The sequence below is a fragment of the Oreochromis aureus genome, linkage group 5, assembly GCF_013358895.1.
Source record: "Oreochromis aureus strain Israel breed Guangdong linkage group 5, ZZ_aureus, whole genome shotgun sequence".
Taxonomy (NCBI): domain Eukaryota; kingdom Metazoa; phylum Chordata; class Actinopteri; order Cichliformes; family Cichlidae; genus Oreochromis; species Oreochromis aureus.
This window is the reverse complement of record NC_052946.1, coordinates 27,132,468-27,261,005: the sequence shown is the minus strand read 5'-3', so window position 1 is coordinate 27,261,005 and position 128,538 is coordinate 27,132,468. Positions and strand designations below refer to the sequence as shown.

The following is a 128,538-nucleotide window of genomic DNA, read 5'->3' as shown; positions in this document are numbered from 1 at the left end:
ATTCAGTGGTGGAGTCCTCCCCCAGTTTTAAATTACCGCCTGTTGAGCAACAATTAAAGATATTTCCAGGGACCTTCATGCTGTGATTTCCAAGTAATTGCTACATTATGATAAACACATGACTTTTCACATTCCCTTTGGAAATGACTAATAAGGAATATTGAGACATTAGTAATAACTGCCGTCTTGTGATGATTGATTACGTGGGAGTGTCAGCCTGGATGATCATATATTTCCACTGGAAGGAAAATCTGGCCCAAAGGAGTAAACAGGGAAAAACAAGCATCTCCTCCCTGAACCTCCAATGAATCAAAAGTGACCACAGTTGCTCCTGGCCATCGCCTTGGATGGTAGCCTTGGCACAAAGTTTTTTGTTTTTTTGTTTTTCATTTTTTTAGCAGAGGTATTTTTCTTTATCTTTTCTAATTCTTGATCTTTTCTGGCCTGGTCTCCTGTTTTCAACTCTCCTATTTTGATCATTCAAAAGATGCAATCAGCATAAATCAGCCAAATTCGAACAAAACCTGTTTTTGATAGGTTTATTTTAAATATTGAGTTAACTGGTTAGTACACAAAAATCAATATTTGAAATTATAGTATCCCATAGGATCCAGCCATTGATATTCATTGCTCTATATTGACCGATGCTATTGGATGCCAATAACACACTAATATGGATATACATTCTTCATTTTTTTAATTTTTTTGTTTTAACTTGTGGATTCTATGATCTCTCAATCTGATAATATCTATCTTCATTGCCTCATTCCTTCATCTGCTGTGCTCTTGCAGCTCCTTCTCTATCTTGTCTTCTCTCTGTGGAATAATGTTCCACTTGCCAAATCAGTTACAGAGTTGCATATGCTTCATACATATGCTTCAGGGGAAGCTAATTATAACTTACTTGAAGTGAATTGTCAATTGAATTCTTCAAAGGCACAGTAATACCACTTCCTTTATAGACTCTGCTCATGTTGCACACTAATATTAGATTAATATTAGGCTAGTTAGATGAAGAGCCAGATACATAAAACTATGCAGATTCATAACTAAAACTGTGTGCACATAAAAGACATAAATGTGCATATACATTACACTCCCTTATTATATTATTATTACAAGCACAATCACTCTTTAATGTGAACTCTGTGATCAGTGCTATCCTGTTATTTTCAAAGACTGTAATACATGATGTAAATTAAAGCTTATAGAAATGCAATTCTTTATCTGGCACTATTCATAAAGCACATGGAGCTGTAATCCAGAGAAGTCAAGTCTAACCGTAGCTATGGGTTTTAGGCTTTCTTTTTCTTTAAAACATCATTTGATGAAAAAATGGTCCCAGTCATGTACACCTCTATGGTTAAGTGTCATGACTCTTTTTAAACCACTTTTTTAAAGTGCCTTTGAAAAAAACCCCATAAACCAGACAATCTTGCGCCATAGTTGCAAGTCATTGACTTTTGTCTCTACTTTCATTTTGTTTGTTTTTGGCTTGTTTACTGTTGGTTGTCGCTCTGTGCTCTTCTTTTTCCCCTCAACCGAGTTGGTCAGGGCAATGCCCTTTCCTGAACCTGATTCAGGCAGCGGTTTCTTCCAGTTAAAAGGAAGTTTTTCCTCCTCACCATCACTGAGTGCCTGATCATTGTCTCTCTCTCTCTCTCTCTCGCTCATATTGTTTGATCTTTACTTTACAATAAATACACAAATAAGTGCCTTGAGACAGCTTTTGTTGAAAACTGGTGCTACTATGAAAAATAATTTGAATGAAATTAATTAAATTGGACACAGTAGCTAAAAAGCTACTTCAGATATTTCCACATACTTCAGAGGCTTGAAGTAAATTGTATTGTACTTTTAGCATGAAAATGTAACTTTGTACCATATGTGTAAAGCAATTTTTTGTAAGCTTGAACATTTTATCAGGTTAAGCGGGTAGCTTTCTTTCTTTTCTTTTTTTTATTGCTGTAGTTAAGCTTTGAAAATCTAAAAAAGCTAAAAGCAATTTACAGTGAGGAAAAATACATTCAAATAAATAATCCCATGTTGTGAGTATTGACAGGATTGCTCAAACATATTTGTCCAACATCTGTACCACTGAGTTCAAACAAGTAAGTTTGCTATAAATAATAATAATAAAATTCACATGAGGAGAAAAGCTTTGAGAATGGAATAGATTCTGATCTCCCAGAAATATAAACATGTATATTATTTAATTTATGGATACTTTAATTTCTAGTTGTCAGATTTTCAAAATCACTATTAAGGAGAATTTCCCCCATCATTACTTTACTCAGACTGACTTTATTGGGTCAAAATATTTTTGCAGCATTCCTCTAGTCTAAAGTGTGTGTTAAGGCATCTGGTTTGGAAAAAAAGTTGGATAGAGCAGGAAGGATTATCACAGACAGCTGGAAGGCAGTTCTGAGTTCTGAAGGGACACGCGAAAGATACTGAAATACTGACAGAGAGCAGATCACACTAAATTCCTCTTAGTTTGCTATTTTATGGATCCTTTTATTCAAAGCTGTTAGCAGAAGTGCACTAAATATGACATCAGGACTTTGAGTGTGGAATGTGTTTGTTGTTGCCTCTTGTGACCTTTAGTAGAAAACAGAAGAAACGATATTTAGACATGAAGAAGTTAATATGTCAAAAAGTATTTAATTTGCTGCTTGGCCATTTCTATTAAATAGCATGTGGCTAATTTCAGAAAACACATATTAAATCATATATAAACACATACTATACCAATACATACATACTCCTGCTTCTGTTATTCCCTATATAGACATTTTATACATGAGCACAGGTCAATGTCACAGGAATCTCGTCCACACTGAATGGTGGGCCAAAGTGATCTGTTTTTATTAGAACATGCAAACTTGACACGTAAAGGCCGTAGCCAGAGTTCGAAAACGAGCCTTATTGCATTAAGGCAAAGCACTAATCACTTCTCACTGTGACCTGTGAGAAGAGGAGCTACAGAGAGAGAGAGAAAGCACAAGCAATGGATTTTTAAAATATGTGTAAATCTGTTAAATACAGTGTCATTTTGAAATACTTTCATTCTTCCACTTTACAACATGTTGATGCATAGCGTCCTGCTTACTGAACATGTGTTAAAAAATAGTCAGAGGAGTCTGAGGTAACAAGTTCTGTGAAATACAACTGGTGCAGTGACGTTTTCAATACAGAGCAGAGGGTTGCTTCGCCAGCAACTTGCAACCTAACTGTAGGAATGAAAATTTGATTTATGAGAAGAGAGATGCTTTGTAATGTTTACATTGTTTGCTGAAGTAAAGATATATGATAAATTTAACTGATATGTAAGAAAAATATTGCGACAGAAATGAGCTCTTCATGATTCAAGACCGTTTGATTTCTTGTTGCCAGTAAAGAGAGACTACAGTAATATCTAGCTAAACATGACCCAAATGCTGTGGCACTCTAGAAAATATGTACTTGTAATTTTACATGAAATAATGATTATGATTAGTAATTTCAGCTTTACAAGGATGTTTTGAGCAGCAGAGAGATGCTTTTTATAAAATAAAAAAAAATAAAAAAAAACCTTGGTCTGTGTGGGAAAGCCTCAATAAAGAGCATCATAAAGCAAACTGACTGGGAACGTTATTAGGTACACCTGTAAAATTTAATACAAACCCATTCAACAGCTGTGCCATAAATTTTACTTTTATGAAAATTTTATTCACGCCAAAGAAAAGTGATATGTCCATTTTATATTCATTTTTTAAGGTCATAGTAAGTGATGGTGATTGCACTAAAATGCATTATAATGAAAAGATTTGGCCCCTTTCATGTGTTTTAGCTCATTACAACAGATTTGGTAAAGCACATTGACTCCAAGTGTTTGCTCTGGACTGTTGACAGTTGGACTGGTGCTCATGGCAATGCTAACTAGATTGAAAAAAAGTTAAGGATGAGTGACTATGCATTATTGATTGTGGTAATCAATTAGGTCTTAATTTTGTTGTAAGTGACCATATGGAAAACTTTATATGACATGAAGGCATCCAGATTTTATATGACATCCAGGTTTTTCACATTCATTTGCACTATTGTTTGTGAATACCAATAAATACTTTGAATGCTGCCTCTATATAAAATACAAGCCACTGAACAACTTTACAGTCTATTACACTTTCTTTGTTTAACTTTGTCAGTGGCAAAGGGTCAGAAATATAAAGTTTAAGTTCAAATCAATAATTTACAAGAGCATGTCAAGGTTCTTGGTATAAGCATGACTCAAATGCAGTCTCTAGGTCAAAGTTTAGTGCATTTAATTACAGTAAATAAAAAAAGATCAACAGTAATGACAGGCTTTCCTCAGAGTCTAAACGATTTCCAATCCAAATGTTCACTCCAAACAATAACTGCATGCCGCTCCTTATCCACAGGTCCACCAGACAAAACCTGAGCATAAGTTAAAAAAGGTAAGAAGCATTTTTGTAGATAAAGGAAAACATACGCTAAGGCAAGGAGCCGGGAAACACTAACTATTGTGAACATCCATCCATCCATCCATTCGCTTCCGCTTATCCTTTCCAGGGTCGCGGGGGGCGCTGGAGCCTATCCCAGCTGTCATAGGGCGAGAGGCGGGGTACACCCTGGACAGGTCGCCAGTCTGTCGCAGGGCCAACACACAGGGACAGACAACCATTCACGCTCACATTCACTCGCACAATCTGGCAAAAAATGATTTTCAGCTAACATCCTTAAAAAGCAGCTTCAACAAAGTCATCAGAGGCAGGTGTGTGATTACAAATAAATTGTGTATTCCTTCACTGTGTGTGTGTGTGTGTACACCTGTACACACACACACAGTGAAGGAATGGAAGGATGCAACATAGTTTGATGAAAGTGAAAATGATCAATCTACAGAGGGCAGAATTTGAAGAGAATCAAAGTGAAAACTGATGCAGCAAGCTATTGCACCAGCTCAAAATGCTCAGTAGTTTGTATGCTTGCATGTATCCCTGACAACATCAGCGCTAAATGAGACAACAAATGGTGTTCTGGGGGAATCTCCTCCCAGATCTGGACACCGAGTTCCTGCACAATCTGAGTTGCATCAGATGAATGAAAACATAATGTCCCAGACGGGTTTTTTTGGTCAGTGTCATCAATTACTTCAGACTCCAGGAAATGGCTCATACTCTCACCACATGAGGCTCTGTGTAGCGGACGACGAGCAGGACCCCATGACCCGCTGCACCAGTGTAGGGTCTGACAAAAACCTTGAGATGACTGATGTCATTTGGCACTATATAGTAAATAAAGCTGAGCTTAATTCAATTGACAGTGGGTCAAAGGATTCATCACCGACACCTAATGGCAGTCAGGTTGCGATTGCTGAGTCTGTTGAAGTCTTGGTGTCCATCCATCGATATGTCTCATTCTCCATGGCTTCTCCAGACCCTTTCACATCTGTGACATGTGCTTAGAGTGAACCTACACTCATCTGTGAAAAGCACAAGGTGCCAGTGGTGGACTTGCCAATTCTGGTATTCTATAGCAAATTCTAATCAAGCTCCAGGATGAGCACAGGGCCCACTACAGGACTTTTGGCCCTAAGACCATCCTCATGAAGTCTGTCTCTGATGTTTGGTCAGAGACACTCACACCAGTCCTTTAAGGATACAGGACCTTTTTTTTACAGAGTATGTTTAAAACATAACTGAGCAATTAAAACTTGATTACAGCCACAGGAGGAACAACCTTCTTTCATACTGTTGACTGCCCCGATTTAATGGTAAATGGTCTACATTTTGCCATTTTAACCGTTGTGGTCCTACAAAAGGTTTTCCAATGTGTTTTTCATTTACATTTTCTCTCTTTCCCTCTCTCATACACACACACACACACACACACACACACACACACACACACACACACACACACACACACACACACACACACACACACACACAAAATACCAGCGGAACCAGAGCATAAAATTAAAATCATGACGATTACGTGACTGCCAATTTCATGTACATTTGAAAGATTATCTCAAAAGGGAAGACAATAACAGATGTACTACTTTCTTAAACTAGCATATTGATGATGGACTGAAAATAAACTAGCTCTCAAATACTTTGTGGGCTTTTGTCAGGATCTAGGCGTAATGTCAAGTAGTCAATTGAACAAGTTGCCAAGTGAGAAATGCATTAAAGGTCAGACATAACAACCAGTATGTTGGTCTAAAGCTCTTGCCAGAGCTTGAATATATGACTGTACTAACAATAAATCAACATGAAAACAGATCCAAAAATGACTGGTTTTTTTTTTCCTGGCGTAGTCAAACCAAAACATCCTGTTAACATCCTGCAGCACTGCCTATTCACCCTGATGCTAACCTTTTGTGATCACGTACATTGAAAACACGGGCCCTGATTATCACCAAGCTGAAAACATAATTTGACAATGCAACTAAATACAAATACAATTTGCCAGATTCAGCAAAGCATGGAGATCAAATTATTCCCACTGGGCTTTAATTAGAAAAACATTCACCATGTGTAAAAATTCAGAATCTAATACACGAGGAGCTTACAGAGAAAACTCTTTCCAGATCAATCGTCACGTGTCAGGTTGTCACAGATATATCCCTTCTGATCGGCTGCACAAAGTTGTTTCTGGTCCATGAAAAGCAACCTGAACTACAACACAGCTTGCAATAGTCAGACCGTGACTGTGACATCTTTGTCCTAGTTTGGATTATCTGACGATTGGTGTCATGGGAGATGGAATGAGTCACACTCTTGCTGTGAGAAGCAGCAGGTGCAAAGAGTTAAGCAGATGAACAGGCAACAGATGTTCTCAAGTTTAAAAAATATTACTGTGGGTCAAAACAAATATGGCTGGAGTAATGCTAAAACTGTATTAGCAATTAAAATGAAAGTTTAACAATAATAAGTATGATAGGGTACAGCCAATCTTCCAAGGAAAACACACACACACACACACCTCAGAGCAAGAAGGTCCTGGGTTTGAATCCACTTTGTGAGTTTAAATTGTCTGAAAGATATCATTGGCAGAAAAATGCTGATTATATTGATTGTCTCTCTGTCTCCATGTTATAGCAGCTTGTTCAGGATGTACCCTACCGCTCACCATATGACAACTGGGATAGACTCCAACCCCTGGATCAGACCCAGAAGACTGCGATTCTGCAGACACATTTTGAGATAGTCGTCATAAATTTCTGAAACTGTCATTATCCCTGGGTATCTTTGGTTTCAAGATCATTACAAAGCCCAACTCTTTCACAGTGCAATAAGAGAACCACCAGTTTGCAGGCACAACCAATATAATTTATTTGCACTGGTCACAAGGTGTTTCATATGGGACACCGCAAACTACATACTATATAAATAGTATCAGGTCCAACATTGTACATTCATAAATGAACAATAAGTTGTATAACTGGGTAGTATTTCAAAAAGATCAAAAAGAGATCCTCAGAAGGAACTGAACATGGTTTATTGATGTGCAGAATTCAGTTTAGGGTATTTGGCGTTTAGACTCTGATGGCCCATCAAAGCAGAACAGAATCCCAGTGGTGATAGGGATTAGGGCAGGACCCCCTGGAGTCTAGATGCTAGTGGTGGAGGTGAAGATGGAAGCTTGAATGGAGCCTGAATGACGAACTGTGGTGAGCTGTGGTGGGGAGGAGGTGAGTCTTATGAAGGTAAGGGAGAATTACAGAAGATTTAAAGTATGTGTTGTGAAGGCTGATTGGCCTGAAGAAGGCCAGCATTGATGTGACAATCAGCTTGACAGCGTGGGAAAGTGGAAGTGACATAAAGCTTAGATTAGCCACAAATACTTGGGAAGCAAAGATGTTTCAATACAGATCTTCCTTATTGAACTTACACATAAGTTCCTTTAATAATGAGTAAGGGCAGCAATATGTAACCATCGTGTAGAATTTTTGCTTGAAAGTTGAAAGTTGTGAACATTTTATCTGCTGCTGTAAATGTTGGGGCAGGGGATACATTTTCGTACCCATGAATCCAGAGTAGACATTCGACTCCTTGCACAAACCTGAGAGTAGAGTCAGTTATCAGCCATTGTTTTTGTTTTTTTCAGGACTTCTACCTTGCACTTCAGCTTCCTTTGGTTTGTTTGTATTTTTTCAGCATCACGTAACAGTTTATATGTACTCTCCCTGACATTAGAAATACAAAATTCTTTGTAATTTTTTTTCTCTCAAGGGATCTGTCTCTGGTCTGTTACTGTGTAACAAAAGTTGGTGCTTTTGCTGTGATGGATGAAGTGTCACTCAGATATAGAGACGCAAAATATTGCATCGTTAAATGTCTTTGTTTAATGAGTAAGCTGGCAGCCAGAGCGACAAGGGATAACAGAGACTAGACTTAAGCCGTTAATCCCCAGGGCTTTGTTGTTAAGTAATGAGATCAAGTTATGAAATTAACATTTTTCAGTTTCAGGTAAAGACAGCATGCAGATAAAAGTGAAACTCTCTAAGTGGGTCAAAAGGACAAAACACCTAGAAAATCAGACATGGTGAGGGTTGTGACTTCAAAGCCTGCCTCCAATTTGAACTGCTTTCCAAAAGCCAATTAAAACCTTCACTCACTATACTCTAACAAGTACAGTATATCAAATTAGTTGAAATGGCATCATTAAAACCTGAATTATTTAAGTGTTGCACAGTCTCAAAAACTGCCAGCAAATCATTCATTTTAAAAGCGTGAGAAGGTAATTTAGAAAGAAAGGTTTCACACACACACACAGACAGCCACAGACAAACCTCATATATATGAGGTTTGTCTGTGGCTGTCTGTGTTTCCCAAGGTGACATTGTAAGTCATGTACAACCTTTGCACGTGTGAAACCTTTCTTTCTAAATTATATATATATATATATATATATATATATATATATATATATATATATATATGTTGGCTTTAGCTTTATTCTCGCCTAAAAAAGCAGTGTGGACCCACTGGCTAACATTTTCTCCACAAAAATCTGTTTCAGATGTGAACAATGAGTATTTGCTTTTAATAATTTCGATGGATAAGTACGGTGTGAAATGTTATGTTTAAGGAAATCTGGTTGAATAAAATTTGACTTGACTGGTATACATTCAGTTTTTAACCACCACATTTTCCTTTATGATTAATTATTTGAATCATATATATACAGAAGAGGATTAGGACCATGGGAAAAAAAATGTGGGGACAACTTTTTTTTCAGAATTCTGAGATTAAACTCTGAATTATTTATTTAATTGTTTTTTTTTAATGTACAATTGACATGTTCTCTAAATGCATCACATGTATGCAATGATTTCCCAAATTTAGTGTCGAGTTAGGTGAAGAACAGATGCAAAGTGTGAGAGAAAATGGAGAGAATAGCACTGAGGAAAAAAAGCACTGCTTCACGGGGAATGTTAAGAATGTTAACTTCAGCTTATAAGACTCTGATCACAAAAGTCCTCAGACAACAATCACAAGTTCCAACCCTTTTATTTACATGTGTTGTAAAGGCCTCCAGCACCCTCAGTGCTGATGGAGTATTCAGTATCATCATACACAAGTCATTAAAAATAACAGCAAAGCCAACATCAGCATGTAGAAATCAGACTGGGATGGACTTGACTTTAGGGGCAGGTAGAGGTGGGGAAAACGGGGGAGTGGGGGGAGGAGAGAAGAGAGCCTGAAACAAGAGCCATATACCATTTAAAACACTTTGAATTCATAGTCAGTTTTCATTCTAGGATGAGAAGTAAAGTCAGAGATCATTTTATAGTCAAACATAGCTCAATTTTACATGACGTGATGGGCAAAAATCTGCAGTAAGACCTGATTATTCAAGGGTGTTTAATAACCATAAAAATGTAAATAACACCTTAACAATCAATACGGATCAAACATCAACTGGCTTCCCAATTTACACAATGAACTGGATATAAATAATATTGTTCTGTTACTTAAAATAAATACTGTCTCTTCATACATGAAATTTAAAGAAGAAGGAGAAGACATTCAGAATGGAAAAAAAATAAATAAATAAAGAGTAGACTGTCCAACAAGAAAAGAGGAAAAAGTTACAAATTAAATTAAAAGTTACAGATAAATATTTACACTAGATTTGGAAATATGAAAGTAAATATTAAAAAAGAATTTAACAGAAGACAAAATATGTTAACACATGAATTAAGTGAAGAAAGCAAGAAAAAGATATCATCAATCAAAATGGGAGAAAAGAAATTTGAAAAAAGCCATCATAAAGGTTCAGAAAGTGAAAGTACAGTGATGAGGCAGTACGGTCATTCAGAGACAAACTTACACCACCAATAAAGAGTGAAAAAAAAATCAATGTTCCACCTTTTTATGACCTCTTTCCCCATTTTTCTCTTTACTATAGACACAGACAAAACATCCCAAATACTTCAAACTTTCAAGATATCTTTGCTACCAGGCAACAGTAATACACTTCCACAATGGAGCTTCTCAAAGCAAAAATGACCAAGTTCTTGAACAGTTACATGATTGTGTCCCCACATCATTTTAGTTAGGTTATTCCTGAAACTGGTCCAAAATGAATGACTTACCATACACACACACAAAAAACAGGTTTTTCAGTAATTGTGTAAATGAATGTTGCTTCTTTTAAACAAAACACAGAGCAGCAAAAATATTCTCAGTCCACTCAAATACATGTTATAAAAACAATGATCCTTTAATAAAACTATGTAATCAAACTTTTTTTCTTGTTTCTGGGTAATAAATGATGTTTTTCCTGACTGTTTCCCGTTGATGTCTCAGTGGTAGAGACAATGTGCACTGTACTTTTCAACCTTGGCGTTTTTCACCAAAAATCATTTTATGTAATTACTATTTTATAACCAATTAATTACTAGTTAATAGACAAGATCAAAAACAATCTTATAGTGTATATAGTATAATAGACAATAATGTTTAAGATTATATCAACTGGTGTCTGAGACCAGTTTATTGCTGCAGTGTAGGGTTGTTAAGGACTCATTCTGGGCCTCCAACCTCTTGATTTAAATGACGTCACCATCCAACTTCTACAGTGGGATTATTACTTTATTCATTGTATAAATTTACTCAGTATTAATAACAAATTTATATCAACTGAGCAATGTGATTAAAATAGTTTTTTTATTCCATAAATGTCAAATTTTAATATTCTACACTATGTCATTACTCAGTATGAATAAATATGTATTCACTTTAAATAGAAGAGTTTATGGTGGCCTAATGCATAAGAGAGGAATATACATGTTGTCAGTTTTCTAATAATTTTTTCTGACATTCCATTTATTCAATTCGATTTTATGACTATTAACCTGGGAATACACTAGATGAAACTCTGTTTCATTACAGCTTTAAGACAACATCCCAGGACCCACCACAGCACATTTCAGAAGCATCCAAGAAGCTGATGAAGAGGGCATAACGTCAGACACAGGGATGGCATAGAAAATCTGGTTAGTTTTAAAAATATAAAAGACCACCTTGTGACTAAACTGTCGACTTCAAAAGGCATCCAGTGTTACTTAAAGCCTTCATTGCCCAGCTTCAGACTACATCAGGAGCCTTTTAGGAGCAAAGTGTACTCTGTATGTATTTTTTTTTAATTGACTGGATTCTCCATGCTGTTTCTGTGCCCAGCCTCCTGGCCTCCTTATCAGCTTTGTGCAGCTTGATGTGGCCTCTGTAAAAACTAGAGCCGGCACAATTTTAAGTGATGTAAAGCTGCAAGTCTGTTCTGGGATGCTTTGGAATTCACTGGTGTATGTCTTGTGGAATTGCAAGCATTGTATTGGATGGTTTAATCAACTCAGGTGGCTGCATTGGAGCTGGAATGTGACACAGATAAGCCCAGTGTATTTCAGGGGTTTGTCTTTCTGTAAGCATACATCCCATAATCCTCTGAGCCAATTTCTTTGTAAAATCATACATGTTGATTAAAACCAATTTGTTTCAAAGACTTTTATATTAGGTTGAGGCTGAAAGCCTGAAGTTTGAAAGGGTTTTTCCTAATAGCTAGTCTTTTCAGGGCCTCAGCCTCAGTTTGTAATGGGACATTGAATTCATTATTTATTTATTTATTCATTTTAAAATAGAAGCTGAATTTCAAGTATTTGTCTTTGCTTTAATGCTTCCATTTACAGTAAAAATTATAATCTACTGAAAAATGATTGGCTGTAGATGTTTTCCAATTTTTCATGTTCCCCTGAGCTAACGTGTACTGATTAAAAGACTCTGGCTTGTGTTATTTTAAGTAAGTCACTGTAATTGTATCAATAAAGCTACTTAATGATGTCATATTTGTGTAAAATGTGCTAAAAATGGCGAAATAATGATTTCACATGCACAGATATTCACTTCCACTTGAAGTTCTTTAGCATCCCCTCTCTGTCACATTACTCTGTTGTACATTACACATTACATTTGTCGTACTTACCTTATTATGAAACCAAACAACACCAAGACCGAGAATGAAAGTATGCATTATGATAGCATAATTATTGTTTAATTACATTAAAAATGAGACTTGAAGTAATCCAGTGAGTTATCTGCACATCCTTTGGCACACAGCAAAAAGGTAGAGCTGACTTCATTTTCATCAACAGGTAAAGAAACAGGATGTGAACCGACATTCTTGTTGGTGTCTTGTTGTAATAAATAAAATGTGGTTAACACAGTCTTTCAATCATGGAGGCATGCATGTATGCATGTTCACACGTGTGTGAGCATGAATTGTCAAGCATATATATGCCCTCCAGCACTCCATCCATCAGAAACTGTCAAGTAAAATGTTGCTTCTTTGTGAACTTGTCTGATTAATTTTACATGTTGGTTTATTTGTGTAGAGCCTATACTACCCAAGCGACAGTGAATACATGCACATGTGAAATATTTGCTCATCAGCATCTTTTTTATGTTGTTTTTTTAGTTCATTGCATGATGTTCGGCATTAACCATCCTATTTCCCTTGCAATTTTAGCCCGACCTGGCAGAACACGGTCACTTGATATTTGGGATTTTATGAGGCTATAATTGTAACAGAACGATTAGAAAAGTCCTGGTGTGCATGCTTAGATTTGCAAAATGTGTTAAATAATCTACGTGTGCTGCGATTTGATTACAAATGTCATTACAAACATATACAGATTGAATACATGACTGATGTAGGCATGAACAAATCTCAGTACATATTTGAAGATTTTTTTTACATGTTTACAAATCTGATTACTCACACACTGATTGAGGTATGCAACTCTCTGCTCAACTCTTGCAAATAATTCTGCAACAATAATAGCCCCCGGGACTTGTTTTTACCTTGATATTAAAGAATCTATACTAAAAATAACAATCTCTATATGTTGTCCATTCAGTCATATTTTATGGCCTGTAAAGCAGCAGACGGTCTGACAAGCTCCAGCTTTCCCAAAGAGAGCTTTTCTGCGAGTGTGTAAAACCTGTCAGTTTAAGATGTGTTTTGACAACAGCCTGCTGTCTTTACTATCCCCCTGTTGCTCTGACACAGTGAATCTGGCTCCATCGCTAAGTTTTTTTGTTTTTTGTCTTCTTTATATCAATGTGTGTGTTGGTGTGCTAGTGTGTGTAATTCAGTTTATGCACTCAGGCAGTAACCTGCTGTTTTATTATCTTCCTGTGGCTTGGACAAAGTGTCAAGTATGTCTCTTTGCTGTGTGTTTTTACAGTTTTGTCTGTGTTAGTGAGTGAGCTTGTGAGTCTCATGATCCCTGCTGTTTGATGGTCTTCCTTTTCTGTTCTCTAGTTCTGTCTGTCCAGAGCGCTTTTCTCTCTCTCCCTCTGTCTCTTCCTCCACAGTTCCTAATACCTAAGACAAAGAGGGAAGAATAGTTCACAAAAGTGGTACAAAACAAGCATCATTATCTCAGAAAAAGTGCATGCAAATTCATCAAAACATTCAGAAACCAAGCAGGGAGTATAGTCAGTGGATGTTGCATTAATGGATAGTCCAGTATAAGCTTAGTTGATGAAAGTAAAAAATAATACATCTTTATAATTACTACTACTACTACTATTAGTAATTTCCACTGAAAAGATGTCCCAAATTATAGAAACAAAATCATATCAGTGTCACAAATAATACTAGTTAATTCCCAAACTCTGTCACAACAATGACTGTGTTGTGTCAATGTGAGTTTTTGAGGTTGTCAAGGTGATAGACAACTTCTCTTTTTCAAATATTTTAAGACTCTCAGCTTATTATTTTTACTTCTTGACACTCTGAGAAACTGTGGCTCTAAAGATGTAATACATCAGGCACAGTCAGTTCAGCTTCTTTTCCCACCTGCTCATGTTTAACAGGATGCAATATGTGTCTTTGAAAAAGAGGCAGGGAGTCATTCTGTTGAAGCTGTTGAGCAACTCCTCTATTTTTCCCAATAATAGATCAATAGAGAGGGAAGAGCAATAGTAGAAGAGTCTGGAAAACTTAGAAACAGAGCTGAAATACTATCAAAAATTCAGGGAATCCATGTCAGATGTAAAATTTTCCCGTGGACATGATTGATGGTGGAAATATCAGGTGTGTAAATCAGACTTACTAGCTTACTAGCTTTCAGTTATTTATTCTCCTCTCTTTACAAAGGAGAAATAGCAGTTAATATGGTGTTATTCTAAATATAGGACAGAGACAAATTACAGTACCACATACTAACGACAGTGCCACAGAACATTATAACATGTCTTAAGTCTTATAGGGGACAAATTTGATGATGATTATTATTACTGATTATTTTTATATTATCTTGAACATATCTCCTGTTCTGGTCAATATTTAAAGGTTTGCTTCTAAAACAGTGATATCTAAAAAAAATATATAAATAAATAGTAAAATAGTTGTCTGTCATGCTGAAATTTCATTTGTGTTTTGTTTTTTTCATTACACAGTTGCTTATTTTCACGCTGATGCGTATATTGGAGCCCATATGTCAACAGCATGATGGACATGATGCCTAAAATATGACGTCTAGTGAAGTGCTACATCTGCGCAGGGTGCGAGGTACCCTGTGTGTACAAAGGCTTTGATGTGGGAATGTGGAGAAATTGAAGAAGCTGAACAATGTAAGGCTAATACAGTAAAGTACTGAAGGTCATCAGCACTGCTTACATGCACATAAAACTATTAGTGATTTGTGAACTGCTGTCTTGTCTGTTGATAACAAGGCAGTTGTCTTTCTTGTGTGGTGCACAAGGAAACGTAACCTTTTGCTAGTGACAATGCACATTAATCAGCATGACTGCAAACGTGCCAGCGTCAGTGAAATTGCTGTTGTTAAATCAGACACTAAAACACTGATACGATATGAAAGTACAACATTTAAAACTATTAAAGGACAGAATGAGAAGAAAAGGTAAAAAAAAGCATAAAAGAATGTAAAAAATGTCATGTGAATGCCTCAATATACTAACTAAACATCTGTATCATAAGTTGTTTGCGTTTTGGAAAAAAATGCCGATTTGACTAAAGGTAAAATAATCCAGAAATAATCCAGTTTACAGTTCATTAATAGATGTTGTTGTCAATTTTAGTGATTTCGGCCTAAAACATTTTGTATACATTTTTTATTATGGTTTGGTAAATTAAGTTTTACCCGCTGTGTCTGCGCTTTTCAAGTTGTTGCATCATCTCCCATTTGATAATCTCATAATCTACAAACTCCTGTACTGATACATCATTGAAATGGCAGCAAAGAGTAACCTCCTCTTACACTTAGTTTTTCAACCTGGCAGCGACAACAACGCCAGCAGTTGTGACTTTTGGAGCATTGCCATTCATTAGGGTGAAAACAACAAGCTAGGTGTTAGAGAGCGCTTAATATCACTGAAAAACTTGAGACCACAATGCATATAAATGATCGGTTCAAGAAGCAAAAAGTTTTCTACATAACTTTGCTTGAACAGGAAAAAAAAAGCTTAGAAATTGTCCAGATCTTCAAACAGGAGGATTGATGATCTGTCAAAGCAGGTCCATGAGTCTCAGGCTGAGTGTAGAAATGATTCAAAAGGATTTGACAGTTTTAAAATCCCATGTAAAACTTGGTCCAAGAATTTCAGCGAAACCACAATAGCTTGATCTCAATTCCATAAGATTGAAGACCTGGGATCCAGTCAAGATGCCATAATATTGATGTGGATACCATTAAAAAGACAGAGAAAAAACCCCCGATGCTCTTAGCACTGGAAAACCAATTTCGTCATCAGAGAAGCCGATGACCCATTATAGTCCGATTTATGTATTTCAAGGATAAACCTGCTATGCAGAATAAAGCCAAAAAACTTGACGGGATAAGGTATCTTCATCTATGATGTCGGGCAAAGATGGAAAGCTACTCCTAGCAATGAAAGTAGTTCTAAAGAGAGCTGCTTTGAGTTTTCCAACCACCTATCCAAAATTCCAACAAACACAGGCCAAAGTTCAGACTTTTGCTCCTTAAACCTCACATTAGGCATAAATTGAGTACTCTGATAATTTCATCATACTACATATCTACTGTACATTAATATTTACACACCTTATGAACTTTAATCTAAACTTGGATAGTAAACGTTTAGCCTTCATTGGTCTTTTTATCATGAGGAAAAAAATCACAATTTCCTAAATCGTGGAAGAACTCTCTCTAAAGTCACAATATGTAATGTTCTTAGTATTACTCTTAGTATAAAAATTGTATTATTTTCATTATTTATCACATATCTTCTTGAAACATCAAAGATGTCAGGAAGACTCAGGAGATTTTAATATCTGTTATACAAAACTAGGAATCAATAAGGACTGTTTTTTTTTTCCTCCAAAAAACTGCAAACGTTAAAGAAAAATAATAAAGAAGAATTATTTATTTATTTACAAATCTTTAAGCAAAGGAATAAATCTGGGATCTTGTACTATATTTTGTTAAGATGCCTTATATGTCAAGTACAACTGGGAATTCATTACACAGTTTTGGCATTATTTACATTTATTTATTTTACAGTTATAAGCTGATTTATGCCTGTACTGAATTTAACATTAACAGATTTATAACCAAACCAAACTTTGGCTATTGTTCTGCATTTATAAAGGAATCTTGGGCAACACTCACCATATTATCTGTTTCCTTTCTGTCTAGATAGGAAACATTACCATTACATCCATGGGTAAAGGTACTGAATCCATGTATTGGCTTATATCCAAAGCCACCTCTGCATGAGACCACAACTAGTTCCCAAGGATTTTCTCAGTTCCAGTGGAGTATGATATGGAGAGTTGTGTGTTCATGGAAGTCTTGGAATGCTGAAGAAGGTGAAGTGGAGTAGACAATCCTGGATAATGGTGAATGGTGCCAAAAAAAGAAATGCTAAATGCTAATAAATACTGCACCTCTGAAAGCTGCTTATGCTGTTCTGCTCCACTGCTTTCTCTCGCTGTTGTACCGCTTAAATTTAAGGAGGAATTGCAGTGCAGTTTATTGTCAGTGGCCAAAGTTTTTCAAGCAACAGATCACTGTGAGACTCAAAAAAAAGATGTTGTGGTTGAAAGTAAACTATACCTAGCACTGGTAGACCTGATGTGACTGCTGCCATCTTCCCTAATATGACAAGCAGAAATACCATTTTGCCTAATATGATGTATAACGGCTTTACTGCTGGTTTTCATGCATGGGAACTGTAAATCAGTTCACCTTTCACATAAAACCTCAGCTGGAGTTCATTCTTTGGCTCCATTTTTTAACCCCTTTTTCAAATTGTGGTTTGCCTGAGGAGATCGCTGTCTGTGTCATAGCTGAATTCCACTGATTAAAAACAGGATTGAAACCAGGTTTTTAAATGGCAAAATCCATATAATGACCATGGTTGTAGGGCAGGCAAATGCTTTGCATTAGCTCTTTGCCATCTTGTCCCACTGACCTAAATGAATCCCCAATTATTCCCACAGGTTCATATAATTCTAAATGTGACAGGTGTGATTTACCTTAGAAAGTGTTCTTTTTCATAGAAGCCATAAGATGGTCAAAAGGACTATACCAGGGGTGGGCAATCTCAGTCCACGAGGGCCGGTGTCCCTGCAGGTTTTAGATCTCACCTTGGATCAACACACCTGAATCACATGATGAGTTCGTTACCAGGCCTCTGGAGAACTTCAGGACATGTTGAGGAGCTAATTTAGCCATTTAAATCAGCTGTGTTGGTTCGAGGACACATCTAAAATCTGCAGGGACACCGGCCCTCGTGGACTGAGATTGCCCACCCCTGGACTATACAAATCTTAGAGAAGAAATAAGTAGAACTATCATAAGCCACTTTGTTAGGTACCTTGATGATAACGAGTCTAAATACACAAGTGTATGGCATAGACTTAACAAGGTGCTGGAAACATTCCTAAGAGACTGTGGTACATACTGATGTGATAGGATTACGCAGCTGCCACGGATTTGTCAGCTGAACACCAATAATATGAATCGTCAGTTACATGACATCCCAAATGTGCTCCATTGGACTGGACCTGGTGACAGTGGGGATCATTTGAGTACAATGAACTCATTGTCATGTTCAAGAAACGAGTTTGAAATGATTTGTGTCGTGGGTTTGTTGTCTTGCAGAAAGTAAGCCATCAGAAGATGAGTCATGAAAGCATGTAGCCCATTGTCTTCCCTGATGGTAACGAGTAGTTATTTGAGTTAGTGCTGCTTTACCATCAGTCCAAAGCAGTCTAACCGTTCTCCCCTGACCTCTGCCATCAACAAGGTATGTTAACCCGGGGAACTGCCGCTAACCTCTGTAAAATCTAGAGATGATTGTGTGGGAAAAACCCACTAGCTCAGTAGTTTCCAAAATATATTAAATGTATTGAATTGCTGTCAAGATATTTGCATTAATAAGCAGTTAAACAGATGTAATTAACAAAGTGGTAAATGAGGGTATATGCCATAAAATGTCATACCTTCTTCTCTAATATCAAAATAATAAAGAAATCAACATCAGCCATGAGCAGGGTACAAATACCAGTCTAGGTACAAATATAAGGTTGAAATATGACCCTCTAAAATAATTTAAATAGTGCCAATTCACATCAACTGTTATTTCAGGCAACTTTTCATTGCAAGTATCTTACAATATCAGCAACACGCCCAACACACACAACAACTGTAAAAACAACTTTTACAGGAAAAACCTCCAGCTAAAACCTTCCAGCTAAGAGGTAAAAATGTCCTAAAATAAAACTGAAACAGCTTTGTAAGAAGGACGAAGAAACCTTTTGTAAATTTAGCTGAGTTTTGATAATGTACTGACTACTTCACAAATTCATGATCGTACCACACATTTCCCTGCAATTATTCACACGGATATTTACTTCACATTTGTCTTACAAGGAATGGCACAGCTGCAGCAGCTCTTGCACAGACGTTCTGTTTCTCTTTGGTCAAGATTAAAATCCCTTATTAAACGTATTGCCATGAAATAGGAAACAGATATTCCCGAGCTTCCAGGATGAATTCTGATGACTTTAGTGATCCCTGACTTTTTCTTGCATAAACAAGAGAAACTGAACAAAAGCAAAGAATGGTTGTCCCCACAACTGATACATCTTTTGAATTTAAAATGGTGAAAAGTATTTGTAATGCGACAAATAAGCAATATATGATTTGCCAACTATAAAGTTGTTAGAGCCATTTTTGTAACTAAATGATGAATTCATATTGAATAGTTTTCAGTTTCTAGCCTGAACGTGCAATTTTAAACTAGCTAAAGCTTTTTAATGGACAGTTAAAATATTTGTTGAGAATAGTACTCTCTCTGATTGGTTTCCAATAAAGCAACTGACACATGATGCTTCATTTCACTTAATGGGATATAGACATAGTAGAAATAAGGAGTTACTGACTGACCATACTTTAAGGACCAAACTTTGCTTTTTTGGTCCATCAGTTAGGTTTTAGATAAATTAATGTTAAAAAATTTAAATTAATCAAATAATATTGAACTAATACAAAAATTAAGGTCTGACTAACAATGTTTTTTCCAGCAGGTAAGGAAATCCCAGAAAATTGATTCTATTCATTTGGATGTTGTGTTTTTAGTTGGAAAAAAACGTTTTCGTCATTCTTTTTCACTTGGATGAGACTGAAGAAGTGACTTGGATGAGTGATGAAACATTTCTCCCACTGAAAACAAAACTTCCAGATGAACAAAATCAACAGTTTGAGACTTTTTCCCACCAGTTATTTAATAAATAATCATCATCCAAATTAGCCACAAAAAATGGCTTTTTAGGGTTTTTTTTGTGGGTTTTTAGATAAGTCCTGATGTTCCAAAACTGCTCCTCACTTGTTTTTCAGTAACCCTTCATTTTCAAAACTTGTTTTGTAAATGTTTGGATATTAAATGGGAAGTGTAACGAGGGGTTAGTTTGCACATGAAACCTGCAAAAACATTCTGCTATATTCTAAATCACCAGTTTCCTAGATATATCTATTATCAACATAAAAGGTAAGGTAATGTAGAATAGAATAGAATAGAATAGAATAGAATAATCCTTTAATTGTCCCACAAGGGGAAATTTGGTTGTAACAGCAGCCAGAAAGACACATATACAAACAAACAGTACACAGTACACAGGACACAGAACAGAAACATACACAATTTTTCTTACATATTTACATTAAGGACAATGGTTACTATAAACAGAGTACTGTGATTGTATGTAACTGTTTGATTTACCTTTCTTTCTTTACTTGTTAGCAAGATTACTCAAAGGTTTATGGGCAGATTTGTTAACAGAGTTGACCATAAATAGGGCTTCACTGGAGCTTAGATGAAATGAGGAATTCTGGAATTTCTGCAAAAATTCTTTTCCAATGCAAGATGGGATGGTCCAAGATTGAGAGACAAAAGAGAGACATCTTCAAGAAAATATCACAAACATATCTAAAACCAGGGAGACAATTCATGCGTGGTGGGGAAAGAATTTGCAGCCTTGCTCAAAGTAAGTCTTGGACAGTTCTTGTTACTATTGGTTAAGGTAAGAAAAAAATCAGCATGGTCCCAACTTGACCTTAAAATAGCTGTAACAAAAGATGCTTTACTTCTTTAAAATAAGGGTTCATTTTGTATGGCATTTGACAGACACATGACACTACTGTGTCCAACTGTCCTCTCTTAGCAGTGAAATGATATCCTACTGTACATATTGTATTTGTTCTCAACACATGATTTCTGCAAAGAAGTGTGCACTCAATTCATAAACTGCTTTAGGCCCCTTTTCCTGGAAATAATCAAAAACAGAGATTCTGTTCAGTGAGGATTTGGATGTTGAGTCCATTAAGTCGAGGGGAAAAATTGGAGACGTAAGTGAACACTGATGGAGTGTGCAAGCATGTTTGTGAAAGAGAAGAACAGATCGATAAAACATTATGTTTCTCAGCACAAGACGAGACCGTAGAATTACTCAGTTTAACAGAAATAGGGGCGTTGTTAAATTTCTAACAGTAGGTTTTAAAAAAGAGTATATTTTCTGTTTTTTCTAATGTTTCATTAATGGTATCAGTGCCTCAGTTTTTACTTTAGTTTACTGTTGCATGCCGTATACAAATTGAGCACCACGAAAACAACTGTGTATGAAAATGTGCATTTCTTTTGGTGCAAATACTAAACAACAGCAATTTTGCAATCATGCATGTTAAAAAGATTCAAATCTGTCTTTTAATGTTTTTTTTCCAAAGTTAGCAAATCTCTGATGGATTGCTAAGTCATGTAAACTTTAATTGTCAAATAAACGAATAAACAAATATACAAAAAATGTTGTTACATAACGAAATCAATGGTGTTGTTTAATAAAAATATTATAATATTATAAAACAATGTTGAACACAGAATAATTTCACTTCATGAATTTATATAAAATCAGCATGTCACATCTGTGTTACAGTTTGATTTGCTTGTTTTACCTTGTCTAGCAGTGAGCTACTTTGTTTAGACAGTCAGATTTGCTCCACTAAGATTCTGTAAGCTCTCTTTTCACTGAGATCTGTAGATCTAATCAAACATAAGCTGAAAGAGACAGTTAAAAATATATACATATGTGCTCATGTTTCGTATATTATGCAAAGGCATGTATCAGGATTTATTTAGTAGTGTCTCCAAACAATTTCAGGCAATTGCATGCTGTGACAACACTCGGATCCAGATGTAAGAATTTCTAAGATGACAAAAACGCTACTCTCGCAGGAATACAAGTATGGGGATCACTACACAGTGTAAACAGTGTTCTCATATTTATTATGTTGAATATTGTTGTAAGGTGGAGTGGTGGTTAGCCCTCCTGCCCCACAGCAAAAAGATCCTGGGTTCAATCTGGCTGCCGCCCCTCTGTGTGGATTTTGAATGTTCTCGCTGTGTCTGCATGGGTTCGCTCCGTGTACTGCAGCTTCCTCCCACAGCCCAAAGACATGCATAGTGTTAGGTCAACTGGAGAGTCCAAATTGCCCATAGATGTGAATGTGAGTGTGTACAGTGAATGTCTCTCGATGTGTTAGCCCTGTGACAGATTGGTGACCTGTCCATGGTTGCACTTGCTTGGCTGTTGAGATAGGTAACCCTGAATTGGGTAAGTGTAAGAAAATGTCTTGAATATTGTTATACAGATACAGATAAAGATATACTGTACACTGTGTTCTCACCAAAGCAGTACTCATGTAGAGGAACATGTCTGTATACTGGCTCCAAAACCACACATGAATCTAAATATACAGTTACAGCTGGTCATATATGTTATGATGTGGTAGATAATGTGCAGGTAAATCAAAAGAAAGAAAGAAAAAAAATAGCATAGAGTGCCGCACTGTTTCCCTTATATACAACAATATACAGCAATATGTCTGTGTAACTACACATAGTCAGTGCAGGCTGCAGAAATTGGGGATTAAACCTGTGTTTTTGATGTAACATTATAAGGACCTGGGCTTAATCAAATCCACAGCTTTGAATTTATGTTGATAACCATGAATGTTTTCAGTCACTCGTATATTTACGAAGGCACGCAAGAGACTGTGCTGTGTGTATGAGTGTGTGTGTACATTTGCACAGTGCTATGTGTTATTTTCATAACTTCTTGCCCTAAGCCTGCACAAATTGCAAATTTCCTCCTCTCTTATGAGAAAACAGTTTCACATTGTTCAGATTTTCCATCTTTTTAATATTATTTCTGACTCCTTTTGTATACTTCAACCACTGTCACATTTATGATGCTTTTAAAATGCCATCGGCTCATTAACTTAATATCAGCTGAATAAACTAATTTGTTTCAGAAGACTTACTTGTAAAACTCTGCTATAGTAGTTAATTCAGCAGAAAACAAGTCATAAATAAAGTTCCGGATTGGTACTACAAGACTGCGATGGTAAGTAAGAAAATGGATTACCGTAAGATAATTTATTTACTGGACTGGACCAGCGAGTTCAAAAGCAACACTCGCTGAGGTGGGCGAGTTTACTCAGCGGAGCTCCCAATGAATCTGATCAAACTATTTCTGAATCAAAAGCCTAGTTCTCAGCGACATTTATGGAATTTTACATGACTAGTGCAAAGCTTTTGTTTGGTAATTTCTAGTAACTTCATCTAGTTTCAAACTAGATGAAGTCCAGACTGACTATGACTAGCCCCTTCAAAGCATTTCAGAGATTTTGCCTTCGAGTCTTAAAACACTCAATCTTTAGAACTGAAAATCTGGTAATGACTGGAACTGTTTGTTCCAAACATGATTAGCTACCCCCCGGGTTATTTCAAAGTTGTTTGATAAATGGGAACTGAATGTGTCTGCCATGTTTTGCACGAATCCTCATTGTACATAATTGAGAACCACAATAATGCAACACAAATCTACAAAAATACTGAAGTTTTTATTTTTTTCTAAGCAGGCTTTAAACAAAACTTTGTGGTTTAGCGATTTGTTTATCCAATAATAAACCAAACTCTTAAGTATGACTTTGCTGATACAGTTTTATCGTTTGTTTATTTTTTACTGAATTGCTGCAGGAACACAAATGTAATACACTAACAAATTACAGTGACAATAAAGGAAAGAGGGGAGCCTGGAAGAACTCACCTTATCTTTGACTATAATAGAAAGAGAAAGCCACACTGGTCGTGTTCCTCCTTAAAGCCAAAAGCCAGGGCTGAGGTAATTTGTTAATCTACCATGATGCATACAAAGCCACATCTTTGTATATCAACTTCATAATGGAACACTCACCGTTCATGGGTGAATGGAGTCCATTTCTGATGATAGGTGTCTGTTTTCCTGAACAAAAGAACAGAATATCAACCAAGAGTCAAAACACACACAATACTGATTACATCTATTCAAGTTTTGTGATTATGGAAAATTTTAGGACAAAACAAGGAACTGAAAATGTGGATATAATTAGCATTTCACATGATAGATTTTTCTTATTCTTTATTACAAATTATCTGTCATCTGTAGCTAAATTATGTATGGGACGTTACTAGCATTTAAGCTCCACAGTTTAAAAAGGCATTACATTTTGGAATAAGTATAGTATATCAGATACATTTTGCTCCAATTGTCACATACTGATGCATAATAGGGATCCCACTGAATTACTTAACAAGTGTGTATAACATTTTTCAGCATATCTCACAGAGTGCAGCAGAAACCCCTCTACATCCTAAATCGACACAGTGAGACCTTGGACACATTTTTCCACTCATGATGTCACTGTTCTAGCACTTTTCACAGAGTTAAAAGAAAACATGAAGGAGAAGTCTGTTGCATGTGAAAAAAGTTTGCCTTCTGACACAGTAAAAGTTCAGAAAGGGTATATTTTAACCCAAACAACGACTTTTTCCTAAGCCTTTCTCAGTTTTTGTACCTTAACATAACGACAAGAGTAGACTACGAAAAGTAAAATCAAAACAAAACTAGATATTTTTAAAAAACAAAGTTTTAGACACAAGGATGCCTTCTGGGTGGGAGTTTGTACCACAAACTCTTCTGAGTTCCTCTTTTGGACTTTTGTTCATTTTTATACTACTTCTTTTGACAAGATTTTACTATGCATAATGAAAATGAAAAATTAAAATCCTACAGTTCCAACAGAAGCTCTAAATGTATGTAGTATCAGTGTAAAATAATAAGATGCATGTAAGGCAGGGAAAATGATAGAAGATACTCTGATCACTGCAGTTCTGTCTGTAATATTGTAGGATATTGTAGGATATATAAGGCATCTTGTAATGACTGTTATTATAAACTGATACTGTTTACATATAACTGAATTCTGTTGATGAAAATTAACTAATTAGGGCTCAGATGGTTGAATCCTGCACTAAAATCATCTTTGTGTGGATAAGAAGTCTCGACTTAGGTTTCACCAGATCACACTACTGTTTGTCACATTAACTCACCATGTGGTTGTGGTTATCATCCTGTGTGTGCTCTCCCTCCTCTTCTTCATCTTCCTCCTCCTCTTCAGCTTCGCTGTTCTGTCTCTGCTCATCCTCATCTTCAAGCTCTGAACTTGATTCCTCCCCTCCCTGCCATGCCTCCTCGCTCTTGCACTCCTCTGTATTGATCAAATCTGCATGAACGCGAACACACACAAGAAACCCAAATGTGAGATGGACATGTCGCAGCTGCAGCTGCGAAAACTGTAGATCGGATTTTACAAATGCTGATGATCCATGTCTTTGAGGAAAGAAAACACGGCCGTCCTCACGGGGTAATCTGATTTGAAAATAGGCCTCATGGAATAATAAAGAAAGAATGGAAATTTAATCCAGAATGAAGGAGTAATTTTTGTTTGCTTTGCTTTTTTTGCAGGATAACACTTCAATGGTCTTAGTCAGGCAAGTGTTATTGTTACTACCCCTCTTGCAGTAAAACTGTAAGGGAAACACAAACACTTAATTCTGTACTAAAAGCCTTAAACATCAGAACATATCTTTAAAGAGTTCTAATGGCTGAAGCCTCAGAAATCCCACATAAACTCAGGACTGTGGAATATGTCTATTGGCCTTTCCCTTAAAAGCTTGTAGATGGAAGAGCCTTTCATAGTTAGTAAAACAGAGAGAATAATGTCAGCATTAAAGTTCAAGTTCAAGTTCGTTTGGGCACTTGACGAGTGTTGTTTCAGTGCTGTAGCAAGCCAAGATGTTAGCTATGTGGTACTTAATCATACAAACTTTTTTTTTTCTGTGGTCTCTGTCTGCTTTGTTTATTTTTTCAGAAGCAACATTTCGTCTTACAAATAGATTTTATTTATAGTTTATTTTAAGAAAAATCCTTCACAACACCTATTCAAGTCAAAAACACTCTGGAAGACGTAAGCATTATTGCCAAACTATCAAATCAAGAGACATCTTCATGTAAGTACAGAAAGTGAGTAAGCACCAGTAATCTCGTTAAAACAGATAGATTAAGGTTCCAGCCATCCTTAGCAACTTTCCTCTTGTGCATAGGCCGAATCTATGGACAAGAGCAAAAGCAGGCTTCAGAATTGTTTGGCAAAGTTTCAAAGGTGGGCTGCCATTCAGAAATCTGGAATCAGGCAACACAGACACTAACATTTTTGTGTTTCTAAAGCTGCATCCCAGACTCCTCGTACGGATACAAGTCAACTGTTTCTGATTTCTTCTCATCTTGGACTTGCTTGCTTGTGCCTTTGTATTTCTTAAGTTTTTTTTATTTGTATTTTTTTATTGTCAGTATTGTAATCACATATTGGTACAGTTTTTACTGCAGTGATTAGTCCTTTTGACCAATTCGCTCCTTTTAACCATTCTTTGTTCATGTTTTTTTCTCTCTAAAGTTTTACAATATAAATAGTTTTATAAGGCCGATGGTTATTTTATGGTAACACTTATAATTACTTTGTTTAGTTGTACGGCGAAGGAGCAAATTGTTTATAAGGCTTTGATTTATACTGTATGCATGGCCTAGTGAGGTTATTTCAATATAACATATGAAGTTGATTCAAAGCATTCAACTTGTGTTTGTTGGCTATCCACTGAAATTCTCAATATGAAGTCCAAGGAGAGGTTGATGCCAGGAAGGAGCCAATTGTTAGGCTGAAAACACAAAATGAACTATCAGGAAGAAACTTTACATGTGGCCAGATTAACAATGTGATACATTTTAAAGGAGAAAGAATTCACTGGCCAGCTCAGTGAGACCAGAAAGCCTGAAAGACCACAGAAGACAACTGAAGTGGATGATCAAAGAATTTCCTTTCCCTTTACCTTCCTCTTTCCTTGGTTAAGAAAAACCCTTCACAACACCTACTTAAGTCAAAAACAGTCTTGAGGGTGAAGGCATTGTTGTCAAAGTCTCCAATGAGAATTCAGCTTCATGACTTTAAATACAGAGGGTTTACAACAAGCTGCAAACTGATCGTTATGCAGAAGAAAAAGCCAGCCGACCCCAGGGACAAAACCAAACAAAAAAACATGTTTGGACAGATGAAACCAAGAATCATGGGAAGAGAAAAGTATGGAGAAGGAAAAAACACATCATGATCATAAGCATGGAGGATAGTGAATCACTAGATTTTATGATTGGAGTAACAGGATGAATTCTGAAGTGTACAAGGCTATACGCTCAACTCAAATCCAGCCAAACGTTGGAAAATGGACAGCACTTCACAATACAAACGAAAAATGACCAAACGCAGAAAAACGAGAAGGTGGAAAGAGGTGAGTGAAGAAAAAAAAGACAAACAAACTGGGACCATGCGTTGTGTGGAACTCCCCGTAGCCTAGGCCTATTTAAGCTTAACTAAGCGAGGGTTAGTTAGAGGGATCCAGTCCTAACCATAAGCTTTATACAAAAGAGGAACGATTCAAATGCTGTGATTACTCTGGAAGTAGAAAAAGTCCAATTACATGTGACTTCCACCATTGCTCCCTTCACAAAACTGTGGCTGCCAGAAAAATAATTTTTTTTGTTTTACTAATTCTGATTCCTGAAGAGGACAGACTCCAAGGTTGGCTGGAAACACAACCAAAAAGCAAACAAACAAAAACTGTGCTGTAATCTTGATGCTGGTGATCTTGAGCAGCTTTCTCAGTAAGCACACAAATATGACTGAATTTAATGGCCCCTCATGTATGGAAATGTTCTTAGGATGCACAAAAAGTGATTCTGCATGCAAAATTACTGGGTTTTATGACACGTGCACACTGGACAACTTTTTTCTTACTGCCATGTGTATGTTAGTAAATAAGACTCATTTTAAATCAGCGGGCTCATGCTCGCTGCCTCCAGTCTGCATGCTATTTGTTTACAGCTAGACCCCCTTTGCTCTATACAAGAAACAAGTTTGCTTGGAGGTGAAGTGGAAACAATGTTGATGATATAAGAGAAAAGGCTACACTAAGACACAAAAGAAAGAAGAAAAATAACAGATATTGGAAACAAATAATGGTTTCCAAGGTTCAAGGAAGACCTATACAGTTCAATAACTGATTTTGCTCAGCTAGTGCAAAATCACAGGGACAAAGTCAAGGGCTGTTGAAAATTAAGTAATTGTTTGCATTTATTTAGTTGACCATTACTATTTTACTACTGTTTAACTCCGATTAGCATAATCAGAGTGTGCACTGGGTTTGTAGAGTTCCAATTCCTTGAATGCTTTCATTTATAATGTAAGGTATGTATGTGTGTGGGGTGGGGGTGTCACCTGTGGCAGCTATGTGTGGGTCTTCTGTGATCTGCTCCAGTCTGCCCAGCAAAGCCTCGATGTTGGCTTTAATCTGAGTCAACTCTGACTTTATCGCCTGAAGTTCTGTGCCTTTCACTGCTGATAGAGAGACACAGACAAACATAGACAGAGAGGAAGAAACAGAAACAGAGGGGAGGGAGGTGAGGAGGGATGTAAGTGTCCATGTCCTGATTAATAAGCCTGCAAAGAAAGCAGCACACACTTTTACACACACTATTGTTTAAATTGTTATCCTTTTCCTTTTTATGACAGTAACATCTCTTTCATTTTTGATCCTATTTTGAAGCTTCATTTGTGCCTTTTTTCCTTTAAAAAAGTGCCCCCCCTAAACTTTGAGATTCTCTTTGATTTGATCTCATATCTCAGATTTCTAAGCAGGCAATACAAAACTTTTGCTAAACTCTTGAATTAAAGCTGGACGTGTGCACTTTAATCACATCATGATCGTTTGATTTAAAATCCATGGCGGTGATGTACAACGACAAAACTGTACAAGAAATGTGTCACTGTCTCCAAAGCTATGGCCCTGGCTACATCGGGTCCCTCTTCTGATTACTTTGATGGAAATCCGTAAATATATTTTGATCTTCATCGTGTGCTAGTCAAAAACTTGATGTGTTAGTAGCACCGGAGATAAAGTCAGGGGATCACCAAGAACATCTGGAGTCGCGTGTTGGGATTCATGAGCATCTGTGCCAGATTTTATGACATTACAGACAAATATCCTGCAGTGGATCAAAGTGATGAATTGCAGTCTTATTCAGTAAATGTAAAATTTTTTCATCTTTTTCTTTAATCAAAGTACTCTGATGTATTTCTGTGAAACTTAATAGATTTTTCTGATCAAACGGATGAAAGCTTATCTGTGTTTTGAAGATAGAAATGTGAAGAAATCTACTCAAGTTTTATACTATTTCTATTTAGCCTTCCATTTTCCCCTTTAACTCTACCAGCGTACCTCTTGTGTCCTCACTTCTGCACCCGTCCTTCTTTTCTGGTCTTTTACTTTGTTTTTCTGTCCTTTTCTTTTAGTTTTACATTGTATTTGTATTACATTGTATTAAAATTCTAGTTTTGTGTGCCTCTTTTTTTAAAGCACTTTGTGACTCGTTTGTGAAAAATACTGTATAAATAGATCATTTTTTTCTTTCCTTGCTTGCCTTACCTTGCTGAGCCATGCCTCCCTGAATAAGGTTAAATGCAGACAATTTGGTTCTCTCAGCCAAAGTTAATTATTACTGTAATGTAGTAGTGACAACCTCACCCTCTTTGTTTAATCCCATTAAACCTATAGGGCAATTCAATTTTTGTTTTCAACCTTGAATTTCGACAGACTCTTTGTCTGGAAAAATTCTCCCTTTATTATTCCTACAGTAAAGATATCAAAGGCAATGGAACGGATAAGACGTACACATCCAAAATCCAAAAGATGCATCTCTGTTTGACATAAAAATAAGACGGTGGAACCCTTTGATGACCTTTCAGTGATCTTACACGCACACACAGCCTCACACAAAAACAAACCTTGAGATAAGAGGCCTGCCAGAAGCTAGTAATAAATCGACACATTGCTGCAGTGACGGCGTTAGTTTCTCTTTACCACTTATCACGACCTCTAGGGAAGAGCTGTTTTTTACAGCATACAGAAGATAAAAGTTTTCAAATTTAATGGGTGTTCTGCCTTTGATGCCTGTTAAGATTGTAAAGACTTCACCAGAAGCAACTGGACACAAGCTGCACTGAGGCTGTGCACGTTGCTGTAAGGACTGGGGAAAAAGACATTTTTTCTTTTAAGTAGACTTCAGTTAAAGATGGCTTGTCGTGCAGAAATCGATGATTGGATTAATGAAATTAAATTGTTACCAGGACTTCATGTCTTCACTCTTTCCACCCTTCTCCCTCGCACACAAACCCAAGAATTCCCATCCCCCCTGCTTTTTACAGCTTGTCTGTTCATTACAAGTTATACATGCAGGCACATCCTGAAGCCTTATCACAGAGGCTCTTTTAGAAGGTCGTTCTGACTCCAGACCCCAGGCGATAAAAGACTTGGCAGTCTTTTGTTGCCTGCTTGTGCTGCCATGGCAGTCTTTTGTTGCCTGCTTGTGCTGCCATGGCTTTTTGCCTTTTTCCATCTCTGGTATTAGCCACTGGTGTCTGACACTTTTATTTTGGTCTTACATTTTTTTCTACTCAAGATTTTATGAACAATCACTAAAACTCTGACTTTTGCTCTCTGACTAACTCATGTATACCTTTTTGATCTTTAAGCTCGAATAAGAACAAGCTCAATTCAATACAAAGAATCGACCTGAGCAACGCAGTTTCTGCTGCATTAATGCTGCGCTATCTGGAGAATTGTTATTTTGTTGTCCAGCACATAAGATTCCTTTCACACTTAAAGAGTCTAATTTTGATTGATGAATTTATTAGAGTTATTTGACTTCAAACAAAAGGGACCCAGAATCTGCCTTTAATATCTCCCAGCCCACACACTGTGACGTCAGCTCCAGCCAACATTCAGCTAATCCGCATTGTTCAACCCACGCCTGGCGCCTGCTGAATTCTGGAGAGTGTCACCTCTTTGGACGGCTGTGTGAGAAGAACCAGAACCAAAAAAACAACTCTGGATCCAACTCATGACTATACCATGAAGGTAATGATGCACCATTCCTTTCTATGACAAAGACCCGCTGAAATTTTAATGTGATTTAATTCGTTTCCTGTAGCATTTTGCTCACATAGACCCCCTACCCCTTACGGCTGCAAGAGAACTGGGTATTCTAACATGGTACCGTAACATGGCGGAACTGAAAATAAAACATTATGTGTTATCATCCTCACTGTTTTTTTAATAGTTACAGTGATAACTTAATAATATGAGTGTATTATTATTTCTTTACGGAAAGAAAATCTACTAAATAATATCCATATTCTCTTAAAGCCGCAGGACACAGAAATAAACTGAAAACTATAAAAGAAAAAAGAAAAAGGCCACATGTAAGTGTATGTAACAGCGTTTTTTTTATTTCACAGAACAAAATCATTTTTGTATGAAGCTATATGACTATATATATATTTTAAATGTGATACTGGCATTTATTGTATTTGATGCAATAAATTAATTTTGACGACGCTTTTGAATTTAAATGCACAGATAATATTCTTGAAGGGGGTCAACAGTCAGCAGGAAAACAAAAGATACTACCATTTAAAACCGATGATAACTTCTTTATTTCAAATGGGGGGGAAAGGGCTTAGTAAAGTTCTTTGGACACAGAAGTCGCCGAAGTTCACATCACTTCTATCTACAACTAAGACAAGGTTTGTTAAAATGTCAAAGATAAAGTCAAAACGCTAAAACGGGTCCATCTGTTTCCCATTTCCGTGCTGGAGGGAAGCATCTTCAAGGCAGTGCTGTGATGGATGTGACCCCATGTTAATGCTTTGTCTATGATAGTTTTAATATTAAACCCCCCAAAAAAAACCGCTTTCCATGTATTAGTTTTTGGAATACACGGTGTATACATAGATGACTCTTAACAAAAGCTTATCACGACCTGAAAGGTAAAATCTTCAATTCTTAAAAAAATCTTCAAAATTGCATGAAATGTACTAAATTGTTATAGAAGTGAGTAATAATGGTTAAAGTATCCGTTAAAACGACTAAAACGCATCTTTTTGGAGTTGTATTTGGTTAACATTAACTGCTTTACTGCTCTGGTATCTTTTTTTGTGAAGCATTTTGTGATCTCTGTCTTGAAAGCTGCTATATAAATAAAATTTTACTTACTTAAAAAATGCTTAGAATGCAAAACAGGATACACAAAATCTAAAGTAAAAAAGCAAGAAAACCAAGATTTATTTTTTAAAGAAAAGAATACACAGCATGTAAATACAAATCTAAAAGCTGGGTCATTACTAGATAATTATTTAATTATCCTTTATTAACAATTTTAAAAACAAATATTCAAAAGTAAAAAAAAATGTTTTATTAGGCTGAGATTAGGGTTCACTGATTTTGATTAAGGCAATGGGAATTTTATTTATATAGTGTATTTCATTACACTCAATGTGCTTATGTCCTCATGTGGGTTGTGTTAAAGCTGAGGTCCCTTGACGGTGAAGCAGGATCATCTTTAGATTTAAGTCTTGATTTGGAACAGCCAGAAGAGCCCCCAGCTGAAGCTCTAAGGCTGCAAACTAGTGGATATGACTTCAACATTTCTCCTATGTAGCTCGGGGCCAGACCCAGAGGGGTTACGAAAGTGATCAGCAAAATAAAATTCCACCAAAAAATTAAAATCCCAAAATATATAGTACATAGGAACACTGTAGAGAAGCCAGGACTGGTTATTCTGTTCATGCTATCCGCTAAAGCCACAAGAAAAGATGAACTGCATTCTGAATTGGAGGCAAGAAAGAGAATTTTTTAAAATTTAGCCCAGAAAAGAGGTAGCAGATGTAGTCTCCAAAGCAAATAAAAGCATGGATGGCTTTTTCTATATGGGAGTATGAGAACGAGTGGTAATAGCCGTAGTAAATATTAATAGTGAAATGAATCATGTGAAATATAAAAATGTCATACCGTTAACCCTAGGTCCTGTTGTTTAAGGATGTCCTGTGTAACTGCAAGCACAACTTAGTTCATATCAGCGAGCATTAGGTCAATAGGAGGGAGAAAAAACTGTTCTGAGATCAAATTTAACTGCCAAAAAATGAGCAGTTAAAAAAGGCCTTTGTTTATTCTCTTCAAAACAATTTGTTATGTAAGTTTAATGAATACACAGAAAGACACTTAAATCTGTGACATGTAAATTGCTTTGTGAGCTCTACTTAGACTGAAAAATTCAGGGAGCTGACAGGGCCTCTGCATAATTTGTTTAGAATCTGAATATGCCTTCAATTCATGTGATGGGAAACTGGTAAAAAAAAAAAAAAGGAAAGAAAAAGACAAGAGAAAAAACAAGAGAGAGACAAGAATTAACCTGATGTTTTGGCCTTCCACTGTCATGCAAAAGCGGGGCTTGAAAGATAGATGAAGAGGAGGTTTGAGACAGGGTGGAGCTGGTTAGAAATTAAAACAGAAGAGATAATGAATAAGAGAAAAGCAAGAAAGATATGTAGTCAGAAGGAAAACGTTTGGTGACAGAGCTGTGTTTTTTTCCTAAAATCAATATCACTGACAATTTGAGTATTTAACAATTTATATGTAAAGAATTGTATATCAATATATGTACGTGCATATTTACTTTCTTAAAATGTTGATATTTATTTTTACTTCTACTTGGAAAAGTAAACAGTAATAAACTAAAGTCAACACATCAGACTTTAATGGTGGATTAACCTGGTGTTTAGCACACATTATGATATGATGGTATTGCAGTGCTTTACAACAGTGTCTTGTAAAGCAATGCTGGCTGATAGTTTGTTCATTTCTACAAGTTGAAACTCACATCTTTGTTTGTTGCCGTTGCTGGTTGGGAGGATGGAGGCGTTACACGCCAGCAGTTTGACGGGCAGAGACTTGACCCGTCGTACGAGGGGTACAGCCACTCTCGGGCGTTTGACTGGCACCACACGTGGAACAGGAGACACTCTGCCACGGTACTCAAACAACCTGCGAAGAGGAAGGGGAGGGGGGACAGTAAGAAGGAAGAAGGGGCATCAAAGTAAAGAAAGACAGAAAGGAGGGTGGAAAGGAGGGAAACAAGAGGAAATGTTGAGATAGGAGAATAGAGTTCAAGTAAGGAGCCAATGTTTTGAAAATGACGTAGACTGTACCAGCATGCTAAAAAAACTACATTTATCTTTAGCTGAATCTATGAAAAATGCCAAAGATGAAGATAGAGTGTCTATGAAAAATTTGGGAAAACTGGACAAGTGGAAGATAAAAAAAGAAGATGGAAGCTTTAGATGTTGTATTATCGCTTATATTCTTTTGATTTTTTTAAGATATTTATTGGTGTTTGGGTGTGTGTGTTGTGTCTTTTATTTTATTGTGTATCCTTTATTTCATGTGCAGAACTTTGGTCAACTTTGTTGTTTTAAATGTGCTTTATGAATAAAAATTTGCATTAGAATGTACCGAGAGCCTAAAAAAACACTATCTGACAAATAGCTATCTGTACAATGCAGGGGAGGCTCTGTCATGGTTTGTGGCTTCATTTCACCTAGTGGTGTGGGGAAGCTTGTCAAAACTGATGGAATTACAAATTCAGAAAAGTATGATCATATTTGTATCCACCATCTGGAAAGCATCAGATTGACAACAGCTTCAATTTTTAATATGACAATGATCCCAAATACACTGCCAGTACAGTACTAGCATACCTGGATGAAGAAATATACAACATCTGTCATGGACTGGCCTCCCCAGAGCCTGGACCTCGACAGCCTTACTGAAGCAGTGTGGGATTGGATATGTGGATGTGTCTGGAAACTTGCTCTACTTAATCAAGATATTTTCCCCTAAACTTTGCTTTCTTTAAAAACAAAACAAAACTTTACATTCAAGTAAATAATTTATGCAAAAAAACTGACAGTAAAACTGAGAATGTCTGGCTTTGTGACTGTGCTGCTCACAGCTATACGTAAAAACAATACCAAGATTTAATGGCCAACATTTATTAGCTGCCTGGCTTTTTTAGTACTTCCATCGGCGACTGTTCAGCAAAGAATCAACAACAACTATTAAGGTATTCTATTAGCCTTGTAACTTCTCAGCAGAGCTTTTGGGAAAAACATCTGTTGCAAATGGTTTACTTGGATTTTATGAGGATAAAAACTTTGAAAAAAGACTTTATTACTATTGTGGAAAAACAATATTTTTGATCTTTCTGTGTGGAACTTCTGGTAGTTTGTTAACCCCTGTGGCTTTAACACAGTGATTTAGTAATGTTTTGAGACTTTAGTAATTTCAAAGCCTGGCATCTGTGTTTTATTGAGCATGACATCTAAATAAAAGTGGTTTAGAGATTCTAAGGCAAAATAATTTACGCAGGCATCATTTTATCATTTTATGAAAGAGTCCAAATTGATGTCTAGTGCCACAGAAAGAGCCAGAGGAAAAACGTAGTTTTTGAGATCCAACATATGAGCCTCATTTTCTTGTGGTACACCCTGATGACAATCTGCTGATGGCTTGAATAAATTTATGAACTTCATGTTTCACAAGTTTAAAAAATATATGCAAAGTTATGTTGCCAGAGTAATGCAATTGGTTTACATTACAGTTCAACCAAACAGAAATAATCTGTAATAAATTAAACCTTTTGAAACATTTTCAGTTTTAAATCTCAGTTGTGTTTGAACATGTTGCTGCAAATAAAAGAAACATGAGCTCATGCTGTGAAACTGCTGAGGCAATTCAATAAACATCAAATGTCTTTAAACAAATTGGAATAAGCAGAATAAGCTGAAGAGCAGAAATGAATTACGACGGCCCAAACAAGTTGATTCTTAATTTTGAATTGTAAAATAGTTTTGAAATAACTTCATTTAGCAATATCTGCCACTGGTTATTTATTTCGCAAAGATTAGCAACAACCAGGCTAATGTAGGGACAGAATGTCAGTTAAAGCCAGTGACTCTTTTATCGCATTAAAAGGTAAACAATTACATAGTTTCTATATCTGAGTTAAAGCCATTATCTCTTACTGAGGTTTTAAATTTTGTTGAGCTAGCTAATGGAAAGAAAGCCTGGCCATGTTGAACTTGTTTTGTGGGTTCAGGTGTAGTCCACAACCATAAGCAGCTTTACAAATTATAAGGCCAGGCCTCATTAAGGAATCATTGATTAGGAGAAACAGATAAATAATCTATAACATACATTTATTTTACTATTTTTTAATATATTTGTATTTATTTTACTCCGAGATTAAAAGCGAAGGATGTGACTGCCAGCTCTAATTATCTCTCTAGCTGAATAAAAAGCATGAACTCAACAGTTGCTTGTTTAATGTATTTTCAACAAAGGAAACTTTGTGGAGCTGCTCTGATCCAGCATCGCTGAGAAGAATGAATAATTTAAAGAGTAATAAATTTATAAAACTATGCAGATTTCTATAATGCAATCTCAACAACATAATCCCATTCTGCGTAACACACTGATTTACTTTAAATGGTAAGAATGTGGCCATCTCTTCTGTTTGTGTGAGAGCGATGAACTACTGCAATTTAAGTCTGAAAAAGGGTTCCATGAACCTCAGGTCAGAGTGCATGTTTGGGCATAGTTAAAAAGTTAACTGCTTAAATCAAAATCTTTATTTACACCCAGGAGAAAACATGTCATGAGTTGGTTATTCAACTCAGGTCATGAAAAATAATGAAAGTTTTTAGAAACCTTTTGGATTATGGTGATTTAATTCAACCACTCTGGGAACAATGACCTCCATTTGGCTTTACTAGATTATGTGCTATGAGACACAGTCCACCCAAGCCTGCAGTTTGAAACTTTTTGGACAAGCAACATCATTTTTTGGTCTGTTTTCAGTAATACGCCCAAACAAAGTCCATAACCTCCAGATTTACACACTCCTGGAGGTTGTTCAGATATTAGATAAGCTGAGATTTTTGCAGATAGCAATAAAACTGTAAAGTCAAAGGGCTGATAATCATCGCAGATAATTTGTCCAGATGGCATGGCGATTTCCTCCCCTAACTTAATAAAAAACCATGAAATGGTAAATCATATTGTGTAATATGAAAACATAATACCACCATTAAAGCAAAGCTGTTCTGCTGGGCCACGCAAACCCCAGCAGAAGAAGTCCCTGATCCCCTGATTTACTGTAAAGATCATACTTTAGGAGATGGATAAACTTTGATCCCAGCTCAGGTGATGTAGGGTCATGAGTTTCAAAATAAATAAGATACAGTAAGAACAATGGGAAAAAAGATGACTGCAGAAGCATTCTCTCTCATAGAGTCCATTTTTGATATTGAAGTAGATCCACTTAACTCAGATTTTTGAATTTTAGGGTCATCGTGTTTTATTTCACATGTGCACAGCCTCAGCCTGAACACTCTTAAGCTATAAAAATACTTATAGCCTGGACTGTTTATAATATTTTTACAGTTAAAAATGTGAGTGAAAAAGTGAGATTGACACATGGGATGGGTGTAAATCAGTGCTGAGGTCTGCAGCCCAGCTGGTCAGCATGTTTCACCAACTGTTAACAAAACATGTCTGTCCACTCGAGCTCAGAAAAGAATCTACAACTCTGGTTTCGATGCTGGAGGGACTGAAATGGGTTTGAGAACCCAAATTGTGGCCAAAAGGTGAGTGGGTGGAAACTATTGATTTGTTTTCTTCGCAGGGTGGCTGAACACTGGGAATACGACTGTAAACATCTGGAAGGAATTCTGTGTAGCAGTGCTGTTCTTTGGAAAGCTTTTGAAATAAGCCAGTTAAGGTGGCTGGTTCAGATACCTGATTAAGAATGGGACATGGATGCCTCCGTGTGGAGGCGCATCTTACCCGCCCTTTCCCAAGTCTGCCAACAGGACAATCCAGTCTGGAGCAAGTGTCACATAACAGAAGTAATAGATGGAATATTGCACATTACTAATATTAGACAAAAAATCTCACTGATGTAATGCTTTATTTGCAAATGCACAATACAATCAAGTTGTCATGTGTACAGTGATCCTAAACTTGTAACAGTAAACAAGGCTAGGTTCATGAAGCAATGTTTTTGCCAGTTTGGCCTGGAATAACTTGGCTCACATCAATCCCCATCAAACATTATTTGGGATAAGGCTGTGAGCGTGTTCCCAACTTTTTCAGTGATCTTGTAGCTAAATGAAAGCACATTACTGCAGAAAGGTTTCAAAATCTGGTGCTAATCTTTTCCAGAGCAATGAATTATTATAACAGCATATGAATGTCCATAACTTTTAGCATCTTCACCAGCCACACAAGGGTGTTCACAAACCTTTGGCCATAAATTCTCTGTGTTGTTCCTATGCTCTATCTGATCTTTAGCAAAGAAAGCCACGATTAATTAGAGTGAGGCTGTCTTTTGTTTTGTATTTTTAAATTTAGTGTTTAATTTTAAAAGAGGATATCTGTTGACAGTAGATATCTACACTACGTGAGGCTCACAGCTGGTGTGGTAGAGATGTACTGAGAAGTTTTTTTCATTTGTTTATTGTTAAGACCATGACTTGTGCATGTGTAGTAAGTGTCAGCCTACACTTCACTGACTTTGCTGTGGGTGTAAATGCACGAATCGGTTTCTTCCTGATTAGCTTTAAACGTGTATGGGGTCTACAACTGGGAAGTCATTAAATATGTGTGTTCTTGAAATATTGTCCTAATAGTATATATGATTATTAAATAAGTTGTAGGAAGCAACCACTTTGTTCAACATTTCTGACATACTTGTCTTTTAAATAAATTGGCAATGTGAGAGTCATGCTGTGGTAATCCTTGGATGAGGTGCTTATTTAATTTCAAACTGATGGTGCGTATAAATGATCTTTCAAGTCTAAACCACAGAAACTGGTTTACGCTGGGTTCAAAGGATTGCATATGCTATCCACACAAACGCCATTAATCCTTTATGGCATGCTGAATGAAATAAATTTAGACTTTTTTGCAAGTGACAGTATATTGGAACGTGACAAGAAATGTTGTCATTCAAATGTCGCTTCCACAGAAAATAACACATTTAACTCTAACCTTAAAGGAAAATATGAAAATATTTAGACCAAATAACTATTCACAACCAAATTGGTTAGCGACAGGTTTAGGTTAGATCTATGTTCCAGTTTCTTTGTGAGCACATACAATATTTACCTCAGCTAGTCTTCCAACAGAAAGGGGGTTAGAGTCATGGTCTCCATGTCTCCTCGGCTGACCTAGTGTGCAGGCCACATGTTTTTGTGTCTCTTTCTCTCTCTCTCTCCTGTTTTTCCTCTGTCTGCGTGGGCGGAGCTCACCTGGGCTAATCAACCACCTGCCACGGATCTGTCTGATTGCATTCTTTGCCCAAGCCACTATTTAAGATGGTGGTTCAGTGGACTTCTTTGCTGGATTGCTGAGTAACCTCAATTCCCTGGACCTGGCCCTGCTTCCTGACCTGTTTTCCCTGAAGTCTGGTAGTGTGGTGTGGTGTGGTGTGGTGTGGAGTGGAGTGGAGCAGAAACGTGAGAATGAGGACGAAGGAGTGGAGTGTGTTATTTGGACCCGTTTCCCTTCCTTCCCTGGATCCCTGGAAATCCTTAACCCTTCGCACTGTATATAGTTTCACCAGGTGATTGTGTAAATAAAATTGTGACTTTTCTTTCTAACCCTGCTGGTCTGTGCCTCAGTCCATTCCGTCCTTGTGACTGCAAATCAAGCTACTAGAGCTTACAGTTTGTAGTCTTTTCTATACATTGGAATTCTATCGTTTCATAAAACATATTTAAACTACTAATAATTCGGTGAAAGAATAAGATGGGAGAAAGATGCTTATTTTCTCTACTACTTCTTCTGAGTTCATTTTTATATACTTTTGATATTAAATATTCTCCAAATATTGTTAGTTGCCCTGCAGGTTAGAACGCTCTCCTTGTAACTCTGTGATTTTTTTTTTTTTTGTTTTGATTTTTTTTTGAGTGCGTATATGCCATAATCAGTGTTGGGTGTAACACATTACAAAGCAACATTACTTCAGTTATATTTACGCATACTGTAGCAAACAGTTGTGGTCAAAAGTCATACACTCCCTGACATTTCAAACTTGTTCACCCAGTTCTTGCTTTTTAAGGTCATTAAAGATGTCTTCTGTACAATCATACCACCCTAGACTACAAACAAAATAATTTCAGAGGTGGCAAGAGTAGAGATACTTAAGTAAAACAACATTTTTGAAAAAATTAAAAGCTGATGTACTCAATCAACTTCTTAACTTAGGTAAAAGTAAAAAAGTACAGACTCGGAAATGTACTCCAAGTAAGAAAATAAAAAAGAGCACTTTAAAGGACAATGCTACCAGCTATTTATGTGCAATGCTAACTGAGTCATATGCTATATTAATTCAGTACACAAGAATATGAAATGAATATGAAAGTTATTCAATCTAAATTCTAATTTTCCTGAATGTACTCAGTTTAAATCTGTTATGTAGAACACAGTGAAAAACAATTAAAAAATACCTTAATTTTCTGTTGCCTATATTGTAGAGTTGATTTTGCCTCCACAGTTAAACAGGAAAATGAGTAGGGTCAGGGGTTAAAGTGGGATTCAGCAGGTAGGGGAACACAAAGATTGGTTGTAGTGGCTCAGTGTGGGGAAAAGCCACGATAATTTCCATTGACAGTTCCAGTGTACAGGCTGTAATCAGCTGACTGCTGCTTGAGGTTTACTTTCTTTATAGTTTAACACACAAAGAATTCAACAAGAATTCAAACCCAATGCTTCACAAGCTGTCTTAGCTGATTTCCATTCTCTAAACTGGAGATGGGGTAAAGGCAGTCAGCCTTTGAGGGGGTGGAAATTTGATATTACTTGACAAATTTGAAACTGTGTGGGTGATTATTAGAAGTGGAAATTGTACGGATAAAGGAATACACGCCAATATACAGGGTGGGCCATTTATATGGATACACCATAATAAAATGGGAATGGTTGGTGATATTAAAGTCCTGTTTGTGGCACATTAGTATATGTGAGGGGGCAAACTCCTCAAGATGGGTGGTGACCATGGTGGCCATTTAGAAGTCGGCCATCTTGGATACAACTTTTGTATCAAACTTATTGGTAATGTCACAAGAAAAACAATGGTGTGCTTGGTTTCAACGTAACTTTATTCTTTCATGAGTTATTTACAAGTTTCTGACCACTTATAAAATGTGTTCAATGTGCTGCCCATCGTGTTGGATTGTCAATGCAACCCTGATCGCAACACCGCAGGAGAAATGCCAGCACAGGCATCCAGTATCCGTAGTTTCAGGTGCTGCACATCTCGTATCTTCACACCATAGACAATTGCCTTCAGATGACCCCAAAGATAAAAGTCTAAGGGGGTCAGATCGGGAGACCTTGGGGGCCATTCAACTGGCCCACGACGACCAATCCACTTTCCAGGAAACTGTTCATCTAGTGGCCTTGGGGTTTCCATTGATGAAGAATGGACCCACTATCGTTGTACCCCATATACCACACCAAACCATCAGTTTTGTTGTTCCAGCATTGGAGGGATCCATCCAATGTGGGTTAGTGTCAGACCAATAGCGGTGGTTTTGTTTGTTAACTTCAACATTCACATAAAAGTTTGCCTCATCACTGAACAAAATCTTCTGCGTGAACTGAGGGTCCTGTTCCAATTTTTGTTTTGCCCATTCTGCAAATTCTGTGCGCCGATCTGGGTCATCCTCGTTGAGATGCTGCAGTAGCTGGAGTTTGTAAGGGTGCCATTTGTGAGTAGCTAATATCCGCCGAAGGGATGTTCGACTAATGCCACTCTCCAGTGACATGCGGCGAGTGCTACGCTGTGGGCTCTTGCTGAATGAAGCTAGGACAACCACTGATGTTTCTTCATTAGTGACAGTTTTCTTGCGTCCACATTTTAGCAAATCCAACACTTCACGAAGCTTAGCAAGCAGTTTGCTAACTGTAGCATGGGAGATGGGTGGTCTCGTAGGGTGTCTTGCATTGAAATCTGCTGCAATGACTCGGTTACTGCGTTCACCAGATATCAACACAATTTCGATCCGCTCCTCACGTGTTAACCTCTTCGACATGTCAATGGCTGTGAACAAAGAGAAACTTGTAAATAACTCATGAAAGAATAAAGTTACGTTGAAACCAAGCACACCATTGTTTTTCTTGTGACATTACCAATAAGTTTGATGTGTCACATGGCCCTCTTCCTATTGAAAAAACAAAAAATGTATCCAAGATGGCCGACTTCTAAATGGCCACCATGGTCACCACCCATCTTGAGGAGTTTGCCCCCTCACATATACTAATGTGCCACAAACGGGACTTTAATATCACCAACCATTCCCATTTTATTATGGTGTATCCATATAAATGGCCCACCCTGTATAATGTAGCACCAATTCACAATAACAGCTGCGTTAAGGCACTTCAAATCGCAATGTAAAGATCCCACAATGTTAGATGGAAACTATCTGAAAAGTGCTTATGAGCATGCACTTGGCGACACTGGCAAAGAAGATCTCCCTTCTCACAGAAAGTGACCTCCAACAATCACAGACAGGGCCCTAACCCTAACCCAGCCATCTGCTGTGACATGTCATGCAGCCATAACATATAAATGCAATGCTTAGTGCATTATGAGAAGTCCACCAGGAGCCAAAGCCTATAGCAGCATAACAAATAGATGGCTCAGGAACTGCTCCACAGGCTTTCAAGCTTGCCTTTTAAATAAAGAAAATTTTAATAGCTGTAGGCTATACTTTCCATTATGCTTCTAGCAGCTCCAGGAACCACAAGTAAGCATGCACTCTAAGAGCGAATTGCTCTATTGGGATAATATGACACTAAACAGCAGTGGGATGCGGTAACTTTTACAGAAAGGCAAACAGATCTTTTTCTGTCACCCAAATAGTGAAAGAAAGGGTTTGCATGGGTTACAGGAAGCATCCCAACGCAAGAAATTCCCACACTAGCCCACATTTTAGCCATGTCTTCAAACACCCCTGACAGCAAAATTCTTTGTTCACTCTTTGTTTAGAGGTAAGGTAAACTTTAGTGGAATTGTGATGAATAAGAGGATTAATAGACGCAACTGGTCTTCTTCTCTGGGAGACAGAGAAACCTCAATTACCCCCACTTCACTGCATTAGACTTTTGTATTTCAAACCAAAGCTTGACACATTTTGACAGCAGTCAAGAGGCTTTGAGAGAGGCTTTGTTTTTCTCCTGTTAGCATGACCATCCCGAAACACGAATGCTTGGCACCACAAGCTTCAAAAACCTCAACATATAATGACACCAAATAACCCCCTATTGTTTTAGTGGGTTTTTTTCTCTGGGTAAATGCAAAGATTGTATTCTTTGATTGGATACAGATACTATTTTGACATCTGGTGTCATCTGGATGCATTATCATAGATTCTTCTCACCAAGCAATTTCTGCTTTCTGTTCTGCTCACACATGTAGTTGTTGAAAGTTGAAAGAGGAAAAGCCTCCCTGCTTGCTGAGTTACTAAGATTAGTGAATATGCTTAATATGGTCTGATCTCATATTGTCACAATTATATGTAAATACAGTGTCATTACACGCGAACAGTTGTAATTTTCGTGCCTTTTAATGCCGTTTCATCATCACTCAGTAAAGTCTGGAAAAAATTATATGAACCCTTCAATTTAGTGATTCGTAGAACAGAACCTAATTTAGCAGCCACCACTTTCAAAGGACTTTCAAAGGATTTTTCCTGATGCTGTTTGCAGAACCTTGAAAAATGACAAGAAGGAATTTCAGACCATTTCCCTTCCATTTCAATTCATCACTATTTCTGGCATATCCTTTCAGAGCTTTCCTCTCTAGGCCAGCGGTCCCCAACCTTTTTTGTGCCACGGACCGGTTTATGCCCGACAATATTTTCACGGACCGGCCTTTAAGGTGTCGTGGATAAATACAACAAAATAAAACTAGTACCGGTACCAAAAAAAAGAAGATTTATTCATAACACACGTGAAAAGACCCAGGAAAACCGAGTTAACGATAAAAACGATAACAAAATAACGCTGAAAACCGATAAAAACCCTGAAAAACATACATTTCACACCTGAGCCTCAACTCTCGCGGCCCGGTACCAAACGACTCACGGACCGGTACCGGTCCGAGGCCCGGGGGTTGGGGACCGCTGCTCTAGGCCATATCTGGAGTCAGATCATCAACTGTGTTAAACTTTGGCCAGTTCAAGATATGAACACTTTTTCTTATTTGAGTAGTTTTTCTTATTTTTTCCTGTGTGGTTTGTTTTTCTTTCTTTCTTTTTCTGTCTTGGTGCATCATGAAACTATCCCAAACATCAGGTCACAAACGGTTTCACCACCACCCCCTTCAGCCGTTGTATGGCCTGGAGGCCTTGAGGTAGCAAATGAAGTACAACAGCTGCGATGAAGTTTCGTTAATGGTGTGCACTTCATTTATTAATTTTTTAAATTTTTGTCCTGAAGTGTTGTGGAACCTTTAGTCTTTGTAAAACTGATATATCTTTCATTTGTGGTATTGTTCATTTTAAAGCTTAAAAAAACAAACAAAAAAAAACCACACAAGACACAAGAATGAAGATTTTTTTGCAAATTGTAGAGGTTTCTGCTTTTTGTTTTTTTTTAGCTGTTTCTCACCTCTTTTAGGATTATTTACTGTGCTTTTGATGTGAATAGGAGAATAACAACAGTATTAAATTTCTTGCATGTCAAGAACAATCCTTCCTCTAATGTCCTTTGGAAATTGAGATTGGGGATGGTTTACACCAAATCAAATACAGCAGACACATCAAGGGCCATCTCTACAACTCACACTTTAAATTTGATTTCCTTAAATGGAATACCTGCCTCCAAATAACTTTTAAAGAGGTTGTTGTCACTTACATTCACTTTTTTCCCTGGGTGGACTGAAAGTGATTGCTCAGACTGTTCAATAAAATGAAAAAAGGTTACAGGTTTTTTTTAGGATTGTGACTTATACTGCCTATTCCAAATTTTCTTTTCTTCCTAAAATTTTATTTATTCTTTTCAACAAGAAAAAAGCAGCAAAACCTTTCACACGTGTATTTGTCTACTTAACATATGTAAAGATTTTATTTTGAAGGCTTTAACACTAATGAAAATCATTTCAGACATACATGACTGGGAACAACAATTAGCTTAGAGTCTGAGGAATTCCTGGACTACAGATGAAGTTTTTCTTTTCTTTTAACCACAACTGCAATGCCTTTGATGATGACTTTCACCTGGTCTTGTCAGAGCAGTAATAGTTACCACACTGTGACCTGACTGCAGAGGTCAATTTAAATGGTCTAAATTCAACCAGATGTTTCTCAGATAAGACTTTTTGAAAGAAAGGTACAAAAAAAGAGAAAAAAAATCCCCTTAAGGAGGATAATATTGTGTTGAAAGATTTTGTCTGAAATCTTGTAGATCTTATCAATATGATGAAAGATACTGTTAACCTTCCTGCTGTGTTAGCGTTAAGTCTGATCAACTGTCAAGTTTTGCTGTCATAAATATCAGCTCATAGAATCGTGCTGCTGTAAGGATTTGTGACAGTCTCCACAGTGGGCACCGTAATATAAATCAGTCTCTTCAAAAAAGCTGCAGTTCATCAGTAAGTAAAAAAGTCCCCACTGTTCCCACTAAATGAGATCCAACCCAGCACATGAAACAGTGAGAAAAAACCTCGTTTAACCATTATCACAGTATTTGGACTGTGTGGTGTGAAGTAAGGCATGCATTTTTGCATTTTCAGTAGTCATTAGGAGATGTTCTGGTTCTTTTATATGAAATTCCAACATCAAGACATTAGCTTTGACTTCATTTTTATTTTAGGGACGTGGAGAACCCTCTGGGATGCAAAAACTGGTATGTAAGACAGATGGTGAGCAAACGGTATGGTGAAAAAAGTCCTGAATTTTCGATGCGCTGGCACATGGTGGCACACAGCCGAGTTCAGGTCATTTCTGCTGAGTATTAGAACTCTGCTTTGACAGTCTCAGCCTGGAGGCCTCCAATAATAAAAAATGCTGAAAACGTCTGGGTCAAAGCCAGAGACCGAACTGTCATCATCAGAAAGATCCTCCACACATAATTTGTGTTCGTTTGAAACAGAAGTTGGTGTTGTCCAGAGTGAAACTGCAGACACGGAAGAGCAAACGGCACAGTTCTGCAGCACTATATACAGATCAACAGTATTAACAGAAAAAAATGTACAAACATCCAATCCGGTGTTAAAAAGTAAAAATGTAAATAATAGTGTTATGTATATACAATTTGGGTTATTGCACATATTGCACATATTGGTACTGCACAGTGGTGGTTTATAGACGTATAACCTCGTGTTTTCAACACGAGGTTGAAAACAAAAGGCGACAAAGCTTTTGTAACTGTGGCCCCCAGATTGTGGAACTCTCTCCCTTTGAGCCTGAGATCTGTGGACTCAGTGGTCGCTTTTAAAAAACAGCTAAAAACTCATCTTTTTAAACTTGCTTTTGGTTGATTTTTATTTTTAGGTTTTAGCTTCTGTGAAGCACTTTGTGATTTTTATCTTGAAAGGTGCTATATAAATAAAGTTTTACTTACTTACTTACTTACTTATGGTCTTTGGGAAGAAACTGGGAACTCTAAAATAATGAAATAAGTGATATACTGTAACTTTTTCAAATTTGTGGCATTTTTTATAGATCAAAATATCCAACCCGATATTTTGACCTTTACAATTTTCGTTTATTCTATATATATATATGTAGTGGTCAAAACATTTTTTCCTCAGTTTTACATTCCACAATTGGAAACTAATAAAGGGCCTAAAAACCATACTTTCTCTGTTACTGCTGGATAGAGATGTCCATATGTTACCTGAGGGGTTACCATAATTAACCTGTTGCTGACAGCTGAAAACAGTCCATGTGTTACCTGTCATAGAAGTCTTCTCTGTAGTAGTCATAATCAAACTCATAGCCGCTGGGTAGAAAAAGCACAGCAGAACATAGAGTTATAGAGTATTTTTCATTACATGAGCATGAAACTACATATAAAGCACCATATGGCAAAAAAAAAGCTTTTTGGCATTTCCATGCAGTTTATAGTTAAAAATACAAATGAAAAATAAGAGTGTATAAAATAGTTACAATCTCTGTGGGAAAGAAACCAGAAAACCAGACAAAAGGTATTCAAACCAGAGATAAAACAAGAGACAATAGATCGTCAAACAGACTGCTAGAGGCCAAGAATCAGTGCATTTATGACACATATTTTAAAATTACTGTTAGCATCCACTGTCTGTTAGCATGTCCTGAGAAGCACAGTGAAGTGAAGCAGGTCGAAAAATAAACCTGTTCCTTTTATCACTAAAAATGACCAGTCACAGTATCACAGTTGGTAGCTATGAGCCTACTTTAGTATGCAGACAATGACAGGTTTAAATGGTAGAGTGAACATGACTCAGCACCAATGTAAATATAAAGAAAAGTCCTCAGTACTTCTTTATAGATAGCTAGTGTGGCAGGGCGTGGTCGGTGGATCTTCTGCGGCGAGGCGGACACACCTGAGCACCATCAGCTATCACGCTGCACCCGTATTAAAAGGCTGTACTGGGTCCTGAGTGTTGTTGTTGGAGTGTGTGGCTGTGAGCTGAAAAGCTGCAGCCAGTGTGTAAACAAGCAACCGTGAATAAGGTGCTGAAAAGCATGAGTACATGGTCGGGTCTGCCGTGGGTTTATTACAAATTGATAGATAGAAACTTTATTGATCCCAGAAGGGAAATTGTTGTTATGCATTGTAGGTGGTTTTTGATGCTATACTACAACTTTCTTGTGTGTGTCCATTTGTTTATGTAGTAATGCCGTTTGTGGTCATATTACTCTCTGCCAGGCTTCCTAATTAATACCTTGGCCTTAAAAAGAAGCTTTTTAGCAAGTTCCTGAAACACTCAAAGAGCTGCTTAGGAATTTAAGTGACACATTAATCAAATAATCGATCAGTCTGATAAATAGCAGTGTGTACCTGTAGAGAGAAGCTGCTGATCGTTTCAGGCCTTTGGGTCTGGGCTTTGGCTCTCCCGCCATGTTGATATCTGGAATATATATATATATATAAAAAAAGAACAAACACTCTGTTAACTACCAAATAAAATTATATTAATCGATCATTATAAAGTACTGTAGCTAGATCACAAAACAGTAACTCTATCTGTACAGTGTCTTTAACGTAGATCTAAGCCAGTTCCTGTGTTAGCTTGTAACTTCCACTAGAGGTAGCTGTTGAGCTATTTTACAACAATAACAGTGCCAGCTGTTAGGTCAGTTCCCGCATACTGTACAGAAGGGGAGGGGAAAAAAACAAAAAAGTAACCCCTCAGCTGTGTTTGTTACTTCGCTCATTCTCTTATGTCTGTCAGTGTTCTATATAAATACAGGCCATTTACCATTTACCAAAAAGGAATATAACAGTACATCCAAAGTACATGCTCTACAATAATTACACGGTTGTAGAAGCAATTACAAATATATGTAGCTGCTGTGTAGGCCAAAGAAAATGAAAGAAAATGAAAAAAAAAAAGAAATTATCAGCAAACTTTCTGAATCAGACATCCAGCTAAAGACGTGGAGGGCCTGAGCTTATTTTAGCTGACTGGGATAAAAGCAGGCTATACCCTGAAGAGGTTATCTGTCAACCACAGGTCTAACAAAGACAGACTGACAACCAAACAAACCTTGGAAAGCATGTTTTAACCCAGTATCATCTTCCTTTGAGGCACAACAATAACCCGTAAATCACTTTTCTCCCCTCAAGTCCTGAAATAATTGTTGTGTTCTTCTAATGTTTTGTAAATACTGCAATATAAATTATGAACAACTAAAATATGAAAACTTAATTACACCAAGTTAGGATTAATGAAATATGTATGTTTTTAGGAGGCAAAATGATTTGAATGAATTGGGAGGAAAATAGTACAGAAACTAAGAACAATGCGTCCTTACTGTAAGATTATTAAAGACAGTTTGTTGAGACTGTTTTCTTTTTTTGGTTCATATTTGTGTTGTTAATTACACAGTGAAAGGAAAACAAAGGATCTGTCATTATGAATGATGAAAATGTCATGAGCTGATTCCTACGTTGTAGTCTTAAATTTAACAGACTATTAGAGCTCATTTGCTTTATTTCCACCCAGCATGGGTAGATGGTTAATGGCTAGTCTGCTAACAGAGGGGGAAAAACAGAACTTGCACTGATGAATCACCATCCATCCATTTCTAAATCACTTCATGGTTCAAGGTCCCCAGAGCACCAGAGTCAATTCCAGCATGCACTGGGTCACGGAGCACCACAGCTCACCAGTCTATCACAGAACAGCATTTACTTTCCAGTTCACCTAACCTGCATGACTTTGGATTGTAGGAGTAAACCAGAGCATCTCTATGAAAGCCTTACAAAACTGGAGGAAACAAACTCCATACAGAAGAAAAGGCTTCAGCAGATTTGTATCAGACTGGGACCCAGAACTCGGAATGAAGCACTGATACTGCAGCCTCTCACAAATCAGTGAGATATTTAGATATTTCCAAGCAAAAATTACTGGCAACTTGGGAAAATACCTCTTCAGGTTTGATGTGCAGTGTTTACATGTATTTTTTCACTCTCCAAAGTATCTTTAGATTGTAAAGTTTACTCAAGCAAAAATACAGGCAAGTGCAGTAAAGCAGTAAAATATACTCAAATATAAAATAAATTAAAAGTTTCAAAAATGGTTGAAGACCTGTTAGTTTAAAATTGCTGTTGCTTAAGCTAAATTAGTAATAAATCAATAATATTGTGATCTCAGTTCTGCAAAACTACTAGAACCACTTTATTAGTTTATTAGTAGTGGCCATCGTAAGGAGAGAATACACAGCACGTTGCTAAAATCAGAAATATTAAGTAAAGAATCAGATAAAACAATATGTAATAATATAAATAGAATCAGATAAAACAATATGTAATAATACTGTAGTTTTAATAACATTATTGTAATGTAGTGTGAGTTAAGGCAGAAGCAAAATGTTACATGGGGAGCTGTTTGGGCTGGTTACAGAGGAAGCAACAGGAAACGCTGTTGACACGAGCATTTTAGGAGAGCAAACAGTCTTACCTCATACTGGCCGTTCTGTTCATCTGCTTGAGTATGATTGTTGATCAACAAACTGCTAATGAGCCAGTGCCTGTGAGCTACTAAAAAAAGCAGCTGATGCTAGTCATCCAACACCAGCCCCCCTTAAATCCTCCTCTGCTTGAATATAAGGTGATGCTCCTGTCTTGTTAAATTTTATGTAGTGCAGGCAGCACTTGAAGCATAAAGACATCACCACAAGTTGAAAAGTATATAAAAGGATTTGAAGCTGACGGATAAGCGAATTGCATTTGGATACTGTGGTTATGTTTAAGCTATGTTTGGTTGTACTGTGCATTTGAGTTTTCTGCTATGTTAAATACTACGAAGGCAGATGTAACATTTCTGCACTTACATGAGGTCTTATTGCCCAAAAAAACTGTACATTTTACAGTAATTGAAAACACGGAGTTACTAAATTTCGCAGACAAATTTTTTCACCTGAGAAATGTTGAAAGATGAAGACAGAGATGAAGAAAGATGAAGAAAAAGGATCCATTGAGGATAATAACAGGATGGAGCGAGGATGAGGACGGAAAGTGAGTTTTCAGCAACCAGAGGCTATAGATTCAAGCCTTTTAACTTCACCGTGAAGGAGAGTGTGCACGTGCATATGTGTGTGTGAGTGTGTGTGTGGGTGTGAGTGTGTGTGTGAGTTTGAGGCAGTGATCCAGAACTGTGACTCCAGCCAGGTGTGAAAATGGTTGGAGTCCATTGGTTTGCAGGAAACACACAAACACACATACCTTCCCCTCTATGACCTAGGGAAAAACACACACACACAGACACACACAGTCCACCTGCTGCTCCATATGCCTCACTGACTTTACCTGTAGGTCCTGCTATTTAAAGAGGAAGTCTGTTAGGGACACACACACACACACACACACACTTTCTATGTCCCTTTGAGGAGCAAGTCATTTCAGTCTGTAAAAACACTTCATCTGTCAGCTGATGAGCGCATTAAAATTATAGTGGTTTATGAATCAATACTACACTGATATGATTACCTTGGCTGGAGCACTAACTTTGTGCTCTTGTCTAAAGCAAAAGGTCAAAATATGTGTTTGATGACACAACATGCTGGGTTTTTTTCTCATGTTTTACAGTGTTTACAGAAATTTGAGGACCATACTGAGACAAATACCCTGTACAGTACTCTTTGTGCCTTAGAGGAGTACTAAGCCAGCTTTCTGATTTCTCCCTCCCTCACTGGACTAGACTGAGAAGAGCCTGGTGACAACAGATTTTATGAAAACTCATTTTGCACCACATAATTATATATAAATTCTTGTAATAATAATATGTGGTTATGCCTGCTTATGTGAAGTAATCCATACTGATTATTTTTATAGAGTTTCTTTATTATAATTTGTTTTTAATTCTCACAAACTAAAATTTATCATTTAAATAGTTGGAAACAAACAGGATGAGCGCAATATACTACATGTATATGTATATATGTATGTTCCACATTAATTTTTAAAACTAAAGGTTTTGATAACTGACAAACATGTTGTACGTGTGTTAAAATGTACAAAAGCAAACCTCATGGGGCATTTTTAATTGCTGCATAACTGATTTTGTGATGTTACTGACCATGATTCAGGAATATTGTCATATTTGGAATAACAATATGATTTAAGAATTTGAGGACTGCAGCTTTTTTTTTTTAATACTTCAGGCTGCCCAAGTCTCTGAAACGCATTCTAGTGAGTGGTCGTTTTACAGGTCAACTCTTAATTTGACTGTGTCTTAAAATTGCATGATTCTTCTTCTGCTGATTTTCTTTTTTGTGCTGTATTGCACATTTTTTGCTTTTTTATGACTATTTTTTCAAGCAGTCTGTTAGCAGAGTCAGTCTTTTCACAGTCTCAACATAAACTGTCTTCATGTCATTGCATGTATTGTTTGAGTCTTCTGTTAAAAAGGAAACTGAATCCCCAAGGTATTGGCCATGCTTAAAAAGTGCCTCAGAGAGTGGAAAGGACAGGATAAGAGAATAAAAAGATATTTAAGTGGTACAGAAAAAGAAGATGGCTTTTATATGATTTCTACAGCAACACACGCACACACACACCTACCTACACAAAAGCTGCAGAGGGGCAGAGAGCATCACTTAGAGGCCCCTTAGCTGTCACAGCTTTATCCTCCATTACACATAAACACAAACACACACACACACACACACACAAACAGAGAGAGAGTTTTGTTAGTGAAAGAGCAATTAACCTTTCAAACCACTATAAGAACACTAAGATACACACACACAGAAACACAGAAACGCTTCTTTCAGTTACACTCATCCACGTACATTCTCGTTCTCGCACGCCGCACTGAGAGAAGCTATTATAGAAATGTGCTTGGAGCCCTGCAGTGACTGAGCATAAACCAGTCGAGTTCTTCACACCAGCTCACTGACAGCTCGTCTCTTCCTGCTTCACCGGGGGACCAGGCAGGGGGAGAAAAACACTCCAGCAGCTTAAAGGCACACTCCGCTTAACTGTTTTTGCTCCTCTGATATGTTTTTTTCCCACCGCAATAGCAAAAAAAAATATGAGAGAGAGAGAGACTAAAGAGGAAATTGGATGTAATGATGCTTAAGGGTTGTCACAGGTTAGAGAGTTTTTTGTAGTCAGAGCTGCTAGATGTTGGATTTATTATAACAAAACTGTAAATTCTGAAGACATTCATCTATCAGTCCTTTGGTGGGTTACAAGCTTCAGCTGAATATCTAATCCAATAGACCAACAGTGTCTTTTTGCAATGTGGAAGTCCTAAAAGTTTTTTTTATTAAGTAAAACTATAATTCACATGCTGTTTCACATGAACTCACCGAGTGTTTGTCCTGCCAGCACCCTGCCGTTCTCCCCAATCACAGCTCCCCTGGCGTGCCTCTCACTGGCGTACTGGACAAAGGCATAGCCCTTGTGCACAGAACAGCCGAGCACACGGCCATACTTGGAAAAGATGCTCTCAACATCAGACTTCTTGACCACCGCTGTATTCAGGTTGCCAATAAACACCCGTGAGTTGATGGACTTTGGGTCTGTCTTGTTGGTCACATTACTGGTCTGTACCTTCAGTGACATCCTGGAGAGAATGGCGATGGAGGTAAGTGCCAAATGGATGGATTGGAAGGCAGCAATGTAGACAGACAAGTATCTGGAGAGAGAGAAGATACATTTTTAGTTTCAGTGACAGATACTAGAGGACAGCTGCAGGAGTCTCACTGACAGACATTTAAGAATTATTCCCGTAACTGAGCAAAGATAAAAAGGTAAATGCTGATTTCTTCCCTTTCAACACACTAAAGGCAGGGTAGACTGATGGCCCATCAAAAACGCAGACAACAGCTGTATATGTATGTATTTCTCCACACGATACCAACCAGTTACTGTAGTTATGCTGATTAATTTCTGAATTCTTCGTAAGTTTTTTGCCTCTCCTCCCACTTCTTTTCTACTTCATTAGTCATAAAAATTGGGCCTTTAATTTGAGACTGAAAGCAAATGAGTTTTCTTTGTTGAATAAACAGGCGCTCAATCATTATTCATACAGATTTAAAGATTGGTGCACATGATATGACTCATTACAAGGATTATAAAGGTTATTTTCTAAAATTCAAAGTTCTTTGTTTATATGTATAAACATTTCTTCTTTGATGAAGCTTGTTTTTATTTCTGGATTAGATGATCCTAAACCATTTGTTAGTTATGCTGCTTCAGGCTCAAACCACTGATGGACTTCACCCAATACACTGTGATGCACTGAAGATTTTTTTCTGCACTCACCACAGGTTTATATACCACTGCAGCATGCTATTAAATTTTTGTCTTCTCCCTCCTATAGTTTGTATTTTGTCCCATCCCCTTATGTAGTCTTCTCTCAGTTTCTGTTTTAACAACAAACTGACATCATAAATGTTGTACCTGCCTGCCACACATGTTAACGTTTAAGCAGTTACCTATGTTAGCCATCTGTTACGTCGCCATTAAGGTAGCAGCTAGTGGCTACGACTAATAATCGAGTGATACGGTCTTGCCCATCTGTAGCGTTATAATAGACTGTGTTAATTCAACAGATAACAAAATTATGTGTGTAGAAAAAAAATACATCCATTTTTTTGCGCTTATCCTTATCAGGGTCCCAGCTACTACTGGGTGAGAGGGAGGGTGTGCTATGTTTTTTAAAGTCCCTGATTGAAGCTGAGAAAAGTCTATCACCAACTGGACACAATCAGTGGCAGCTACCTTACCTACTCTATTTGGTCACCAACAAAAATATAGTGCGAAGTATAGAAAATAAAAGGGACAGTAGTGGAATACATTTTCATGGACTAGTATCAGTTTGTAGCCATTTTTTAAATCCTGTGTTCAAGTTTGAAATTCTAGTATTGTGACAGTTCTAGTGTGAATGCTGACTATTTCTAAAAGGTCCCTCACCTGACCATGCACCACTTAGTCTTCTTCTTCTATAGTTTCATTAATTAAACAAAATAAATACAACAAATACTGAAAGAACAGCCGACCAGCAATAACTGCAGTAACTAAGCTCTTCTCATTCCTCTAATAAAGTCTTTCACAAAACAGAGACTAAAATCTTATTTACTTATAATTATCTGTGTACTAATTACTAACCACTTCCATAAGTGAAAAGGAAAGAACAGCTACAGTCTAATCTGAATATGTAGAAGAACAATGATAACAAGCAACAACGTTGATCTGATCCAACAAGTTACGGTGGCCCAAAATGCAGCTGTTTTATCACGAGACAACCAAAATTGATGACAGAGCAGAATTTGAAAACTAATATAACAAGCATCACGTAGCAATCGCCACACTCTCCACAAAGTGATCTCCTCTTTTTATCTGTGTTAATAACAGCTGGATAAATGAGTAAAATGAAAGATGGAAAAGAAATGACAAATAAGGAAAGTAAAGAACATTTAAAACATAAAAGAAGATTACAAGGGTCAAAGAAAAAACACTATCAATCAGCAACAGAAGAAGAACGAGGGAAAACAGAACAGATGTGAGGACAGTGCAGTGAAGCATCAAAACAAAGAAGGGGAGAGAAGAGAAATGCTGAGGGCAAAAATAGAAGTACTGGCAGCTCCCAGTGTTATCCCTCAGCCTCCTAGTAGATGCACCTGTGTTTTAAATTTGAAAATCCTAGTGGATTTTCAGAAAAGCTGATCTTGAGGTCACTGGGATGTGACCTAGATGTAGCTGTGTTATCAAATTAAATTCTTTTTTTCAATTTATTGTGTTCACAGGATTTTCAGGAAATTTGACTTCTGACCTTAAACTTGGGTTCAAGGCCACAGGGTTTCACCTATGGTATCAGTTTGAAAGTCTTATGTCACCTTGTTCTTGACTTATCACATTTACAAACTTGGGGTGCATGCCCCCCGCCCGTACAAATACTGCACATGCACGGAAGGATGTGAAACCAAACAAACTTTAAAAAGATTAAGAACACTTTAATCTTTCTTTAGAGTCAAAGTACTTCTGCTGTCCTCCACACCCAAGATTGCTTTGCAAACAGGAACTGCTGATATTTGATTCATACCGGTTAAAATTTTCCAAAACCAGTGTTAGAGTTTAAGCCCTAAACAAAGCCCTAAGTGAGGAGATCTCAGGTAACTTATCCACCATTGAAGAACTTTTAGCTACTTCTATCACAAACCGCTGTAAAACTCCAGGAGATCATTGCTCACTTGAAATTTGATTCATCATGGCTTCATTGTACTTGACATTCAGATATAAACTTGGCATTTACAAAAAGCCAAGGGAATCATGCAAATGAGTGAGTGATTTATGTAAACTACTGATAGCAGAGTAGTAGGAGTGAAAACTGACAGATGAGTCAGCAGACAGGAGATGGAAAAATGTAACTTGTTGTTCTGTCAACAATGACATGAATCAGAAGAACTTTGGTACACAGAAAACAGCGCTAAGTATAATAGACGAAGGAGCTCAAAGAATTCTGTGGGGGCTGGAAATCCTGCAAAACACCGGAACAATACAAATATTCAAAGCTTTGTCAGACTCATCAAATGATCAAGGTTAGAAAAAACTGCTCAGATCCTGATTTTAAAACTTTTGAGTTATCTTCGACCTTCTGTATGGACATTGGAACACTGGTTAGAACAATGACCCCTCACCCACTGCATATTGTATAATACACGCAGAGGCACAAGTGATAAAAAAAGGTAATTCTGATAAATATGTTGGTGTACACTTTTCTGTAAGCATAACTTTGGTAATAGTATATCTTCTCCTTTCCTCTCTATCAATAGAAATATCCAGCAGTGAGTTCCAGGAAGCAAGAAATTTTTTATGGTTTAGCACTGTTGACTGTGTGTGTGTGTGTGTGTGTGTGTGTGAGAGAGAGAGTTTGGGGGGCATGTTTGTGAGTATTAAACCAAAAAGATTTTTAGTTTCAGACCTGCAACTCGAGAAAAGTTAAAAGGTTAAAAAGTCAAGTTAAACCAACTTCCTTTGTGTACATGTGCGCGTGTGTGTGCATTGATGATCTCTCGTCCTTTCTCCACTGACCTTCCCAGTGACAGAGCTGTCTTAAAACTGATTGGTGAAACTCTAATAAATCAAATTGAGCTTGGCCTTGAGGACCTGTGTGTGTGTCTGTGTGTGTGTGTGTGTCTGTGTGTGTGTTTGTTTGTTTTAGAGGTCCACAATTAGTGGACAACAGAATAGTGTTGATCCAGCACATCCAGCGTGTTTATGTGTATGGGTGTGTGTGTGGGGTGGTAAATGCATTAAGAAGAATGAATGACGACTTTGGTAAATGTAAACAGGTTTTGACCTGTTTTGAATTGCACATACATAATAAGGTTAAGGTCCTAACAATATGAAGCACCTAGAGGCAACTGTTGTTGTGAATTGACGCAATATAAATAAAGCCAAATTGCACTGAACTGAATTGAAGTGAAGGTTGGGATTTTATTTATTTATTTTGTTTGCCATTAATATAGCACTACTGCACTCTACTGCAGGAACTTACCAACATCCCACAGATGCAAATTACTACAAAAACTTTTAGGCACTAGAAATGCGTTTATGGTCTTATCCATCCCACAATACCATTAGCAAGGCATTTAACTGGTAATAAGTTCATACTACAGCATGAAAGCAACCAAACAACATAATTATAGTCATACAGTATATTTTCAGCAAAAGGAAGACAAAAACCCTCCAGAAAATAATTGATTGATATTGTATGTAGATACTGAAATAGCCTAAAATTACTGAAATAGCTTTCTGGTACATAACGAGTGTTCCTGAGCTGGTACACATCTTAATATATTCAGTCTAGGAGTCTATGTAGATTGACTTGCTTTTGGAACTATCTTTAAGTAGCTGTTGGAGAATATGCAGCTCTTGGCATTTACACAGTAACTTACTCTTTTAACCCAGAACATTGTGCTTGGTAACATCATGTTCTGAATGAATGTTTACATTTACTGCACTTAAATGTATTGATGCATGCGATGATCTTCCCTGAAGACATTCTGTTTAAAGTGTGTCTCCATATTACCATAAAAGGTTATACAAAAAGTACACAATGCACTATAAAGAGGCTCGCACTGTACTGGGATGAGGGTCATAGGATCAAACATTATCAAGCATTAAACAACAAAATGCCTCAAATCTAACAGAAAGTTGCTTTGGGGGGAAACAAACACATTATATGTCTCTGCTTATCCTCAAGTTCGTTAAGCAAATTAACACCCTCTATTTGAGTTTTTTGGATCACTGACACATGCATCCAATGAATCTGAGAAATGACTCTGATTTTAATATCAACAATAGCGTTTAAGCTAAAATGAGCTTCAAGGCATATTTTTTTTTAAACAGTTTGGATCACAACCTTAGTTACTGCAGTGCTTCTGAAAACAAAGTTCTTTTAAGATCACGTCTGAAGATAGCATGTCAGGGATGCATTTTTGCCCCTCAGCTGTAAAAGTCAGTTTGAATCTCAGTTACTTCGACCTCAAGGTCAAAGCAAGTTTTATGAAAATCTTGTGACCAGAGCAACCGACTTCAAAGCTCAGCACATCTGTGTTGAGCAAAGTTGTATAACATTTTTAATGGCAGAGGCACAGTATTATGAACTGTAATTAAAAACAAGAGAAATATTTAAATACAGATTTAGATTCTCAAAAATGAATATTTTACATTTTCTAAGGATGTCACAGTGTTGCCACTGTTGCCAGTTCCTGTGCCTCTGCACACAAAAGTCTTCAAAAGAGCATCATACTTGCTATCAAATAGACAAATAAACTTTAGACCAAAACAATACAAGTGTTTCAATGATGTGTCAATGATGTTAATGACTTTTTAGCACACACATACACATACTGTATATCCATTTAAAAATATATATACAAAAAAAAAGTAATACTTGTGTTAATTTAAATTTTTATTTGTCATTAATATTTGGAATTTTTACTCTTTTCATCTTGCAAGAAATAAGAGATTAACCACACTTGTCACACTGTTTATTTTCCTGAAAACTCATGTCATGGCTTGACCTCGTGCCCAAAACCTCAAGAAAAACAAGCATCCATGGTAGGTGCTCAAAAGCAAACGACACAGACTCTGCGAGATTAAGCTGACCTTGTGCCAAGTCCAGTGCAGGTCAATGAAGTCAAATCACCCCACAGTAATATGAAATGGACTTACTCCCTGCTCTGTGCGTGCAGGATTAACATGCAGATAAGCTCCCCAGGTTCAACGATTCGCATTCACTAAAATGTCCACCTTCTGAGTCTTGCAAGAGAAAAGCCCAGCTTTACACTAAAATTAGCTTTATTTCCTGAGTGTTTAATTATACCAAAGTTGGACATGTGCACGCACATAACTGTAAAAAAAAAATAAATAAAAAATAATCACGCAGGATGTTTCTCTCAGTGATCCCATGTGTGCAGGATTAGCAATTAAAGCTAACACCATACGGTAATTGGCTGTGATTATAATGATGGAACAAATGCTATCTCCAGGCACTGTTGGAAATATCATAATTAGGAATTTAGCGCACACACACACACACACACACACACACACACACACACACACACACACACACACACACACACACACAATTTGCATGCATCAAAATCTTGATGCTGATATCAATGATTATTTTTCTACCATTAAGCATAGTTCTGACACAACTGGAAATTTATGGGAATAGATGAGAAAAAAAATCATCTGCAAATAAAACATAATAAGGCAAATGTCTGAGACAAGCTGACAAGTTAAATACTGTGGAAAGATTAGGTTTTTAAGACACTTACCCTTGGGCCTCAGTGATCCATGGCGTGATTTTATATATTTCACCACGGCCATCCTACATTATAGAATTTCCTGTTTGCTCTACATTTGCTGATCTTGGCTTCGTTCAGTGTACCCATGTTTAATTCATGTTACTTTTGTAGATACAGTGCTGTGAAAAAGTATTTGCCCCATACTGATTTCTTATTTTTTGCATATTTATCACATTTACCCTTACACATCAAACAGATTTGAATATTAGACAAAGTATACACAAAATGCACTTTTTAAATAATGATTTAATTTTTTAAAGAGCTATCAAAACCTAACAGGCCCTATGTGAAAAAGCCCATAGAATAAATTCTAATAACTAGTTGTGCCACCCAGTAAGAACTGCACAAAGTATTTTTTTGATAACTGGCAATGACTCTTTCATACTTCTGGGGAGGGATTTTGGTCCAGTCCTCTTTGAATCCATTTATTCTCTTCCGTTTATCCTTATCAGGGTCACAAGAGGGCTGATATCTATCCCAGCTACCGCGAGACATGGAGTACACTCTGGACAGGTCATCACCCTGATACATGGCTAACACAGAGAGGCATTCGCGCTTCCATTCACACCTATGGGTAATTTAGAATCACTGATTAACTTAACCCCACTAACTGCATGTCTATGGACTGTGGGAGGAAGCCAGAGAACCCAAGCAAACACCGGGAGAACATCCAAACAGAAAAGCCCCGGCCTAGTAGTGGAGTCGATCTTAGGACCTTCTTGCGTTGAGGCAACAGCAAGAAGCCTGCGTCTCGATGATCATCAAGATGTTTTTTGGCAAATGTGAGATGAGCTTAGTAAAAAATGTTCTTTTTGTTCTGCAGTGGTTTTCACCTTGGAACCCTCCCATGGATGCCATTCTTGCCTAGTCCCTTTCTTGTTGTTGAATCATAAAAACTGACCTTAACTTAGACGAATGAGGCCTACACTTCTTTAGATGTAATTTTAAAATCAGTCTAAATGATCAGCAGTTCATTATGTTATGTTTCAAAATCCTTGCCTTACAAATACTGATCATGTGAAACGCCTGAAAAAGGGAAGAGATGTGCTTTCAGGAAGATCTGTCAGAGAAGTGAGTGTGAACTGAAAGAAATTGTGACTCGGAAGGGAGACCACAATGTGAAGTATATCATAAAAAGTTGAATTTCAGTCTGGAAGATGACGAGTGATTCTGCCCCCAGTGAGGAAAGGTCATTTCACCACCAGGGGAGGCAGCAGGGAGAAACACTTCATAATGATAAATAGATGAGACAGCAGCACATTTGGGATTAGAGTTACTTCGACAAACTGTGCTCACAACCAAAGGTGGTAATGCCGTGATAGAAAGAATCACTATGGGCTTACAGTCAATACTCTCACAGTCAGCCCCATGGCTCAAGCTCAGATATGTTCACAAACATTATTGACCTTTAAAACTATAAAGATGGCTTCTGCATCTCCAGAGCTTTGCATTATAGAGAAAACAGGTCTCTCTTTCTCTATAAAAGAGAAAGACCTGTCATGATGGTTGTGAAAAAAAAAAAGTACTGAAAAACAAGCAAAAAGGATTGTTATTTCCTTCTTTAGCAACTTATATTTGGTGATATAGCTTTGTCCAAACAGTTCCCAAGAGATCACTTTACACCTTTCCAAGTAAATTTCAAGAATAGAAGAAGAGAGCCTGAGGCATTGAGGTCCCCATACAGTAGAATAAGACATCATAATGACAGACATGACATGATTCAGATATAGCATAAAAAAGAGGAGGTTGCAAAGGGGCTTTCGGGTTTGAAGCAACTATGGGCAGTTTAAAGCAGTTTACACAGCGGCCCTCGAGAAGATCTGCCAATCGGTTGTTTGGAAGAACATCAGTTTAGCCATCGGCTGATCTGGGCTTTGGAGTTGCCAGGCTTGCAGATTAGCTTAGCTCTCCTCCATTTAAATGATACATTTAACAAAAGATTATATGAGAACAAATATGTATAGAAAAATGTATACAGAAAACTAATCGTGTATGACTTTTGCGCTGCAAGAAGTTCTGCAATGACCATCAAACTCTTCATGATGCTACTGGCTGATACAGTAGCAGGAGGTACTAAACCTAAGACTGTTACAATTTTGTCTCGGTTATCAAACTAATATTAACCTTAAACCTAAGAGTAAATCACACTTAGCAGCATAAAACATAGAAGAAAGGGAAGAAATAGGATAATGAAATCAGTGAGAATAAGTATTAATTGCACAGGAAGTGATAGATTATTTGACCAAAGTGTAATCTGTTTTTGACAGCCATGTGCAACAACACTGCAAGTAACTTAAATACAATTCATATTGCCCATTTCAGTATCGCTCCTGCTCTCATCTGTCTTCAGTAGTTACCCATCCGTGTAATGACTCCAGGATATAATGCTATAATGCCAGACTGTAGGGAAAGGCCCTCGGGCAGAGTTTAAGATAAAAGGTGACCAGCGTATTTGCAGTTAATGCCTCACAGCTGTTGAGCTCATTTCTGGGAAACCGAGGATTGCAAACTCAAGACATTTAAATCACCTCTAATCACATTAGTCCTATTTTTTTAAAGTTTCTGTTTAGTGGCTAACCATCTATACAGTTGCTGGGTGTAAGATTGCACACATGAGTCTACTGCAATCCAGAGCAGTTTCCCTGCAATAAATCCTACTTGTGAGCTGCTTATGTCGGTATGACAGATTCTATGCCAATTTCTGAGACAGTAGTTAAACATATATACAGTGTGTCCCACCAAGCAGCATGGCACACATTTAGACAGTTAATGATTATCAAACAGCAGTGGGAAGACTTTTGAGATGGAGCTGGTGTTCAACACATTAGGTACGTATGAAAGAAGGATCTGAACTTTTTGAACTGCCAAGGACAGTGTCTTAACCCTTTTTAGTGAATACAGCTGATTTGCGCATTTGTTGCTCTGTGTGTGTGTGTGTGTGTGTGTGTGTGTGTGTGTGTGTGTGTGTGTGTGTGTGTGTGTGTGTGTGTGTGTGTGTGTGTGTGTGTGTGTGTGTGTTTGAGAGAGAGAGAAAGAGGGAAAGGAAACGTATGTGTTTGTCAGAGATAACAAGACAAAACTGGACTAATGTGGTAAAATGAAGAATCTCCCTACACACACATAGACAGGGTGATACACTGTCATGGTGTGTATGAGATGTGCCCATTAAATAACAGGAAAAGGTTTATTTAAGTCGAACCAGCCTTAGTCTCATTATGTATTAGCCACAACCCATGTTGAAGATGTTGAACATTTGACCTTCAAGCAGAGGCTGGCAATTATTTTCTTCCCTTGCGCTCTTGGACACACATATGTTTGGACTTGAATGGATGATGTGTTCCACAGGCATAAGGAATATTTCCATCACTCTCTCCCTCTCGTTCTCTCTGTAGCATATATACATATATATCATAGAGTAGCTAAATCTGGTGAATGTAACATTTGATGAGTGCATGAGCTCAAATCTAAACAAGAGTATTTGTAGTGATGCATATACAGAACCATGCGTTAATACCTTTATTGGAGATGCTTTTTTTCCCTACCCAGTCCATTCATAAAGCCCAAGACCTTATGACACAAGTACCCATACAGCCTCAAATGTGCACAGAATTGTTGCTAGAGGTAACAGCTGTGGCTGGATGTGAGGATAAACTCAGATCTTTGAAAGGCACAGAGACATACACTTTCACTTGGGTTTTTGGCTTAATGTATAACTGAAGAGTCAAGCTGCACCCCCGAGCGAGGCTAGAGGCTGGGCTAAAACACACACACACACACACACACACACACACACACTTGCACATACACACCAGTTAGTTCACACTTCACACATAAATCTGCATGGAAATGAAGACTGGAAATTCACAAACAATCATGAAAATTACATGTCAAGAGCCTAACTCAAAGAAATGCAAGTAGTTTATTAAAAATGACAATAAAAGAAAAACTCACATCTTTGTACTTTAATACACGTTTAATCTGACCTGGTTTATTTTGACCTTGGCCAGCTAAATGCCTAGCCCTACCTTACCCTAATTTGACCCAAGTGTAATTTTAACCCTAAAAACAGCCTTTAAAAGTCTTTTTGAAGGAAGAACTGGCCAAACATCACACACAAGGTCAAAAATTTTACATTTCTCTTCATAGATAGCTCATGTTCTAAAGTTAAATTCTCATAACTCTTTACCAAAGCACTGTAAGTTAAGCTTTTCAGTTTGAGAAGTGAAGGATAAAAACAACACTGTCTATTTAAGCTAATGCACTTCATCTCCACCTCTACCCTTTTGCATTTTTCTTGGTCTCTTTCTTTAGCCCTGTTTGTTTGTCATTCCTTCTCCTAACGCCACTTTTTCCCCATTGTTTTACCAACAGATCAGCACAGAGCCAAGTGACTGATGCCACTTCAAGTCCCAGCAGCCTACAAGTTGCAAACATGTATAATCACTGAGATTTGGTGAACTGTGCAAAGAAATGTGCCTTTTGAGTCCAGAGCAAGAGAGACGAAAAAAGGGAGAGCCCATTTATCTGTTACTATAGAAACAGTATCTCGTTAGACTATAACCTGAGCATGATAAATATACTATGAATATGAAGTCCATTCAAGATTCATTACACTTCACTGCAGTCAGAATCTTAAACGTTTACAGTAGTCATCCAAAAGACACATACAAGTCGAGTTGATCACAACAACCCATTTCTGGCCTTTGACTCTTCCAGTGAGGTTATAGTGAAGTTCATATCACAAACCATTTTGTTGAAGTTAGAGAAAGAATGCAGCCGCCCACCTGATGCTTTTCTTCAAAACTTTTCGTGGTGCAATAAAAGTGTCACGGTTGCCTTTTCTACTCTTACTGGAAGAAGACAGTATCTACCCACTGCTTGTCAAAAATCGTCAGGAAAAGTGAACATAAAAAAAATAAATAAAAAATGACTGAAAAAAATAGTACACAATTAAAAGAATTGAATGCAATGCATGAATGAGTGCATGAATTAATGTTTGAAAGCATGTATAGCAGGGGTGGGCAACTGCAGGCTTCAAGGGCCGGTGTCCTGCAGGTTTTAGCTAGCACCCTGGGTTAACACACCTGAATCAAATGATTAGTTCATTACCAGGCGTCTGGAGAACTTCAAGACATGTTGAGGAGGTAATTTAGCCATTTAAATCAGATATGTTGGATCAAGGACACATCTAAACCCTACAGGACACTGGCCCTTGAGGCCTGGAGTTGCCCACCCCTGTTGTATAGCATAAATTGGGGGTATTGTATTGAGTGAGGTTCAGTGAATTGATGCATATAACATTTGGTTGTGCTACGCATTTCTTTAAAGGCAAGTTAAAGGAATTATATGCTGATGAGTTGAAGACGGCTACTTTAGTTTTGTTAATCTGCCACCCATCTAGTTTAATACAATAAATATGTCATACAAATTATAATTTAATTACCTTCATCTTCAGTATGAATGAATTAATAACTAAAAAAGTTGCTCAAAAATTAGTTTAAGGGAGGTGCTCATCAGAACTACAAGCTGGGTTAGTATAGCTGTCATGGTTAGCAGGAATTTGACCCAAACAACAGACTCAAAACAAAAGTTAAAAGAACACAAAAACTAGCCTTTATTAAGGTTGGCTGCAGAGAGTACAAAAAACCTCAAACAGGAATGAGACAATGAAGCAGTAACAACCAGTGCAGGCTAACACAACAAATAAACACAAGAGCAGGGCTATATACACATACAGAGACACTGAGGGTAATCAGGGCAAAAGAGGATACAAGTGGGAAATGAGGAACAGCTGAATCGAATCAATACAAATGACACAAAGGAAATAAAACTAGCAACAAGGCACAGAAGACAGAGGACTATGTAAGTACAACTGGAAGTAACTAAATGAAATACTGAACACAGAGATGACAATTTGACATGAAGATATAAGAAGGTACAGGTGAGGGAAGAATAAACAAAAACACAAGAAATCAATTATTTACACCACGAAATGCAAAAGCCTGAACACTAAATCAGAAAGGTATGAACTAAATATCAAAATGGAAAAAGGGAAAAAAAAAAAGATCATGACATTTGTAATTAGCATCAGTTTTTGTTTTTATTTGTTTAGAGTCTTTGGGTGATTTCCAAGTTGTCTCATTTCTGTTTGGTTTTCATTTTTAAAAAATATTTACTTTCATTTCAGCTTTTATTAGATTTTAAAACAACATAAGGTGTTAAAATAAAAACACTTGACTCATAGTCATGTAGTCATCCCTGTCTGAATGATCCTATATGCACCAAAACCTCCTAATTGCGGATTGATTTGACCAAAATGACTAAAGAACTTTTACAAAATACATTAACTGTATTCAACTGTTGTGATTCAGCACTAAATGAAAGGCTTGAGAACACGTGGCATAGACTGTAATTCTTATTGTGAGTATGGCCGTCAGTAATACAGTCCGATGATGCACGACTTGTTTGTATATCAACTTTTGTTTCAGTTGTTAACATATTCAGGACTAGCCAGTGAATTTTGTGGAGCGAGAGAGCTGCAATGAATAATAGATGTATTTTGGAAAATGAGTGCGATCCTTTAATTTCTTAAAGGAAAATAAACAAAATGGATAATTTAACAATTACCAGAAAAGTCTTGTTGCCTTTCCTCCAGTCTGACTCTGCCTTGTTTGGTTTTTACGACTTTCATAGTAAAGTAAAACACTACTCTAACACCACTCTAAACTCGGTGGTAGGGTACCTTTCATTTCTGGCCTCATTTTGTTGTTTGGTGGTTTTTCTCCAGGCAACAGGGACCACAATAAGCACATTACAGCCTTTCATCATAAAATAATTTCTGGAGTGCTTTGAACATCAGACTGTGATGATGTATGTTTAATATTTTAAAAGCAGCTTCAGGGTTTTGGGCACCATATTTCAATAGTTTCCAAAGTATAGATAGTTCTCATTTTACAGTGTCCAACCAAATTGAACTTCCTAGAAACAAACACCATTACTTGCAAGAGCACGGCATTGTTATTTGCTATTTATCTGACGTTATTTGAAATTCACTGTAAAAACGTAGAAAGATTTTCTGGCAAAAAATGTGGTTAATTTGAAGAAGTAGAACAGCAGCAAACTGCTATAAATCCCAGTGCTGAGGTCTCACTGAGTAAGCCATTTAATATACCACTAAATACTGGCCACTGGAGCATGCTGTCTTTGTATAGAACAATTTGAGATGTATTATGTGTGTGACTGCAGGGATTAAATGAATGCATTGCTTTTATCCTTACTGTTGTCATTTGATTGAATTTCCTCACCATATTCATTGGGATGCACTTGGTCCAATCCTGCAATATGTTTAAAAAGATTTCCCTTACAACCATGAACATATTGTCACATAAAAGTCTTTTAAGTCCAAGTTTCTTTGACTTAAATTAACATAAAATAAACCCCCCACAATTTTAGAGAAGAAATGGACAATCCAAGTCCAGTTAGGCCTTGAGCAAAACAATACAACGGTCAAGGAAAACAGGACAAGACAAAGGGTAAGTTCCTTCAGACATACAGTATCACTGCAGTGTAGAGAGACCTATTGCTGAGGCACAATTAACTGTTACAACAATTAAAGTTACAACAACACTAGCTTCGTCAAGTTTACACTAACTACCTGCAAACTCTACTTACCACTGTGTGACCTTTGGCACAATGGCAATTATTTGATGCCCAGCACCCTTTGCAAGAAGATCTATTATTTACTGTCACTAAATAAGAAAGGCAAGTAAGAAATGAATGAAATAAAAGAATGAAGTTATAGAAGCTGCATGTGTTTGGTAAGTGTCTGAGACAAGGATTCTGATGATATTACAGCTTCTAATGGTGATAGTTACATGTTAGACAGCCCACCGTTCACCACTGGCTTCATCACAGATAAGTCTTCAATTCCCACTCAGGGCAACATTAGCTGTCTCCACTGCCTCCACAGGTTGCCTATAAATCATTGCCATGCAGGCCAACAAGGCAGTAATAGAGACAGATAGACCCTCTTAGACTGCATTAATGAACTGTTGTTCCTGGAACCAGGGAAGCCAATGAACGGATCAATACTGCATTGTTTTCTGCTCTGCAATCACTGCAGACTCAACATCTGTTCACTATGAGCTCAGGTAGGCAATTAATAAGAGGGCAACCTACGTTTCATTAAATAAAAAATTTATAGATCCTCAAGAATGAATGTATCCGCCTCCATTTTGAGCTGACTAGAGGTGGAATGGCTGTAGTCCAACTTTCCTATTCGGGCTGCATTTATCTGCTCATTTCACTTTTTTCAGTTCCAACATTCATGATGATATTTTTGAAAACGCACAAGTGTACACAAAATTCCACTTAATTTGTAGCTCAAGCACAAGCTTGAGAATCAGCATTTATCAAACATTCAAATCAACTTTCCCAATAAATACTGAATGAATTACTGTATATTTTAGGTCTTTCTAGAGAACCTTTTACATTTTTTATCACAATGCAGCAGATAATTTTCTAAACCAATACAGACTCACACATCATCAATAATCAAGGTTCTGCTAATTGATTTTTCTGATACCCTGAAGAAGTAAATCAATACCAATAGCTATACTACTTCAAATGTAAATGACAAAAAGTCAGTAAAAAAAGTCCTATTTTTTTTTAATCTTTAGCTTATCTACCAACTTCATAATTCTTCATAATTTTATGATTGACCTTTTTTCTTTTTCATCTCCTGTAATGTCTGCTGTTCCCTCCCTGACTTTCCCTTCTTTCTTCCTTTCCTTCCTTATTATCCCTGCTTTTTCTCTTCTAACATAGAGTTCTTGTTTCACAGAGCCCTCTCCTTTTTCTTCTCTCCCTCTCCCCTCTCCATTTGATTTTCTACCCTTTAAACTTCTGCTCTATTCACCCACCGATTTTCCCTGTCTCCCCTTTTCATGACTTTTTAATTGCATTTCATTCTCTCTTCCTCCATCTTCCCTTTCCTACTCCTGTGTTCTCTTCTTTTCATTCTTTTCTTTCACACTGTCACAACTCTTCTTCCTTCTGCACCTTCCCTTTCTCCTCCATCCTCATCATCATCCCTCCTCTTCCTCCCTCCCTTGTGTCCCCTCCCCTCTCTCTCACAGCATTTCCTGAATTCCTTGTTCTCCAGATGATGAACGACTGGTTGTTCCACTCATCCATCTACCGGGCAGCCTCATCTATCTATCTACTGCCTGCCCACACACACACACACACACACACACACACACACACACACACACACACACACACACACACACACACACACGGCATATAAAAAACCCCACAAACATGCACACTGGAACACACAACCAACATGAAACCCAGACACAAACTGAAAGTGTCTACAATGAAATGAAGTGTATTTGAATATACTTGGCCCTGCACGTAAACATGCAAACACACACACGCGTATATATCCTCCCTCAGGATGTGTCAGTACAGCTTCTGATTAAAGAGCCTCTATAGAAAATCAATACCTCTTTCATTACAGCCTTACCTCTCTTTGTCTCTCTCTCTCTCTCTTTCTCTTTCTCCACCTTCAGTCCTTTTCTCTCCATCAAGGCTTCCCTGCCTCATCCCTCCAGCTCTTCACTTTGCTTTGTTTCAAAAATGTTTTATTGTAAAAGCATTGGAGTGGAGTACAACAAATTGACTGTTGACAAATCATAATATACAAACTGCTGCACAATATAGTCAAGTAAATAAAAGCACGAGTTCAGTTGTGCAGTTTTTATTGATTTAATATCAAGTTGTACTTGTACCACGTTCCTCAAAAAGTAGACCTTACTCTTAGGTCGTATGATGAAAAAAAGGGCCCTTTTTCAGAGCAGCCAACAAACCATTTGAAATCACTCCTGATTTAAAGTTGCTCTTCTTTGTCCATCAGAAGAATGAAGGACTAAAAGCATAATAATTCTTCACAACTGAGGCACCAGGAAATGAGACACAACAACATCATCATCTTTTAGTCTGTCTATTGATAAAATTAAATCATCAAACCAATAAATAAATATATCCATTGCTCTTCCTGCTTGGTAAACAACCATGTCATCAAAGTGCCACACCTCCAGTGCATGATGCAGGGTCTCCCATAGAAATTCTAAGCCACCACCATTCTCACAAGCTGAGTAGTGTTTAACATGAAAATCAGTCTGACCATAATGCTTAAGAATTGCAGTGTACTCTTTTAGAGAAGAAATTTTTTACATTTATCAACTTGAATTAGCAGCTTAGCAACCAGTTTGCCTCCTTTGGTCAGCTGTAAGCTTTTTATTGAACCCCTTATCTCTCAGTTCATGTTACATTCATAGCTGAATAAAATAACCCTGGTTCTTTTTTTAAAAATTCAATTTCTTTTCACTAGACATTGTTCAAGGGAGCACAGGAGTAGAACATATTTTAACCTGTTATTTCACATGCCACAGAGCTACTGGTAGGTTGAAGTTTCACGTGTAGCTTTGTGGTAGTCATATAATAAATATTAGTAAAAAAATGTAAGCAGTAGTGAACCGATTAATTAGATGTGATCAGACATTATCAAATTGTTCTGAAAATGCTTTAGTTTTAAGTCAAGAGTGTGTCTTGTGTTTTTATCGTAGTGATGGCCGTTGAGGGTCATGTCAGTGTGGTAACTACGCCGCTTTCATCAAAGTGAGCTGAAATATTTTACATGGCCACAGAAATACACCTGGTCTGTGTCCTTGATTAATAAAAGTACAGTCATAAATACCTTATAATTTATATACATATGATTTATGTCTAAACTGATTTCTTTCTTGTGTTTTACTTGTTTTTCACCACCTTCATCTTTGCAGTTGTGGATTATGGGATCAACACTTAAGGAGGAAATACTAATAAATGACAAAGGGGCTTTCACACAAAATACACACTGGTTCTGGGGTTGGTGGTGGGGGGTGTTTAATTCAGCCCCCTAGAGGAGATTAAGGACTGAGCTGTTAAAATCCGTCCACTCTGGATTTGTCTGGTAAAATAACATGTACTCCTATAAACCTTGCATCAATTGGGATGAAATTTATGCTGTAGTGACCTGTTTTAACGTATTTCCATGACAGAGTGCGTTTCTTCTAAGCACTGACAGAAGACACTACAGCTGAGTGTGGGTTTTGCAGGTTACAGATGCATCACAATCTTCCCATCAAACAAATGAACTGAAAAGTAGGAGTTTTGTGTTTGATTTGCTTCATTACCACAAATGTAGACTTTGTCGTTATTCATACCGCATCACTTAAAAACTGTGCAATTGTGGGAAGAGTCATGTTATTTTTTGCATTCCCTCACATATAGTGTGTTGTTTTTTAAAGTCACTGTCAGTGGACATATTCTGATGCATTAGTAGAAGGACATGTTTTACAGCAACCTTGAATTCTAATGAGACACTTTGAACGCTCTGATTATAATTCCTGCTCAATCACACTACATTTACACATAATCAACATACACCCATGCATACATGCGTGATTACCACACGGGGATACTTTGGATTTACTATAGCCTACTCACCTAGACTCACCAAAACACACTCATTCTTAAAAACAAATGCTCCAGTGCTACTTGATTTCAACCGAATCCCTCACAAACACACTCATACTGAAGGCTGAGTGCTTTCTGTCTTGCACATGGATCAGTGCCGGTCTAAGTCAATTGTCATTGGCAGCGGATTCCTTTCTGTCTCTCCTAACCAATTCATTTGCAGTCCACTCCAATCAAAACAAACTGAGATGGACATGCAATGCTGGGCTCATCAGCTGCTTCTTATTCACATCAGCCCATGCGCGGCACACATCTCAATTATTTTCTAATTTTAGCTTGTTTTTCATCTGGACTACTGAGGCCCGAGGTATAGGCAGGACTATAATGTATTTGGGATTCTTGAGAATAAACTTATGCTACATCCTGTGAGGTAATGCTCAGATCAGGATCTATCCTGATTTGGACTTATGATACTTATATAGGAGAGATACAAATCCCCCTAAAGATGGGCCCCATAATTAGAAGACATGCTTTGTTATTTTTATATTAATATAATTCTTCCACATTTTTTAAAATTACCTTGATTTGAAATATTTCTCATCAAAATATGTTAAAATTAAAGATATTCTATATCTCTAGTTTGTATATTTTTGATGTCTTCATGATTAAAGTACCCAACAAAATATCAAACATTTGAAAAAAAACCTTTTTTTAATATGTTTAGCAGTCAAATTTATACAACCAGCATAACAATGATGGGAAACATTTTTCCAGTGTAATATTAATAACAAAAATTACTCATTTTACTATTTTGCTGCAAATCATACACAGATATTTGGTATTCAGCTAAATAGCAATAATACAATGTTTCACCCAGGAAATATGCAGAAATGTGAGGACATCCAGGCAGAATGCAGAAGGGTGCTGGAGACTGTGAGCATACATGAAAGGATAAAGACAGTATGCTGTAATCTGGTTCAATGTGTCTTTTCGGAGTGTTAAACAGTGGAAGAACTGACCTTGTTTCTCTCAGCCACAATACAAAGTTGAAATAAGTCCCCAAAATCATGATAAATGATAAATAAATAAATTAACCTATTTTTGATAGAAACAGTTGACAAATGCACATTTAAACTAGCTACTTTAGTGCTCAAAGAAAACCTAAATCCATAGACACTATCACCACTATGTATCCATTACATTACATCAACACCAAATTGAACCCCAAAAAAATAAAACAACTTTCATAATGACTAACCTAACTCTTCTTTGGCATGTTGGGAAAAATCAAGAGTAACCAAGATGAAAACGTGTGGTGAAGCTAAGTTGAGTATAAGATTCCTCTTATTTATTTATTTTTTAAATTTTTGTTAATAGAAATTTTAGAGTGTGGCCTGTGAACCTTTCTCTGCTTATGAAGTAGGACATGCAAGGAACAGTTTGAGAAGCACTTGTCTAAATCATTCATCTTTTTGATTGGTACGGTACAAGGCACATGTTCATGTCTGACTGCAGTGTTAGCTCTGATTTTGTGTCTTAAAATAACCAATAAATTATATAATTCCTTATACTCTAAAGTGCTCAATCTATTTCATTAGCTAACCTTGGTAATGTTAGAATACAGTGTGTTGCTTGCTGGGGAACTGCTGGTGGAGGTTGGTTGATGAGAGAGCCAAACGTGATAAAAACTGTGGGTTTCAAAAGAATGAATAGTAGAGTAGAAAACTGAACCACATCTGAGTTTCTCTCTGATATTTATTATAACCATAAACCATACTCCCTCAGAGGAGCCACTGATTTATTACTAAAGATGACGTCTGATATGAAAGTTTCATCTAAAATATGAGTGTGCATAGAGACACTTTACAAAGTATTTCTGTTGTCAGTTGATGGTGATGGAATCAGACTATACAAGTTGATGAATTTAAACTCATTAAGTTAATTTAATCATTTTTACTTCTAAAGTTAACACCAGTCAAACGAATTTCTTTTTTTCTATTTGCTTATTTAGAGTTAATAAAACTGTCACAGCTATCGATGTGAAAAGTGACTTCTGAAACAAATAACAGCAAAACTGAATGATATAAGAATGATGTAAGAGTAAGATGCCATTTATTTGAGTCTTTTATTATTTATTGCTTCATTATTATGTAGAACCACGATATTCATTATTTTTCTTAACAAACATGCATAGCTGCACTCTAAACAAACACACATATATATATATATATATATATATATATATATAGAGAGAGAGAGAGAGAGAGAGAGAGAGAGAGAGAGACTGCACAACACACGCTCCTGGCACTCATCATTAAACAGTGTAGTTGGCATATTGCTTATACTGCAGCCTCTTTGTGATCAGTCTCTCACCATCTCAGCCCAAAGCTGAGGCTGGATGTTGCACCAATTAGAACCAAACAAACAAATAACAGGCAAACTCAGCTGACAGGGGGGCTGATGGGAACTCAGTGCTCATTTAATGCCCTTTTGTTTTTTTCCTGGAAATTCTCAGTGTCATAATAAAAGATAAAGGAGATTTCACAGATAATAAATAGAAAACACTCAATCACACTGAGTTATGAAGCAACTTTAGTTATGTTTTATTTCCAATTTAGATTTATTTTTTTGTTAATTAACAGCCCCATTGTGTCACGGTGGGACATGCCGGTGAGTTTATGAAACGGACCCAATGCAGACACGGAACTGAATTCTAACAAAAAATGAGCCGTTTATTTGGTCGAAAAAACATGAATACTAAACAAGGCAAAAACGAAATGAGGCAAAACGGAAACTAAAACCCAAACTGGAGAAATCTAGACTATGACAATTATGACAAAGTTACATGAACATGACCTCAACAGAGTCATGAAATACTTTAACCTGACATGACATGGAGGGAGATAAACAGACGACCTGACAAAGACTGAATGAAAACACACAAGAGCTGATCAGGGGAAGTGGAAACACTTGGGGAAACAGCTGACTGGAATGAACATATTAATGCCACAGGGGAAGTATGGCAAAACACATACAACATGGAAACACCCGACTCTTCAAAATAAAACAGGAAACATTGAGAGATGTAGACATGGCAACACAAGCCTGACAATATGGAACACACAGACATAAAACACAAGGAGAGACACATGAGAACAGATAAGGGAGATGAGAGCACGGGCACAACTAACAATAAAACACTGAGGACAAGACAGACTACATAGAGGAGTAATAGAAGAGTAATAGAAGAAACGAAAACTAGAATGAAAATCAACTACATCCTAACTGATAATAGCAACACAAGAACTTAACATATTTTCAATATAACATAAGAAATCAAAAATACAAAATAAACTCAAAATGCTAGGTCACAGACCCAGCCCGTGACACAGTATTCATTAACATGGGAAGAAAGGTAACAATGTAAAAATGTAGGTTACTGTTTCCACTACTTTGATACTAGGTAGAAATACAGTGATCCCTCGTTTATTGCTGGAGTTACGTTCTACAAATAACCCGCGATAGGTGAAATCTGCGAAGTAGCCAACTTTATTTTTTACAAGTATTATAGATGTTTTAAGGCTGTAAAATCCATCACTACACACTTTATACACTTTTCTCAGACAGGCATGAACGTTTTCACACTTTTCTCTCTTGTTTAAACACCCGCAAAGTTCAAACCTACATAGAAACATAAGTCCAGTATTATAGAATGAAACCAAAGATCAAACCCTGTTTTCAGGTCCAGAACATGGGAATAGAGCAGCTGCGAAAGAATTCAACATTAATGAATCAATGGTACAGAAGTAGAGGAAGCAAGAAGAATGAGTTGAGTAAAGTTTGACTTATCTGACTTTTGTTTCACTTAATGCGCCTTATAATCCAAAAAATACTGTAACTTCTACCATCCTTTAGCATGTCCAGAAGTCCAACATTTTGTGCGATGGTTAGCATCTTCCTCTGCCTTTTGGGTGCTACCACAGTTGCTTTTGACGGTGCAAAACGTTTCGTCGACATTGTTGTGTTTGTTAAGGAGAAAACTTACAAACATACAGTGCAGCACTTCAGAGTCACACTACTAGCGATTGAAGATTTATGTAAATTTGACAAGCTGAACGCATTCTGTACTGTACAGGAGACATGGCACGGAGGAGATTGATTGACAATGGTCTACAGCTGATAAGGATGCAGAACACAATGCGCTGTGTAAAAAAGAAAAAAAAGGCATGCAAAATTGCACATAAAAATAATCCGCGAAACAGCGAGGCTGTGAAAGGTGAACCACGTTATATCGAGGGACCACTGTAACTCCTTAGTTGGTCAATTTCTGAACTTTTTGTTTCTACCTAATACAATGGAGGAAAATAAAATTTAGTTTAGTTTAGTTTTTTGTGCATGTTTTTTTTTTTTTTAACTTACAGTTTCCTGCCGTACCAGAGGGACTTTTTCCTGTGTTGCAGGAAACCATTCCTTGTGCTTCCTCTCCACTGGCACTAGCTTTCATTTTTAAATGAAATCAACAATCCACCACAAATGTGTATTTTTTCTTTTAAATGTGTCACCACTTCTTTCTGCCCATGTCCTCTCTTTATCTTTCCCTCTACAATCCTCTGATTGTATGCTTCTCTCCATCTTTCTCCCTGCAGGAAACAGGAAAAAGAAAAACACTACGATAGTAAGATACAACAACTGCGGCTCCTGCCACTGGCTGTAAACTGGCATTCCAGTTGATTGGCACTGCAGGCGGTTAACACTGCAGCAGATACAGGATGTTAATGGGAACCACAGCCCGGGGATAAAATCACAGTCTTGACTGTGTGTGTGTGTGTGTGTGTGGGTGTGTGTGTGTGTGTGTGGGCGTGTGTAATTGATGGGCACTTTTAGCATTTCTGTGCAACACTTGTATTTTTCATGCAGAAATTTCAAAATCATTAAAATGGACATCTCAGTGTTGTTGCATTTTTATCTATATTACCACAGGCTACAATTGTACCGTGTGTGTCTGACTGATTAATTCTTGAAAAAAAAAATCTGTCAAGCCCAGTTATCTGTCAGTTTAAAGTCTTCAGATTCTGTCTTTCGGCCTCCTTGTTTCAGGTTTGAATCGAGTGATGAGAAAGTTGAAAACTAATGCCCTTTATGATCGCTGAGTCTCTTTTGTTGGCTGAAAGTTTGCATGTCTGTGTCTCAAAAGCAGTCACCCTCAGGTGAAGCTGCTCAGTCCAGTGTTTGTTAGCATGTGCTTAAACATATTTGTTAAGCACACGCCACTTTAAATAATTTTAACACTTTCTGAGTGGGATTTTTTTTCACTTTTTCCTCAAACTGCTTGTCACTTTGCAGATGCAGATTTTGCATAAAATATATTCACATTACACTTTATAAAATAATTCATATTGGTAAGCAATACACAAATACGCCAATGCAACTTTGCAAATAACTGGCAGAACTATTTTGCTAGGTTTCAACAAAAAAAGAACAAAAAAATGAATACAAAGCCTTCTGGTGAGTAAAACTGAATGTAAACAAGAAAATGCTACGGGGCACCTTGAAGGAAAATTTGAACACATTAAATTCATAACCACTCCTGTGTTTACTCATTTCCCCATCTCCCAAGGACAACTCTTCATACTGGATGATCCTACAGGACAGGTTTTACATTAACAAATGCCCACACTCCCTACTACTAATGCAGGAAGTACAATGATATTATGCAGTGCAAGGTGGTAGGGTAGTAGATACTGGGACTGGGGATGTGGGGGTGGATTGGATATGAGTTTATTCTTTAAAGTAACCCTGTGCATGTAGCATCTGCAGATGCTGCAACATTGATAATCAATGAAAGAGGCTATACCAGAGCGTAAGTGGAGCATATGCACTTCAGGAATGTTCTTCTCAAGAGTAAAAATGGGGCAGTCATTATTTTTTTACATGTGTGCACAGCCCTTTTTACACACATATGAATCATATAGTGTTTGCTTTGACTAAATGATACTAGAGAGAATATGGGAAATGTCTCCAGGATTTGTTGTCTGTACCAACTGGCAGTTGCTTAGTAACTTTACTTCTCACATAGTTTACTGCAGTCTGTACACGGTAATTTAACTTTGCTACATAAACTCAGTGGAAAAACTTCACAGTGCAATGCTGGGTCCACACACTAAAGCTCACTGTCTTGTTTTGCCTGTGACTCACAGCCACAGTGTGCTGCACATAAAGATGCTGAAAATATGTGTTCAGTGTAGCCAGAGGGTACAACTCAAGTTTGCATTGCATCTTCCTTAACAATCTCTTTTTTTTTTTAAATTTCTTAAAATATTCAACCTCACTACTCTCAACCAAGTGTATCTAGTCACCTCATCTTAACCCTGTTATATGTGCAAGTATTATTTGAGCAATCGCAAACTCTGTTGAGCATCATCTAAAATTTGTCCTTCAACTTCTGCTTTATTTGTCCTATTCTTATGCTCTTCTCTGTCCTTTTTCCTTTCAGTATTTTTTTTTTGTGTTCAGCTTCTCTTCATCGTTAGACACACACACACACACACACACACACACACACACACACACACACACACACACACACACACACACACACACACACCTGTAGAGAGATGGACATGGTGGACAGAGCCCTGGGGTGAACAATGCTGAATGTTCAGTCAAGTAAGAAACAAGGTGTGGGGCCCATTTGACCTCAGTTCCACATTCTCTTTTTTCTCCAAAATCACCAGCCCTCTTTCTTTCTTTTTTTCTGGGAGTAAGATTAGATGAGAGGAAACTTTAGTGGGTATGAAGGCCATTCCATATAGCATTGCAACAGAAATAGCACAAATATTAAATAACCAACATCACAAATCTGCTCTTTCTGATTTAGATACTAATCCCTCATCCGGGTGAAACGTTAGTGGTTTCATTTGTAACAGCACCATCCTGCTGACACATGACCGTGTATGAAATTTAAAGGTTAGTTTGCTGGTCAGGATAGTTTTTATTTATTTCAAAAGCAAAACATCAATTGAAATGTTGTTGGGTTTTTTGCCTTTATTATTTTTTGCTATTGTAGTAAGAGAATTTAGAAGCTGCAGCATTTGGTATTATTTAAAGAAAACAAAGAGTTATCTTGCATCAAGATAAACAAGTACCACCAAATTATTTTTTAATCTCACCAAATAACTACATTAATATTTAAGTAGGGGAGGAGACAGCTCAGCAGGTAGAGCGTTTGCCCCATGATCAAAAGGTCGGGGTTCACCGAACGGCTACCCTGAGGTACCCCTGAGCAAAGTACCATCCCTACAAACTGCTCCCCGGGCGCTGGATTGGTGGCTGCCTACTGCTTCACTGAGTGAATGGGTTAAATGCAGAGAGTAATTGCCCTACAGGGGATTAATAAAGTATTCCAAAAAAAAGAACCCAAATGTACACAATTATTTACAACATAGTATAAATGTATAACTTGAAATATGTGAGGTATGAACCTTCCTGCACAAATCTTTTGTACATCTGACTCTGCTATTTTTGTTTCTAGACATTTTTTTCATCCCTTCAGTGAAGTCCATTCACCCTTATAAACCTACCAAGGGCCTTCCATATTTGCTCTTTTTGGAAGTTGTTTCCTCAGTAATCTCTAGAAACACAAAGCTTCATATAAATATATGTTTTAAGGGACATATGTTTTGGTACTGGAACTAATTTGGTTTCCATTTGTGGCCAAGTTTAATTGATCATTCACTTTGGGTGCAACAGGATTTGGGTGCAATATAAACAATCAGTGTGGTAGAACAAAAGATGTCTGTCTTTGCTAAAACTCCATCTTGAAACTACTGGCTATCATCCAACTACAAGTGAGCTTTATGTTCACTTTTTGAATTTATCTACAGTCATAAACCAGTGAGCAAAATAGGAAGTCTTGGTCCAGATAGTCACTATGTTGAAAGCCCTACAATAATGTGACAGAGGCCAAGGGTTAACTCAAATGAGGCACGGTTGTCTTGCCTTATTACACTGGTGGGTTGCACTCACACTGCCTTTAACTATCTGGGTGTGAACCATGCACAGGCTCGTTATGGATCACAAGATAGTGCAAGTGCACCATATTTCACCACATAAAGAGTTCACATTGGAACTAAATCAATTTTTTTTAAAAGATAATAAATAATATTACATTTATTTATAGTTTGCTTCTCAAAAATAGGTTCACAAAGTGCTTGAGATATGTGCAGCGATTCTGTGGCCTCTAACCCTGTTATTTTTAAATCCTTGATCTTTCTGTCTCTATCTTTGTTTCAGTTTTTGACTCAAACACAAGTTACTTTCTGACACACAACTAAGCCTCAAATAACACAGAAGCACGGGATGTGTTTAAACAGGATTAGATCCATACCATCCCGCAGACTTATGCTTAAACATAAGCCTGACTAAATACCATAATGAGGCAACTGGATGCAAAGTCATGGCGCTTTTCCTCTATGTGTGGCAACCCACATATACTGCAAACTGCTCATGTATGCACACTTCCTTGTAAAAACATTTATAAATCCTGTTTATATTATAAACATTTAAATTCAGGTAAATACATTCAGTGGCTGCACACACACAGATACACCCTAAAGTCTCTTAAAAAGGAGCAAGAAGAATAAAAGTGGGTGTGGAAAACGACCAAAAATAACAAAGAGTGATGGCTTAAAATGCAAACCAGCAGAGAAAAGGGAAGAGGGCAAACAAGGCAAAGGTGAAAGACAGCGAAGAACATGGGAAGTAGTAAATGAATGTGAAGAGACAGGCGCAGGAGACTGAAAGTCAGGAAGTGTTTCATTAAGTATGGTGAAACTGAGTGACTGGCATTTGATGGGTGTTCAGTTGGCATCGCCAAGGCAACCAGGCAATCATGGAGGCAAGTTATACAGAGAGGAGAATGAGACAAGTTACGCCAATATTGTAACAACAAGATTAATTACCATAATCATTACTACTGTTGCTCAGTCATAAACAAAATACAAAAGCTCAAAGTCCAACCTAGTCTATGCACAGTGAGTTTAGAATGAGAAAAACTGGGGTTTGAAATTTGCTCCAGTGGATGTTTGGCATTTTACAGCCGGGGCCAATAAGCAACAGCGACATAAATGAATTACACTAGGAGCAATTAAAGAAATGTAAATAATGCAAAGGATTATTCTGTTCTTGGGAGGATTTTTTTTCTTGTGATAGAAGAAGCAGATTTGGTCTTTGAGTCATTAAGTTAGAAAAGCCTGTTTTTATATGTGACGATTCAGGAGCTTTTCTATTAAAACACTCGCAAAAATGAGCTTTAGACTTCTCAGATGTTTGCTTATGCTTCTTCCTTCACTGGTGTTACATTCTTTTACTCTTGTAAAACCAATCACACAGCATGTAATTAGGTTCAGAATACATTCATTGTTTTTGCATACATTTTAAATTCAGTTCCTTTATGTAAAATTACTTTAATCTATATAAAACCACAGCCGTTCTTATGATTGAGATTTTCGGTGTGAGTGTGAGTGGTTGTGTATGAGTGTGTGGTGGTATTTAAGAAACCTGTTTATATTTAAAGGCAGCAGGAGTGCAAAAAGGGAAGGACTCTAGCCACTGACACTGTGTCTGTGCAATTAAATATAACTGACTTGTATGAATAATAGCTATAGGTTTTTATAATATCTTGTTAATATCTTTATGAAGCAAAACCAGTGCATTTGTCTCTTTGCCATTGTTACCCTGCAAGTTTTCCTGTGATGTAGAAATATGTACTGTGTATGCATAAATACACTCCAGTAACTGTAAAATGCTTTTCTCATTCAGCAGCTGAACACAGCCCTGTGGAATCCTTTCTACAAAGTTCATTCCAAAACTGTTTGCAAAGTTCCCACAAATGTATTGCTTTGGTTTGACACTTTGATTTTGATAGGATTTATGTCTGGAAATTATGCTGCTCTTCCGATATTTGAAGCTTTTTCTTTCAAGGTTTTGGATCACATTATAATGCCGAAGGACAAATCTGTGACTGATAGGTCTGTATTTCCATGGGACTTGGGTTTTTTTTTTCGATACAGTATTAAGCACTTCAGCACAACATTACCCCAATAATACAGGACATGGAGCATCACTGTGTGGTTATACACTCTTTGTTCAGAGAGTGACACCAGTAGGAATTGTTTATATTACATTTCAAGACAAATTTGAATTACCGATAGTCGCAAATGAGCCAATTTCTTAATCATTAAAAAGTGCTTCTTTTGAATACATTTTTATTTTAATTTACTAAAATGTTGATGTTTTATCATGTTTTTATTGCAACATGCTGACATCAGCCTGATGGCATCAACAGTTTTTATAGATAATTTATGGTAATAATAGTACATACAATACATTTTGTTTCTAAAAACCAAGGTCACTGTACAAAGCATAGAAGACAAACAGTAAAAAGGATAAAAACAACATTAGACAATAATTGGAGGCAATGTTTAAATAAAATAAAATAGAATAGAATAGTCCTTTATTGTCACTGTAGTACATGTACAGTGAAATTATGGGAGACTAAGACTAATTATAAAGAGAGTAAGCCAGTTTGAAGAGATGGGTTTTGAGTTTTGACTTGAAAGGGAAGAGAGCTGGTATTTCTAATATCAGGAGAAAGTGAATTCCAGAGGTGGGGAGCAGAGCGGCTGAAAGCTCTGTTCCTCATAGTGGAGAGACGGGCAAGGGGAACAATAAGGTGAGCGGTGGATGAGGACCTAAGGGAACAGGAGGGAGTAGCTAATGTCAGCATTGGTAACGTGGAAATCAGGTGTAGTATATTAATCGTTTTATGTCACTGTGAAGTGAAACAATATATTGAAAAAATAGCTCAAACAAAGAAAGTGCTTATGTCCCCTAATGACTAATGTATTGCTTTAAATTTTGGAGATGATCCTGCCTTGTTCCTAATTCGTGTGACCTTGGCCTTTGACCTATGACCTTCAAGCATGACATATGAAAATAGTGTGCTTTATTATATTTTTTTCCCTATGATTGGAGCAGAACTGTCTCAAATATTTGGCTTATATAAGATGTAAAACCTGATTTTTTTAAGATATTTTTATGCAGTGTGCGATTTTGCGAAACTTTATGGCCTCATTGTGATGTCGTAGGGCATTCTATTGAAAAAATTAAAAGTGTGTTGTGCAGCTCTCTCCATGCCCTTTGATATGATATATTATACTCAATATGTTTTTTTTAATTTTTCAAGATCAAGATCAGCTTTGACCTCGGTCACTAACATTAAAGGTCAAATGCTTAGCCAAAACAGGCACTCATGTTCCCAAGGTCTAGTAGTCCTGATAAAAGTTTAAAACCACTTGAAAAATAGCAAAAATTCTATTTTTCATGGTTGGATCTTAACAAGGTTCCAAGTAGAGCATGAAAATGCAACAGGAAGAAATGGGAGTGAGACAAAACATTTTTTGAAGATGCAATTGAATACAACATTTAAACTGAAACAGACTGTTTTACAGCTGATCAACAGTTTAACACCACACCTCCAAAAAAATCCGTAAATCCCCCAGAACAGAAATCAAAGTTCCAAACATGAACTCAGCTATGAGTAGCTCCACCGTGACTGTTTTCAATAAATTGAATGCTCACTCCCATTTGATCTGGTTGCATTTTGAAGCTCTAATGGGAACCTTGTTAAATTCAACCATGCAAGATGGGTTTTGAGTTTTGACTTGAAAGGGAAGAGAGCTGGTATTTCTAATATCAGGAGAAAGTGAATTCCAGAGGTGGGGAGCAGAGCGGCTGAAAGCTCTGTTCCTCATAGTGGAGAGACGGGCAAGGGGAACAATAAGGTGAGCGGTGGATGAGGACCTAAGGGAACAGGAGGGAGTAGCTAATGTCAGCATTGGTAACGTGGAAATCAGGTGTAGTATATTAATCGTTTTATGTCACTGTGAAGTGAAACAATATATTGAAAAAATAGCTCAAACAAAGAAAGTGCTTATGTCCCCTAATGACTAATGTATTGCTTTAAATTTTGGAGATGATCCTGCCTTGTTCCTAATTCGTGTGACCTTGGCCTTTGACCTATGACCTTCAAGCATGACATATGAAAATAGTGTGCTTTATTATATTTTTCCCTATGATTGGAGCAGAACTGTCTCAAATATTTGGCTTATATAAGATGTAAAAACCTGATTTTTTTAAGATATTTTTATGCAGTGTGCGATTTTGCGAAACTTTATGGCCTCATTGTGATGTCGTAGGGCATTCTATTGAAAAAATTAAAAGTGTGTTGTGCAGCTCTCTCCATGCCCTTTGATATGATATATTATACTCAATATGTTTTTTTTAATTTTTCAAGATCAAGATCAGCTTTGACCTCGGTCACTAACATTAAAGGTCAAATGCTTAGCCAAAACAGGCACTCATGTTCCCAAGGTCTAGTAGTCCTGATAAAAAGTTTAAAACCACTTGAAAAATAGCAAAAAATTCTATTTTTCATGGTTGGATCTTAACAAGGTTCCAAGTAGAGCATGAAAATGCAACAGGAAGAAATGGGAGTGAGACAAAACATTTTTTGAAGATGCAATTGAATACAACATTTAAACTGAAACAGGCTGTTTTACAGCTGATCAACAGTTTAACACCACACCTCCAAAAAAATCCGTAAATCCCCCAGAACAGAAATCAAAGTTCCAAACATGAACTCAGCTATGAGTAGCTCCACCGTGACTGTTTTCAATAAATTGAATGCTCACTCCCATTTGATCTGGTTGCATTTTGAAGCTCTAATGGGAACCTTGTTAAATTCAACCATGCAAAATATGATTTTTTGCCATTTTTCAAGTGGTCTTAAATTTTAGATCGGGACTATTCTTTTGAAGTTTAAAGATGATCCAATAAAAAAAAAAAATTCTGGGTAAAATAAAGTTTCTACTGATTTTCACATTTGGTGATACCTTGATCCACTTTTCACCAAAATTAAAATCAGCTCAAGTGTCATTGGTCTTGAAAACTGTGTTTGCTAAACTGCTGAAGGACAAGCAGAACCGATTAGATACTCAAGAATTACTGCCTGTCTTAACCATTATATGTATAAATGTGCATCTCAATAATTTGCTAATTGATAATATGACCCATTAAATAATTGATTTGCACTTGATAAAATACTCTATTTAGAAATGTTAATCCATCATTTATAAAGTATATAAATGATTTAATTAAACAGACATAAATTAATGAAAAAACCCACAGTGTTTACAGCTCCGTTTGTCCATTAAATACTAATGAGTGCTAATGTAAGACTAATATGAATGTAAAAATGTAATAAATGTAATTATAAATGATTAATTAAATATTTTGTAGTTCCTTACTAATCTGTAACACTAATGCTTAAAATACTTTATTATTGCGTTTTAAGTGAAACTGAAAAAACATTGTGATTAAAATGAATTGAAATTAATTTCAGGAGAAATACAGTTTATGTGGGTGCTTTTTACTCCAGACCCTTTACACTTGATGTTGAACCAAAGTACAGGTGAGAAACCTCCCCCACACTACAGCAGAGAGAAAAAAAACATTGGTTGAATAAGGCAGCATTGTTAATGTGAAATAGGCTTCTGTTCATTTTTCAGTGTGAAAATGCTGTTTGGACAGTTACAAATTTCAGACCAATTACTAAAAGTGTGGCACACCATTGATCAGAAAATGGAAAAACGAGAAGCGGCATCCGACAAAGAGAGACTCAAAGAACAAAGTGAAGATCCCACAGAATTGGTTGTCTCTTGGTTGGAGGTCTGGTGATTGCATCATCCACTAATCTGCCTCCTAACGTGCTTCCTCACCACTGTTTCAAAACATTTATCAAGTCTGGCATGCTTCCAGGATATTACCCAGGGGTTTTCCAGTGCTCAAAGTGCAAAGACAAAAAATTTTGATCAAGCAGCCTTTAGTTTTTCGAATGCTGAAAACTAAACTGCTGTGTGGAATAAAGCTTTTACGACTTTCAGGAAAAGGTGGTTTTCTAAGCATGGTTTGAGTTTTGTCCTGTTTGTTTTTTCTTTTTCACTCCCTTTACTCCGTACACATGAACCAACAGAGTTTGACCTCTGATCACAGGGATCATTGAGTATCTCTACAGTAAGATATTTGCCTTACAACATGAACCTCATTAAGACAACAGTTAATTTTATGTTGTGCGACATACTAAAAAAGTTAAATTATTCATCCTTCACAATATGTAATATGAATATCCTTTGCAGAGCATTACAAAATTATAAAAAGAAACACAAAATAGTTTCTAACAATTGGCTCTTCTGTGCGTGCTCGCTAACAACCTCTACGTTAATGCAAATCTATTGTTTCCGTATGCTGCTTCTGATCTCGCTCTTTTTCTTTTCTGTAAAACTTCCAGAGCTCTTTTTAACCTTTTCTTCATCATTATGATTCCTACCTTCTAACAATGCTCACTGTTCACAAAGTAAATAACGCCTTTGGTTTGTGGTCACAGTTAATGCCAACAACCTTGTTTATTTCACCAAGACAAGAAGAGAAACAAGAACAACAGGAGTTATTCAAGGGAGGAATGCATGCATGTTGCCACGCAAAGCACTGAAGTGAAGAAGTGGCAAGTCACTCAGTAACACACGCAAACATACTGTTTTTCATAAATGCATGATGAAACAACAACGCAAATTAAAAAGTACCTCTGTTGTGCTCCAGTGAAGGGGTTAGGTCACATCACTATCAAACACAACCAGAGTTTGAAGGGATTGGGACACAACATCTTTTCTTAAATCAAACTACGGTTCAAACTGAGCTTCATCTCAGTTTGAACCGTAAGGGTCAATTCACCAAGGAGTGAGAGAAGAGGAATACAAATACAGATGGGAAATGAAAAGCAATCAACTGGAACCAAAATGAGGTTGTTGTAGTACTTCCCCAAAGTTTTAAAACCTTCACAGCTCAGCCATATGTTCAAACTGCTTCATTGCTCTTGGAGATGTAATAAATTAGGATAAACATATAAAATATAAGACAGCAGAGGCTTGAAAGGCTTCTATACAACGGATCCATTGCAACTGATGAAAAGCAAGCTGGGTATTTGACATTCACAAGACAAATTTGTGGGGACGAGTGTCTTAAACCCACCTTTGCTGCAGGGTGTGCACACAACCAGGGCTGGTCTGGTGAACATTTGCCAGGCCCCTACACCACCTTCCTGCTCATGCACCTCATAGAACCAAGTTTAGTGTGGAAGGTGTGATTGATAAAGACTGACAAACAAAAGCAAAAAGGGTAAGACAGAAAACAAAAAAGAAATTAAAAACAGATTCATCAAAATGTGTTAAGCAAACTGAGATGTTGGCTATCGAGGCTGCTGCAGCTGCACTGTCAACTGCAGTACCAGCGACAACGAGTAAACGAGCCCTCACAGGTACTGGTCACTAGTCAAACTGCTGCTGCTGCTGCTCATAATAGCAGTGGAGAAGTTTCAGAGGAGGGTTAATAAACGTGGATGAAAATAGATGGAGGGACATAATTAGGAAGTAAAAGATTCAAGAATTCAAGTAAAATGAATGGCTTCTTTGACCATGAGCTACTGCTAGTAGCTTAAGTTTAGCTTTTAATTGTCACATGCTGCACTGCAGTGCAACAGCCGTACCAATCTGATCAAACAGACAAACTCTTTCAGTATCAATAATCAAACATATATGCATATATTCAATTTGTTTGTTTTGTTTATATTTTTTTTCATGTACTTTGAGGAGTTGCACAACTATGTCGTCATATTTGATTGGACCATTTGGGCTATTTTGACCAATCACGAGCCAACTTAACTAAAAATCCCAGGGCTGATTTTTTGTCCCAGTCCAGACTTTCACACAACCTTTATCAAAAAACTAGTTTTGATCTTCATTTCACTCATCATTCACTTATTCTTTCTTTGTATATGTTATTCTTCCATACATATTAAAGTAAGCTGTTTTCCTCTGAGCAGTACAAGCTGAGCACCATAGCAGCAGTCAGAAGATTTTTTCTTTTGTCTCTATTTGGGCTTAATAATTCATCTTCTCATTCCAGCCTGTTGTAAATGTACTCTGGTGGGAACTGGCTATGAACTAATGGATCAAACGCCGCTAGGAACCAATGATCCTTTTTCACCACCAATACCCACATTACTGCAGTATTAAACTTTCAGTACAAACCTTATTACTTATTTAATTCGTATTTATCCCACAATAATTTATTAAGCACCGGGTCTTTGGTTCCCAGTACCATTCAGCTGCTGGACATGTACACCTGAAGTTGACCTCTCTTGTTGCAAGCACAGTCTATTTGTCAGGTACGTAACTCCATTAGAGAAGTTTTAGAGACTTGCTAAAAGGCAACTATGCAGGTTTACGCAAATAAAGAATACTATTCCTGTAATTATCTGGATATCTCTTTTATACCAAGATGGGCACTGTATATTGAAATGCAATGTAAGAGCAGGAAAAGGGATAATTTTCTTCTTTTTGCATTACAAATAATTACTTACAACTAAAGTATTAACAGAAAATTTGCACAAATACAGTATCTTTGAATATGATTAGATATATTTTATGTTTAACTTGTTATAGCATACTAAGCAAGTAACCACTCCCTATAGCTCACCTTGGGAGTCACCAGAAATCCTAGACAACTAACTACCCTAACTCCTATATAATCCACTAAGTCTTGTAAATGGGGTCTTCTCCCACAAATACCAGTACATAGTCAAATAAACAGGCTGCAAATTGCTGCAATTGTTGCATATACCTTATTTTACAACTTCTTTTTTGGACTAACAATATTTGTAGTTGCAGTTGCTGAAAGAAGGTAACAGTCAGCAGTAAACCCTAAGCTAAAAAAAGATGATTTTACAGGGATAATCATTTCCTGAGATGAGATGCTGGTAGAAACTTGGCTTGCAATTATAGAAATATTCAACGCTACAAATGCATTCTTTCAAAAATCACAGTTATAATGCAGTTTAGCTGCTTAACAGCTTACTTTGCAAGCACACAAAAGTTCATCAAAGGGCACAAGATGTTGCTAGTCAGCAACCATGAATGGCTTCTGGGGACCTTTTGAAAGTTGAATGCATGACATAAATTTTAATAAAGCACTCCTCTTTCTCCCAGCTCCCTAACCTCGACCCAAGTTAAGTGTCTATGAGCAAAGACTGCGGAGACACAAAAACACGACATCAAAAATTAATTAACTATGCTGTTTACTTTTATTGTTTTGCTTTTACAGAGAGATCACGACACATCAAAGATGCTTCAAGTGAGAGTTTCTAAAGCAGAAGGCACAGCTGGAACTGTGCCCTCACTGTCTAGTTCAGTTGTGGCCACCATGCTGCTTCCACTTTGCAAGAACTAAAGATGTTGAATTATTCAGGTTTGTGCAACAAGGGCTGTTTTTGTTGTAACCACACTCAGATCAAAAGACGAAGCTCTGAAAGTCACTTTAGAAGATGTATGTTTAAGGTAGTTCAAGTGCTTTTAAGCAGTATGTCCGTTTTAATATCATTTTCCCTCACACACACATATAAAATGACACTCTCTCTTGTGTGTTCAGCATCTACATTCCCTTCCCTTTTGTCTATCATCCAAGTCATTCTCCATTCTTGCCGCCTGCCCTCTTACTTTGTTTTTATTCATCATTTTTTCCTGCTGTTTATCTTATTTTTGGCTTTAGCCCATTTATTATTTCTAAAACGGGTCCTTTTATTCTCTTTTCTTCATCACTCCTTCTTTCTCTTCCCTTCTCGATACTTCTCTCTTGTCTTTTTCACCCCATTTATATTTCCTGAAGGACAATACTTTTCAATTACTTCCCCTCTTTGTGTGCTTCATCGTAACCTGCACGGCCATTTTATGTTATTTTCTGTTAAATTGCCAGCAGAATGAGAAACTTCCACAGTAATTTGGACTTAAATTAAATGTTTCTAGGCCAATTTCTCCAATGAAGTCATCCGCATCTGGAGAATTATGCCTGCCTATTAACTTCACCTAATGTTATTAATAATGGGCTCAGCTCACTTTGGTGCTAAAATGACACCTTTTTTACCCCTTTAGGATTCCCTGGAGATGAAGGCGAGAGATGTGTGGGCGTCATGTGACCCTCTGACCTCTTCCTGATGGATTCTAGTATTCTGGTATGAGGTAAGAAGGTTACAGAGGGAAATTACGGGGGAAAAAAGGAAATGTAAGTGTATTGATGTATGCCAGGGTGTTAGCTAGGGACAACCGCTGAACAAGGCACTAACAGAGTGGGAATATGTGTGAAAGAAAGAAGGTCAAGGTTTAGGTTCTGGATGCAAAATTATGACAGAAAAGTAGTGAAACTGAAAAAAGTAAGTCTAGTGAGTCTGTGACAGAACAAAGTCAAAGACTCACAGTGTAGTTAGCGTGCGCAGCGGTCTCCACCACGTCTGAGAACAAATGCCATCTACCGAAACTCAAGCGGCACCATCAAAAGTACCAAGTACGCCAGCACAATTTGATTGACAGGCCAGAACATTACAGTAAAGAAATAATGAAAAACATCACTCTTTTGAAATGCTCCACATCAAATCCAGCAGGCATAGCAGTACAGGGAAATGCTAACTGCACAGATCAACAGCATGTTAATAACGGATTATGTTTATTTGTACCTCCTGTTTAAACCACATATCAACAAATTTTCACGTCTAGCCATTGCTCTCAATCTTTACATCAGTTTCTAAAATGTATAAAGTTTTATTCAGTTACATAGAAATAAGCAGAAGGTGTATGTGTTCCCCATCTGTTTTTCCTACATGTGTAATTTTGAACACTGCTTACTTAAATTCTAAGTGCCGTTTTTCTGGGTAATCAAAACTGCTTCTGTGGTTCCACCAGTAATATTACTGGGACTTTTCCATTTGTGTAAATTGTTGAGTTACTTTTGTCATAGTAATTTCAGAATCAGCATTACTGTGTACTTGCAGGTGAAATATGGCAAATCAGTTTGCTGCCCAGTGCACTACTTGCAATGGGTTTCTGTTATCAGGGTGCTTCATTCTGGATTGTTTTTTAGGTGTGTTAATAAGGTCAGAATGACAGTACTGATGTATTTAGAAAGCCTTGCTATGAGGACATATAGGAGGAAATTTTACACATAAGGTTTGTTGGCTTTGCAACTAACATGCAGCTACTGTCATGGGCAGACAGAGAAGAACAGCTACGCTCCTGAGTGAAAAGATCAACCCTAAAGCTGCCTCCTTCCATGCATGGAGATTTGATTAAAAAAGGGTGATGGGCTGCAGAAAAGTAGAAACAAATGTTGTTTTTTAAACTGGCATCATTGCATATTAAATACTGAGTTTAAGGAGTACAGCTGGCCAAAGCACTAAGTTGACAGGGGATTTAATTCTGGCGCAATAAACTGTGTGTATTCTTGAGTCTGAGACTGCAATTGTGTCTGAAGATGTAAGTCTGTGACTGGGAATATTCTGCATATTATTGTAACATACTGTAATATAAAGAAATTAATCTAACACGCTAACACACATTCTTGTTGATATCAAGGAATGTAAGAAAAGAAGCATGAATGTCGCTCAATGCATGCACATGGCTGAGAAAAGAGAGGTTTTCATTGTGCAGTGATCTCTGTGTAGAAATACTGGAAACACTGGCACGTGCTATCCTCACTGTAAAAGTGGCAGTTTTATTTATATAGCACATTTCACTATATTTAAACTTAATACAAATACAAAATACCAGGGCTACTCCTCAGCCTCCTGGTAGATGCACCTGTGGTATCAGTTTGAAAATCCTAGCTGACATCTTTCTCGAGTTATTGTATTGACAAGATTTTCAAAAAACCTTAAGGTCACCTTAAGATTTTTAGTAGAAGCACTTCTGGTATCAGAAAATGAAAATCTGACGTAGTGTAATTCTCAACTTATTGTGTTCATAAAGTTGGGTGTCCACGACCACCTGAGTCAAAAACCTATATAGGTTTAAAAAGCCACAGATAGACACTGAGCAAGTAAGAGATGCACTGGGGACCCAAACCATTGACATCTTTATGAACTAACTGAAGAATTTTAAAGGCCATTTTGGACTGAACTGGGAACAAAGGAACTGGTTTCAGTACTGGGGTTATGTTTACAAATTTCCATGTAGTCTGAATTGAGTTGAAGTTGTCCTATTTATTTAGATAAACCTGAAAATAGAACATTACAGTATTCTAACCTGCTGATATGAATTCATCGACCAGTATCTCCGAGTCAAGCTAAGAATTTTCTAACTTTGAATACATTTTTCATGTGACAGAAAGCCGGTGACCTTATTAAAAAGACCATCAACACTGAGCTCACTGTCCGAAATGATGCCAAGGTTTCTGAAAAAGGTAAGCTAGATATATCCTTGAATGCATCTTGCATCTGGATTCTCCTCTTCCGTTACTCTCACGCTGTTCTGTGTGGCTCAGCTAGAAACACTCTGGTGAGTAAAGAGCAACAGGACAGAGTCAAAGTTTTGGTTCTGCACTCTAGTGCCACTTATTCCAGTACTCCGATAGCATCTCCTTCTCCATTCCAGATAAATACTCCTAGTGGCAACTATTACATGAATATCTGGTGCAAAATAAAACGTGATTTTTAGCACAATTTACAGTAAAACCTGTTCCCACAAACCTTTGTGTGTTTCATTATGTTATGGAACAGATGAATTGCACTCCTCAGAGCAAACTGCTAACATACTGTAACCAATAAAAGTCAATCAGTCTGCGTTTATAAATTATATGGTGATTAATTGCAAATCTTTACTAATCTGTTTGTGAGTGAATTCAGTTATTCCAAGTCAGACTCGTCTTCCAAACAAACGTGGTTGCCCAGAGGTTGTCGGTCCTACACGATTAACCTCTGGGTGAGTAGTTGGTCACTGCAACTACTTGCAATCAGTCTCTTGCTCTGACACATCTGTTACTAGTTTTCTTTCCTCAGTCACTGAAATATTTCACTTACCTTTGCCATATTGTGTGGCTCTCTTTGAATTTCTTGATTCGCATATTCATTCCAGTTCTTGACGCTCAGAAAAATCAACGTTTCTCTTTCTCTAGTTTAAACTGTTGTCTTTTTTCATTCATGACATGATGGTTTTTCAAGTGACAGCTCAAACCCTTACTGAATTTCTTTATATGGTGTAAAATTGAAAGATAACCCTCAGATTAACTTGACTTTACAAGTTTTCAGCATTACAGAGTTAAAGCGCATTATTGTGGGGTTTTTTTTTCAAAACTGATGTTGGGTTTTTTTCTGAAATAATTCATTTACATGCACATAAAAATAATTTATACTTTCTAAAAAAATTACATTTCATAGTAGGGCTAATACTTTTCCCCACATCTGTACATTCCTATGTCGCGATCAGAGATGGGCAGTAACGCGTTACTTGTTACTTGTAATGCGTTGCTGTAATCCGATTACTTTTTTCAAGTAACGAGTAATGTAAGGGATTACCATTGCAAAAACAGTAATTAGATTACCGTTACTTTCCCGTAGGAACGCTGCGTTACTGCGTTACTAAAACCGTGAGTTTTTTGCGAGAGTGTCTCATGACAGTGGACGTAGCTGACTTGGTAACATCTTGTTACCAGAAGAGCCACCTTTGTTTCTCCAAGCTGGCCAAGGGTTGGGCATCTCTCCTTAGAAGCTCTACTCCCATGACAGCCCCTACCCTGCCTTGGTAAGTGGCAGAAAAACGGTTAAAATGGAAAGATTGATGGATACAAAAAATAATGGCATTTAGAAAAAGTGTCAGGTTTCCCTTATTCATCCCCTCATAAAACATGAACCTTTAAAGGTGGACCAGAACCAAAGCAGGGCAGTGGACCAGAGTACCACTCATCTCATTCAGGCATGCGTATTTTTTCTTTAATAAATGTATGAAATTTGCCTTCTTATTTGTTCTTGTTTAGACTAGCTGTACTGTAACTAAAACCAAAATAGCTACTTCATGTATTCAGTGGCAGAAAACAAGTCAAAAATGTTGAATACTGAAGGTCCAATGATTTGTGCTTCTACTGACTTAGTTGCCACCTGAAAGCACTGTTGTAAATTGTTGTTATTTTTCACAATGCAAAATGCTGTTTTACACTACACTTTAACACTACTCGCTGCAGGACAATAGGGGATGCTGGCCAAGTGTCAGTACATGATGAGTTGCAATGTTTTATGAGAATTTGTTGACATTAACAGAAAATATCCCCAAAATTAAGATGAAAGAGCCACCCAAAACAGCGAAGTCAACATTAGCACAAAGTAAAAGGACAAAAAAGGAAATAAGTCACAACAGGATATATAAATTATATTTGTTAAATAAAAGCCCAGAGGAACAATGCAAGTGTTCAGAGCTCACACTCACGATATGCAACAGATATGCAAACCTTTTGTTTCATTACATCCAGCCTACCTCCCTGTCAGCTCTCATCACTTCTGTGTGTCGTTACGGAGGTTGTGTTTTTAATTTCTATTTCTATGTCTGTGTTTTGTGCTGCCACTGCAACCCCTGTTTGCAAACCAAATGTCCCTGAGCGCTTTAGTGATTTAAATTGAATCCTGCCTGTGACCCGGAGCTCTGAATAAGAGGCATAACAGAGAGGATGGGGAAAAGCAAAGAACAATGATTGTTTCTCAGAAGGTTGTTAGTCTGAATCAAACTCATCCAAACACCAAAAAAACGGCTTTCTGTGTTGCATTCTCTCTTTCACGTAATAAAATGCTGGTATTGGCTATTTGTCCTTTGTAATTGCAAGAAAACACACAAACATACACAGCGATGAGATGAGAGCTACTTGTGTATTTCTCGTCTCATTACTGTAGCCAATAACAAATAAATAGTGTATGTGTGTGTGTGTGTGTGTGTGTGTGTGTGTGTGTGTGTGTGTGTGTGTGTGTGTGTGTGTGGGGGTGTGTAACTCACTTGGTATTCAGTCACTTGTGTTTCCTGGCAATGTATACACATAAATACTCGATGGACGGAGTCAGCATCTACTACAAGCACTTAAGATGGACAGGACAGCTGGCACCACAAAGGCAAGCAAATCTATTTTAACTCACAAATCTCTAACTTCTAAATCATCTTAAACGATCTAGCCCCGCCCTTAATTACAGTCAAGTTGTTCAGAAACCTTTTATATTTACAGTAGCTTTTTTTCTACCCGAGCTCCTTGCATCCTTGTGAGAAAAAAAATTTCTTGGAAGGGACAAACTTCCTCCTCATGGAAGAACCTTTCAGCTTGATATTGGCCATATAATTGGTGGTAGCCATAAAGTCAGTAAAGACACACAGCTGTGTTTCTTCCTCTTTTCCTTTTGAGACACGATACACTGACGAATGAATCTCAAGGTTTCTTGATTTGTTTTCATTTGCTTCTTCACATTCATTTGGCAAATTAACTTTGGTTCAGCCTTGTCTTCCATTTAGTTCATACAGAAGTATTAGCACAATGACACTGATGAAAAGCGTTTCATTTGGATATTTGTTTGGAAAAACTCATCGTATATACAAGCAATATAATTATTATTTCCAAACAGAAGCATTAAATGCCAGTGTTAGGACAACATACTGAGTACATAATATAAATACCAGGGGAAAAAAAGACACAACAATCACACTGTAACTTCCTGTGTTTTCACCAGAAAGGGCTCAGGCTGATACACGCCACTACTCCAACGGGACAGATTGCGTTGTCACTGAATGTTCTTGTCGATAAGTGTAAAAAAAAATTGGTTTGAATTAAAAGAAGCAGTTTCTTGGTTTTGTAATATTAAACGGGAAGTTAAGGTTATGGAAGGACTATTATTGAACAACGAGGTGAAGGCAACGCGATGGCTAGGAAATAAACAAGTCTCCGTGTACAGATTCTCATACATTTTCTATCAGGACTGAAGTGTGGTGCATTGTTGTCATGTGATAACTAAACTGACAGCCATATTTAAATCTTTGTTTCACAGGCTTTAAGAGACTTAATATTACTACTACTTATAATAATAATAGTGATGATAATAATAATAATAATAATAGCATTTGAGTCAGACTGCCCTTGTTTCACAGCATTAGGCTTATAAGGCAACAAATCAAAGAGCTCAAAGAAAAAAACAACAACTTAAAATTGCATTTGTACAGGTTGACACAATTTTCAGCTTCAGCTCCAAAATACCCTTTTTTAAACTTTCAGTTGCTGGTTAAGTTTAGGCAGTATAACATATAATATAATAAAACAATTTTGGACACAGCTGCTGAACTCTTTTCATAGACAGCTGTTGCACACTAACAGTGAACTAACACTGAAAATAGAACGGTAAAGTACTCTTATGAGGTGTCTTTTTATTGCATGTTACCTTTCAGAATTAATTCACTTGAAAATGTCAGTGAAAATAAACTGAAGATGAAGTGAGAGATTACTAACTATTGTGAAGCAAACCTTTGACGGTTTGTATGAGTTGTACAGTGTCACAAATTCTTAAAAACTAATGCACGAAAACAAAGAGCCACTATAACCTAACTTTCCATATAGCAATTTATGTTCCTCGGTTAATCATGAATCACTCAAGTAACTCATACACACATACTCCACAAACGCAACAAAGTGCTCTATGTTTTTATGGTTCATAAAAGCTCAAGTATTTATATAAGTCCAGACTCTCAAGTGACTCACAGTGACTCACAGTGGCTCCACTCCAACGGTGAGCAATGGGATTCTGCAACTTTGCTCAGTGTTAATCAAATAAATATTGTTACAATTAGTTGAATTTAGTCTTATAGAGGCAAAAGATTTACCGTGATATGAAATCAATCTTTTTTGTAAAGCCTGAACCAAGCAGCATTAGTGAATAATTTAAAATAGAGGGTGGAAATGTTAATGTAAGCATATTTTTCTTCATTTTAGATGTAAAATTCGTATTTTGCAATTCATTCATTTCATGAACACACAAGTAATAACACAACAGCAACAGGTCAGGTTGCAATCAGTTCAAGTTAATGAAGGTACCATTCACCCATTTTTTAACCAGTTATCCAACCAAGGGTCAATGGTGTGGTTTACCCTGGCCAGGACACTAGATCGTCACAGACCTCAGAGAGAGAGGATCAGACACTCTCACATTCACATAAAATCACATATTAGTCTAATGTGTATATGTGAGAGGCTAGTGCTGGAGGAAACTCGCAGGCCAGGGACATGACACAAACTCCACACAGAAAAACCTGAGCTGACCAATATGTTCTAAGTGAGAACCTCCTTGCTGTAACAGTGTTAACCACAGCACCACCATGCCACCCGTTGTAAATAAAATTATTATATTTCAGTAGCAGAAATAACTTCCAGCTCTAAGCTGAGCTCCCCCTGCTGACATCTGGGCACCATCCAGGCAGACATGGGCTGTCAGCACCATTGTGAGGGCAACAGCCTGCTAAGTCAATAGACCGACACTGACAATGCAAAGGCAGAAACCGCTCATTAGGGAGCCTTGTTAAGAACCCTGCTTAATAAGGGAAAATCTTGAATCGAAGAACACATGCTGTTCAACTGATTAGAGAGTCAGAAATATTGTGATACATGCAGGAATTGTGACATGTAACGAAAGAAGCTTGAAAAAGAACTGAACAACTTATTTTCCCTGCCTTTACGGCAATCATCTGTTTATCGTTATCACAAAGATCATGATGCTTATTATTTTCACCTAAACATGTTTTCTGTAGTGTGATTTGTTTTTTACGTCCTATCACTGTGTAAAAAATACACTAAAGTTCTCGTGTATGTTAACACTAGAACTGCCAACTAGGTGATTAACCCCTTGGCTTTTTAAAAATCCTGTAACTGTGTTAAATTAAAATCCCGTCATCTAATATTTCATAACTTTTCTTAAAATGGGCTTACTCATCAGATGCTGAAATTTAGGGAGTGTAGGATAAAAAGAAACAAAAGGACCATTTGTACCTAGAACCAACAAGGGAACCATTTTGAACCCATAGAATTTAATGTAAAATCACCACTGCAGCAGGCTGGGTTGCCTAGTGACATGATTGTTTACACACATTTTGATTTGATGGCTGCTCTAACATGAGCCTAGATGTGATAATTAAATGATAACTAAATATATAGGGGACTGTAGTTAGATAAAAGATGAATAACTACTCGAGGAGGAGGATGGGATTTTGAGGTGGAGCAGAGCGGGGAGTGTGTGAACGAACACGTGGAGAACGTGGAGAGTTGCTGCCTAGTGCTGGATGATACAGCAAACTTTGGTATCGATCTGATACCAAGTAAATTCAGGGCCAGTTTTACCGATATCAACACTGATACTTTTAGCCTACAAAGACAACTTATGTAGGAGACAGAAGTGTGTCGTGATTTATTGGATGAATCTTCATTAATTTGCAAGTTCTGTACAAATTTGTATGACCACTAAATCATTGTGATTTACTGTCATTACTGTAATTGTGATACTTTCCACAATATTTAGTAAATACAAAAAAAAAAACACACAGCTTTCACCTTTTCGTGAATTTTGAAACATGTTTTATGGAGGCCTGGAATCTAAATGTGTTCTCTCTTAAGCACTTTGGGTCAACTTCTGATGTTTAAATATGGTATAGGCTATAAATAAAATAGATGTGACAGTCAACAAAAAGGTGCAGACATTTTTTATAGTGCATGTTTGAGGTATATTTTTTCATTTCCAAAAAAATAATTTATTTATCACAATTCAGTTTACATACTGAATTTAAAACAGAGTTTCAATCCTATTATGCTACCATTGATCCAATACCATTACCAGCTGTTTTTTCATATATTTGCTATTTTAACATAGCTAAATACAAATCGTTATCCAAAATTCATTTTAAACTTTTCTTCTACAATTTTTTATTTTTTACATGTATTAGGTATTGCATTGTTGTGCCATTTGTTTATTAGTGTATTCTAAAATATATCTTACCTTTACAGGGCTCGCAAAATCGCTAGCCCGACGTCCCGGGGCTAGCGATTTTTCCAGTCGGGCTACCAGAATCTATCCCTGCCCTGCCCGTCGGGCTATCATAGGAAGGAGAAATATGTCAATGCTTTTGCATTCTTTCGGAAATGTAGCTGGGTAAATATGTCATTGGCATCGGTGAGCCACTGTCAATATGTGACTAGGGCTGCTCAATTAATCGAATTTTAATCTAAATTACGATCTGGGCTTTCAACGATCATTAAAAATGACTGAGCCGATTATTAGCACCTCCCTCGTGCTTTACTCTCGCGCTGCTCCGTGTGACAAATCGAGCGCACCTCTCTGCGTTTCGAACACCCGTCACAACAATTAAGAGGAGCTAACAGAGGGAAGCTCGGAAAGCTAAGCAGAAGTTATTTGGAGAGGAGAGTGACTGCCGTTGGTTGAAAAGAGAGGTAAAAAAAAAAAAAAAACCTTCAGTGGTGTGGAAACATTATGGGTTCGCGGAGTCAGACGTGGATCAAGTAGACATAGTGTGTAAACTTTGGTGTTGTAGCTGCACCACAGAGCGACATGGCAAAGTTCACTAAACATAGATGTTTACATTTTATTTTTTATATTGCAAACATTTGCACTGTTATCAGTATTTGCACACTATTTTATACTATTTTTGACAATCTTTAAAGCCATTATTCAATACATTGTTATTGTTAAATAAATATCGTCAAATAATCGAGATCTCAATTTCAGTGAAAATAATCGTGATTATCATTTTTGCCATAATCGAGCAGCCCTATATGTGACATATTGAAATCACATTTTAATTTGCGCTTTTTTTTTTGCTTTCACTTTGCAATTGCGCAAACTGTGTGTAGAGAGCGACAGTACTGACTGGTGAGTGACGATAATTTGCGCACCAATTCCTCTGACATCGTCTTATCAATCGTTAGTTTACTATGCAAACATGACAAGTGAAATCTCCCGCAGGAAGCTTAAACATGTGAGAGGTTGATCGCGCAGAGAATCGCTGACCGTTATCTGAGTGCGTGTGCAAAGGCAGCAGGATACATATTTTAGTTCTGCTGAGCCAAATAATACAGGTCAGGGTGAAGAAGTGACAGCCAAAGAAAAGCCGACCACAAAACGGAAAAGTTATGACAAATCAGACTATAAGGCAAAAAGAAAGTGCAGCTTTATGGTTTCATGGACAAAAGAATTTCTGTGGCTGCAATATGACAAGCTAAATAACCAGGGGTGCACATAAGTGGTCCGCAGGTGCGCATTCGCTGTCAAAATAAAATACGCGCACAAGATAAGAAGTTGCAACGCGTGTTTGCATACATAAGATTTTCTGGAGGAGGACAGACATTTGTTTAGAACTCTTAAAGATGTCGAAGAAGCTCCTTTAAGCAATTACTTTGGTGTTCCTCCACCTCCAAAGAAATGTCAGATGGAGTATGAACCACAAAAGAAGCGCGTATTCTAGGAAAAGTGGTTGCAGGAGGTGAGCTGGCTTTAAACAAATGATGAACGCACAGAGATGTGGTGCAGAATGTGCCATGAAAATCCCACTCTAGCGGACAAAAACAGTGTCTTTTATATGGACGCAAACGCGCGTTGCAACTTCTTATCTGGTGCGCGTCTTTTATTCTGACAGCGAATGCGCACATGCGGACCACTTATGTGCACCCGTGTAAATAACATAATGTTCTGCCGGGTGTGTTGTTGGTTTTCCCTCGATTTCTGAGTCGACAAGTGCCTTTGTTACTGGGACCAGTAATTTTAAGAAAGGCCCCCATTAGAACCCATGAGAAATGCAAGAAATGCATTATTGCTCAGTCTGCAAATAACATACTAAAGATCAACCTGAAAAATCTGTTTAGAACAGCCTACTATGTTGCAAAGAGTGAACTACCACTGGCAAAATTTAGCGGTCTTTGCAAACTTCAAAAAGCAAATGGCCTAGATCTTGGTTCCCCTTACCTCTTACCTGTGATTTCAGTGGAAATTTCAAATTCAGGATCTGACACAGACTGATTCATGTTCTACACAGTTCTGACAAGTTCATAGAAATTTCTGTTCAATTACAACCAAGTATTTGAGTTGATGATTGTAATTTTTATACAATATTGTAATTTGTGTTTCAACAATTTTTTGATTAATGTTTTGTTTCCGTTACAATATTATACATTAAAGTATAATATTGTAACGGAAACAAAACAGGAAACAAAACATAAAAAAATTGCTCCCTTTTTTATTCGGGCTACTTAAATTTATTTTGGGCTACCAAAAACTGAAGAGTGCCTGCCCGAAGGGCTACCAGGAATTTGAAATTTTGCGAGCCCTGCTTTACAATCTGTAATGAATAATCTAAATTGTTTCAAAACTAATAAAATGCCTAAAACCCATTTCCTCCCAGAATGTCACAGTTTTCACTGGGAGAAACATTTTGTCACTCATCCAAGCGACTTCCTCAGTCTCAGCCGATCGCAGGTTTCCCCAACCTTATAAACACTACATTTGCACAATAACCGAAACTAGCCCATTAAATGCACAATGGACTGTGAGATCAGTTCCTTGATCATTAATATGCAAATTGATGCGTACCACAAATTTACACATACGGATCAGTATTTAAGCTTTGACTCTCATCATCCACTGGATGAAACTGAGTGTCAACAGGACCTGTTGGGATTCACTTACGTGGATGATTGAGCATGCATCAAGACAAAATCACTTAAACTAAAACTTAAACTTCAATCATTGTTTTGTCAAAACTTACTTATAATTAGCAAAAACAGATGAAAAATAACAGCTTAACCTCTTCAAGAAACGATGTTAGCATTACTGCTGTTGTTGCTGGACAGGTTCAAAATAACACCCTTTGGTGCTTCTAGTGTTAGGTATATAACACTATAGTTCCACAACATAACGTTATGATATTATAAGATATAGAAGATAAGCTATAACAAAGATGTATCTTGTATTATCCATCTGAGATAGATAAGATATAAAATGAGATTATAAAACCCCAATTTCACTGGGTCTCTTCACCTTTAAAAGCCAAAACTATGCCCTTGCCTATCACACACACACGCAAATGTGATAAAGTGAAGCCGACAGTAATCAGATGCACCCACAAAGGTCAAGGCTTTCCCATTTCAATGAGGAGTCTTTCACTGCCTAAACACATTACTCTGTGGATCAAATTCAATAACCTCACTCCCAAATGCATATGATTGAGTAATCCATATTAATAACACACACCATTATTATGACCCACACATTTATGTCTATTCATTATTCACAGCTTGATAGTAGATTGTGTTTCTGCATGTTCACATAATCAGAGTCAAAACTCTGTCATTAAGATAATACAAGCTGGAGTGCTGCTGAAATACAATGAAAAAGGGAAAGACACTTTCTTTACATTTGACCTTGATGAATAAATAATATAAATACATGTGTATTCAATTGCTATACACTATTCCAGCAATGTCGTTAATAAACAAAAAGACATGGTAGTCAAATAGCCATTGCACACCAATATATATTTATTACCAGTCATATCAATATTTAATCATATTTTCATACATCGTTCACTGTTTTGTCATAACTTGCAGGAGTTTTACATGACACAATTAAAAAACGAAAAACCACAACAGCAGTTTTTATATTTAGTTGCAGACATCAGTCACAGAGACTTCTGGTGTTGTAACTGTGTAACTGTGTAGGTGTAGTTACATGTTATAATAAAGGTATAGGTCATTTTTGTATCAAGCAATCTCCAGAATTTCTGTACACCTAAAAGAAAATGATAAACTGTCTACATTCAAGAGAGAAATGTGTTTCACATCCTCTTGAGTAAATCTTCATCTTAAATTACAACAATGTTGCTACCTAGCTACCCTGTCGAGTGGTATCTTAAATAATTCGTTATCTCTGAAACACACCGATGATTGAAATGTGCTCAGGATTTACACAACATACACACAAACAAATTATGAGCTGGACAGAAAAAAGAGAAACATTAAAAAAGCAAAAGAAAGTTTCATAAAAGTTTTACTTCTACTGCTGAAAACCAAAATAATAATAAAGATAACTGAGATCTCAGATTGCAGTCCTTCTGTTGATGAAATCTGAAGATGCATTTATTTCTTAGCTTGTCTTACCCCAGATGTACCACTAGACATTTACCACTAGTGCACTAGGAAAAGGAGCATAAATAAGAGATACAGTAGTATTTATCTAGTGATTTTCTTATCTTACCAAGTACTCAAAGAGCAATGTGGAACAACACATTTAAGCTACTTGCTAACTTGTTACCATTTGCTGCCAACTCTGTATTGAAACCATAAAGGAAAACTTTTTAGACAAGGCCAAGTAATTTGAAATTTCAGGTCGATCATACAAATTATTTTAGAGCAAGTCCCAGTTGTACCTTTCAAATATTTTACAATGGAAACTGTTCAGGTCTGTTCAAAACTAGGGTAGCCAACATGTTTTGGTGACCACAATCAGCCTTTTTTACTTTTGTTTGTTTCTGTTTTATTAATTTTTTTTTAATTCATGTCGTCCAAGAGAGACATAGTCTGCTGCATGTCCTCTGGGTTTTGTTTTCAGAAGTTTCAGAAAAGCCAGTGACAGAAGAGTAGCAACGCTTATTCACACCTGATGTCTGGTGAGAAAGTTCACATCGGTGGGGAGTAAGAGATGGTGGTGCAGTTGCAGGTAGAGTTTTACAAGGTAAAGTGGAGGTCTACCATTCATGAAGTCAAACTTGACAAAACAATATTATGTTATTTTAACATAAACAATATTTGTTCATATACTAAGGTTGGGGGATATGTAAAAATTTTCCAACTGAGAATCGTCAGTCCAATAATCAAAGATTAACTAATAGACGAACTAATTTTCCAAAAATATTAGGGCTGTCAGCGTTAACGCGGTCATCATGATTAAAATTTTTAACGCACTCAACCCATCTGGAGCCCAGATTAACAAACTAGACAAACTGCCCGAAATGCGTTGACAGAGACATTTCAGGGATTTTGACTCAGTCTGCACTCCAGATGGGTTAATTGTTAATCACGTTAGTCGTGATGACGGTGCGTTAACACTGACAGCGCTAAAAAAATATAAAGTTGCCCATTTGGGATGAAAGAGGTAAACCTAAGGATGTAACCAAAGCGGTGTGCCACTTGTGCAGACGTATAGTGCGAGCAAAGTACTCAAACACGACTAACTTGCATGAGCATGTACGTGTCCACCATCCGGCTGAGTATGCTAGGCTATCACCAGCTTCTGCAGCTCCATCAACAAGTATTTGGGCGTACTCTGAGGAGGGTGCATTTGCTCGCAGATGAAAGAGGATGCTATTAAAACAGCACTATTCATTTTTTTCTGTTGACTGGTTCTATTAGCACCATCATTATTAGCAAACTTACTCATGGGCAAATAACGTAACATAACGAGACCGGGAGGAAGCAAAACTGAATACACTGGTCACAGGACAAGGAACGATCAAAATAAAACAGGAAACAGGAGATAGGCATGGAGACACGGAGTTGACAAGGAGACACGACTGATTGGGGAGACACAGGAGATGAACTAACACAGAGTCGAGGGTGACTCGACAAGAAACGAGGAACACAGGAACAGCCCAGAGAACACACGGAGACGGAGACTAAACACGGGTGAGATAAACACTAAGGGAGGGAGAACAAAGATCACTGAGAACTAAAGAAAACTAAAACCATGAAGAACAATAATCAAAGCATATATTTCTTTGAGTCTGAAACACAAGTACTGGGTCACACAAGAGGCTTAAGAGAGGAGAGCTAAAGGAGGAGGTCTGCCTCAGTCTGCCCCCCCCCATTTAGATTTATGCCTGTTGAAGCTTTAATTTTTGTTGGCCAACGCTCTGTTAAGGGTAATCTAAGGAGCTTGGAAAGAAAAGCGACTGGTCCTCTTTTGTCCTGTTGCTTTTCCTTCCAAGCTCCTTAGATTACCATGACCTGGATGACTGAGAACCTTCACAGACCTCTGTTAAGGGTATTTTTGCAAGTGAGACCAAAAGTGAAAACGCATTGTAATAAAACATTCAGTGCAGGCATTTAAATCTTTATCTGTGAATTACACAAATAGTTATGAGGCATTTTATGTCAGAAACAATATTAATACATTTAGCAACTAAGTATAGAAAATAATATATCTATTAGAGTACAACTAATAAATCCAAAGCCCTCGATTGCCTATTTTTGTTTGCGAAACGAAACTCTCAGTATGACCAAAGAAGATGTGCCGCTCTGAAACTGACAAGTAGCTGTCATTTATTGGTATAACTACACAGGCACACTCACCTTCTCATTCGCTCTCGCAGAACTGTACCCTTTGTTTCCTTTGTTTTCACATCAATCTCTATTTCTGAGTGACAAAGCCTATTAATTCAAATTCTTCAGAACATTTAACATGATTTGTATCACATTCAAAACATCAGGACCGTCTGTTCCCTGTTTTGACCTTTTGCTCATTCTAATCGAATCTTGTTAATGAGTTGCAAAACTAGATGCCAACAGTGCCACACAGGAAGTGCAGTTTTGTGTTCATGTGTATAATTTAATTTCTTGCTGTGGATTTGTGGATTTGCCCTTCAGGCAGAGTCAATAAATATTTAAAGACCTCAGCAATTGACTGTACAGTGATGTGATTATTTTAACAGATAAGCATTTATAAGTAAATAAAGGATTTAAGATAAGGTGCAAAAATAAGTTGACTATATAGGCGTTTATATGTTATATATTAATTGTTTCTCAAACTCAGTATTAGAGCCGTAGTTCAACTTCTCAGCACAGCCAAGTACTTGTGAAGTGCTGCAAAGTGAAATGTAGCAGAGGGATCTGATAGTGTTGTGAGGCTGATCCTATTAAAGTCTGTGATTTCTCATTTTACAAAGGCCTAAATTTTTAATATGGAAATTTAGTTGGAATAAATACGTGGAATGACTCCACAGTTTACTTTCTGCTATGTTAACATCATATCCAATCATTAGTTTCACGCAATCATTCACTCACTTGATGTCATTTTCTAATCACTAGTTCAGAGAGGCCTTGGAGCTGAGTGCAACAGACAATGCAGTGCTCAAATAAACACACTGTTGGTTTTAGTCTTATTGGATTTGCTGACACTGAGACAAGTAAAGAATATTGCCATCCTTTCCTTTAAGCAGTGTCTGGGGGATTTCTTAGCCCCACCAAAAAGTAACATTCACAGCAAAGCTAATATAACAATTTGTGGAACTTTCTTCATTAAAAGGCAGTTTTGGTCTTGTGTGTCCATAATGAAGGGATTGTGTTGATGCCTTATTAACTATTCATGCAATAAGTGCTTTAAAGTTAAAGGAAGAGTGCCCTTTGTATGTTTGTTCGTTTTTAATTTTGACAGCCTTGTCTTCGGTTTTCCTCCCAGAATGTCACAGTTTTAATCAAAGAGCATCGCCTTTTCTTTGTGCTGCAGTGTGTACCACACAGGCTTAAACTGAAATGTCACAACAAGGATTGAGGTTTCATATCTGGTTATATTAAACACAATCTTACTTTGTTAGGAGAGGGGATAAACATTCTTCTTCAGTACTAAAGGTGAGAGAAATGCTGGATACAAATTATTGTTCTCACTTCTCTCTTCTGGCTAAAAAAAACAATGAGGCCCAGTGGTTGCAATCGCTGTAGTTGACCAAACCATTGTGTCAAAATTATGCAAAATTCTGAAGCATAATGACAGATATGGCTACTCTAATCCATAGGCTGTAATGTAAAGGCTAAATAATTAAAATTATATAAAACTGTGGATGTTAAAATAAAATAGTTCATGTTTCTAAAATTAAAATTACACACCTTACACTCTTTTTTTCTATTTTGGGGTTAAACAACAATAATACAGATTCACTGTTAAAAATCACAGGAACGCATACCTCCCAGTATCAAGGCAAAGCATGTATCAGACACACCGGTCCATTGTGTCCATTTCAAGCGCTAATTCATGAAATGCACACGCATGCAGAAGTTACACTAAGTCGCAGTAAATCGCAGTACCAGCAGACAGAGATAATTTAATTACAAGCCAACTTAAAAATAATCACAGGAAAGTGTTTAAACAGACATTACTAACACATTTCCATGTAAATACATATTAGCCACCTAGCTAAATAGTTTCTGGCATAGAAGAACCCTGCAATCCACTTCATACCTTCCTTGGTCACTAGTGATTTCTTGGCTTTAAATATATTAAATATATAAATATATATTATCTCCCCCTGCTGGTACTGCAACTTAAGTTGCACATACCATGCTCAGCATGAAACATGAGCTCATTTTCTCAAGTAGAGAAAGTTCCACACATAGAACAGCATAAAAAGGACGTGTCAAGCCGTATTTGAGCAAATTACAAATTTACAAATTTACACAAGCTCATGCATTTCAAACTCATTTTGCACATTAAACACACAGCATCCCCATGGCCTTAGCATTTGAAATCTTTTATACATGTTGTTTGATCCTTTGAACCAAATTCACATTCATACTGCTCCACGCTCAAACTGACACATTACACTGAAGACAAATTTCATTCAGCATGAAACATTTTATTTCACTGGCTCTAAGCATGCAAGACTCAAATTCTAAATCCCTCTGATAGGCCCCTAGAGGCTTCAATGTTCAGTGTAACCCAAGATATAAAGGTAAATATTGTGTTGCACATAATTTCCTTCAAGGTTTATATCCACTCTTCTGTCAAAAGAATAACATCCAAATGGGGTGGGTGTTACGCATATGACAGCAGCATCTTCTGGCTGTAAAAACCAATCAGAGCATTCAGGATTAAAAATACAGAGATAATTTTTTTACACTGATGCCCAGCTATGCTTACAATTTAATAACTTACAAAGTACCCTGAAAATGGGGTTAAATATAAGACAGAAACAGCTCCGCATGCTGATAAGTTGGCTTTCTGAAAGTCTTGATTTGCATACTTCTTCGATCAGAGTGAACAATATTATGTTAAATGCTCCAAGCAACCACTCTCATTGAGTCTGTGTCAACTGAAAATGACATGAAGGATTCATCATTAGCGACTGGTTAGGGGCCAATAAAGTCAGACCTCCCTTTTCCAGTGAGAAACACATCGTAAATCTGAATGAATGCAGTTAAAGGAAATGGTCATTTACTTTGCTGAATGACCATTTCCTTGAAATGCTCATTCAGCAAACGTTCAGCAAATGGTAATTCAGTGAAGTGTCCACTGTAGGTGCCATAGAAGTTCTGTTACACAGTATTACACGTTTTTATAACAGCATGTGAAGCTCCAAAAATTAAGAACCCTTAATATTCTTTGTACCACTGTGCTGCTAAGTTTCTTCAGTCAGTCTGATTTTTATAATGGGACCCTGGATAAAAGTTATTACATTTAAAAAAAATACTTTCAGGTTAAATTTCAACCTGATATCGACGATACAAAAAAAAGAGGGATTTCAATTATAGAGTAAGACTTTGACAGCATATGTTGATTATACGTTGTCATTACAGAAATAGTCTACTTAATCTACCAAAGTATTAGATAGATTTGGATATATGTTAACACTGATGTAAGGTTAAGACCAGAAACAGCACAAGAATGCACTCATTCAATTACCATAAACAGAAATGTGCCACGTTTTAGATTGACATGAGCTTTGCCACATGTTGTTGTGTTGTGTTACAAAGTAAACCAACACTGTGAGCACAATGAAATGAATGAGCAAACTCCAGCATGTCCACAGCACTCCTGACTGTAACACAAAAATTTAGAAAATGCAAATCATCATCATGGAACTGCACAGATCAGAAAACCCATTTAGCCCCTCTATTTGAGTCTGAAGTTCTTTGTTGAAAATAGGCAACACAAGAGTCTGAGCTTGATTCACATTATTGTACATAAATGGTGCCACATAAATCCTGGTCCTACATTACCATCCTCCCTTGTGTGTGTGTGTGTGTGTGTGTGTGTGTGTGTGTGTGTGTGTGTGTGTGTGTGGATGTAGTCTATGATTTGTGAGGCCCTTTTCAATGCAGGAGGCTGCAGGACCAGATTGAACTATAATTCAGCACTTGGGGCATGGCACAGCACAGCACAGAGATATGCAAGTGCACACATCAGATGCATGCACACACCTGCAAGAAAACACTCAGAGCTGGTGCAGCTAAACTAAGCAAACTCATTTAGACGACTAATTCTTACTTTCCTTGTTTCCTTTCTTCAAAATGACTGTCCAAGAGCAAATTGATCACGCTGTCTCGAACAGATGACAAAATAAATCGCAAAATATCCTCCAGCATCCACCAATATACCTGGGCAGCTTGCCCAAGTAAAGTCTTTGTGTGGGTAACAGTGAATACATAAATCATGGCAGCCAAAATGCAGTGCAGACAAGATTCAAATTAAAAGCTTGGTGCTTTATGTGGGATCATCTCAAAGTTCAAACTATCCTGTCTTCATGTATGCTCCCTGCTTTCCCCAGTTGATAAAATGTGCACGTTCACATGTCCTAAGCATGTAGTATCCAGAGATAAACTAAACGTATTCTTTGGCCTGAGTACTTGAGGCTCGCACACATAGACTACAGTTCACCCACATGTATACGTAGCTGAGGTACCTAGACTAACCTCAGCGTTTTATTTTAAACAGTATCAAGTTTATGACTCATCAATGAATAAAACATTAAAAACCTCTCTAGACTTAGCAGGTGATTATAAGCTAATGCATTCCCTTTTAATTTGTTGCCAGAGTGTGCGGTGGGATGCGTCATAGGCTGAGATTGCCTAGCACCCACCTCTAAATTAGTCTTTAGTAGGAGTCAATGGACATGAGCTGCTGCCTCTCTGCTCAAATTTTAAGACCTCAGTATGCTTCTAACAAAATGTGTTACACATTTAAAAGTATTTAAACCCCTCTCGTATTACACAGAAACCCATTTTAAGCACTTTTATGTTAATTTTAAATATCATCATGTACTGTTTAAAAATGGTAAATGAACTGGTGTTTATATAGCATTTTCTTCTCTTACTGAAGATTTAATCGCTGTCTTTAAGAGCTTTTTACACATCATGTCCACACTCACAGATGCATTGGGGGCAATCTCGGGTTCAGTATCTTGCTCAAGGACATTTCGACTTATGGACTGGAGGAGCCAGGTATCAAACTATTTAAGATTCAGTTTTCACGACATGCTCTATCACCTCAGCCCCAGCTGCCCAATAAAACACCAAAACCCACAAACACCTCCAAAATGGAGATATGGACTGTATAAAGGTTCTATCCAGTATGCTAGCTGTTCCTACAACTGTATTCGTCAGGACAGAGAACTCCTTTTTTGTGTCTGGAATCTCTCAATTTGGGGGTTACAACCCCTTATGCTGTTATTATCACTGGGACCACTTTACACTTCACCCTACACATCTGCTCCAATAGTTTCTTTAGCCCCTGGTACTTCTCAGTTTTCCTCATCCTCCTTCCTTATGATATTACTATCATCTGGGACTGCCACAACTGCTGCCTTCTGCTCTTTGTCAACCACCACGATGTCTGGTTGGTTACCCAGCAGCTGCTCGTCTGTCTGGAATTTAAAGTCCCCCAGGATCTTAGTCCTGCTGCTCTCAACCACTTTCGAGCTTGTCTCCCATTGGGACTTGGGGTCATTTAATCTTACACTAGGCCCATTATCCCAGTTAGAGTACACTGTGCCTGCTTGCATCTTACATCCTGCTCCTTCTACTGCGTTTTGGACTGCCTCTGGGGCACCTCTGCACAGCCTAAAGCTGTGATAGGCTCCTGGCTGAATGAATCTGTTGTTTAGGACTTGTTCTTGTGCTGCCGTGATTGAGCCATCTATCTTAGAGATAATATAAGTCATTATTTTAGTTCTTATTTTGCGCACCTCTTTTTGAGTTATTTTCTTTTTTTTAATGGAACCTTAACTTTTTTAACATTTTATGTACTAGATTCAAATAATTTGGAATATATACATTTATTAGTTTACTATACATTTGTTAAAGGAGGGAAAACCCTGGATCATAATACTAGTTCTATAATTATCGACATTCTGGAACTGCTTCCCAGTTTTCATTCCTTCACTTTCCAAATTGAATTTGACACCAGATCATTTTCCCCATTGTTTCTTTTTCCCTTCTGTTCCTTCCTCCATTTTCTTCTCTTTATTTACCCTTTTATCTTTTTATGAGGTGGTAATATTAAATCGAAATCATTTCATTTCTCATGATTTCGTTACATTTTTGCTGCATTCACTCATTTGTTCCTTCGCTGAAAGTGAGGATATTGGAAACCAAGAAAAAAAAATATTTTGGTCTAATTGCAGGAACTTTTTCAACTCCTTAATTCAAACTGACAGAGTAAATGGACAAAGGATTTGGTCTGCATGAAGAGCACTTTCCGGAAACTTTCTTCCCAATGCCCTTTCTATTTCTGGATTCGGATTATGTTCACTTTTTATGGTCTTTGATTAAGAAAAGTAGAAGAGAATAATCAAAGTAAGGTCAAACACTCAACATACTATAACTTACAGTATATTTTAAGACAGCTAGAGTGTCTTCTAAATTTTGCACTGCATACTGTTACATAGATGGAAAGCTTTGATGAATTTAGACTGGGGAGTTTATTTCAGTGAGCACTGGTCAAGAAGTGTGAAGGAATTTATTTTGACTTATTTGGTCACATTGCGTGGACAGACAGATGTCAAACTAATTTTATTAGAAGCATGGAAAGTCACAATATTTGCAAATTTACCAGAGTTGAAAGTATTTCAGCTGAAGCAAAAAATCTTGCACTTGTTCCAGAGCTTTATAAATCTGCTTCATAAATGTACAGAGGCAAGTGGAGCATGGAGCCAGACTGGAGGGAGATGGCATCTGTTTGAAGATAATGCGGAAACAGAGAGGAGAGAATTGTTGGCACATCCCTGCAGTTCTTACCCAGAAACACAGCTGATGAAATTTAATGTTTTGGCAGTCAGAATTATTCAAAACAAAATAATCTGAAGACTCGCTGTTGTCTGACTAATAACCATTACACAATAACTAATGCAGTAAATAAATAAAGCTGATTGTATAGTCACTGAAGTAATACTAAGAATACAAATAAAAATGTGTAAGCAGTGTGGTTACGCTGGTATTTTGTGGGAACTGGAAGGCCACGGGAAAACAAACTGGTGGTGTTGGTTTTAACAAGCAATGGTATTTTCCAGACAGGGAGGCTCTGAAGAATGAACCCATCAAGAAGTGTAGTAAGTAATGCTTTTCCATAATGGAAGTGCATTACTTACTGGAAACCCCCTCCAAAGAGAGTAAGTATAATTGCCTTTATCCTTTTTTGATGAGAATTCTTGCCATATACAGAGTTGCCCAATCACTCCTAAAATATCTTTAGGCGACAGTTTCAGCAAATTCAGCGATTCATTCATTAATTTTGCCCATTAAGCACACACATCTTAATAAATGACTATTTATTAAGATTTATTAAGATTGTGGGACATCACTGTGAGATGGAAGTTTACAGTTAACTACAAAACCTCCACCTCTATCTTTGCACTCTTTCCTACTTTACTGCCTCCTCACTGTATCCATCAAAGCTGCTAATAAAAACCCTTTGGTGGATGCTGGTCCACTCAGCCTCCTTGGGGAAAAAGGATAACTCATTCCTTCAGAGAGAAAATATATATTTAGAGAGAGGGGGCAACTACTCATAAGTTTTGCTGACCAGCAAATTTCCAGCATGGGGATTGGAAGGGCAATCTTTTTAAAACTTTATACTTCTTCAGTTAATTCATTATCTGAGGAATGTAGTATCATCGTACCCCTGGGGTATTTGTCTAATTTCATAAAAAACATTTATTCTCCACACAGCAGGCTCAGAGGCAACTAAACTACCTAAGCGGTTTAAAAAAAATCGTGCCAGTTTGACGTTTGAATGCAAAGATGTCTTCATATTTAATAAATAAAATTAATCCAAAATAGACATTTACACCAGTTATTACATGTTATATATGTCAGTATTTAATGCACTGATAAGGCCAGTGACAAATTTTGTTATACTGAGTAATCAGCTTCTTAAACTGCTTTCATAGCATTAGCACTTAAGAAATGTTAGCTAGGGGTCATATGAACATACTTTCATAATTTAAGACTTCTGACATGAAAAAACCTCACATCGTAATGCAAATTGTGTTTGCTGGGTCTTGTAACATACAAGAAATCATTAGCAAAAGTTAAGACAACAGACAACTTGTAGATGCATTTTGAGTTGTCCTACTTCATTAAAATACATCATTGTTTAAGTGGTAAAAAAACATGAATCTGTGACTCCACAGTAGTAAGCTCAATCATTCGAGGCTGTACTAGCACAGAGCAGGCCATCTAGAAGGAATATGCAAACATTAAAGTGAACCAGCTCAATTTTGGGACTGTGAACTCAGTACTGATCTCTGAATTATGAATGATGATTGTGAGCTAGTTGACTTTAATCTTTACGGCATGAGCTTCGAGCTAGTTCTTGCAAAGTGTGAACTTGCACAACATTTGCAGCCACCCGACTGCCGTTACATACTGAATGTGCTGATGAGAGTTTATGCACAAAACAAATTATCTCTTTTTCCATTAACAATGATTAAGTGATGCAGATGACGTTTGATGTTGTGAATTATTTAACCAAACACACAAAATAAAAGAGTGTACTTTCGATCAAATTATCTCTACGTGGTGCAGCAGTCAATTTCATCGGAATCAATTATCTCCCCACACAGGGGAATAAATTACGAGTGGTTCCTCTAGCCATTGCTGAATTATGAACCAAGCATGTTAATAACTGCCCCCCTCCTCAACTGCCCCTAAATCTGTTAAAATGTATTCCCAACACATTACTTCTTTAGCTTTTATCATGTTCAAATGTGACATTCCCCAAGTATATTAGTGTTATATTTGTTTTAAATTGCAACAGAAAAGTTGCATTCAGAAAACCTCCAGCTGGGTTTGTACCAGTGATAGTGCCAACAGTCTTTCTTTTCAGGATAAAGTGACACAGTAAAATCTGATATATCGTTATTGTTATTGCAGTTGGACTAAATGTTTCAGGCAGACATGGATAAATAATACACAGACACTCACATCAGTGTGACTAACACTGATAAACTCTAGGGGTTTTTATAGACTGTGGTTGGTGGCTGGATGAGAGGACGAGGTTTTAGGATGGATGACTGAATGATGGATGGAGGAAATGGGAGCCAAAGCAGTTGGCAGCATTTGAGCTGCTGGGAATGACAGGGCAATACTTTATGGAACAAGATGCATCTCTAAAGCAGCCAAGCAAAGAAGTGCAGACAGCCACTGAAAAAAATTACAAATGATGAAGCTGGCTGATAATTATTAGAGATGGCACGATACCACTTTTTTATGTCCGATACCGATACCGATATCATAAATTTGGAAATCTGCCGATACCGATATGAATCCGATATTGTGTTTTTTAATCAATAAAACTGTTTTTTTTTAATATCTTGCTGCATTTTGTATAAGTTCATACTCAAGTTTAAATAAACAACAACACTAAAGCTATTCTGTTATACCTGTGTGTAAAAAATACACTGCACCCAAAATATTTCATAGTTAAGCAACACTGATCAATCTAATAAACCTTACCTAACTTAAAACCTAACTTAAACCTACTCCATCCTCCCTATTCTGGTATTTTAAAGAGTACTTAGCAGAAATATTAAGCAACCTAACTAATAGGGTTGCAAACTCCCAGCAAAAAAAAAAAAAAAAAATTGGGAACCACCCACCCTCCACCTCATGATGCTTAATCGACGTAATCAACTTTAATTTGATGCAGGGTGGAAAAAATGCACAGAAACAAATTATTTTTCAAGAATAATTAAATAGATTCAACATCTTTCTTCAACAGAATTGCAGAATTCACAGACGGTACCTTCCCAAAGGAAAAAGTACTATAGCTTACTAGGGTATATAGACTTAAGAGTTACTATATATAGTAATGGACTTCTATACATTTTACATCAGATTAAAACTTTGGGTGTAAGATTCAGATAATTATTTATTAAAAGCTACATATTTTAAATGAGAATAAGAAAGAAAAGTATGTCTTTGTGCCCCCTTTTCCCTGTTCATTCCCTATCGCCCCCCTGGCTGCACTTTGCTAGATCCGCCCCTGCACAATTACCAGCCGTCAGCTATGCAGAAAAGGATCCTGGTGTAGAAAGTAATATTAAATAAATTCTAACAACAGCTTATCAAGCTTAAACGTGCTGCTGTTGTTCCACCGCTGGTTTCCTCTTTCTGGTGCAAAGTGGACCAAAAACAAAGAAGAGAGACGGACTCACGACAGAAAAGCCGATCAGCTGATCGTTAAGCAGTTTCACGATTGAAGTAGCGGCAGGAAGGTGAGGAGAGAGAGGCAGTCGCTCCATATATCGGTTGTTAAGCTTAACACGGACGCTTTACAAACATTCAGAGATGAACTTACACACTTGCTTTACTTCTCTCTGGGATAACTTCCTCGGAGATGAAATGCTGGTTTGGTAGCGAGGCTACAAATACACACAGCCGCTCTATCACGTGAGCACACTGCTCCGAAGTGCTACGGTTATGAGCCGAGTTACGCCGTGTTGCAAGTTTTGTGAGATGCTTTTTGATACTTAATGGATCGGATTACATTTTTATTTTTCGCGATATCCGATCCAGTAATTTAGGTCAGTATCGGACCGATACCGATACGTAATATCGGATCGGTCCATCTCTAATAATTATCATCATTAACAATCACACCCAACTTAGTTAGCATGAACTAAAGGTCAAAGAAATATCTAGAAATCCATTTTTCCTCAGTATCGCTTGTCCCCATTTTGCAGGGAGCAGCTGTCAGTCAAACTGTGTGGGTGTGAGGCCTGTTGGTGGCTGGTGTCACTTAGTGCACAGGCTTACAATAGCATAATTCTCTGCACAATATTCCTACCCTCACAAGTAACAAGTACTAACTTAGAAATACTCATTAAAAAAAAAAACATGATGCTGCCTTTCTGAACTATGACAAAAATGAAATTAAAAAAAAAAATGGTTTGATAAAACCTTTAGAATGGGCAGCTCGTTAAATCACCAAGTTAGGATTATTTAAATGAGTCTCTCTTCTAGTTTGTATATTTTTATTTAATTAGCGGCTATAAACATACTAATGATGTCTATAATACACCAAACTATCCACATCACATTTGTAATGAAGATCACTGATAGAGAAAGACTACCCTACAGAAACGGTTCACTAGAACCAAACACTGGGACAAACCTTACTACAATGAAATGTCCTCAAACCAACAAAATATTCTTTAGATTATTTTATAACATACAGTCCAGAGCTGGAGAAATTAAAGAAATAAACTAAATGGAATTGGGGAAATTGAGAGTGGCGATATAATGAGCCAGATCTCCCCTAAATCACCATTAATCAGGTTCATGGGACTTCCCACTATACATGATTAACTGGTCTGAGGCATTTTCAACCAGACTCCCAGCTAACATGGTTGAGCCCACAGACTAGAGGATCCTGTGAGTGGAATAACATTATTTTACACAGGTCGATAAAAAGACATTTGCAGGATAGGTTAGCATAACAAAAATATAAACACAATTAACATGAATTACGCCATGAATAGTCACTACCAGGACACCCACAATATTAACAAAACAAATAGAAGCTGTTTGGATTTAAAGGCCACCAAATACCCTGACTTAAATAAAGACTTGGATTTTACTAATTTGCCTTCGGAGATGCATTTGATGCTGTTGTGTGTTAAACTGATTTAGATTGACATTGGCTGGAATTGGCTGATTTAATTTGGGATCCTGCGTTTGCCCAGGTTTTGGAAATTCCTGCTACCGGTGGAGTTTCACTGGTAGAATATCCTCACTGTAGGTGGTAACTTGCCATTGGTGGAGCACTATAAGTGGAAAAGCCCCACTGGTGGAAACAACTGGAAAAAGTGATTTCATGAACTTTATTTTATTCTGTGAAAAGGCTTGTGCGCTGGAATATTTTATTAGGTTAAACATAATCATATTGGGAGAATGTTAATTATCATCAGGAAATATTTACACTTTCATTTGAAGAGAAAGTGCTTTCCAGTTCTTTGATGATTTAGCCGATATATACGTTTTTAGCTTGAGTGTTTATTTTGTTTACCCAAAACTGGCAGTAGACCTACAGAATAAGTAAATGTTCAAGTTTTTCTGCATTATCTCACAGATAGACACCAGTTTATCAGCATCAATAACCGTATCTCCTCCAACAGCTCCCATGTCCTGGGGCTTCCCCAAGGCTTCTCCACTTGATCCTCTTCAGTTCACACTGCACTTGCTCCATGCAAATGAATGTTTGATTGGATGTCCGCCACGACTTAATGTACACAGCACATTAAGTAGCAGCAGAAGCATAGAGCGTTCTGCTCTGCTCTCTGCACTCTATAAATTATAAGAAAATTAACATTAAAATTGTATGTGTCTGAGTAATAGAGTAAAACATCAACGGAAAGCACAGGTTTTTTCCGTCTATCATGCTCAAACTGTTTCCTGAGGCTAAATGGTAACTATATTATATTTTGTATAAATCCATGTTCCACTTGCTAAATGTTATTTTTATTTTTTATTTTAAACTGGAAAAGGAAGACACGGGCAAGTACATCAGATGATCTTGTTTTGGTGAGACCGCATATTTTATTACACATATTTTTGTTGAAACATAACATATATTTCACTGTCACCGTGTTCATTGTTAGTGCTTTGTTTGGAACAGCAGTGTTTTCAGCAAATTAGCTTGAAACAACAAAAGAGACCATGCTAAACAGATAATGAGTCTGTTAAATGGAAATTAGCAACAGTGATGTTATTAATGCAAATAACCTATAATGCCTGGGGAGTGTAATTAGACTATACACACGTAAATACACACAAAATTCCCCATTTATTCCAGGATTCTGCCTGCGCTGGGAGTCGGGGTGTTGGACAAGGGTCATAATAATTAGCTGCTTATCAGTTTAACTGTATAAGGTCAAAACACAGAAGGAAATGAACCTGAGCATTTGTGTCCTCCGCTGCAGTTCCACAGCTACTGGGAAATGAGCCTGAACCAATCAGTGTTTCTTCTGACACATGCTTTTTAACACACTCGTTAACAACACTTCCAAGTCTTTCTTGGCTCGCCCATCTTTCTTTCTCTTGCCATTGAAATGCAACTGTGTCTGCGAGATATACTCCTAATGTCAGGTTTCCATTAAGAATCATCAGACTGCAGAAAGCTGGAAACTTGTGCAACCCAGAGTAAAGTAAAGAGGTGTTTGGATTTTTTGTTTTGTTCTTGTGTTTTTGTTCTCAGTTAAAGCATTTCTGTTATCCCCTCCATACGTCTCGACCTCTTTATTTTACCACTATCAATTATTTCTTCCATATCTCCTTTTTATCTCGCCTCACCCCTCTTATCTTTCAGGTCATGTTTTAGGTTGTTTGACTAATCTTTGAATGGCTTAGTAACATTTTCATAAAAATTTGATCTCAAATGCATCTATAATTCAACACCAGCCTCACTTTATCAGTCATTAGACATACATACACAGAAAACTCTCTGAGTTCTCATACTCAGTGTTAGGCTTACTCTTTCCTCCTCCTTTTCTATGCCTTTCATCAAGTTTTCATCTAGGTTTTCGTCCTACCTTCCACTACATTCTTTGTTTTTTTCTCTTCTTAGTATCTCTTTTGATCTCTCCTACTCTCCTTCGCTCTGCTTTTGTCTCGTCTTTCCTTCCATTTCCCACATCTTCTCTCTCTCTTTTTTGAATGTAATCATTTTCTTTTTTTTCCCTCCTTTTCTCTTGTCACTCTTCTTTGTTTTCCTTTTCCCATCATCTGCTTCACTGGACAGCTCTATTTCAAGCTTGTTTTCCATTTCACTTTACAAGTTAAACCACACAGCGTTTGTCCCAGTCATTCCTCTCTACATCCAGCATCACATAAGAGTCAGAGAGTAAATGTTGTATGTGTATATGTAATCTATATCTTTCCTGATATAGAAAAAAAGCACACCGTTTTTCCATTTTTGTGCTTTTATGGCAAGTAAATATTTAGTTTAGTGGTTAATTTAAAAAAAAAAGTTATATGGTAGTTTATTAATTAAAAGCTTAACAAGGAAATAAATGTGAGTTCAGGCAAACCTACATCAGCTGACAATGAGTGTGTGCTACTATAATTATTGTACTTTATATTCAGTGAAAGAAAACAAAATGAGACAACTCGCATAGTCATTGCAAACTATGTCCCACAGCTAAAATGTTTACAGCAGTAAATGTTATAAATGATCAAGATATTATAAGGCTAAAGTTAGATTTTGTCAGGCTACTTGGCAACCATGCTAACATTTCAGTCTCTGTCTTATCAACAACTCAGCTGACTTAGTCTAAATGCTGCACTTAAGTCTTGCGTGGCCTATTTTAAAATAATAAGTATTTTTATTTTATTTTGTGTATTATGTGTTATAGTAGATTACCTCATCTACTTACTTAGCTATAGCTTTAGTAGACACGTTTGCTGTTTTAACTCCCCATTATAAAGGAAAACTGTACAATGCAGTGGCTACAGAACTATGAGGCCTTAGACATTTACATCACTTTCATATAAATCTTGCTTTTCACTAAGCAGTTCTGTTGGTGGAACAATGGCCTGTTCGCACTCAATGTGTCATTCAGCCCTTAAACTCAAATGTAAACTAAAATCTACCAAGACCATTCCCACTGGATGAGTAAAATTCATAGAGTCAGAACATCAAAATTTAGGATTTGCACTTGTCAGAAGTGTTCAACTTAAAGAAAACTGGTGAAATATGTGACAAATGAGACAGTACAGATGGAGAAGAGTACAGAGTGAGAAGAGACACTGAAAGGGGATGAGAGATAAAAGAGGAAATAAGCAGATGATGGAGAGGAGGAGAAGGAGGAGGAAGAAGGCTCTCCATCTGTTTCTGCTGAGTCACGAAGGTGGCTGAGTTCTTAAATGTCAGAACTCCTCTTGACTCTTGACCGCGCACACACACACACACACACACACACACACACACACACACACACACACAAACACACAGTATCTGTACGTAGAGCAAAGCTACAGAGCATTAATGACAGTAAAGCTGAAAGCTTTGGCAAAGCCAGAGAGTCGAGAGAGAAAGAAGATGCTTACAAAGACGGCAAACAGAGGAGAGAAAGCAGTCTCTCAGTTGACTATTCAGTAAACAACCAGCCAGCCAAGAACATCACCAGTCAGTGTACCATACAAGCATATTCATGAGCTCCATTGTCAGAAAATCAAACACAAGAGACACAAACAAACAAACAAAAAAGAACTGCATTATAAAACAGGAATTTGTGAACACGGTCGTTTCGGGCATGACATTTTTTTTTTTCGAGTAGCTGACAACAAACTTGTAGTGAAGAGCATCAGAGTTTTCAGAACAGCCCCCTTTCACAGGAGTATTATCATGATTGATAGCTGTGTCAGACATATGAATTAACTGGATTATGTTTCTACAAACTGTTTTTAAAACTATACCAAAAATAAGTGACCTAAAATCTAGGAAATCTAACACAATCTGAACGTGTGACATGCAAACTGTGCAAGTATAATCCCATTCTGACTGCTTCTTTACTGCTTCACCACAGTGGACAGCTACTACACTATGGCACCATTATAATCTCATTTTTAACAATTAGTGGAAATGTATACAAATATTTAGTCAATCTATTTGCCAAAATAAAGCTTGACAGCTATTAACGAATCAGGTCAAAAGCCCACAGGCTGAATATTCTAGCTCATTTAATGGACATGAAAACAATTCTCAGTAGAATATCACAGAATGCATCGCATTACCCAGGTTTACTTATCACAGTGAGAAAGAAAGGTTTGCGTGCCACACTACCATTATCTGCCCGCTGGCTAAGTGTGCTAGTGTGTATCCAGTCTGCATGCAGGTGTGAGTGTCTCCAGGGGAGAAAAGGATAGACCTGTGTGAGTGGGTGTCTGTTTGCATGTGATGTGTCTATGTAAGCTTCAGTGGGTCAGTGTATGTGTTTAATGTTGAATGTGTTTCAGCTCTGCAATGTACAATTTATAAAAGAAAGTTAACATCTCCCATAGAACAAAAGGATAAATCATATCACATGCATAGTTAAAATATGTGCCAATTTATTTAATAAAGAAGCCTAACTGAAGTCAAGGTCATGCAACAAAGAAAAACATTAATATGGCTTGTTTGCATGCGGCTGGTAATGCTGTATGTCATCTCGTGCTCCCCCACTTCCTGCTCACTTTCTGCTCTAGTTATCCAGTAAACATTGAAGAAGTTTTTCCTGAAGCACAAGTGTAGGAAAAGTGCTCTTTTTTTAAGTGATGTTTTTGGGAAACAAGTTGAAAATCACTGGAAGTTTGTTGTTAGCAGATGGTGGAAAATGTGAGCCTGTTGTCATTTCTAGGGTGTCACATGCTACCATTCTGTCAGATAGAAAAACTGTACTCTGATGTCATTTTGGTGATATTTACTGCACTAATGTGGCAGATCTTTAACTTTTACCCCATGCATGTGAACGCCTGTAAAACACTCCTTGATGTCACCTTTAAACACACCCAGGAAGCATAATTAAATGAGACCTGAACTATGGCCTCCTGGATGACAAACTTGCAACTTACTTCTCTTCCTCCCACTAAACAGATCTTAGTAGAACAACATTTTGGGTGTGTTTGGTTTAGGGAATAGTGCAAGTCATCTGCTAATTACATGTAAAAGTGTCTGTGAGCAAGCTAATGAATCCAAATTGTCCCTAAACCATCCAGCATAGCAAGGTGCTCGCAAAAAGACATCTACGTTTTCCTCACTTTTAGAACTCATTAACTTGACAAATGACATATTTTCAATCTAACCACACGTTCCATTTTGTCACATATCGTTTCCACTCTCCTGTGCATTATTTGATTTTTCTCTCCTTTGACTTGTTTTTTCCTTAATGCCAGCTACACTTATTTTTTTTGGTATTCATACATCGTCCACCTGCCAATTTTAGCTGCCACTTTAAACTCTGTTTTTAATATTGCACTTCTTGAAACATTTTTTCATCCAAATGGCATCTCTCATTCTGACTCCCAACCCTTTCATGCATTAATATAAGCTGCTGAGGCTTGAGGGAGGCACTGACAGTCTTTACAATCACAGAAGTTGATGGGTTCAGTCCTTGTATTCTCTCACGTGTCATCAAACAGCTGCAAGCAGCTATAATGGCTCTCGGAAAAACCAGAATCCACTGAATTACTGCAACAACAAAACAAAAAGCTTCATCATTTTTAAGAGCAAAAGGAGTTTTTGAGAACACATTAAAAAGGTCAATTAAGAAAAATGTGTAGGTGTCAAAAATGTATTCTGTTTTGTGTACACTCCAATCAACAAAACTGGTGTACTTTTTATTTAGTCTTGCCTTGATTCTAGATTTAAACATATCTGCACCTTGGTGTACGTGCTGCCATCTCTACATGGAAATGACCATCATTACCAAAGAGGACACGGAGGTGACAAGAAACAAAGGAGAGCAGGTTTTACGTTTCACATTTATGTCATAGGATCCAGATCTGAGAGAAACATCTGGAGTGACACCTGCACTAGAAAAAAGTAGCCTGCTCGACCAAAAAACTGAACTTACCCCCCAGCTTTACTGCTACAGAGAACTAGAGACAAAATGGTGGACATTCACCCTTCTGTACGTCTCTATTTTATAGTCATTTCAATCATTTAAAACACTGAAAGCCACGAAGCAACAACAAATCATTTCCTGAAACAAATATGACTGATTTGACATCATAGCCATTGCTATAATCTGTGAACTTTCAGTAAATTAAATGGAAATCCAAGTGCCTTTGAGCAACCAAAAGGCAGCTCCGGGAACCGGAAAATAAATCCAATGCAATCTAAGTGTGAAAACTGTACTTTCTCCAGTAGAGTGACACTTGAGACTGGCTCCTTTTGTATCCATCCATCCATCCATCCATTCTCTCCCGGTTATCCAATCCTAGGCAAAACTTTCTATCCTGTACTATTAATTCGTGCTTAAAAAATGCATGTGCAGGCTTGAGAACTGCCTTTTTCTCATTTCAGTTGCCCCCTTAAGGCAGATCATCTTCTTCCATCTCATCTTATCCCTAGCATCCTCTTCTCTTACACCAAGTGTCTGCATGTCCTCCTTCCCTATATCAGTTAACCTCCCCTGCAGTCTTCTCTTTTCCTCTTACTTGGGAACTGCATATCCAGCATCCTAGTTATGGACCAAAGGATACTGTGACATGAATGAGGACCCGCACACACAGCTTGCGAGTTACTACATGTTTTATTGTTTGGGTTTTTTTTCAACAATCGGGTGCAGCTTTCCAGCTGCCACCCACACACAAAACACCCCACCTCAGGTCCCACCACATGCTTTATAGGGGAGACATGATCAGCTGATGGAGCTCAGGTGTGTGTCAGCCTCCCCTGACACCACACCCTGAACCCACTCCTCCACCCCTCCTGAGCCACAAACCACACCCCGCCACAGATATTTAACAGTACTGTATAAATGTCTGTGCAAACATCTTGAGCCACCCCTCATTTCTTTTTATTTTGCTTGTAAAGAGCCAGAATTTCTTCTAGTTTTAAGAAATCGCTCTATACGCTTTCTGGCTTTTGAAAGTATTTCTTTTCACATTGAATGCTTTTTCATTCATTTTCAGTCCAGCCCTTGAAGTTGCTGTTATCCTTCTATAACAAATCACACATGACATTTGCCTCCACCCACTCCAACCTCCCTGCTCTCTCTTCTTCACCTGTCTTATTGAGTGTATGTTTCTTCTGATAGTTGACCCCAGCTATTTAAACTCAAGCACCCTCACTACCTCTACTGCTACCCTCTCTCTCATTTCCACACAAGTATTCAGCCTTGCCGTTACTGAGTTTCATTCCTCTTCTCTCCTGAGCATGCCTCCAACTCTCCAGGAACCTGCTCCCCACTCTCACTACATACCGTTGCATGCAATCATCATAGTTCACAGAGACTCCTGCCTGACCTCATCTATCAACCTGTTCAACACCACAGCAAACAGCAAGGTGTTCAGAGCTGATCCCTGACCCAGTGCTGTCCCCACAGTATTCCACTATATTACCTGGCATAACATGCTAATGCTAACTTTGTTATTTATCCACAGTCAGTGTAAACAAAACCATGACAGCTTCAGCATTAACATACTCTAATGAAGTGATACACCTCTAGTGTGACAATGCTAGCTTGACCAATAATAATTAAACAGAGGAATAAATAAAAAATACTCAAATTGTAATTAAGACTAGATTTTTTTCCACTGGTGCTGATAAGTTGAGCAAAAATATCAATGTAGAACATGGTTTATGTACATTTTTAATACACAGTTTTAAATGATAATTTTTTAAATAAACCTCAGTTACTATTGATACAAATGAAATTCATATGGCTAATTCAGGATCTTTTGATATGGACTTGGATCCTTGCCACAACATTTCTAAAAAAACAAAAAAAAAAGCTATAAAAAGCTATAAATATTTAACAAAAAAATGTGACATAAAAATGATTTTTCTCTAACCTGGTATATACATGCTTAACAATACTGGATCATTCCACTGTGTGTGTATAGCTAAACCCCAGAAAGGAAAAAAAATCACTAATTATGCTACCATATACAAACACTAATGAGTTTCTACATATGGAGCCAAAATGCAGTAACATCTATTTATCATCGGCTCAGAGTACTAAATAATTAACAAAACCATTCTAATAATTCAGAATCATTATTTATTCATCCATGTTTACATTTTTCTCTTTTTCTATCAATACAGCTGTCTGAACACATGCGGTACAAGAACACTGTGTAAAAGTGAAAGAGCATCTAATTTTCACAGTGCTGTAGCTCTCACTGTGACAGGTTTTATTATGTCACTAAGCTGTGAGTCTGCGTTCACCGAGCTAATTTCAAGAGCAATATTGTCGCTGTCAGAACCTTTCATCTCTCCTGTTTTTTTTTTTTGTTTGTTTTTTTGCTTTTAACTGATCTGAAGGTTTGCATGCAACTCTGCGGGGTGAGATATTTTTTTAAAATGCTAAAGGCTATTCACGGACTAAAAAACCTTTCAGCAAATGAGTGCAGAGGTCTGCACAGAGATGTCTGAGGAAACAGAGAGAACTGAACAGTTTAAAAAAGAAAAACAGTTCTACATTTGTACAGTGCAGTGACATGGGCACTCCACCGGCCTATCAAATATGTGCAAGCTTTTTATAAGATATACCTCATATTATTATAAACTACTAAACACTGTTTTGGTATTAGAGAACCCTTAAAACCTGCGAATTTGAATTGCAATTCATCCGCTCTCTTGCGCTTCAGTCATGCACCCATCAATAAAGCATTTTTAAATACAATGCCTTTCTCAATCTGAATGCACAGTAAGGCTCAAAAATGCCTTCAAAGCCTTGCAATTAATGCCTAATGTGCTTTGTTATTCAGCAGGATATGTTCCTTAGTTCCATTTTGCATATAAAAGCTTTTCACCTGAAAACACCACCTGCCAGGACTCATGCCTAAGCACTAAACACTGACAAGTGAACCAGGACTAAACAAAGATATAATTTTGTGACCACTTATACTGCTATTAGATATGTGTGCTGGGGTTAAGGTAGCACTATTCTACCCATACATAGTGTGGCGCACAAACAAAAACGAAACAGCCACTGCTGCTGGTGAGTGAGACACACTGGGGAGTTTATTTCCTCGCTTCTAGGATGAACAGAAAATGATGTCGTCTATGGCAGTGAGAGGGTACCGAGTGCTGGTTAACCTCACTCACATACTAGAATGGTGTAGTATGTGGTAGTTATCATAATCATCCGAGCAGGCGAAACAACATTAAGTCACAGCATTTGCCTCACTGACTTTGAAAAATAAATGAACTTCTTTAAACTTTGAACTTTTTTAAAGGCCCACTAAATAATTTGAAACGTTTTATATGTGCAAGAAGGCTAACACTCATTGGCTCTAATAATTACATCCTAACAAACAAGATGTCAAGCCTCAGTCGTAGAACCAAGAAACCTGCTGGAAACTCTGTTGTTGAAATGAAACAGGACCCATACTTTTCCACTGCAGGGAATAAATTCTATAAAACAGGTGAGCAGTAGCTCTAGAAATGAGTCTCTCTCCTCCAGACAATACAGAGTTTTGTGTTTGTGTCAAACTGCAAACTGATTGATTTCTCTGCAAAGAGGCAAACCTCAGAAATGTATAAAGAGGGAGGATTTGGTCTGGTTTCAACAATATATTCAGCATATCCATCAGTCATCGCTACAAGCACAGTACTCATACCTATGCATTGATATAAGCATGTTTTTCTATGCTAAAGGCTTTGTCTAACATTCACGCACACATTTTGAAGGATGCATCAGGAGCAACTTGGGATTCAGTAACTTGCCTCAGGATACTTTGACATACAAACTAGAGGACCCGCTCTACCTCCTGAGCCACAACCACTCTTAATCAAACAGTTCTTGAAAGCACCTACAAGACTTAAATACACAAAAGTATTAATAAGTGGAGCTTTTGGAGTATCAGATACGTGAGAGTAAATGTTAAATATTGTGGCTGCCAACTTATTAAATTGTTTTTGAGAATCTGTCCGTAATTGAAACATAATGATTATAATTCCAAATATATCTCATTTCTCATCAAGAACAGACAGAGCAACACAAACTAACCCAGAATCATAAATTTATTATAAGTGCTCTCTGGCAATGTGACGAAACACATTTGCAGAATCAAGCAAACTAAGAAACCACAGCTGCAGCAGCCTGAATCCTCACAGATCTGATAAGTAACTGAACTGTCAAGAGTTTAGACGAATAAAAACAAATGCTGCCTATAATAATGGGGAACAGAAAAAAATCTTGATCACTTGTGAAGCACTAGATACAAAGTTTTCTGTGTATGTGGAGGAGATGGATGTCTCACCAAACTATTTATATAAATTTACACCTTCGCTTACTTCTTATATTAGCAAATGTTTAGTTTTTTCTTTGTTTTAAACTCTCACAGACTTCATTTTGGCGCAGAAAAAGAAGTTAAACTAGACTAAACTAGATACAAGATTTGCTATCAAATCAATAGATCTGAGAATGAAGCGTGCATGTCAAAACAGCTCTTAAAGGAGCCAAGTACAGAGTGACGGCTTACAAGAGCAAAAAAGCTCTCAGCATGCACTGAAGCTCATATCTGCAAAAACAGGAATAAACAGCCAGTCTGCTGATATTACACACCAGAAACGCTGAACAGGACATGACAGAGTAACAAGCCCAGCCTGTCAGCTCCTGGTCTGCTTCACGAGGAACGACAGTAAAACAGACTTAGTGTCTGTTTGTGTCTCTGTCTGTGTGCAGCTGCAAACACGTATTCACAGAACTGAGATCACTCTTCGGGCAAAAGCAGTCCCGTCAGAGACACGAGCAGTTCGGTGGAATTTGATCGGTCCATGAAACACCTGCCCATAAGCAGCAGCATCAGCAGCATCAGCAGCACCAGCATCCCCACATCTGCCATGCTGCACCCGCAGCATTCAAATATAAGATACATAAAAATCCATTTTGGACTATACAAGAATTAAAAAAAAAAAAATGTTGTGTGATTAAGATGGGGTGGGCAAACTGAGGAGCCAAACTCATGAAAATCCAAATAAATTTGTAAGAGATTAAAAAAACAGCACATTTCATTTAAAAAAAAAAAAAAAGTGAACAAAACGTAACAAAAAAAGAAACTGAAAATAAAGACAAGAAAAGGCAGAAGACTGGTTTCCCTCCAACAACAACACAAAGCAGAGAGTAAAGAGCTCCGGCAAAGACTTGCAGGATAACAGAGAAATCCAACAGCTAAAAAAAACAAGGGGATGGGGGGACAAAAAAGAAGACAAAAAAAGAAAAAAAGGGATATCAAACCTGAAAGAAAGAAAGAAAAAATGAAGACAAGAGGAGGGGAAGAACTGACCTTCCAACGTAGGAGGCAAAAACGCTGAAAGAGGCTGACGGTGAGAAGGTGAGAAGAGCTGACAGCGTGCGGGGACGACGTCCGGAGTGCGCTCGGTAAACGGGCTGAAGCTCTGAGTGCCGGAGCAGCCGCTGGAGCTGCGACAAACAGCAGCAGCGTGTCGACTGGAGCAAACCACTGAGCACTGGCAGGGAGGGGGAGCTGCTGCTGGGAGCTCTGTGGGTAATTTGGCACCTGGATTAAAAAGCGCACGACAAAGTCACTTGCAAGGAAAAACCAAAGAAAATTTACTGCATGTGTCTAATTTTCCATGGCTGCTGGTAGCTCATTGCCCAGATTTTCCAGTAATCATAAAGCAGTCCATTCATTGTTCATTCACAGAACACAGGCTTAAAAAATGTGGACCCATTGTTAAAAAAAAACATCATACATTTACATAGAGAAAAAATATCATGTAATTGTTGGTCTATTACTTAATTACTTTGTTGTATTATGAATGGCCACGGAGTAGGTCTTTATATGCATAAAGATGTAGAGTTTATGAACACAGTCAAAAATCAAAAATTTATGGTCCAGATTGGAGTCTGTGCCTTTGCACCTTATACTGGACACCACTGGTTTAGTGCATTGGCAGATTTAGACCTTTTTTAATGGGTGCTCAAGCATCCCTAAATTTCATTATAGAGCCTCTCAAAAACACTATAGTAACAATAATAACGTATTTTACTAGTATTTTCTGACATCATCTTCTAATGGTCTATTTTGTCAGCTTGTCTATATGGAAGATTAAGTTACAAGGAAAACAAGGTAAAATGCTC

General features: G+C 37.3%; 1 protein-coding gene across 3 annotated transcripts; it reads right to left on the bottom strand.

Moving 5' to 3' along the window:
• Nucleotides 1-9,541: 9,541 nt before the first annotated feature.
• On the bottom strand, nucleotides 9,542-127,842 carry raly (RALY heterogeneous nuclear ribonucleoprotein). Of its 3 annotated transcripts, none has more exons than XM_039611897.1 (9): nucleotides 127,721-127,842; nucleotides 53,474-53,802; nucleotides 48,495-48,564; nucleotides 47,406-47,453; nucleotides 34,261-34,424; nucleotides 28,763-28,882; nucleotides 25,491-25,663; nucleotides 24,316-24,363; nucleotides 9,542-13,899 (listed from the first exon to the last, which is right to left on the bottom strand). In XM_039611897.1, exons 2-8 carry the CDS (start codon nucleotides 53,727-53,729, stop codon nucleotides 24,319-24,321), a joined length of 876 nt encoding a protein of 291 aa, XP_039467831.1. In that variant the 5' UTR covers nucleotides 53,730-53,802; nucleotides 127,721-127,842; the 3' UTR covers nucleotides 9,542-13,899; nucleotides 24,316-24,318. The 3 variants fall into 3 exon arrangements, with proteins under 3 accessions (XP_039467831.1, XP_039467833.1, XP_039467832.1); XM_039611899.1 differs by having other exon boundaries at nucleotides 28,763-28,879; XM_039611898.1 differs by lacking the exon at nucleotides 9,542-13,899 and adding an exon at nucleotides 22,439-22,491.
• Nucleotides 127,843-128,538: the final 696 nt, after the last annotated feature.

Excerpts from the sequence above, each read along its gene's own strand:
- raly (XM_039611897.1), bottom strand. The coding sequence starts at position 53,729 with ATGTCACTGAAGGTACAGACCAGTAATGTGACCAACAAGACAGACCCA. Across the intron at positions 48,565-53,473 it reads GCTGGCAGGACAAACACTCG|ATATCAACATGGCGGGAGAG; the intron begins GTGAGTTCATGT and ends TATATATTCCAG. Across the intron at positions 34,425-47,405 it reads AGAGAAGACTTCTATGACAG|GTTGTTTGAGTACCGTGGCA; the intron begins GTAACACATGGA and ends TCCTCTTCGCAG.